Source organism: Adiantum capillus-veneris, chromosome 3 (assembly GCF_014529385.1).
Source record: "Adiantum capillus-veneris isolate H3 chromosome 3, ASM1452938v2, whole genome shotgun sequence".
Classification (NCBI taxonomy): Eukaryota; Viridiplantae; Streptophyta; class Polypodiopsida; order Polypodiales; family Pteridaceae; genus Adiantum; species Adiantum capillus-veneris.
Genome location: NC_140933.1, coordinates 26306990 through 26451168, shown reverse-complemented (window position 1 = coordinate 26451168; position 144179 = coordinate 26306990). Strand labels below are relative to the sequence as shown.

The 144179-nt window shown below is 45.4% G+C and overlaps 1 protein-coding gene across 2 annotated transcripts; it reads left to right on the top strand.

Moving 5' to 3' along the window:
• Positions 1-26157: 26157 nt before the first annotated feature.
• Positions 26158-125544, top strand: LOC147460637 (peptidyl-prolyl cis-trans isomerase FKBP19, chloroplastic-like). 2 transcript variants are annotated; one of them, XM_086508290.1, is made up of 10 exons: positions 26158-26313; positions 27611-27710; positions 66813-66947; positions 67080-67165; positions 90644-90694; positions 90805-90885; positions 122875-122919; positions 123429-123484; positions 124360-124435; positions 125232-125544. In XM_086508290.1, the coding sequence occupies exons 1-10, from the start codon at positions 26224-26226 to the stop codon at positions 125325-125327; spliced, it is 816 nt and encodes a 271-aa protein (XP_086364416.1). In that variant the 5' UTR covers positions 26158-26223; the 3' UTR covers positions 125328-125544. The 2 variants fall into 2 exon arrangements, with proteins under 2 accessions (XP_086364416.1, XP_086364421.1); XM_086508295.1 differs by lacking the exon at positions 124360-124435.
• Positions 125545-144179: the final 18635 nt, after the last annotated feature.

Sequence of the window (144179 nt, the reverse complement as noted above, 5' to 3'; positions counted from 1 at the left end):
AACATGTGGGATGCCCATGCATCACTTGCATACGGTGCCAATGCTAACTATATGTTGTGTTGTTTCCATTGGTGCAGGTGAGGGTTACCTTCTCAACTATGGTTTTCAAAGCGCCTTGTCTTGAAGATGGTGGACTTATATATCTTCAAGCTCTTGATTCACTCCTACCTGTGTATAACGACTGTTCTGTCTTATGAATGGGATTTATACCATCTTTTCATTGACATAGTTTCTAGTGTCTTTTGTAATTTGTAAGGATTATTTGCTGTATATGTTATATTGTTATTGGAACACACACACAACTTGCTCATGGCTTAGCCATTCTCTGACAAAACAAAACGATATTTGATGTGTTCTCTTTACTCTCTCTCTCTCTCTCTCTCTCTCTCTCTCTCTCTCTCTCTCTCTCTCTCTCTCTCTCTTTCACACACACACACACACACACACACACACAAAATGTCTGCAAGCATCGTCACTTTGTTTTGCTATTTACGACTTCCAACGATCCCTCTCATCCTCCTTCATACATTCTAGTACAATTCTACACAAGCAGTTGCCAACCACTCTTGCTTAAGCTACCTTGTGGCACCACTGGATAAGATGTGATTATCGAGATGTGGTGTAACAGGGAAGGTCTACAAGCTTTCAAGCTAAGAATTTCTTTATAAACTAGAAGATTATTATCTTAATTGAACTCGCCCCAGGCGGCTTTCCTTTTCTTTTTTGCAACTTATCTGTATCAATCGGGAAGAAACTCTAAACTATTCAAGATATGTATCATTGGCGCCACAGGCTCTTCTATCACCATCTGCTACAAAACTCTCTCCCTGTTTGTAGCACCCTCGATCCCAGCATCATCAAGCCCTTCTTCATCAATGGACCTTCAAGATCAACCTACTCCTCCACTTTGTCAAATGTCTTTGCATGCTTTTCCACTCTATCTTTAGCCAAAGGAGATAGAGAATCATCCACTACTGCACTCACTTGGTCTCCTTCCAAAGCCAAGTTCATGGAAACACTCCATACCTACTGCACCAGTGAAGCACACTCCATAGAAACCTTCACAAGTATAGCCATCAGCATGGCACCACATAACATCTTTACCTGCATGTTGATCTCTATAGGCTTGGATTCCTCCACTTGGACTTCATCGAGCACATCGGTTTGCACTTTCTCATGCTCCTCTAACACAACTTTCACCTCTTCATCCACATGCAGAAGATCAAATTCCTCATACATGAGTGGGATGAATCGGTTCCCGTGCCGTATTAGCATCCAAAGAACTATTGTCATTTGATTTCGCCTCTTTTTCTGTCTCAAGATTTGGGATTTACTCTACCTTCATTGCTTTATCATCTGCAAACTGCACTCTTTGACCTCTAGCACTTTCCAATGGAGCTTGAAAAACCATACCTGAATTTGCCTCTGCATCTTCTACTTGATCTCAAATCACTTATACTTATTCCACAATCAGAGCTTCCCTAACTGGCATCTTTGGCATCAAAACCACTCCACCTCTTTGCAACCATAGAACCCTTGGCTCCTCTCGCACTGGTAGTTCCCCTTGCTTCACGCTTGGCTTCACTTTCACCACTTCAACTGGCATGGGCACCACCGAGAGACCCTGCCTTGCTTGTTACTTCTTCAATATCTTCTTGGTCCAACCTTTTGCCAAGTTTACTACTTTTGCATACGTCACATGCCCATTTGCTTCTACCTTATCTCGAATCTCCTCAGACAGGCAATCCATGAACTTACTCAATTTCAAAAAATCAACACTTTGTGCATTAGTTACCTCTATGAACTATCTCCAAAGGGCTTCAAATTCCCACACAAACGCTCAAAAATCTCTGCCTAGGCTTTGCTTTAGACCATCCAATTTCCATTTTACTTCATGCACCTGCACATCCGGCACATATTGTCATCAAAAAGTCACTTCCAAAGTCATCCATTTTGCCTTTTCTTCATCTCGCAATCCATCGTACCATCTTTTAGCTTTGCCACAAAACAGAAGCAAAAGAACTCAAATCGTGCCTTCTTCTCTCAATAATCTACTCTCCTGCACAAATAAACCATAATCGTGCAGCAAGGTTTTTGCATCTTCCACCCAAGTGAAAATAGAAAAACCCGACCATGCCATCTTGCACAACACCTGCTCTTCAAAATTTGGACTTCATCAGCTCCAAAACCATGACTCCCCCTTCAAATAGGAGCAATCAGATACTCCCTTGTGGAGGCACCAAAAGATGGAAAGGGGGAAAAGAGAAACACACCCGACAACACGCACACGTCTCTCTATGGCTTAGATGGAATCACAACACCCTGATCCACTCAAAGAAACACACCAAACGACAAACTTTACTGCAAATACTTGTCTGCACACAACTAAGCCCACAATTACACACAAAAACAAAGCTCATTGCATCTCAACCATTACAATTGCTTTTTTATTCTCAACCACACACAATTACAATTACTTTAGTGCAAACCCAAGCCCACAATTACACACAAAAACAAAGCTCATTGCATCTCAACCATTACAATTGCTTTTTGATTCTCAACCACACACAAAACACCTCTCTCTTCCTCCCTCTTTGTACACACACCAATTGGTTCGGGGGGCTCACACATAGCTTACACACACCGACACCTTTACACAAGAAGAAGGGATCGGGGAGACCCCCAGAGACGATGCAATGGAAGCTTGCTTCTTTTCCAGGAGATTGGTTATGGTGGTGCATACACAAGAAGACTCTCTCACAGATCCATCTTCTTCTCTTTCCTACCCGCAACCTGAAAAAGCAGCAGTTTACAAAAACTGAAATATCTTTCAAACGGTGTCGAATTAGCTTACGTACGTGACACACAAAAACGTCTGAAATGATGTTTTCGTAATAGGACTTTTTGGCCGTCCTCATGCAAGAAATCAGATCCGCACATCCACTTTATGTTTTATCACTAACCACATGGCCTTCACCTTCCCACTTGCTCTGCATGTCCTAAGAGGTTTCCACATGAAAACCTTCTTCAAAGCATTGAACCTCTACTTTGATCCACATAGCCGCATAAGTCATACACATCCTGAATTCTTTGGTCTGCACTGGGTCTTCACACATGCTTTGACATTCGGACACACATCCGTAAGAACCTTTGGCATTGCTTTTCAGGCTTTTTGGAATTGGCACTTTTTGGTTGCACCAACGTGTATAGGGTGGAGGGCCCCATCAAGTGAGCTTTATTGAAGACAAATCAGCATGAGCAGCATAGATGGTGAACAAGGCAACCCTTTTTGGTAGTGGACTAATGACGGGTGCATGCTCATATTGAATGATGACGAGCTTGTAACCTTATGTGAATTGCCTTTTAAAAAAAAGGTTATTGAAAGGTACAGTCCCATGAACCTTCTCTTTTGTCCTCTGAGACACACATAGATATTCAAAATTTAAAATGAGTGTGCCTGCGCACGCACACACACACACAATTGATCAAGTTAATCGAAGCAATTGTTAAGCAAAAATTGATGAGCTTAACAAGCACAAAAATTATAAGGATTTAATCAAGTCATCAATGCTCGCTCCCTTGACCAAAAATAGCATAAATTTGTGCATTAGAAAACTTGTGAAAGCGTCTAGGCATGCACATACATTTCAATTCAATCAATGCTCTCAAGCAATGTAATTTGGCTCTAGAAACAACAAAACACAATGAACACAAGCAATGTTAAGCAAGGGAAGCTTACCTTAGATTTTGAAAAAAAACGAAGGAGAGTGCTAACACATTGCACAAATGGTGTAAAAAATGGGAAAGAGGGAAAAAGTGAGAGGGAGGGGTACAAAACGTAAGAAAAACATTTAGCTATAGATTAGCTCATCAATGGTGAAATATCTTACAAAAGGAGAGAGAAGTTGTATAGGGAGTGAAAAAACATGTACCAAGTGGTTTTCCTTGGGGCATTATCATGCATTAAAGAGGGAAAATTTACAAAGGGCTTTGTCATTGTAAGGGACTATGAGAGGGCTAATGTCAGCCTATTAGATTTTCAAGTAAGGGAATATGGGAGTACAAGAAAACCTAGAGGGGTGGGAATCCATCAACAGGAGATGCTTAGCTATCAAGCCCTTCAACCTATAAGTGAAGAGTAGGTGCAAATCCTATTCAAAAAAGCCAAGTACCACGTGAAATTACTAGCAATGTAGAGGGGAAAAAAGCCAAGTACCATGCCAAATTACTAGCCATACAGAGGAAAACAAAAACCTTTATTATGAGAGAAAGCATTTGGGGTGGGGGAGGGGGGGGGGGGGGGTGGGGGTTTGGATTAGGGGTTGACATTAGAGGTAAGGATAGTCCCTAGGTTTGGAGAATTTAGCCAATTGAGGATGGGTTTAGGAAGATGGGCAAGTTCCGGCAAGTAGCACAAGCAATGTTAAGCGAGCGAAGCTTACCTTAATTATTTTTTAAAGGCAAAGGAGAGTGCTAACACACTGCACAAATGATGTAAAAAATGGAAAAAAGGAAATAAATGTGAGGAAAGGGGTACAAAACATAAGAGAAACACCAAACACGTTTTGCTATAGATTAGCTCATTAGTGGTGACATCTCTTACAAAAGGAGAGGGAAGCTATATAGGGAGTGAAAAAACATGTACCAGGAGGTTTTCCTTGGGGCATTATCATGCATTAAAGAGGGACAATTTACAAAGGGCTTTGTTATTGTAAGGGAATATGAGAGGGCTAATGGTAGTAGTTAGATTTTCAAGTAAGGGAGTATGGGAGTACAAGAAAACCTAGAGAGGTGGGAATCCATCAACAAGAGAGATGCTTAGCTATCAAGCCCTCCAACTTGTAAGTGAAGAGTAGGTGAAAATTTTGTTCAAAAAATCCAAGTACCATGTGAAATTACTAGCCATGTAGAGGGGAAAAAAATCCAAGTACCATGCCAAATTATTAGCCATGTAGAGGGAAAAAAAGCCAAGTATCATGCCAAATTACTAGCCATGTAGAGGAGGAAAAAAACTTTGTCAAATTACTAGCCATGTACAGGGGAAAAAAAAATTATTACAGGAGGAAGCATTGGGGGGGGGGGATTGTTGGAACGAGTGCTATGGAGGGTGCATGGTGGTGCAGATGGAGGTGTAGGAGAAGGCGAGAGAGAAAGGGAGAGAGCAGGTCGACACAACAGCCAGAAAAAGCACACGCTATTCTCTCTTTCCTTATGTGAAACTTCTACATATATAAGAGGCTTTTAGATAGCCATGCAAGCCATGCAAAAACAAATCAACTTCTAACTTAACTCTCCTCTGCATGCTCCAAGGGAGTTTCCCACAAATTGATGACCGACAAGGGCTTGAAGCCAACAATCCCCCCCTCAAGCCCGAACTGGACAAGCAACTCATGATACCTCGAGTTTTTCGTATACTCGTCAACCGTGAGTTTTAGGTTTTCTCACAACCAAGGATTTATGGTGTATCCATAACCTGGTGCTAGATCAGTAACCCCCCCTTGAAAAGATAGGATGTAGGTCAAAAAAGTTAGCTACCAAAAATGGAGTTTTTGGTTCACTGCCAAACCTTGGATTTAAGGTGTACCCAGTAACCTCATGAGAAGCGGACAAAATGGTACTTGAGAAAAAATGATAAATTGGGAGGTCTTACCACTCATGGGTGGCAGTGTCTATAGCCCGTACAATTTATTTTGACTAAACAACAGAAAAAGAGTTGATCTAATAAATTTCCTCATCAACAGAATATATTGGAGATTCAATGTCTCCCTCAACCACATGAATTTGAGTTTTACCCTTTTGAAAACACTTATTTGACGGATGATTTGTTTTACCACAGTGAACACAAGGATTCTTCTTGAAACAGTCTTTCGTCTGATGATTGTTGCGCCCACAAATGGCACAAGTTCTGGTTCCATTGAATGGTCGAGATGAAGCTGCTGTAGCAGCACATTTGGTGACTGCATATGCACTGGAAGTATCAGAAGAACTTGTGGGTGACACATCATTCGAGACTATATAAGCCCAGGGAATAATAGTAGAATTGGTACTAGGTACCCTGCGTTCTTCTTCCTGCAATGAATTGATGATACCATCCAAGGAGGGTAGCGGATCTTTCTCTTTTAAAACAGTAACAATCTGATGAAATTTGTCAATCAAACTTTTTAACAAAATGGCTATGCGATCTTATTCTGGTACTGAAGCTTCGACATAAACAAGTTGAGTTCTAATACTCTTCAGTCTATTGGCTAAAGCTGCAATATTTTCATCTTCACGCATGCAGATGGAATATAATTCCATTTTTAAATTCATCTTTGAATACTTAGATTTGGCACCGAAAAGCTTCTCTAACTCTATCCAGGCAGCACTTGAAGAATCGACATCATCCAAATAATGAATAAAATCATCTTCTAAGGAGGTTAAGATAATACCAAAAGCTTGTTCGTCTTTCCTCTGTAGCTCAGCAGATAGTGCCCTTGTAACTGCAATGGATGTGCCGGATTCGTCGACTGCAAGAGGCTTAACCACATTCCAAAGATTTTTCCGCATCAGATAACCTTTGACTTTAATTTGCCAGGTATGGAAACCAGATCCATTAAATTTGTCGACTTTTGATGCCATATTTGAAACTTCACAAAGTGTAATAACGGGTATCGTTGTTGGCTATTATACCTTTGGAGAATCTTGCTAAACTTATCAATTTGCAGTACAAAATCCAAGTAACAATTCTCTAGCACACCAAGTGAATACCTTTTGTCAGATACGGTAACCATTGCCAAGCCATGAAAGCCTCACAAGATTCTTTTGAACGGGCCGACTGTTTGCCACACCTTCGCCAACTAATTTACTGAAGACGGTGTTTTGAAAAACTTGTTAGTAGTCTGGGTTTGATGTGCTGCAAATTGAGTAGGATGGTCCGGCTGCCAGCTGCATGGACAATATCAGAAAGTATCTGAATCCGGACATCGACGGTCGCCCGGCACGGGGTGTGACTGCCCACTTGCTTAGGAGGTTGGCCACTATTATTAAATAGTGTGAACACACAATGCAGAAAAAAAAACGATCTCTGTTGCAGCTGAACAGCGCGTGCGATGGCGGATTACTTGTGCAGAGCCTGTAGAGGCCAATTTAGTAAGGGTTGTAGTGTTGAGATGTCACCAGCAGGTCTAGGCGAACCTGTTGATGCCGCGTTTGTCCGGTTTGCTGCAGGTTGACGTGATGATGCTGCCTTCTGCAAGCGGTGGTTCCCGCGCGCCGACTCAAGCCAAGAGCCGACTCAAGCCAAGAGCAGTGGCTCTGATACGTGTTGTTGGAACGAGCGCTATCCAGGGTGCATGGTGGTGCAGATGGAGGTGTAGCAGAAGGCGAGAGAGAAAGGGAGAGAGCAGGTCGACACAACAGCAAGAAAAAGTAAACGCTATTCTCTCTTTCCTTATGTGAAACTTCTACTTATATAAGAGGCTTTTAGATAGCCATGCAAGCCATGCAAAAACAACTCAACTTCTAACTTAACTCTCCTCTGCATGCTCCAAGGGAGTTTCCCACAAATTGATGACCGACAAGGGCTTGAAGCCAACAGGGATTAGGGGTTGACATTAGAGGTAAGGATAGTCCCTATGTTTGGAGCATTTAGCCAACAACTGATGGGTTTAGGAAGATGGATTGGAAGAAAGGAGTTTTAAAAGGGGTTTGTTGATGATATTGGCCAACCAAAGCTTACAATTGAGGGGTGAGAAATGTATTTTTACAACAATGGGAGAGTCATTGGCTTACGCTTGTGGAGAAGAGATTCCCTACAATGTAGGAAACAAACTCAAAGCATGCCAAAAGAAGGGGTATGGGGTAACCTTTGGCTCTCAACCTAGAAAAAAAGCTACCACGAATGTTTATAAAGCTTGAGAGGGAGCTTTCTCTAATTATATATCGCTTAAGTTTTGAGATGATGAAGGAAACTTTTTGGTGTGTAGGGTGCCACGAGCACCAATGAATGAGGGGCTTTTGGTGGCAATGGGAGTCCAGGATACTCAAGTTGGAGAAGGAATCTCTTTTGTACAAGTGTATATCAAGGATAAAATCCTCTTGAGAGGAAATGAAAGGGATGATCTTAATGTGCTCCTGTAGAGGGTGCCCATAATGATCACGGAGGCTAGTCAAGCTATTGTGAGAGCTCTTATGCCAAATGCCGAATGTATTGTCTACGTACCTTTTATAATATAGTAGGGGTAGAGCATCAAGAAGTTTAATGCTATCTTCTAGATGACACAAAAACAGACAAGCATACTCTGCTGTAAAATTAGACCCCAATGCGATGCCTTTCACTTGGTGTCAGAAGACACCATTGAACAAAATGTAGTGATGATTGAGGACAAGTGATACCAAGGCTAGAATGAGGTTGATCTTGGGGGTGAAAAAGTGCTACAAGATGACACATTTAAAATAAATAAGGCCCTTGACAATAGGGATACTAGAATAGAGTGACTCCACATCAAAAGTGAAGAGGATGATATGCGGTGGAAGGGGGAGGGATCTAAGGTCCACGATAAGTGACTATGAATTCCTAACGTGTTGCTTTTTGGAAATAAGGATATGATAGAGTTGTGAATGAAGCCATTTGGAGGCATTTTCCAAAACATAGCCTTTACATGAGCAAATGGGGCAACCCACAAGATTAGGCTTGTGGATCTTGGGAAAGGAAGAACGGACAAGGCTTAAGGGTGATTTTGGGAGATGCTAGAATATAATTTTTCTCTTTAACAGGAAGGACTTAGCAAGGATAGAGGAAAGTAGGGATTGCACAAATTTGAGGGGTGCCGAGAAGATAGGAGCATTGGTAAGGAGGTGATGAGACGCTTCTTGAATGTACCAATCCTTAGAAAGGATTGTAGAGCCCTTGTCAAAGATGGTCGAGTGTGAAAAGAGAAAGGGCTAGGAAAAGAAGAGAGAAGGGACTCTAGGATAGAGGAAATGCCCTTGAAAACAATGCTAAGGGCCAGGGATGGCAAAGGAGGAAGCCAAGAGGGGTTAAGATTGTGGAAGTGGGGAGGAGGAGGTTGTGGTGAATTTTGGAAAAATAATTGAAGTTGGTACCCTCTCTCCAACTTAGAATAGGCCTCTATAATAGAGGAAGAATGAGGAGGGGGAGAAGGCGACCTATTTTTTCTTTCAACAACACCATTTTGATGAGGTGTATATGACACTGTACATTAGTGTTTTATCCCAAGATTAGCTAGAAATGCATTAAATTCATGAGACATATAGCCTCCCCCTCAATCTGAATGAAGGGCTTCCATAGTACATTTAGAGACATAATAAAAAATTGCTTGAAACATGTTTAAGTGGATACACCCATGCATGCCTGGAGTAATCACATCAATGAAAGTCACAAAGCACAAAAAATCAATTTAAGGATGGAATTTGCATAGGCCCACAAATTTCACTATGCAAAAGTTGTAATGTGCATGTAGCCCTTAATGAACCATCCTTAAGAAACTTTAAGCACTACATCTTACCCAAAATACAACCTTCACAAAAATGCTTAGAAGGTACTTCAAGCGGCGACAAAGAAGTGACCATATCAAAATTTTGCAAACATAGCAAACTAGCAAAATTTAGATGCCCAAAATGTGAATGCCAAAGTTTGGCAAATGAAATAGCCTTTGAATATGCAATTACATTTGCAAAATTTTGCCCACAGTTGTCATTCAAAGTTAGCTTATACAGCCCACAACACAAAATGCTGGATGCAACAATTTCATCACCAAAATTGAGATAATGAACTATACATGTGTCATCCACGAATTTGACAGCAAGGCAAGGTCTTGCAAGCTCAAATATAGACAAAAGGTTCTTTGTGATCCTTGGTACATGAAGTGCATCAACAAGGGTAAAAGAAATGCTATTTGAAATATTTGATACAATCTCTCCAACTCCCTTGAACAGATAAGAGGCATTCTTGGTGGCTCATGCATTTACCCATATTCCATTAGTTGATTCAAGGAATATTGTAATGTCATTGGCCAGTCTCACAGGTTAGCAGATTCATACATAGCCCAAGGTCTAAGCATTAGAAGGCTGTCAAGAGGATTTTTCGCTACTTGAGTTGCACTTTATATCTTGGCTTGTTTTATCCCAAGGGGGGATCATTGTCGCTAGACTTACATGCTTTTTCATACTCAGATTGGGCTGGTTGTTTTGACACATGAGTGTCCACAAGTGGTTTTTGTTTCATGCTTGGCAGTTCATGTATATCACGGTTGAGCAATAAGTAACCTACTGTGGACACTTCTAGTTGTGAGACTGAGTACAAGGCAGTCTTCATAGCTATGGTTGAGTATGCATGGCTCAGACACCTTATGGCTGATTTGGGGACACTGCCAACAGTATCTACACCAACAATCAGAGTGCATTGGCAGTTGCAAGGAACCCAATTTTTCATGCTTGCATGAAGCACATTGAGGTGCATTACCACTATGTCAAGGAGAGGCTCTCAACAAGATCAACTTGGCTTATGTGCCAACACATGACAACCTTGCAGATCTTTTCACAAAGGCATTGCCTCATGAGAAGTTTGAAGCTTTCCGCAAAGATTTGGGCTTACTCCCCTTTGTGGACTGATCATGTCGGCACTTCCCTTTACTCTATGTGCCAGCTCTCGTTCACTGCATCACTCTAGGGGGATTTTCTACTATATACATATGGTAGTGATGCGTGTGAATACACTTAGGACCGTCGAGGCATTTTTTCCCTCACTAGGAGGTTTTTTTTCCCTATGCATTATATTACACCCATCATTCTAGGGCTATCTATCTTTCCATTGCACACTAAGTAATACATTCTCTATTGTGTGCCTTGAGCTTCCTTTGTCTTCTCCAAGCTGTGTGTGTTTTCCTACAACTCTAATTCCAACAATAGACGTACTAAAGTGCTAACTAGTGCATAAAGTGGCAGAATGTGTGAAAAAGTCACGAATCACTTGCTTATTAGCTGTACTAAGGTATAAGGAAGCTATGAAAATTGTCATGGCCAAGTTTGGGTCAATGTACCTTTTTTGGAGGAAGATATACATTTCAAAGTCCTTCGAGCAATTCAAAACCTATACAGGGAATGGGGCGATCCAAAACACTATAATATGACAACAAAGGACTCAGTGAGCATCATGAAACACATGCAAATGTCAAACTCCAAAAAATACAAAAAAAAATTAGAATCGTGATCTTTAACATCTTGGCCAAATCGAGAATTTTTTATCATCACAGGGTATATCAAGTTTACTTATGGCTATTTGCACCTATTTGAAGCAGATTAAGTCCTCCATACAAGGACAATTAATTTTCTAAACTGCAAACTAGCTTTCTATAGCATAAGCATACTCTAGAACATGCAAGGGATTGTGGATAAAATCTAGGCAAAATTGTAAGCATTGTTTAGAATTGCGATTCCTAACCTTTATAAAGATAAGGCTCGATCATGGAGAACCCAGAAGGAATAATAGAATAACGGGTTCGATGCGGTACCTGATGGAAACTGATCCTTGGTCCGGGTTTAAGGAGAACACGGAAGGATGGAACGAGGAGGCTGCAAGACGATTGACAACGTTGAAGGCGTGGACGGTGTCGATAGTGTTGATAGTTGCAAGATTTTCTCCAGCAAGGAATATGTGGAAGGAGAGGATGATGTGCACAAAACAGGAAGGTGCCCTCTATTCAACGCAGGGGGGAGACGATCCTAGACGAAGTATCGACCGTGAGAGGGAATGAAAGTGAGACTTTGAAGAATCGGCTAACCCACCCAAAAGAATATGGACGAAGGACTAGATTTTTCAGTAGTCAGTGTCTCACATCAAGGTAAGGGAGGGCCTAAAGGAACTGGTGGGGGACCTTTATTTCCAGGTGGATAAGGCCCCGCTCGAACTAGTTATGGGCTGCCACCCCTATTGCCTACCTTGGACAGCCTACTTTATCCTATATCGAGCTAGTTGGGCTCTAGGTTATTGAGGTTGGTTGCCACCCCCTCTCGATACAAAGAGCTCGTAAATCTCCTCGATGAAGAGAGCAAGGCTATAACAAGCACATGCTACGTACTCTTTTGATTATTTAGCCTGGGAGACCACCCATATTTCCACCCGTAGATGCTCCTGCAACGCCTCTTTTGCCCCCTCATATGTAGAGCTTCCCTATTACTTGCGACTCGTGCCAAATAACGGCTTTGGTACAGCCACCGTAGCCAAATTAAGACACGACCTTAAGAGGGTCATTTGACGGGTGATCGACCAGCTCGTTCTCCTTGGTGAACTTACCTTATATGAGATCGACATGGTGGCGTGCCACACCGACATCTATGATGGCTTGACGGGCTAGACTAAGGCATCCAATACGTGGGAGGCCTACCAGTCTAGATCCTTCTAGTCCTTTGTTATGGATAAGTGGGGAGACAAGTGCCCCAAACCCCTCCTGAAACGGATCCTTTACTCTGGCCTAAATGGGGCCAGCTTGACTAGTTAGACGAGTGCTATTTCATCGAGCATTCAAGAAGGCACATCAAACGTCCCCATCCACTAAGCTAAATGAATGATGGCTTGACGGGCTAGACTAAGGCATCCAATACGTGGGAGGCCTACCAGTCTAGATCCTTCTAGTCCTTTGTTATGGACAAGTGGGGAGACAAGTGCCCCAAACCCCTCCTGAAACGGATCCTTTACTCTGGCCTAAATGGGGCCAGCTTGACTAGTTAGACGAGTGCTATTTCATCAAGCATTCAAGAAGGCACATCAAACGTCCCCATCCACTAAGCTAAATGAATTCCAGAGGAAGGTCTTGGGACACCCAATCCTATGAGAACTTGACCTTTTTCATGATATGGTGGGCTCCAGGATCCTGGTCTATCTTCCCTCCCAGACAACTATTGTCTTTCTCTTCTATTTGTACCTCATCCAGAGTATCCCACGTTGAGCGCCACCGGCAATCACATGGGGTTCACCGTCCCCAAACCTATCTTGGTCATACTGTTCAATTTGTTAATGCCGGGATCTCTTGTATGGTTTCTTTCTTTCAGTCAATAGCTTAGCTCTTTGGATTACTTGGCGTCTTTAAGTATATTATGGACCAGGCCACTATCAATGCTCTTCATCAAATGCTTGCTGTCCTAAACGAGGCCAACAAGAGTAAGAAGGGTGGGTCTGTCTCCCTTTTTTACTGATGCAAACCGCCAGAAGCTCATCACTCACGTGGGTAACCAGGTGTGGGATTGGGTCGTGGGTCACCTGGATGTCGGACACTTTGAATGGTGCACATGACAAGCTGTTCCCAAGGGCCTTATCACCCTCAGTAAATTTATTTCCATTCCGTTTGTCTAGAACTTTAACAAAGTCTCGGGTAAAGGGAAGGCCCAGGAGTTTTCCTCTCAGGAAAGGATCTGCTAGCTCGCTGTTCAGGGTATTTGGAGCTTCCTTCTTCTCGCATGCCTTGCTATCATATCCGCACGGCTCTTCATTTGGGAGGTCGAGTTCATTCAGATTTCTAGTGATGACGACTATTATTTTGATGCGCCTGATCACTCATGGTGTATCATGAAGCAAATCATGTTTGGTGGGGGTAGGCTGGGCTTTTCCATGTTGAGATGTCGAGCTCTACATCTTGAGCTGGCATCCACTACGGGTCTTGGCCGCTTACGACATTTACTCACTGGCGTGTTAGGTGACCGACACGGAGGATCTCTGCCAGTGATTCTATAGCTGGACTACACTTATAGTGCCAGCTAGTACGCTTCTAGCGAGTTCACACTTAGTGACCGCATGTACATATGTGCTACTTTTCAGCTTTAGCACTTAGTCATTTTGTACTCTCTTTTCTTAGCGAAGAAGAAGAAGAAGCTTTCCATCTCTGTGTGCTTTGTGCTTGTCTTGTGTAGCTCTCTTGCATCCTCATTCTTTACATGGTATCAAAGCCTGGTGCAGGAAAGAGAGGCTAAGAGAGCAAGAGCATCATAATCTCTTCGTTCGCAATCCACGTACCAGATGCCGAAGTTTCTGAATAGGTCTCCAAAGTGAAGTATACAGAGATTTACTGTACAAGTACATTGGTTGTATGTACGCTTGATTGTGGACACTCGTTGAGTGTAGAAAGTGTTACAGGTACCACAATAGCAGGTTCAACAGATTTGCAGGTTTTTACAGATTGCAGCTATTTTGTCTTAGTGCTTCAAGATGTCTGACGGTTTCAGTCAGATTGTCACTGAGAAGCTTGAGAAAAATAACTACCCTGCATGGAAGTTCAGAATAACTAATTTTTCCTAAAAGGAAAAGGTTATTGGGACTATGTAGAAGGAGACAATGAAAAGGAACCAGAGATTCCTGAGGCAAATGCTACAGCAGAACAAAGAAAAGCTTTGAGGGACTGGCAACAAGGCTAGAGCAAAGTGATGTATTGGCTTTCTATGAGCAGCACAGATGGCATGATGGGCTATCTACAGGATGCTGAAACCCCCGCCATTGCATGGAAAAACTTAGGCAGAGTGTTCAAGGTGAACAACTGGCCAGGAAGCTTCAAATAAAGTTGGAGCTAAATCAGGTTAAGAGGAACAACCTCTCCATCAATGATTATGCCTTGAAGATCAAGAGTATCATTGAGGATCTTGGATCTATTAAAGTCTCAGTGGAAGACGATGACATTGTCCCTGCATGATTGAATGGTCTAGGAGATGAGTATGTACATTTTAGGTCTTCCATGAATACAAGACACGACATCCCCGTGTTCCAAGATTTGATTTCTTTGCTTATTCTTGAGGAGAAGAATCATGGTCTTGACACATCTTCTTCTCGTGGCAGAAATAGGTCTGAACAGGCCTTCTATTCTAACTCCAACAGAGGTAGAGGTCGTGGTCGAGGCCCAAGTGGTTGCAGGGGCCAATTTCGAGAAGGTCAATCAAATCAAAACAATACAGGTGGCAGGGGAAACCAGTCTCAAGACAGGGGGAGTCAAAGAGGTCGTGGTGCAGGATCAAGCAAGCAACAACATACTACAGATAGCAGAGAATGTTGGACTTGTGGTGAAAAAGGTCACATGTCACGTGACTGTCCAAAGGGAAAAGCAAGTGGAAAGAGAGAACAGGGCAACTATGCATCTACTAGCAGAGATGCAGATGATAGAAGAAGCGAGCGCATGTTTGTTATGCAGCATGTAATGAGTACAATGACTGCAGAGAATTCCACCCAAGATGATGTTTGGTATGTGGATTCAGGTGCCTCTAATCACATGACGTCTCATGGAGAGTGGTTTAGAGATATGCGCAAACCAGATGTGTTAGGCTATGTACAGACAGGAGATGACACAGCTCACCCCATTGCTCATGTAGGGGACATACCTCTAAATACAAAGAGTGGGAAATCAAAATACTTAGCAGATGTACTTCATGTCCCAAACATTACAAAGAATCTTGTTTCTGTTAGACAAATGGTTGAGTAGGGTTTGCAGGTTCGCTTCAATCCGAATGGCTGTTATGTAGAAGATTTCCAGAATGACTGTAAGCTGATCACAGAGGGCAAATGTGTGGGCAGAATGTGTATGTTGAATGTAGACATGCCTGAGGTAAAAGCTGCATTATTTGCACAGGGCACAGGTGTTGTGGCTGATGCTAACATTTGGCACAAACGCATTCGCCATGTCAATGAGCAGAGATTGCGCAGCATGCAATCAAAACAGATTGTAAAAGGTTTGCCCAAACTCAAGGTGGATGGTATGCATAAAGTGTGTGCAGCATGCCAGTTTGGAAAACAGTCAAAGGGCTCATTTCCACATGAGCGCAATGTATGTAAAAAGGCACTTGAGGTAGTGCACACAGATGTTTGGGGTCCAACCGATACTGCAAGTATACATGGTTTCAAGTATTATGTCTCTTTCATTGATGACCATACAAGGAAAGTATGGGTCTACTTCATGCGTAACAAAAGTGAAGTGTTTGGTCACTTTCAGGACTTCAAAGTCATGATTGAGAAGGAGACAGATATGCAAATCAAGACATTGAGGTCAGATGGAGGGGGAGAGTACTTCTCCAACAATTTTTCAGATTTTCTGCGAATGCATGGTATACGCAGTCAGTTTACATGCAGATATACTCCACAGCAGAATGGGGTCGCAGAAAGTAAAAACAGGCACATTGCAGAGGTTGCACGTGCATTGATGAATGAGAAGAACATGCCTCATCATTTCTAGGTTGAAGCTGTAAATACAGCTGTGTACATTATGAACAGGACACCTACAGCTATGGTGCATGATGTAACACTTGAGGAAAAATTTACAGGTACAAAGCCTGATTTGGCACACTTGAAAGTGTTTGGATGCATAGCTTATGTGCATGTACCAGATGAGTTGCATAGAAAATTGGATCCTAAAGCAGAGAAATGTATTCTTGTGGGATATTCCCTTGAACAAAAGGGGTATAGGTGCTACAATCCTACTACATGAGAATTACGAGTGAGCAGAGATGTAGTATTTGATGAGATGAGCAGCTGGTATAGTAATGCACATGGCACTATTGGGGCTGATGTAAAAGATGATGTGGTTGTACAAAATGTGAGGCCACAGTCACACGTTTTGAGTGGACCACAAGAGTCCTCTTCTCATGGCTCTGTTGAGAAGCCATGGAATGGTAGACTACGTATGCAGGTTACTCCACCAGCAGGTACAGGGAATGTATCACAAAAAGGAAAGGAAAAGGTTGATGAACCTCCCTTTATGGCTGATGCATCATCAGGTTTTTCACATATAGACATGGATTCAGATGGTTCTGAACAAAGTCTTGATGAGGAATTTGGAACTCCGGCTGTCAGGACACCTGGTGTAAGGAAAGTACAAGAAGATGCTAGAGGGCAAAGGAGTGACCCAGGACCGTGTAGATCTAACAGAGTCAGAAATCCCGTTCAGAAATTGACTTATGATGGGTATCTAGCGCATCACCAAGCCTACATGGCTAAGGTGATACAGGATGTGGAGCCCACATGTTTTGAGGATGCTGTTGGAAATGTGCATTGGGATGATGCAATGAATGAAGAGATGGCTGCATTGGAAGCAAACGACACATGGGAGTTGGTGCCATTGCCAAGTGGCAAGAAAGCTATTGGCTGTAAATGGGTGTATAAAACCAAGCATAAGGCTGATGGTAACATTCAGCATCACAAGTGGTAACATTGAGCATCACAAGGCAAGGCTGGTCGCAAAGGGTTATGCACAGACATATGGCATAGACTATGAGGAGACCTTTGCTCCAGTGGCAAAGATGACGACTGTGAGAGTTGTCATAGCAGTGGCTGCATCTAGAGGATGGATTATGCATCAAATGGATGTAAAGAATTCCTTCTTGAATGGTGAGTTGCAAGAGGAAGTGTATATGGATCAGCCGCCTGGTTATGTCGATCCAGGTTACCCAGATTATGTATGCAGGCTTCTCAAAGCTTTGTATGGTTTGAGGCAGGGCTCTAGAGCATGGTGTGACAGGATTGCCAAGTATCTTGTCAATATTGGTTTTAAGAGAGCTCATGCTGATCATTCACTCTATGTACGTGAGAGTGATATGGGGATTGTGGTCATTACCATATATGTAGATGACCTTATTATTGTGGGTGACAATGCTATGGAGATTGACCATGTGAAGGGTCTTCTCAAACAGGAGTTTGAAATGAAAGATTTGGGCGAGTTGCGCTACTTTCTTGGCATTGAGGTGATCAGGACTCGAGAGGGTGTATGGATGTCACAGAGACAGTATGATTTGGACATGTTGTCAAAGTATGGTATGGCTGATTGTAAACCAATTTCTATTCCCTTGGATGTGAATGCAAAGCTGAGTGCAGAGAAGGGTGATGTTGTTGAGGATGTCAAGATGTACAAGAAGATTGTGGGTAGTCTAATCTACTTAACTATCACGAGGCCAGACTTGAGCTACACAGTAGGCTTGGAGAGTCAGTTCATGCAGCTTGTGAGGAAGCCACATTTGGATGGAGTACGACGCACACTTCGGTATGTGCAAGGGACTCTTGAGTACGCATTGTTCTATGCAGCAGAAGCACCATTAGCACTGTATGGGTATACAAATGCAGATTGGGTAGGTAGCATTGTTGATAGGAGATCTACGAGTGGATTCATGTTCTCTTTTGGGAGTGTTGTTGTTACTTAGAGCAGCAAAAAGCAGCCTACGGTTGCTTTATTGAGCACAGAGGTCGAGTACAGAGGTGCAGCAGTTGCGGCGTGCGAGGTAGCTTGGCTACGCACATTACTTGAGGACTTGGGAGTGCAGGTGGACCAGCAGATTTTCATCCATTGTGACAACCTCAGCAACATGCAGTTGGCTAGGAACCTAGTGTTCCATGCCAGGACCAAGCAGATAGAGGTCCATTACCACTACGTTCGAGAGCAAGTGTTGGCGGGCGACATCGACTTGGTCTATGTCAGCACAGAGGAGTAGGTAGCGGATATCTTTACCAAGGCCCTCGGAGCTGAGAAGCTTCGACGTTTTCGGACTATGCTTGGACTCTGCGACATGCAGAACTCGAGGGGGAGTGTTGAGATGTCGAGCTCTACATCTTGAGCTAGCATCCACTACGGGTCTTGGCCTCTTACGGCATTTACTCACTGGCGTGTTAGGTGACCGACACAGAGGATCTCTGCCAGTGATTCTACAGTTGGACTACATTTATAGTGCTAGCCTAGTACGCTTCTAGCGAGTTCACACTTAGTGACCGCATGTACATATGTGCTACTTTTCAGCTTTAGCACTTAGTCATTTTGTACTCTCTTTTCTTAGCGAAGAAGAAGAAGAAGATTTCCATCTCTGTGTGCTTTGTGTTTGTCTTGTGTAGCTCTCTTGCATCCTCATTCTTTACATTCCATACCTTATAACCTCCTAATATTAATTGGTGCTCAATTTCTTGTAGGTGTTTTAGTCTTCCAATCGATCATCTTCCTCATCCTCCTCTTGTCTTATCAACCCTTTGATAAACCCGTGGGGCCCGCACCCTAATTAATAGCCTCCTCTTGACTCATGTTACCATTTAATATATACTAGTTGTGTACACTTATGATCTATTACCACACATATAACCCTGCTCCAGATGGGGAGGGTACAATCGGGGAAAAAGGGGAGCGTGGGCCTCTACCAGCCCCTTTTCCAAGTGTCCTCCTGATGAAGGCCTTGGCACCTTCCTCCTTAGGGCCTCTTGTGTCCTCCCCCCCTTTAGTATTCATATAAAGGAGGGGCAAAAGACAAAAGGTCTATTATGAATGAAAGAATAGCTCCCAAATGGGCACCTAAATTGCCTAACAAGAACGCTATGAGGAGACAATCCTTGAGGTATATAGCCATGCACTCTTGGGTGTGTAACCATCTTGTTGAAATGGCCTCCACCCAGCTCGCCTTAAAGACACCTTACGCTGCCTATAGCCAGTGGTATGACCTTATCGGCATGCCTAAGGTTCCTATCCAGGCCTTCAATAAGGCTCTAACATACCGACCCGCCACAGAATGGCCCTCTGTTTTTAGAAAGTGTATGGAAAAAGGTATCATCTATCTAAACCTCACCTTGTGTAGCTGGGCAAATACAGTGCCCTCCTATGATGAGGGTGGCCAGTGGGTGTCGTCTAACTCACAATAGTTGCCTGTATCCACCACCGTGAGATGGCTATGCCATCTAAACTGAGCCACCCATATCTTACTGGCGCGTGGTTGCTCTCTCTTGAATAAATGCTAGTCAGCTGGCCAGAAGGAGGTTGAATGAACGACAAAGAAATGTGTGAAAACCTCACAAAGGATCTTCACAAGCGCATTGCTCAAAGGTCCAGGGAGGATAATCCATCTCAGATCCCTTTAAATATTGGCACTGGTTTGGGTTCGTAGAGCTCTGAAACAAATAGCTCCAGTGGCTCGGCCTTTTTGCGGTTTATGACACCGGGTGGTAGCACGACCACTCACGCTCCAAGCGGTGGTGTTGAAGGACCCTCAGGGAGTGCGTAAACTTTTGATAGCCTAGGGAGGTAGTGGAGTGGCTCTACTACACCCTCTGTCCCCCACCCCCTCGTCCTTAACTTTGCCAACCCACTCTTCTTGAGCGGTGCAAACCATCCGTCTAACAAAGAGTTAGTGGAGGATGATCAACTGTCGTCTCCCTTCGCTAATTTTTGAATTGTTGAGGTTCACCATCGAGAGCCTCTAGCGAGGCCTTTATCCCCATCCTATCAGGCATGGAGTGTGCAAAAGGATCCTCTTGATGTAGACCCTATTTCTATCACTATTATTGGCCCTGACGGCTCCTCCTCCGTTTACAGACAAAGGTTAGGGATGGCTCTAACCCTGTCCCTCTAAAGATTTTATTATTTCATTGTACTAAATATGGCCAACATCGGATCTCGCGTAGGCCCCCAGATGGTTTGAACGATGGTGGAACGGAGGTGCACCCTGACCGGTGCACCCTAGAATGCAAAGAACTTGGGCACTCATCCGTACGGGGCGATTTGATTTCCTGGATTAGCAGACTCTATTGCAGATAGGGGCCTTCTTATTGCTCGTTCTCCTTGTCCTTTTTTGGGTATACCTATTGTACAACAGCCGGGTGCAAGGCACACTGGGGGTGGCTGTCTCTGATTTCCACGATGGAACGCCTCTCGTGCACGTGATCTATATAACTAAAGGGGGATTTAGGAGAGAATGGGATCATTGAAAATGGAACGAGCAGCCCACTGAGCAATCCCTAGGAACCACCCCTTCTACAAGGATGTTGCCAACCCCAAACTATGTTGCGCTTTATGAATACCCACCCTGGTGGGTCCCTTAAGAAGGAGGTGGAGAAGAGATGCCAATAGACCGATTTGACAATGTTCCACTTAGACTACAGAAGGGGGAGGTAATACAATAACGGGTTACTACAGCTTAAAGAGTGCCACAAGTGTGGTCAAATATCCCTTAAGAATGGATTTTGAGGTGGTTCGTTGGCCATTAGGTTCATCCAACCTTAGGTGTTTTGTGTACTCTTTTATCTTCTACTGAATCGAGACGATGCTGCTTCCCTTGCAATCGTCTGAGATAAGATGGTACAAGATGACCCTTTCCCTTGCGAACGGTAAGACCTATCAAATACCTTTGGTGGGCAAGTATGGTAAGTTTGAGGGGCCTTAGAATACCAAAAAAATGTTCGAGGTTAGCCTCATCCCTAACCAGGGGTCTAAATATACAAAGACGTTCCGCCTTCAAGGCGTAGCTGAGGCCTTGACTGGTTTGACCATCTTGACCTCAAAGCGCCCGACATAATCTGACAGGCCTAGGTCCTTGAGAGGTCCCTGGTCACCTCAATGATATTTCCGGTTGCAAACGATGTTGAGGGGGACCAAGAGGTCATGATCATACAATATGTAAAAATAATAGAGGCGAAAAGGAGGGCACAACAACGAGATCCTAAGCGGCACGGAAAGATTGTACCCATCCATTTTTTGCCGCCTTCTACATTGGATTTCATTAATCGGTCACAAAACGGGTGGAGGGAGGTGACTAATGGTTTAATAGAGGGGGGGCCACTAGCTCCATGCTTGGTCCCCCTATCATTTTTAGAGTTCGAGTTGATCTGCGACCTTTTGAACTGCGAGTGCCACCTATTTTTCCAGAAGGGGAAACAAAGTCTCCCAGCAGAGAAAGAGTGGAGGGTTCTTAGAGTTTTAGAGTCAGGGCTTCAAACCCCAAATTATCTATAGGGATGGAGGTGGGTTCGCTCCGTCATGGAATCTGCCTCATAGATGTGGAAGACCCCTTTGTTGCACGCGCAATTAGAAACTACCTTGGGGATGATGGTCCCTTTCTACAGGAGATGACTCCTTTGGGGGGCAGCCTTCATCTTTGGGGGCGAGGGATGCTTTTTCTTCATAAGGTTATCCCACATACTCTTGCCATCATGCTTACAAAGGTTTACCACATTTAGACCACATGTAGTGTTTTTCAAGCTTTCTACCTTTATCTCAAAGCAATTTTGGAGGTTCCCTCAATGTCATCGTTAATGATTCAAGGTTTAAGACATACCAACACTTTTTATTACAATGTGAGAAATACAATTTTGCTGCTTGCTCTTAATGTTGTTGCAACTTACAATGTGAGAAATGCAATGGAATTTTATTTTCTTTGTGGGGGACATAAAGTTTGTGAGCTCTTAATTTTATATGCATATATCTTTGAGTTGTAAAAACACTTTCCTATGTCAAGGCGTGGCACGAAAATTCTTGTATAAACATGGCATATTACTTGGGAGAAAAATAGAGATGATAATGGCACCATCAATAATAGAATCAACCTAGATAGAGGGCCTCTTTGCACACTTCAAATGAGGGGAAAAATCATTGCAGAATGCTATTGCAATACAACATTCAAAATAACACAACCTCTCAGCTTCGCATTTAGAGTGCCATATGTTCTCCAACACCTGGCTCCATTTGATCTTGATCCACTTTTTGGACCTATTGAGATGCCCAACCCACTGCTTAGAGAAAGCCAGCTTCTCATAAATGCTCTTTGTTGAGGGAGAAAGAAATGACCTTCCTCCAAGCCACTTCCACGCATTCCACTTGACTGCCGTAGAGCAAGGCAGGAGGAAGATGCGGGAAGGAGATCCAAATGTCTACCAACCAGGACCTCTTCCAATAGGGACAAGCTATTGACCTCTTTCAATTGTTCTAAATACTTTCATCCTCCTCCACGATGGTTCCACAGAGAGGCTAGAGTGCCAAAACCTTTGTTGTTTGCAATCTCGGTCCAAATGGGCCCCCGAGGAGACCAGTGCAGAGCAGTGTTTTTCCAGTATCTAGTCTCTTCATCCTAGATGAATGTGGAGGTGGATTTGCAATATTTTGCCTATGAATTTACCAGTGAAACCCCCCCAACTCTAACTACACTTTTTTGGGGGGCAAAAGTCTCTTTTGCATACTACTTGCCCCTGCTAGATTTCCAATTTGCATTCATCACCATTTCCCTAGCCATACAGGCCCAACTCTCGTCAGATTCAACCATTGACGTTCGAGAATAATTTCGCACATAGGACCTCACTGTGAATGGAATGGTCAAGGATGCCCAAACCTCCCTGATTCTTTGGCCTGGCGACAATACCCCATTGCCACGGCCTGCTTCCAGTTACTCCGTTTCTCTAGAGGAACTCCTTGATGAGCTTGAAGAATGCCTTCTAGTTCTTTTGAGATGGAGGAAAGGAGGGAAAAGGTAATGTACGGTATCAGGAAGGGGTTGATGAGTCTTAAAAATTGTCAATTTTGGGATACATTATTTTTTCCACATCCAAAACACTCAACAACACTCATAAAATCCTTTACTAGGGTCCATCTCTCTTTTCCAATACATAGCGATCGTGGACACAACCAAGAAGTTACACTCCCTTCTTCACCTTGTTAAACTAGAGTGCTTCGTTAGCCGCATTTGTATTGAATTGAGATCGAACAAAATATTGGAAACTGAGAGAGAGAGAGAGAGAGAGAGAGAGAGAGAGAGAGAGAGAGAGAGAGAGAGAGAGAGAGAGAGAGAGAGAGAGAGAGAGAGAGATTTTTCTTGAAAGCGTGTTAGATTTTTCTACCTGAGAGTGTTTGGGATACTGATCGTCGTGGTTCACAGGTGTACCTCTGCATAAATTGGATACGGATCGTAGTGCTTCAGAGGGGTACCTCGCCAAAAACCACAAGGAGTGTTGGAGTTTTGTCAAGCTCAATGTTCATGTGAATTTTTACGCCCATATCAACATCCTACATGGAGCCGCATGCCTTTAAGATGCCCGTGTAGGTGATTGTGATTGCATCTGTTGCCGACCCAAAGGCCTTCAAGATGGTTCTAGAGAGGGAGCTCCTTTGTGCTTTCTCAAGCGCATCGGATAGGAAGCTAAAAATAGCGTGGAGATTTCTGGACCTGTTCTTGTTGTGCGTATCCCGTGACTAGTGCATTTTGATGCTTTGCATCCACTAAAAACAGCCTAAACTTTCTAGCCCTGGTCTTGTTACACACATCCCGCGCTTAGTGCATTCCAAGAGGCGACATTTCTGTCAGGACCACCTTGTGATACGCACACCACATTTGGCATACATATCGACCAAGGCTTTGCCAAGCACGAAATCGTTTTTCATCGATAGCTCCTGAGTAATAATATCAAGCTAAATTTTTGTGCCCATACATCATCTTGTGTTGCGGCTAAAATGATGCATACTTCCCTTGCAGTTCCTTGTCATCACATTGGCAAATTCCTTGATTCTCATGCATGCGTCCTTTAGGAAAACTTGCTGCTCCTACTATTTCGGCCCATGCCACGCAATTAGAGAGAGGCCTTTCCTTTGCATCTGGTAAAAAAAGCCCAGAGCTTTCTTGTCATAGCCAGGTAATGCCAAGCACAACATCTGTTTTCAACAACCTCTGACTAACAATATAATTGTGCCTATATCAGCATCTTGCGTAGAGCCACATGTTGTCAAGATACATGTGTGGGTGATTGCATCTGGAGAGAGGCCCTCGCTTTGCATACATATCGACAAAGACAATGCCAAGCACGATATCTTTTTTATAACTAGTACCTCCAACAAAATCTACTTGTCAATCCGAGGAGTGTCAAACCATCTCCATCTCATACCTGCATATGTAGGTGATTGAATCTAGAGAGAGGCCCTCACTTTGCATGTTCTGAAAACGGGCTAGAGCTTTCTAGCCATATTGAGTGGGGTAAATATTGCAATCAATGCATTCCAAGAGTCCACACTCTGGACAGGAAGCTCCTCGAGCACTTGTGTAGAGCCACATGCCTTCAAGATGTAAGCATAGCCTTCAGGACGAAAGTATAGGTGACTGAATTTGGAGAGATACACTTGCTTTGCATCCGATGGAAATGCTGTAGATTTTTTTGGTGCTACTCTTGTTGCGCACATCCCGCAATCTATGCATTCCAAGAGATGACATTCCGGATAGGAAGCACCTCAAGCACTTTTTGTGCTTTCTCAAGCGCTCCATATTTGGCATACATATCGCCCAAGGAAATGCCAAGCACGACATATGTTTTCAACAGCCTTTGACTAACAATATAATTGTGCCCATATCAACATCTTGCGTAGAGGCACATGCCTTCAAGATACATTCGTGGGTAATTGCATCTGGAGAGAGGCCCTTGCTTTGCATACATATCGACGAAGACAATGCCAAGCACAGTATCTATTTTCAACAGCCTCTGAATAAGAATATAATTGTGGATTTTTGTGCACATGTCAGCATCTTGCGTAGAACCACATGCCTTCAAGATGCATGCATCTCGAGAGAGCCCTCGCTTCGTATCCACTAAAAACAAGTAGTAGAGATTTCTAGCCCAGTCGTGCGGGGAAAATCTTGCAATTAGTACGTCCAAAGAGTCCACACTGCAGACAGGAAGCTTGTCGAGCACTTGTGCAAAGCCACATGCCTTCAAGACCTTCAAGACGGAAGTGTAGGTGACTGAATTTGGGAACTTACACTTGCTTTGCACCCACTCAAAACACCCTAGAGCTTTATGGCCCTGCTCTTGTTGCGCACATCCCACAATTAGTGCATTTCAAGAGGCGACATTCTGGACATGAAGCACCTCAAGCACTTTTTGTGCTTTTTCAAGTGCACCACATTTGGAATACATATCGACCAAGACAGTGCCAAGCACGCCATCTCACCTGCTGAAAACAACCCATGTCAACATCTTACATAGAGCCCATGTCAACATCTTACATAGAGCCACATGTCTTCAAGATGCATATGTAGGTGATTGCATCTGTCTTTCATGCAATGCGAATTCTTGGGCCCTTGCTTCGCATCTGCTGAAAACGAACAGAATACAGGACGACTGCAATTGATAGACAACTGTGACAGTCATTGGCACAACTTCAAGATGCATGCGTAGGTGATTGCATTTGTCTTTCATGCAATGCGAATTCTTGGGCCCTTGCTTCGCATCTGCTGAAAACGGACTACAATTGATAGACAACTGTGACAGTCATTGGCGCAACGACGTTTGGTATAGAGCTGTCTCGCTGATTCGATGTTAAAAATAACGAAGACTTTTTTACTTTCCGATCTCAAAATCTTGACACGTGGAGGCTGGAGAGCTCGAGAATTGAAAAGAGCCTGCTACGCTAACGAAGTAACGACGCTTGATCGTTACAAGTGGATTACACCTCAGCTGGATAAAGGAAGTGTGCAAGTGTATCCATGGCGATGGTGGCGGGGCTTTCTGCGGCGTCCAGCGTCTCGCCCAGCACATGGACATACGGCAAACAACTGCTTGCTGACTCGGCAAAGGTAGAACATTGTCTCCTTTAACACAGAGAGAGAGAGAGAGAGAGAGAGAGAGAGAGAGAGAGAGCCCAGGGAAATTGTGTTTGCCTCATGGTTATATTCATTTGAAGAGCTGATAACAGAGACGTTGTTGTGATTTGTGGTCTTTTGATAGAGCTACTTGTTCAAAGACATCTGAGGAGTTTGGGATGTATCTTTTGGAATGCAAAGTATCATGATGCCCTCTTTAAGGTCCTAGGATATTATAAGGTTGGAAAAGGGGGCTTCTCAGAAATCCTGTATTGATGAAGATAATGTCACTTCACGATGCCCAAATACCCATCTATGAGTCAAGCATTTGAAAGTGATAGCTAGATGTCCACTGCATGAGTGAAACATGAATCGACTTATTGGATGCAATGGAATAGCATGACCTTTCTCATTAATGTGAAGTTTAAGTTCTCTGCCTCTACTGTGAAAAGTAATGATTCTTCTAGGAAGCTTAGGTGCACCAAACACACATTGTCATGCATCATGGGAGAGAGGAATAAAGCCTCTTGATCCACATATTCTTGCACATGGAGGAGGAAATTCTTAATCAATGGTGTGATTGGTATGTCGTACCCAATCAAAGCTCCCTCACTCTCAAGTGACGAAAAGCAGGGTAAGAAAATAAAAAGCAAGATGGACAAAACCAATAGAGAGAAATTTCTGTTACAGAGACAGAAAAGCAAAATCTCTAGCTGAGGAGGGTTCTCGCCTTGACCCGATTCATCTTCTTGCTTTGACTCGTAGTGGTCACCATTTCCAGCCAGATGGAACTGGTGACCAGCTACCTCTTGACTTTATAACGTAAAACCTCTGTCATACACAATCACACTTACTCATAATGATGCAGACACACATGGTGGGAAATGATCGTGCTAGCACTATCAAATGCAGTGCACAAAAGAAGCTGTAGTCTTATCCTTGGCTCTTAGATCAATGCCCAGGATTACCATGTACTGATCTATGTTTTAACCTTGGAGCTTCCACGACAAAGATGTCAAATCGTTGAAGTAGTTTCCATTTGAACATAGAGTGTGACATTCTAATGCAATTGGATCTTCAAAGTCTAGTTTTTTTGGACCGATTTTCCTTGCTAAACACAGGATAGTTTTGCATGGCTGGCACATGAAAAGCATGGCATGTTCTCTTTATCTTTGTGCGGATCACTATACAATAGTGTTTCATAAAAATTCTGTCACTGTCTACAATTTCTGATTTTCTTATTAGTTAACCAGATCCAACTTCTCTAGTTTCTCCTTTATTTCTATCACAGGTTTTGATTCACCATCATGTAAGATCGTGTGCATGGATGACATCTCCATATTGTACAATGAGCTCCAGGAGTAGCAATTTCGAAGATCAGAAACTAACAGGTATTTAGAAAGTCTATTTAGCTACTTTTATTTAGGAGGGCCGCTTTTTGTAAACCCAAATTTTCAAGATTTAGATGAACAAAGTGGCACCTTTGCTTTATTCCAAACTAGAGCTACAACTTCAGAACTAATGAGAACTAGTGGGATAACAAATTTTCAATTTGTGATAGAGAGTGAATGAATGGTCCACTTATAAGTTTTTAGACCGTTTTTGTTGAAGAACCTCATCAGTTGTTTGTCTATTGTTTATGGGGAAAGTTTATTGTACTCAATGAAATTGTACATGGCTTACCATGGATGTGGCATGATACATTAAGACACTTTCCAATATGCTTAGGGATTGCATGCACCGGTGCCATTTTCTCTTGTGATTGTATCACCACCCACACCGTTTAGCCTCTTGCCAATTTTCTTTCTTCACCTTGAAGCCTCTCTATTCTACCTTTTAGTTTATCACTTCAGCCTATCCTTTCTTAGGCTCCCACCTTGTTTTGCTCAAGGCTGCTAATCCTGCCTCACTCCCAGGCCCTAAGAATGGTAAACAAAAATCGGTCTTCCCATCCCTAGCTCAGCCTAACTTTGAGCATCTTTGTGAAAATCTTAGGAGTCTCAGGTCGCCATGGGCCACTTGTTAAGGGAACTTGATCCTAGCAGGGTCTGCTAGCCCTAGTCCATCGTGCAAGGTGATGACCTTCCAAGTAAGCTTGGCGCATGCTGGCTGTCCCAGACCATAGAAAGTTCTTGATAAGACACTGGGTCTGGGCTGTACAGGAACTCTAGAAAATCCAACAAAAATCGATGTGCCACATTGTCCCCAAAAGCACCTGGTTTTCCACCACAATCCTCCCTATCAAGGGTAGATGGGCCGAGCTCAAGTGGAGAAGCTGCCTCCGAATGCTCAAGAGGAGGGGTGCAATCTGCCACTCAGGTGTTTGATCTAGTCCGACTTGGCAGCCCATATCTACATAGGTATTCTGAGGAGAATCCAACTGAAACCTCGTGTGGAGACCAATTGGGGGTGGTGACAGACCGTTGCTCTAGTGATGAGCCCATTGGAGCTACATACGAAGTCTGAAGGACCCGCTGACCCCTTTTAAGATTGGCCTCTCCGCCATGCAAGTATAGTGCAGTATATTAGCAAACTCTGCATCCAACTTCTTCTCATCCACAAATAGGAATCTGTAACCCTCTGAGCCCAATCTCTTGAACTAGGGACACTAGGCAGCCGTGTCTAGCAGATTTGGACACCGCAAATCTTTACCCCCGCCCACTCGCAATCATCACCTACAATGTTGCAACATCCTTGAAGTTTAGAAGAATGTCGTCAAATCCCATCATGTTGCGTGCATATGGGCCAAGGTTGTTTCCTTCCAGAAAGTGAAGGCATGCCCCGCCCCCCCCCATCCCTCCCCCCCCAAGTTACAGACTTCCATTCCCCGTTCCCATTCCAACTTCCGGATCCAAATCTGCATTCCGTATTTTAGATGTTGTTGGGAAAACAAGAGCAAGTGACACCTCTATAGCAATGTCTCCCAATAGCGCGCGAGACACAATTTAAGCACCACAAACCGTATCAAAAGAACTCCCACAATACCACAACTCAAAGCACACGCCCACCCAAAAGACCACCATGGAAACTAAGAAGCACCTGTCGTGGCATGGAATTACAACACACGTCAACCAATGCACTTGAGGAAAAGCTCTTCCCTCTTCACCAATTAATTTCTTAAAATTACAATCGCAAAGTGTGCATATGCCACAAAACATGTAAGCCTTCACAACTTACTCTACACCAAATTGCTTGCGAGCTGCCATATCCTGTACCCTGCGGAAAATATACTATATATTCTAAACCACAGTTGCAAAAGGGATGCTTTCAAGCCTCAAAAATTCTTTGCATTTTCTGCAACAAGACAACAAATTTCAAATCTATGCACTACTAGGTGCAAAATTGGCGTGAACAGCTGGCTACCATAGCAGGACTACATGCAGAGAAGGCTACTCCAGGGAAACTAGTGTGCCATGACTACCTAGGCTGTGAGAATGGTCTTGAGTATCACATCTTGTGTTTACAATGAAATTGTGAACCTTTTTATAACCCCTTGAGAAAGGGCCACATTTTTGCAGATAGAAATTAAATAATAAGTGAAAAATAAGTAAATAGAGAAAATGGGTTCTATGCACTGTAAAACACTCATGATGGGTACTGAATGTCATGCTGATGTTCATGTTGTGTGCAACCAGAGGATATGCAACTACTGTAAGTGCCTGGATATGCACGGCCTGCGCACAGGCTCACAAAGGTGCCATAACACTTCCTAAGCTAACTTGAACCCTAGACCTGAGATAGCTTGTCCACGTATTAGATGTGCACGTGGCATCTCCTCCTTTTCAAAGTGAGGTACTGGTACAGAGCTGCATGGCTTCCTTGTAGTCCGCCAACAACTCTGGGTAATTTCTGAAAAACTCTTAATCGACCCACACTGCCTCGTGGGTTCCTCGATCCTTGAACTTCAAAAAGTACTGTCTAACTTGCTTCTTTGAGCCATGGTGAAACCGGTGAAACCGATGCAACAACACTTGCTCCGGTTCCATGACTTCAGCTTCATCGATGATCTCCGGCTCTTCTTCTTCGATAATGTCCTTTGGAGGTGTACCCTGAAACACTTTCAGCCAAGAAACATGGAAAATGTTGTGCAATTGCAATTTCATAGAAACCGCATTGATCTTCTTAAGGACAGGAAATGGACCATACATTCTGAAAGACAACTTAAGACACTTTCTTCCAACTTGCTTAAGACGTTGCTTCATAATCCTTAAATAAACCCAATCTCCTTCCTTGATAGAAACATCTTGACAATGCTTGTTTGCCTGTCGTGAGTAAGACTCATGAGCCTTGCTTAGCCGAAGCTTCACACGCTCAGAAATCTCATCCAACGACTGACTTTCAGCATTGGCATCAGTCATTGAACTGACTGAGTGAGTCAAAAGTGATTGGAACGGACGTCCAAAAGCTGCCTCAGACGGAGTTCTACCAATGGCAGAGGAATAAGAATCATTCAAAATTGCTTGAACCAATGGGAGATTGAGCTCCCAATGAGACTGCTGATCATGCACATATGACTTCAAAACATCAAAAGCCAAGTGATTGTAAATTTCTGTTTTACCATCTGACTGTGGATGAAAAGCCGATGAAAAATTCAACTTAGTGCCAAAATTTTCAAAGAGTGTGCGCCAAAAACTGGACGTGAACTTAACATCCCTATCTGAAACAATTGACTTTGGCAAACCACAGAGGGGGTACCAATGCTTTATGAATAACCGTGCTACATCTTGTGTGGTGACTGTGGCCTTACAAGGAATCAACATGCAAAATTTGCCGAAACGGTCGACAATTGTCAAACATTGAGTGTTCCTTGAATGCAAACTAGGTGGAAGGTTAGTCGCAAAATCCATAGAAATATCATGAAAAGATCCATCGGGAATAGGCAGCAGAAGCAAGAGGCCTTGCTGCATACCCCAAGGAGCTTAAACCTTTTGATAAATGGTGCATTGTGTGAAATAACGAAACGCATCCTTTTTCATTTTAGGCCAATAAAAGAATCTTTCTATTTTTTCCAGAGTGGTGTTCATTCCCCTGTGCCCACCCGTGAGAGTCATAAGCATCGTGCAATATGGTTGTCCTGAGAGAGGGAAACACACATAGACGGTGACGAAAATACAACAAACCTTCACGAATGAGATAGTTGCTAGGCCCTTGGGAAGCAAGAGCTTGCAACCATTGCTTACCAAACTTAGAATCTGCATACTTCTTCATGCTGTCGAAAGACTGTCACGTGACACATCCCAACCCTAAGTGTCCGTGGACAAGCTACAGTATAACAGGGTTCAGTCAGTCCAGTCAAGTCTAGATTTAGAAGTGATCTGGCACTTTTGTGAGTCTATTCGTAGATCGTGCATGCTCAGTCACTTAGTATAGATGCATATCCTCTGGTTGCACATAGCATGATCATCAGTATTCCCTTCAGAATCCATCAGATTCAGTAAGGGGAATTTTCCAGTGCATTTAGCCTATTTTCCAGTGCATTTAGCCTATTTTCCCTATTTTTGGCATTTTTCACTTATTATGTTTAAGTGACTTTCCAACAAAAGTAGGTAGGGCAATTTTGCTAAGTTAATATATAAGCAAACCCAAGTTAGCACTTTCTGGCAGAAGAGGCAGCAGGAGCTTCCCGCTCAACAGGCTTTCTTCTCAACAAGAACCCTCAAGCGCCAAGCTTCCCATAGCCTAGCGTTTTTGGACATCCTCATCACTTCCCCATCCCTGGCGTTTTGTAGATTTGCTTGATCGCCACAGATACTTAGCCCTAGCGTTTTGGTCTTCACCAGCAGTCCCCAACTCTTGGCGTTTGCAGAGTCCCATGATCGCCAGCCATTCTCAGAACCCCAGCGTTTTCATCAACGATAGCAGGCAGCCCAGCGTTTTTGATTTTCAGCCCATTTGCAGCAGTTGGCTCAGCGTTTTCAGCATGCATTAGAAGCAGCAGATTCAGCCCTAGTTGGTTGCAGAAGATCCCTAAATTCAGCCCTCGAAAACGCAGCCAAAACAGTCATTCTCAGCCACCCAAAAAAAAAAGATTAGCAGAAATTCAGCAGTTAGAAGACCACAGATTTCAGCCCTAAAGTCGTCGTCGTCACCACCGTCATCGTCATCGGCATAGTCCCAAGTTGCATCAGTCCATTGCATACGCATTGTACCACTTTGTGCAATCATAAGTAGACCACTCTCGCCGACGAGAGTGGGGCCTTCGGAGGAGGGTTTTACAACGTCTCTGGTGTCGTATCTCTTCTCTCTCTATCTCTCAGTCTCATACACTTGCACGCACAATGTCCATTCACTTTGTTTGTGATCGTAACACTTTCCATTAAAAGGAACCCTTGAGCACAGTTCGGAGCACTCATCTTGAGCAAAGCGCAAACAATCATTCCGCTGCACCTAAGAAAGACACACCCTGAAGAGAAACTGTGGATCTTGACTCAAGAGCCAAGATCTGTCCTTTGTGACTTAACGCATCTTCAACAAGGTTAACTTTAGTAGGCACATACTCAATCAAACCTCCAAATTGCTCAAAAAATTGTGACCACCATGCTTGGCGATCACTCCAATGTGCACTAGGCATAGACTGGAGCCACTTGAGGGCTTGGTGATCTGTGCGAACTGTGAACTCTCTACCATACAGAAAATGCTTCCAATGCTTGAGAGTGTGAATGACAGACAGAAGTTCTTTGTCATAAACTGAATAGTTCTTTTCTGCACTATTTAACTTCCGACTAAGGAATGCAACTGGAAGGCCATGTTGCTGAAGCACAGCACCTATGGCGACATTGCTCGCATCCGTCCATACCTCAAAAGGGGTCATCCCAAGAGGCAAGGGTAAGACACGGCGCTTTTGTCATCGCAATCTCGAGAGCTACGAAAGCCTCAATGGCTGCCTCGGACAAATCTACGCGCTGTCGGCGAGTCTTTACCCCTTTCAAAACATCTGTCATGGGTGCGGCAATGCGTGCAAAATTCTCTATATGCTTGACATAAACCAAGAAAAGAACGCACATCTTATGCAGTTTTGGGCAAATCCCAATTACGTACCTGTTTTACCTTTGTGGGATCTAGCTTGACGCGTTCTGTAGAAATGAAATAACCCAGATAAGTAACTTTAGTGAGAAAAAACTTAGATTTCTTAGTTGCAATGTACAACTGACACTCAGCCAAAGGGGTTAAAATCCTTTCTATATCCTTTTCATGTCGTTCCATCGAGAAAGATGAACACACACGTCAACCATATCGCCAAAATGGCCTACCATGAGACAGTTAAATGTACCCACGACACGTGTCAATCCAAAAGGCATGACCACATACTCCCATTGCCCTCGCTCTATGCAAAAAGCGGTCTTGTAGATGTTGCCTTTGAATACCCTTACCTGATGGTATCCACTTTTGAGATCGACCTTTTTGCCCCATTGAGGCTATCAAGGATATACACAATGCGAAGCATCGGGAACTTGTTCTTGACGGTCATCTTGTTCAATGTCCTCTAATCAACACACAAACAAGACGAACCATCCTTCTTGCGGACAAATAAAATAGGAGCAGCAAAAGGACTTACACTAGGGCGTATGAATCCTCTGGCCACCAACTCCGCGAGTTGCCGCTCTAACTCTTCTTCCTAAGTCTTGTTCAAACGGTAGGGAGCCTTACTGAACTGGCTGTGCCCCCTCCGTGACTTCGATGCGATGGTCCTCCGGCTGCTCGGGAGGGAGACGGGGTGGAAGATTCTGCAAAAAGAGGTGCTCATACTTGGTAAACAGAGCTCAATACCTGTTTGGAGCATGAATGCTCTGGGTAACTAGAGAGGCATAGATAAATGCCGCTTGCACTCCTCTTCATAATTCACTCTTCGCTTGCACATGAGAAATGAGAGGTAAAGAATGCAAACCCTCCTCACTATGAATGATCATGGGAGAGTCACTTTTGGCAATTAGAGTGAGAGTATTGTCTGCCCAATCAATGAGAGGGTTCACGAAACCATATAATGCCCAAAATTATATCACATCTTGAGAGAGGAGACACGACAAATTTTCTGTGGAAGGAAGCTTGTTGAACAGTGAAAAACACATCAAGGCACTCTTGCGTAATGAGAGAGTCCATACCGGGAGCGAAGCCTAATACCTCGAGAGGAGTTGTCTGGCTAACCTCTAGGCGGGCTCTCTCTACAAGAGAGGCACCAATCACATCATGCATACTGCATGAATCAAACAATATGACAAAACGCTGACCCTTCACATGACCATAACATTTAAAGAGAGACTCATCAATGTGTGTCCAAAACATGTGGAGACTCAGATTGGTTCATTAGAGTGCTTGTGGTAGCTATCGGTGCTTTGGGTTCTTTAGGTGGTGCTGTCTTAGGACAAGCCTTCTTAATGTGACCCTTGATGTGACATTGATAACATCGACCTTCCTTAGCATAAATGATTTGTTCTTTTGCCGTTATGTATCCTCCTATAATTCCTTGTGCGACTTTTTCATCCGGGGTTAGCTTAGGTTTAGCAGGTGCTTTAACTTTACCCTTAGATTCATGTTGAGAGTTCTTTTCCAAAGAATTAGAGGAAGATTGGCTAGAAGAGTTACCATTCTTACCATTCTTACCGTTCTTATCGTTCTGTGGGTTCTGAGGAGTTTGAGAGGTACTCTGAGAAGACTTGTTTTCCTTAGGCTTTCCTTTGTTGTGCTTCATCTCCTATGCGAGAGCAATCGCTACCGCCTTGTTGAGATCCATTGGATCGACTAATTCGACATCAAACTTGTTATACTCGTCTAATCCAAAAAGGAATGCCTCTTTGTGCTCATCATCCGATCTGCGTAATTGGGTGTCGAGCTGCAAAATACGGTTAGAAAAAGACATGACGGGCAATGCCATTTTGCTTGATATTGCACCAATCTTCTCTCAACCACGCTAAGTACTGAGGTGGCATAAACCGCGCCTTAAGCTTGTTTTGGAATCTGCCCAATTGAAAGAAAGGGGCATGTCTTCTTTGGTTTCCTCTAGGTGCGCGTCCGAATGTGCCTCTTGCCATGAGTGATACCAATTTCTGGCATCACCGGCAAGGTACATGGCTGCCGTCAAAACTTTGCTATTTCCTGTCTTCTTAGTTGTCGCAAAGTAAGCATTAAATTGATGCAACCAAGAATGAATAACATTAGCATCTATCTTACTGTCATACTTACTGAAAGTCAACTTCTCAGTGATTGGGTTGTTGGAGTCCGCATCTCAATTTGAGCTACCTGATGAACTGCCCACAACCTTTGATCGGCTCGGACTTCGAGGTGAGTACCTGTAGGACCAACTCTTGCATGCGTTGGTCTGTCTGCGCCTCACGTTCTAATTCCAAGGCAGCTCGTCTGTCTTCGACCGCTATGCGTTGGGCTTTGCGTGCTTTTTTTTTTTCCCCGAGAAAAAGATCCTTCTATTAGTTAATGAAAACTGCCCATAGGGCTACATCCACCTCTGCAAGAGAGGGCTACAACAAGCATGGTGGGGAGACTCTCCCAATGAAAAAACAGCATATATACAATGGGGCTAAATCAAGAGATGGGAGGAGGGAAAAGCCACACAGGTGGACAGTAGTGCCATCTGAGCACCCCCTGGACCATGGTGTAGAAAGGCCCAGGGCGCCAGAGTCGAAGGAAAGCCTCGCGGCGCTCCCGCATGCGGTCGGAGCTGCCCTTTAGTCCCTCAAGTTGTCCTCTGAGAGTATGGATCAGCTCTAGCCAAAAGTCACGAACAGTCTCTGCTGGTGGCACAGGGCCAGCCTCAAAGATGCGGAAACAACGGGCCCGCCAGATGAACCGGAGAGCTAGGCCGCTGATGAGCTCCCAACACTCCTCTCTCTCACTGCACCACTCCTGTGGAGTAAGGTTTGTAGCAGGCTGGAGTGTAGGTCGCCCCCCCTGTATCACTATCATCCTGCTGGTGGAAGATGGCTCAAACTGAAGTGCCGGGCCCGTGAGGGTGGACCAAGCCGCTGTCCCCCAAGTGTACTGTCGAGCCGTGGAGAGGGCAGGAATCAGCCGAAGAACTCGTAGCCACACCTGCTGGGCCGAGGGACAGTCCCAAAGACAGTGTCGCTGACTCTCTACCAACTGGTCACAGGCTGTACATGCGGCCGAGAGACCACTATGCACAAGCCAGCTCCCTACTGCTGTGGCTGTGTGTGCAACCAGCCACTGGAACAAAGTGACGCGCCTCGGCTGTCTGGAGTCCCACAGCCTCTGCCAAAAAGTTGCCAAGAACTCAACTGTGAGGCCCTCCTCCTGCCAATGACGTGCTGCAGCGGGGCGGGCCTCTCTCTGTGCTGCAAGCATATGACGTCCAAGTCGAACAGTGTACTGAAAGAAAGGGACTCCTGGGCGGTCTGCAGAAGAGAGGGGGTCCCTCCATAGCCACTCACCAGGATCCCAGTGTACTCGTGCCAGTGGACAACACTCCCAAGCCCATAGCCTCTAGTGTCCTGTCTCAAGAGCTGCTGGGTCAGGGTCTATGACGCAAGTCCTCCCACAGACGCCCACAACTCGGATCCTCTGGAAACAGCACGCTGCTACCTGCGGGGCCTCGACTGCAACTCGCTGTAATCGTCCCCCACCCTGAAGCTCGAAGAACAGGGCTAGGACAGTCTCTGAGCAAGCCCTGACTAAAATGAGAACCTCCAGTCGTGTGAAGGCTCCCATCCACCGGGGTGCTACTGGCTCGAGAGGCGTGAGCCACTCAACTGGAACTGACTCTGAGATGTCCTGACACATGCTTTGAACCCCTCTCATGCCCTGTAGCTGGACAGCCTGCACCTCCTTTGACAAACCTGTGAACTCTAGCCAGTCACCTAGAGAGCGCGCTGGACCTGCTGCCATGGGACCCCAAGAAACATAAGGCCTGCTTCCAACCAAGTGGCCTCTCTGAGTGCTAACCATGGGGTTCCAGACGAGGGGCTGCCGTAGGCGCTCCTCCGTGCACGTCAGCTCTCTGTGCTCTAGGCCACGCCGTAATAGCTCCCAAGAACGAAGCAAACTCACAGCGAATCGGTCCTCCAGTCTCCTGCTCAAACCAACTCGGCGCAACTCTGTAAAGATCCATCTGGTCGAAGGTTGCCAAGGGCCTCCTGACTGAGGCACCCTGGCACGAAGCCTCTGCAGCAAGAACTCCTTCCAGGGCTCCTCGCCTGGAAGAAGTCCTCTGACGACGAACTTCCCAAGAAGGGCTCTGCTCTACTGTGCTGGATCAATGATCCCAAGCCCTCCCTGAGAACAAGGAAGTGTGATGACCGACCAAGCCACCTTGGCTCGGGCAATCTGAGTGTCGCGACCTAACCAAAGGAAGTTCCTGATCAGCCTCTCTACCTGACTGATGCAAGAACTCGAGAAGATCCAGCAAGAAGTGATGTACCACATAGTCGCCAACAACACTTGGTTGGCAACTACTACTCTACCAGCCAGCGAAAGTCGTGCTGAGCTCCAATGTAACAGCTTTCTCCTGATGGACAGGAGAAGGAGGAGCAATCTGCTGCTCAGGGGACAAATCCAAACCAACCTAACAACCCAAGTACCAAACTGCAGTCCCTGGAGGAATCCACCTGAAACCCTCTCCTAGCATCCAATCTGGCACAGGAGCACTACCAACCGAGAAAGCCACTGTCTTTTTCCAGTTGATCAATGCGCCCGATGCACAGCAAAAGGTCTCCAAAGCCTGCCCACATCTGTGTAAATTGGCCTCCTGGCCCTCTTAAGTACAAGGCTGAGTCGTCGGCAAACTCAGCATCCAGAAGCTCATCTCCCCGTATAGGGAGTGCTAAGCCCCTCAAACCTGCCTGTTGTGACACCAAAAATTTGCTCATCGCCTCCGCATAGAACAGAAAGAGAAAGGGGGCAAGAGGACAACCCTGTCTGACCGATCGTGTGAGCATGAAGCGCTCACCTCTACCTCCGGCCAAAAGCACCTGACTGTGAGCCTGCCTGTACAAAGGTGACACCCCTCTGATCCAAGCATCTGAGAAGCCCATCCGGCGAAGCGTGCCCTCTAGAAAGTCCCAATCAACTCTGTCGTATGCCTTCTCAAAATCGAGAAGAAGAATCACAAGGTCCTCCCCACGGAGACGTGCCAGGGCAAAAGCCTCCCAGAAAGTGAAGATGTTGTCAAGGATACTGCGTTCCTTGACAAAACCTGTCTGAGTCCCATGTATAAGGCTCTCTAAAAGTGGTTGAATCCTCAAACTCAGAGCCTTGGCAAGAATTTTGTAGGCTGAGTTGAGGATGGTGATGGGGCGCCACTGTCGAATCTCATCCAAGGAGCCACCCTCCTTCGGAATGAGGTAAATCAGGCCCTCACTCATGCTATCCGGCATCACTCCTGTGTGCAGAATGTACCGAAAGGCACTACAAAGATCTGGGCCAAGCAGGTCCCAGTACTCAAAGAAGAAGCTGGGAGTCAGCCCATCCTCACCTGGACAGCTACCACAAGGGAGGGCCCTAAGAGCCGTGTGCAGCTCCTCAAGCTGAAGAGGTAGCTCTAGCCTCTGGCGCATCTCCTCAGTCACAAGACAAGGCATCTGCGCCCAAACCTGCTCCCTGCATGCATCCTGTCTCTCTGACTGGGGCTCAGCCGACAGTAGCTCACGGTAAAAGTCAGTAGCAACTGCACTCATATCCTCAGGCTCACAAACAACTGACCCATCGGGTCTCCTCAGCTGATTCACCTTGGCATGCGAGTCCTGAGGTCCCACTGTCTCAAAAAAAGCACCTGTCACTCTGTCACCCACCTGAGTCCACTGAGATGCCTGTCGGTGAAAGGCAAACTCATGGCGCCTCTCCTCTGTGCAAGCAAGTTCCTGTCGAGCTTGCTGTAACTGCTCCTCCAACCATGGATTGTCTGGATGCTGCTCCTGCATCCTCTGTAGTGAAGCAATGCCTCTTCTGAGACGCTGCTGCTCCTCTCGCGCTGCAGCCCGTCGAGCCACAGACTCCTGGAGAAAAAAGTGGCTAAGCTGAGCTAGGCCTAAGGCCACTCTGTCTGCAGGTAGAGCCTGGCTGTCCATGCCCTCTGTCCAGAGAGCCTCTACCCTCTCTCTGAGTGCTGAGTCCAACAAGACCCGCTCTGGGATGCGAAGCACTGTGCTCCCACTCCTCTGCCTGTCAGCCACTGTGAGGATCATTGGTGCATGGTCCGAGAAGGATGTCCCTGCCAGGATGCCCACTGATCCCCCCAAGTCACTGAAGTGGTCACTGGTGTAGAAGGGATCTATCCGCGATAGATTCACTCCTCCCACTCTGCGGTCCGACCTAGAGAAGGCAAGACTCTCTGGAGGCCTCACAAAGACAGAATGCTGCCATGTATCCGAGACCCTCAAAGCCATACACAACCTCTCCCAAGCTGCTAACTCGACTCCATGTACAGTAGCATGGCTGCCTCCGATCCTATCAGAGGGTCCTCCAACATGTTGAAGTCCCCTCCTACACACCAATGGTCAACCTGTGGCAAAGACTCAACAATCTGTGACCAAAACTCTGCACGAGCACTCGCCACATTGGGCGCATAGATGTTCAGGAATCCCACAAGGCCACCCTGAACCTGCAAAGTAATCCACTGAGCCCTGCCTAACACAATAATCCCTCTGCCCACAATGGCCTGCTGCAATGAGTCCGCAATAGTCATACATACCCCACCCTGGATGCCTCCAGGTCCAAAAGCAGCTGACCAAAAGGTATCATAGCGTCCCCGCAAAATCTGACGACATCGCCGAATGCGGCTCTCAGACAAATGGTGCTCCTGAAGCATAAGGAGATCAATCTCTCCTCCCACAAGGCAACACTGAAGCTCCTGACGCAAGCGGCCCCGCTGTCGCTGAAACTGGGGCCCACCTAATCCCTGCACGTTCCACGAGACGATCCTCATGGGGAGCGAGAGAGAACAGATGGTGCCGCAGCAGCAAGACGGGCTATCTTCGAGGCAGGCTTGGATGGGGAGTAATCCGCATCCGAGCGTCCTCTAGATAGGCGAGCCTGTAGTGAGTGCCTGGCCCAAGCCCATGCAGAGCGAGCCGTGCGTAAAGCAACCTCCTCTGTCTAGGAGTCCTCATGAATGTATACATAGCAAGGCAAACACTGCGTATCAGCAAAAAAGTACACCACAATGTGCCTACATCCTGCTGAGTCTGGGGGTGTCATCGCAAACTTGGCCAGTGGCCACAAAGTCTGCAGCAAATGTGTAACTCCAAGTTCTCCCATGTGGTGAGAGAACTCGAGAACCTGTGTATGCAACCATCCCACCACTGAGTCTAGGGGCCACTCTGTCTCGGTCAGACCACAAAGGGGAAAGGAGAAACCAACTGCAGAGTCCAAGGCCTCTGTTCCCCTAGCGGCGAGGAACAGAGCGTGGACCCTGAAGCAGGCTGCCTCGTGGTCTGCTGCGGAATCGCCGAGAAAGCGAGTGAATCCGTAATCGAAGAAATCCCAGCGGCGTCGGAGGTCAATGCTCGTCAGACCACGAGGGATAGCTGCAAGGGAAGATGTCTGAATCTGCAGAGGGGGCCGCAAGAAGGGCTGACCCTCTCTCGCTAGGCGACTCGTGGCAAAGGCACTGCCAAGAGATCTCCTAGCCGCCGGCGAGGGACCAGTCTCCTGAGTCGACTGTGGCACTGAAGTAGGAGGAGGGGGAGAAGGAGCTGGGGGAGGCAGAGGAGAAGCGAAGCGGGGTGGGGCGACAAAGACAGGGGGGCGAGGTGGGGAGTGGGCGGGAGCAGAGGGCGGGGGAGGGGATGAGGAGAAAGAGGGGAAATCTGAAGGTGGGGTGGCTGGCGAGGGTGAAGCGGAAGTGGAGGCTGGCGTAGGGGGCTCCTCCTGCTCAAGAGGACCAAAGCGGTCCCCGTGGGAACCCACTGCTGCTGAGTAGGCACCTGAGGGCCACTCTGAGTGCCAAGCTGCCGTTGTGGCCCCTGGCGTCGACGGCCACGGGTCTGCTGCCATCCCTCCTCCGCTGGAGCCCCAAGCTCGGAGGGTGGCTTAGAATCTGTGTGCTGTGCCGCTGGTTGTGGCTACGGCCCAGCCTTGGCAGGCTGGGGCTGAGGCTGAGGTGCAGGTCGTGGCCTCCTCCGTGGATAGGCCTTCGCTAGATGGCCCATCTGTCTGCAAATGAAGCACTGGTTCGGGAGACCCGAGTACTCCACACTCTGTCTAAACCAACCCCCACTCACCCGAGGCAGAAGGATGACCTTCGGGAGCGTGTGGGTATCTCTGACCAAAACTCGAACTGAAGGGATGCTAGCCGCCTTGGCAGCTACTGATGCTGCCGTACGAGGTGTCTCCAGGACAGTCCCGATGGCGGAGCCAATCCTGGAGAGAAGTGGAAGGTACTCTCTCCGTAAACCTGGAAAGCAGACTGAGACGGGGATGTCTGCCTCCTCTACTAGCACATCCGAAGTCGGGTCAAAACCATGTCGCCACTGTCGAAAGTGGGCGCGTGATGCTCGGATGGCCAGTGGACTCATAGCTATGACCTTGGAGGCCATCTTGGAAGTCTCGAACTCGATCTGGTAGTACCCCGTCCGAGGATCTGGACATCCAAAATCTTGCCCACCTCTGCGAGAAGGCGGGCCTGGAGAAGGTCTCGCAGCTCTCCTCTGCTAGGACGGGTGTGGAGAACCTTGCAGATGACAGAAGTCGCCTGCAAGCGCTCTACCTCTGCGGCAAGGCTCGCTTGTTCTATCGGCGAAAGAGCAAGTCGAATGGTGGGCTCAGCGGGGTCGGGCAAGGGGGCTTCGGATGAGTCCCTCTGTGGCGGAGCTAGAGCCTCCATCTGTGTCTACTGCTGTGGCGAAGAAGCGGTCGGTGAAGGCGCTCTGCAACCGAGCACGCCGAGCATTGCTTGAAGTAACAGAGATGCAGAGCCAAGTGCAGGTCCTTCAGGATTGACGAAGACGGGAGAGGGGGGGGGGGGGGGAAGAAAAACGGCAGCAAAGCGAGGAAAAAGGGGCAGCAGGGGGGGGGGATGGCGGCGTGAGAAGGGGGGCGTTGCGGGCTGGCGGGGAGGCAGCGCGAGGCGAGGCTGTAGGCGGCTACAAGCGGGGGCAGGAGGGGCGGGCTGGAGTGGCTGGCGCGCGCGAGCGGGCGGGTAGGCAGGGCGACGACGATGCGCTGAAAACGCAGATGCTGAAATTTGCGGACAGCAGGCTGAATCTGAAAATGTTGGTTGACTTGACGGTACGTCAAGGATCTGCTACGGGTAGGTGAGATTTGCGAGGCTAGTGGCTGAATCTACAGTGTCTAAGTGCTGAAAACTGAAAACGCCGGAATCTGCAAACGCTAGGGTGAATCTGCAAACTGAAAACGCTAGGCTGATTTGTAGCAAAAACGCTAGGCTTGATTTGTAGCAAAAACGCTAGGCTTGATCTACAGCCAAAAACAGTGTCTGCTTTGTTGGCTGGAAATGCTAGGCCTCCTGCCAGTCTTGCTGAGAAGGTGCACTGCAAGTAGCTAGAACTTCTTCTGCCAGAAAGTGCTAGCGCTAGGGTTCTTTTGTAGTAACTTAGCAAATTTGCCGTACTCACTTTTCCAACGAAGTGACTTATTAAATAATAAGTGAAAAATGAGTAAATAGGGAAAATGGGTTCTATGCATTGTAAAATGCTCATGATGGGCACTGAATGTCATGCTGTGTGCAACCAGAGGATATGCAACTACTCTTAAGTGCCTGGACATGCATGGCCTGCGCATAGGCTCACAAAGATGTCAGAACACTTCCTAAGCTGACCTTAATCCTAGACGTGAGATAGCTTGTCCACATATACATAGGGTTAGATGTGTAGGTGACAACTAAAAAGTGGATGAAGCATTGGTGAGACCAAAAGGCATAACTTTGTAAGGAAAACATCCCCATGGTGTGATGAAGGTTGTCTTCTTTTGATCTTCTTCAGCGATTGTAATTTGGAAGTAGCCCGAGTAGCCATCACCAACGGTGTAGCGCTCATGTCCTGCTACCTCATTGAAACTTCCATCTTGGAAAGGAAGAGGAAAATGGTCCCTCTTCGTGGTTGCATTAAGGGGCTTGTAATCAACACAAACTGTTAGGTGCAGCGGAATGAATGTTGTATTTTCTCAAGATTAGTGATCTTTATTGCTCAAGGTTCCTTTTAGTTCTTAGGGAAAGAGAGAGCTTTCCGTCTGTAGAGTGCTGTGGTCACGAACAAAGTGAGTGGATATTGTGCGTGCAAGTGAATGAGACTGAGAGAGGGAGAGAAAAGAGATACGACACCCGAGAGGTTGTAAAACCCTCCTCTGAAGGCCCCACTCTCGTCGGCGAGAGTGGTCTACTTTGATTGCACAAAGGTGTACAATGCGTATGCAATGGACTGATGCAACTTGGACTATGCCGATGACGACGCGATGGCTGAAATCTGAGGTCTTCTAATCGCTGATTTCGGGGACTGTTTGGGTGGCTGAAAATGACTGTTTTGGCTGCGTTTTTATGGCTGAAAATGGGGGAACATCTGCAACCATCTTGGGGCTGATCTGCTGCTGTCCATAGGCTGAAAACTGCGAGAATCCAACTGCTGAATTCTGCGTTTTTGCTACTGCTGAGCTGGCGTTTTTGACAAGGCTGAAAAAACGTTGAATATGCAAGTGATGCTGGCGATGCTGCAGTTCCCTAGCGTTAGTAAAAACGCTATGGCTGGGCTGATTCTGTCGCGGGAAAAACGCCAAGCAAGAGGTTGTATGGCGATGGCTTGCTATGGAAAACGCCAAGGGAAGCGGGAGGATGGCGATGGTCTGATGCTGAGGGGGGGGTACTGCTGAGAAGTTGCCTGTTGAGCAGGAAGCTCCTGCTGCCTCTTCTGCTAGAAAGTGTGAACTTTGGTTTGCTTATATATTAACTTAGCAAAATTGCCCTACCTACTTTTGTTGGAAAGTCACTTAAAAATAATAAGTGAAAATACCAATAAATAGGAAAATAGGCTAAATGCACTGGAAAATTTCCCTAACTGATGCGAATGGATTCCGATGATCATGCTGTGTGCAACCGAAGGATATGCATCTATGCTAAGTGACTGGGCATGCACGGTCTACGAATAGACTCACAAAAGTGCCAGATCACTGCTAATCTAACTTGATCGGACTGATTGAACCCTGCTGTGGTGTAGCTTGTCCACGGACACATAGGGTTGGGATGTGTCACGTGACATCCCCTCCTTTTCAAAGTGAGGTACTGGTACCGAACTGTATGGCGCCGAGGGAGATCGCCAACAACATCCGGAATCCTGGAAGGGACTCTTTGCCGGCCCACTCTGCTGTGTGGGTCGAGCGGTACTTGAACTTCATAAAGGTCTGCAAAAATTGCTTCTTTGGGCCGCGCCGAAAGCGACACAAAGTCTTCTGAATCTCCTTTCTTGCTTCAACTTCGTCTAGAGTCCTGCTTCTTTCGTCTTCAAGAATCTCCGTGGCTGAAAATTCCTGAAACCACTTCCAACACAAAACCATGAACATACCTATTCCATGCAAAGTGACTGGAAAAAATCTTGTCTTTCTCAAAGACTGTGCATGCAATGTAGATGAACAAATAGACGGAGTGCCAAACCGTTCACCACAAACACGCAAACAATGAGATCGAATCTTTGTCTTTTGATCTAGAGCAATCAACTGTGGCAATTCACAACGGGAATGCGCATGCTTGGTGCTCATACTGTCATGTGCTCTTTCTACAACTGTGTCATGCCAAGGAAGAGACATGGAATGCGACTTCCTGACATACAAACTTTTCAGCTTTTCATGAACAATCCGCATATATTCGTGCTCATCCATGAGAGAAACGTGTTCAACATGCAATATGTCATGCCTAGGAAAAGGGATCACATAACGATACTGACGAAAATACAGGAAACCGTCACGAATGAAACACTCGAACAATGCGTGCGTCTCAATCATGCGAACACACAATACTTCCTGTGATAGTTCTTTGGACCAAGGCTCGAGAGCCAAGATCGGTTCTTCGGGATGTAGAAAATCTTCTTGCGGGGGATCTGTGGACCTCGACTCGAAAGCCAAGATCGATTCTTGGTGATTGATCGAATCTACAACGAGGTTAGCTTCGCTAGACAAAGCATCCACTAACACGTCATCCTGGTGAACAATCACATCTTCTTCATGCAACTCATCATGCTTGTGAGAAATCACATCTTGATCATGCAAATCGTCATGCTTGTCATTGTCATCCAAATCATTATGCAAATCATTGGCATCCAAATCATCATGCTTATCATTGTGCTTCAAATCATCATGCAAGTCATTGTCAATCAAATCATCATCATGCTTCACACAATCATGCAAATCGTGTGGGTCATGCTTTGGAGAAGAAGAGACTGAGAGAGTCTCCTTTTCCCGAATCTCTTGCATCGGTGCCGGCACTGGAGACAAGAGTCGTAAGAACTCTTGCATGTGTCGGTCGCGCTGTTCTTGTCTTGCCTTTCTTGCTGCTTCTCTTTCTACTTTTCTTGCCTTTCTTTCTACTTCTCTTTCTGCTTTTTCTTCTGCGTGTGTGCGTTTCATTTCTGCCATTCTTTCCTTAAACATCTGCTTTAACTCCTCCATAGGAGTTAGTGCAATCTTTGTCGTAGATGGGGAAGGTTCGGAAAAACCTCCTGGTGGGGAAAATTCTTCTTCACCTCTCTCATGCTCATCACCTCCAAGCGAAGTATCCATTCCGCTTTGAGTGATGAACAATCTGCAATCGTGGGTTCTTGTGGGTTCTTGGGGTCTTGGGTTCTGAAGTTCACGAGGACCTTGGTTTCTTGAGGGTCTTGAGGTTCTTGAGTCTTGAGGGTCTTGGGTTCTTGGGGTTCTTGAGGTTTTCTTTCGCTTGCAAATCGCGTTGGAGAAGGATCTTCTCTTCACCCGAGTTCTACTCCTTTCTGCGGGCGCACCCCTTGGCGGCCTTGTGCTCACACCAAGGTTGCTTTTTCCCACCTCATGTCGGTTGGCCGGCCGCTAAGTGCACGGTCCGCTCTCAATGAGTGAAAAGAGACACAAGGGGAGGCTGGACAAGCCCTTCTTTCTTGGGATTCCTGTCACTCTTCAACAAAACACGATTAGGAATTGCCACGCCCAAGTAAACTTGCGTTCGTGCGATCGCAACAAGCAAAAAAAATTCTTGTGGTTCTTTCCTTGAGTAATGCAGAACACTTCCAAAGCTCTGATACCAATGTAAGGTGCAGCGGAATGAATGTTGTATTTTCTCAAGATTAGTGATCTTTATTGCTCAAGGTTCCTTTTAGTTCTTAGGGAAAGAGAGAGCTTTCCGTCTGTAGAGTGCTGTGGTCACGAACAAAGTGAGTGGATATTGTGCGTGCAAGTGAATGAGACTGACAGAAGGAGAGAAAAGAGATACGACACCCGAGAGGTTGTAAAACCCTCCTCCGAAGGCCCCACTCTCGTCGGCGAGAGTGGTCTACTTTGATTGCACAAAGGTGTACAATGCGTATGCAATGGACTGATGCAACTTGGACTATGCCGATGATGACGACGGTGATGATGACGCGATGGCTGAAATCTGAGGTCTTCTAATCGTTGATTTCGGGGACTGTTTGGGTGGCTGAAAATGACTGTTTTGGCTGCGTTTTTATGGCTGAAAAATGGGGGAACATCTGCAACCATCTTGGGGCTGATCTGCTGCTGTCCATAGGCTGAAAACTGCGAGAATCCAACTGCTGAATTCTGCGTTTTTGCTACTGCTGAGCTGGCGTTTTTGACAAGGCTGAAAAAACGTTGAATATGCAAGTGATGCTGGCGATGCTGCAGTTCCCTAGCTTTAGTAAAAACGCTATGGCTGGGCTGATTCTGTCGCGGGAAAAACGCCAAGCAAGAGGTTGTATGGCGATGGCTTGCTATGGAAAACGCCAAGGGAAGTGGGAGGATGGCGATGGTCTGATGCTGAGGGGGGGGGTACTGCTGAGAAGTTGCCTGTTGAGCGGGAAGCTCCTGCTGCCTCTTCTGCTAGAAAGTGTGAACTTTGGTTTGCTTATATATTAACTTAGCAAAATTGCCCTACCTACTTTTGTTGGAAAGTCACTTAAAAATAATAAGTGAAAATATCAATAAATAGGAAAATAGGCTAAATGCACTGGAAAATTCCCCTAACTGATGCGAATGGATTCCGATGGAAATTCCGATGATCATGCTGTGTGCAACCGGAGGATATGCATCTATGCTAAGTGACTGGGCATGCACGGTCTACGAATAGACTCACAAAAGTGCCAGATCACTGCTAATTTAACTTGATTGGACTGACTGAACCCTGCTGTGGTCTAGCTTATCCACGGACACATAGGGTTGGGATGTGTCACGTGACACAAACCCTCCACTTACCATTCTTCTTTGGTGTGACTACCACTGGAGAAACCTTCTCTTCGTCTTCAACAGGATAGATGAAACCTGCTTCTATCAGTTTCCTTACCTCCTTGAGCAAGGCCTCTTGTTGAATTACTCCTAGCCGTCTGAGCTTCTGCACTACAGGTTTACTTCCCTCCTTGAGCTTAATGTGATGCCGAACTACTGTGATGCCAGTGATTTTGTCACATTCATCAATGAACAATGTGGTAAAATTACTTAGCATCAAAATATAATCTTTTCGCTCCTTTCCACACAACTCACTAGAGAGCATTCAATGTAGCTTACTTGCTTCTACCAGAGGTTGTATACTTGGTGGCTCCCCTTGGTTTGATCATGATGCATCGACTTGCTCCATCTTCTTAGGGTCCTTGAGAATGACACCCATCATCTCAATGCTACTGTCACTTTCTTCAGTCATTGTTGACTCCTCTGAAGTGATTGAAGAGTCACTACAAAACTCGTCTTCAGAGGTTTCGAGAGCCATGTCACGTTCTCGTCCTATCTTCATGTCATAAAGTATTGGCTTTCCTTTGGCATCCTTCAACTGTATTATGCGGGTGTCTCAGTTCTGGTTAGCTCTCATAGCCATAAGCCAAGGCCTCCCTAGAATGATAGGATAGCCCTCCCCTTTATGTGGCATGACAAAGATATCCACATCCACCTCGGTGTTGAACGCATTTACCCTAACTGTATTTATAACACCAACACATTGAACTTTTACATTATTTTCTATTTTGGCTCGGCATGATGCTGGCCTACTCGCCTCTAAACCCAAACGGTGCATCATTTTTTCACTCATGACGCATATTTGTGTGCCACCATTGACATAGATATTGGAAATGTGCTGCCCTTTGATGTGAGCATCTATCACCGGTAGTATGTCATCTAGATTCCTCCCAGAGATAGCCCCAGCTATCTTTGGCTTCTATCGTCTTGTGCTAACCATCTTTGTCCATTGTCTCCTCACCCTGGGTGCTAGGTGGAGTAACTGAAGCCAGGTTATCCTTTGGCCCTGCATAGAGACATCTTGAGCCAAATCATACGGTTTAGAACATTCACCCAAAGAGAAATCTACAATGTCAATTTTACGTCGTGACTTGGACAGATTTTTGCTAGATTCCCCCTTAATTTTTATCTTTTCTTCCTTTTGGGAAGATTCACCACGCCTAGCGCGCTTTACCCCCGTGGCATCTACCCCTTCTACCTTGGTCTTACCTTTTGCCACTCTTTTGATATCCTTCTCCACTTTCACCTTTCCCTTACCTTCAAAACTGATGACACTTACTTAAAGTAACAGGGAATGGCCATTTTCAGGTCCCCGTTCCCCATTCCCATCCCAATTTCTCGTTCGGAATTCCCGTTCCGTGTTTCAAACGTGAGTATCTGAAACAACGAATGGCATTTTATGCATGTTGCCGTTCCCCGTTCCGATTTTCCGTTCTGGGTAACTATGCACTTACTGCCTGGTTGCCGAGGTAAGGGTGGAATGAGAGTTTGTTGTGGTGGTGGGTGTGGTTGAACCGGTGGCTGCAGAATTGCGGGGTAAGGGTGGAATGAGAGTTTGTTGTGGTGGTGGGTGTGGTTGAACCGGTGGCTGTAGAATTTGCACGGGTGGTGCTTGTTGTGGTGGTTTGGTGGTGGTGGTCTTGCTCTTGGTTGTGAAATTTGGTTTTACCTTGCTCTTCTGTTAGAATTCTGCCTCCTTGGGTGTGGACAGTAATACATACCATGGCCGTCTTCTCCACAATTGTAGCAATGGTATTTGTGGTTTTGCCTTTGTTGTCCTCTCCCTTGCTCTTGATTGTGGTAGTGTGCATGTCCTTGCTGCACCAAATGCACAGACAAAGTCTCTAGCTGAGTAGTGATGCGGCTCAACAGGTCTTGCTGCTCTTCTGATACCTCTTGTGGTTGGGTCCTTTGAGCGGCTGTTGCAGTTACTGGGGTTAGTCGGATTGAGCTTGACTCCTCTGACTCGTTGACTCTTGTTTGCATGTGCAACTTCTTGTTTTTAAGGCGGACTACGTCCATTTCCAACTCATACGTTGGAGGGAATCTCCCCTTCACCTTCTCTTTAAGCGGTGACCATAGGCCAGCAATGAAATGATCCTTCTTCAAAAAATTAGGCGCTTCTTCATCTTCCTTCAGTGAAGCAACCCATCACTCCCACAAATCCACAAACTTGGATTCGTAAGTGGCATACTCTAGCAATTCGTATGTGGCATACTCTAGTAGATCTCCTTGCTTTGACTCTGTCAGTAGCTGCTATAACTTTTTTGAGGTTGTGGCTTCACCAAACCTCTTCACCAATGTAGCACGTAGTAAGTCCCATGTATCCTTGGTAGCTTGGGGCAAAGCATTGTACCAAGACTTGGCCTCTACTTTCATCAGTAGAGGAAAGATTCGTAGCCGTGAGGCGTCGTCATCCTTGTTGGAAACTACACAAGCGATGTCAAAGTTATCCAAAAAATTGGTGGTGATGTCCCCTCCCTTCTTGCCACTGAATGTGGGAAAAGAGACACTTGCCATGGTAGTAAATCAATGAGCAGAGAATCACAAACTTTTTTTTTTTGGGAATGACTTAGTGATTCACAAAGATTTATAGAGGGGTGGAAAACTGGAGATCGAGCTAAGAAGAGCACAAGGCTAGAATAAAATAAAGATGCTTACATCAAAGTAATCAAGAATGGGCAAGATGATGGGATATGGGGATCTAAGGATTTCATCAAGCATCTCTGCTCCGAGTAGGAAAACAATCTTTTGCTGGTAGAATATCTTCCTATCAATGTGCACGTTTATATGCATGTGTTGCAAGAAACGAAAAGGAAAGACTTCTGGTCTATTATTATTATCCATGTTGGATGTAGGGCAACGCTTCGAAAACTAGAGTTGTATACCTTAAGTGTTGACAAGGTGACACTTTCACCACATGCCTCTACCTCTTGTTGAAGTCCACATAATCCTCCACACCGGGTTCAAAGTAGACTGGGCGTGAAGAGTCTACCTCAATCGGTTTTCCATTTTGCATACAGCGGCGACGCTTGGGTGGTCGTATTTTACTTGAACTCTTTAGGCCTAGAGAGAGCGTAGGCCCACTTGCTTTCACTAAATGCTTTAGGCTTTGTGGCTTGGACTTCGGGGTTGATGTAGTTGATGACTCTTCTTTGACCGTTGGAGAGAAAACACTTGGTGCTACACAAAATCTGACTAATGTGAGAGTGTTGACGCTGTTCTCAAAATAAAAACTCACCGTCTTTTCTTCACCTTCTCTGTCGGCACTCATTGACAGAATGCTTTGGTTGATAACAGTGATGACACTCCGTAGCCCTCCCTCTTAATGCTCTTGATTTGCGATAAGGACGAGCAATGTGAGATGGGGAGCTTACCTCTTGGATATCGACGACGCTACAACCTGGCAGTAGCACTTCGATGAAGGTCTTTAGTGCTTCTACAGTGTCCTCTTCTTCAGTCTTCCAGTTTAAAAACTCCTGTAGACACTCATCCATGATTGATGACATGCATCGCTACTCTTTGTTAACGGAAGGTCTTTGCAAAGCCCTCCTCCGTGGGGACATCAAATGAGAGGCGAAGATGCAAAACAGACCTGGTGGCCTCTACACCAAGACTAATGCATGATGGCCTCATCATGGGAGCAATAGGGGCACCACCTAGCTTGGAATGCGGCTAGGACGCATGGTAAGGGGTCGGCACATAACACAAGGAAAATTGTGAGAGGAGAGGGAGGGAGATGAAGAGATCATTAGAGCTTTATCAACATAGACTTCATAAACACCGTACAAACATTCATGAGGTCGATTTTACATAATCAACATTTCACAAACTCATGTGTGCATGGTAACTCAAACCTCTTGGCCATTAAGAAACATATACACACATAGACACCAAAACAAACAACCTTAGCCAATACTATGTTATAGTAGAATTATTCGTGCCTAGAGGTGTATACACAAGGATGTACATGTGAGAGTGTGAGTGCTAGAGCTTGATTTTTTGTTTGTCCGTCTACAAAAGAGGAAGCGTCTATTTGTAGGCTAAGAGTGTGATTACGAAAGAGATTATGAGCAAGAGGGGTTATTACAAAGTAACCTTAATTAGGGGCATTCCCCCAATGAGAGAGCTCCATGTACCCTGCTTATTGACCAATTTTCTCCTAATCGCCTTTATCATGACAAGCTTTGTCTCCATGTCACCTTCTATAGTTTGAGTCCAAGAGCTTCCTTACAATATTTGAGAGAATCTTGATAAAATAAGAGAAAATCTAGCAATAATGGAGAGAAACCTATAAGAAATTATGTGTGTGGAGTTGGATAATCATGACTTCTTCCCCATGTGGACTTATAGGCTTCACCATTTTGGCTATATCTCTCAAACCGTAGCTCCAAAAATTAAAAAAAAAAAAGGGGCAAAAAGATCAGCTCAATACCTACAACTTTGTTGTTGAAAACTTTTTAAAAATTCGGAATTGAAAAAATAGAGAAAAATCCCACAAAAATATGTGTCTTTTCCTTCCTAAAAGTCTTTCAGGTGGTCCCCTCTTGACTCCATGTGCAAGCCTTGTGTCCACAAGTGAATTACGCTTGCATTTGATAATACTTTGTTGACTTTAACTCCATAATGCATAAGGTTCTTCTCCCTTTCACTATTGACTGTTATTCTTCACCTGTAGTGACGGTCATGTAGAATCAGCATCCAGTGAATTTTTTTGTTTTCATAGGGTTTGTTTCTACCTCTCCTTATTTCCAAGATCCAAATGCGTCGAAACGATAGCTATGTACAAAATATATGCATAGATTTTTTGTGATTTTCATGCATCAGGTCCCTCCTCCTCCACGAAACCTTGAAGCGTTGCCATCAAGTGCATACCAAGAGAGAGGTGGATCGAAAATTTGAAAAGTGGCCCTCAATGTCTGCGCCAGCCGAGCTGTACTGAACTGGAATGAGACGGTAAATGTGAGGAGGGCATGATCTACTGCTACCCCAATAGGTATAGTGTTGCACTTTTTTTTGGCCAAGAGCATGGGGTGAGTGGGAAGGAGAGAATTTCTACGAGAGCCTGTGTGCTTTTGCGAGTTTAAACTATACGCTTTATTAAACATAATCATAATGATGATCTCACTTGGTTTGCCTTGGCCGAGGAGTAGTGGGGGGGAGAGAGTCGGAGGAACATGAGGGGAGGTGCAAGCAAGAGTAGCAAGGCCTTCTAGAGCGAGAGTCGCACCGGAGATGATGAGAGGGTGTGAATAGGGTCTTGAAGAGGTTTTGTTACAATAAAAATAGAGGTTTTTTTTGAACAAGCTGATGAGAGGTCGCTATGAGTCGTGAGGGCGTCGATTGGCGAGCGGGCGTTTTGCAAGCCATAGGCCAGGCTAAGCAAGAAAATAGAGCCAGAGAAACCGCAAGTGGTATGTAGGCCAAGGGGCGTTTGCAGAGAAGCGAGGAGGGTCGGTTGCCATGCCGAGAGGCACCATTGCTTGCGAGAGAGAAAAGGGGCACCACCGTTTGCAGGGGATTGGGGAGACACGGTGGTTTGCAAGCGAGGAGCAGGAGATGACGAGTTGTGGGGCAATATGAGAAGGGGCGCCAGTTTCTGGCTGTGCTGAAAACGAGATGCCGAGAGTCGAGTTAGAGAGAGAGATGCTCTGCTGTGTCACAAGCAAGCGAGAGAGAGGCTTGGCCTCTGCTGTGTATCGAGCACGGTGTATTGTGAGAGAGAGGCTCTCCTGCTTCGAAGCGTAACCAGGGAGAGGGAAAGTCGACCTGCATGGGCCACCAATGCTTTGAAATAAAAAAAAAGGCTGGCTATTAAATCCCACTAAGGAGGCTCTCCCATAGAAAGAGGAGAGGCCGTGAGTGCGTGGGTGAGAGAGAGACCTAGACTTGGTGGTTGCTGCCGAAAGGAGAAGAGCGAGACATTCGCCCTTAAGAATCGAGAAAGAGAGAGAAAGAGAAGTGCCTAGTGGGTTGACTCGAGAGGTAGTGAGTTCAAGCCTTTATCTGTAAGGCAGGCTAGGATGGAGAGCCGCCTTTATAACATAATCGAGAGGAGAGAGATTCATAAGTCGAATGCTTCTCTCTAGAGCTAGAAGAGTGAACTCTTTTGAGCCATGGTTGATAGAGAGAGAGAGAGGAGACTTTGTTGTGTGAGAGAGAGAGAGAGTATTTGGAGCTACTAACCAATTACAGACTGCACTGCCCTATTGGGTGTAAGCCAATTGCAAGTGCGCTGCCCTATAGGATGTAAGCCTTAAGTCGCTACCATTGCAAAGTTTGGAGCTTACGAAGCTGTCTCGACAAAAGGTTTTGAAGGCAAAAGATAAGTTTTGTTAAAAAGTAAAAACAATATTTTCAATATTCATGATTGCAGAATAATCTCACATTATCTCGTGCTCGTCTTGTCTTTCTCTCTCTGTTTTGAAATAAAGACAACATTCAATTCACACTCTCTCTCTCTCTCTCTGTTTCTCTCTCTCTCTTGATGTATGGTGAAGTGATCACTTCGTTTGTGGATAGTCATTGGTGAGATCGGACACTGAGAGTGCATTGCACATTCCTTGGCAGCAGATTTCAGCAGCACATCTCCAACTATAGTTCCTTGTTGGTGGGCTTGGGTTTGGCAGTTTGAGCATCTTTAGTCTTTGCTTGGTTTTTCTTGTCTGGGTTTGCTACATGGCCCAGGTCTAGAAAAATATCCATCACATGGGCCCGACTGTAATGTCAGGGTATGAAACTAGGTTGAGCCAAAACATAATCCACTGTGCTAGCCCCATGCCTATTAGGAAAACAAGGGAACCCACTTGATGCTGGAAATCTCTGGAGGCCATTGAAGATGGCCAGTCCATGTGTAGTCCCCAAATCTGTAAGATATCCCCCATATCCAGTGTCATCCTGCGAACACCTGGTCAATCCCATATCCAATTCTCTCAACATTTTATTTGAGGTATCGTAGAAACTGTCTGAATCTGGCCCGTCCTGGCATTAATGTCTCCTAGAAGAATGACATCTCCATCCCTAGAGAACTCCGTATGTCCTCATCCAATATCATGTAGTGTGATTGCCCCCTGGGCGATGCATAATGAGATGTGATGGGGGCAAAATAGTATATTGCAATGTAGAGTGGCCTGCTCATCTCTTCAAACAATACGAATGAGGGGTTGAAGCTCCTTGTGTTTTGAATAGGTGCTCCGCCCATGAAGAGGTTGTTCTTGCCTTCTGCTCTTCCTCTTACTGTAGAGTTTTCACCTGCTCCTTAATGCTTTCGAGTTCCTTTATCATTGAGGGTTGATTTTCTCCCTCCTTTGTGGGGGTATTTTTGCAAGCTGTGAGGTCTCCCTTAAGTGCTTTGATCAATGCATCCTTTTCATTCATCGTTCTTTCATTTTTTATTTCCAAGATTCAAACGCCGCAAGTGCATCCTCTAATCTTTTTTGCATCACAAATTCCATTACATTCACTTCTGCCCTCACGATCGTCTTTATTTCGGCCTTCAATGATGTGTACATCTCGTCACGCTTACTAAGCATCTCTTTGTCCAATTCTTTCCTCATATTTGCATACATAGTTTTTTTGTAAGTCTTTACATTCGTATACATCTCTTTTTTCAATGTCAACCCTCAAAAGGCTCAGCTCCGCCTTAATCATCACCTGTACCTTCTCAAACATTAAGTCATCTTTGACTCTAGAAAGTTTCTCTGCTCTCATAGAACCTAGCGATAGTGTGCTCTCTCGAATCCTCCGCCTAAATGTCGCTTTCGATTTAGGCGGGGTTTCACAGCTATCGTCCTCTCCGAGGTCGGCTGATTAGACCATCCTTAGGCACATCATCTGAGGCTTCTGCCGTGCTGTTGCCTCCTCGCACGACCTGTTTCTTGTTGCCTCATGTTTCTTGTTGCCTCATATGACCTGCTGGCACCACAGAGCAGTTCCGAGTTGCCCGGTTGAAACCTGTGTACTCCCCCACAACCTGTGCAGCCCTCACGAGGTGTTACCCCTCGACCAGCATGGCCCCATGGAACGTGTTCCCTCACACGCTTGCGCTACCTGTCCCCTGTGGTACTGCTCTGTGGTTTCCTTGTTTGTGCACTGTTGCAGAAGCTGCTATGCTGTGCAAGACCTTGGCCGTTTGCTGCCCATTGGTTCTCAAAAAATAACTCCAGCAGCGGATACATAAGGGTGGTGTTCAAGTTGTTGATAATGTGCAATGCTCTACAGGCAAAAAATGCATTGTGGTGATATGGGAGGGGGAAAGGATGGACAAGGAGCAACAGATCATCCTGATAAGGTTGGGCGATCTTCTTTACAACTGTCCAAGCGTCTGCGCTGTCGGAGCAGAGGGGATCAATGAAGGCCTTCAGCAGCACAAGCGTGGAAGAGCTTACCGATATGTTGTCTCTCAACGAATTGAAGACAAACCCATCGTAGCGCTCAGAGAGATAGAGAAGAAGAAGAAGAAGAAGAAGAAGAAGAAGAAGAAGAAGAGAGTTTTAACGTCGTAGGAAACTATCCCAAGAGACCTTAAAGATCTAGCCGACAAAGAGAGAGAAATGAAAATGAAATGTTATATTAACGTCTTCAAAAGGCCATAGTGACCTATGAGACCAGAAAGTTACAAGGTGGTGGATCTGATACAAAGTTAGAGTAACGAAAATAACCTAATAGCAGTACAAAAAAAATGGGATCCTAGGTTGGTCGATGTGAGCTAAGCAAAAGACTAAGCAAAAATGGGCGGTTTATCACAAAAAATCTAGCATCGGTCGTTGGCGAATCTCATCAATTTCCTCCATGGTTAGTAGTCTGACCGAGCGTCGTGCATGTCTGCCAGCGTGCTCCGAATCTTTTGTCGTAGCCTCCGTCAGTTCTGAGTAGTCCTTCGCAGTCGTGGGCGCCTGGATTTCCCCAGTTCAATCGCTCGGTCGATCAATGTGCCACTGGTGTGAGACGAGGGGGAGCTCTGCTGTGGGAGTGGCTCTTGCGGCTGTCCTATGTCTGCTCTGAAGAAGTCTGTGATCCGTCTTTGAGACTGGCTAGCCCTGCCATTCATCAGGCTCTCTCTGTGTCTGCGCAGCTCGAGCAAGAACAAACCTAGGCATCTCTGATCTTCGTATCCCATTACTCTTGCGAGTGGTCCAAAACCCTCTCTGAACAAGCAATGGAAGAGACCTCGTATCTCGTAGTAGACAGGGCAGCGGCATGTATAATGCAGCTCTGTCTCCAGTTCCATGTCACACAAGGGGCACGTCCTGGCCTCTGGTGGTACTCCACTGTATCTCCCAGTTTCAATCCGCAGCTGGTGAGACGATGTGCGTAGTTGGCCAATAGCACATCGTATCCCATGAGACAAGTGGGTATCCATGTATCTTGGTCTCGTCACAAAACCATCTTCCATAAGTTGGAGAAGGTGGTCTCTGTAGAAAGCCATCTTCGTGCCCAATTCTTGTGCTGGTTGTATCCATGTCCTTCTGGTGTCTAGCTGGGTCAGGTCTTGGCGGATGAGCTTGGTGATCTCCGACCGTGTAAGAACGAGAGATGGTGCATCCAATGAGTACTGGAATGGTGGCAGCCTGTCTATGCTGAACCCATGCGCCTGAAACCATGATGTCATCTCCCCATACCAGCATGTTGTATCTCCTTGTATGGCTAATTGTCGAGAGGACTCAAGTGCTATGCGAGCATATCTGTCTCTGGGAAGTTCCCATGTGCGGTTTATGAAGGAGACTGATCTGGTGAGCGCCTCCACCACTAGTGGGGGGGCCGCTAGCTCTGCGCGGATAATGGCCCGTAGTACTGATGCCTTGGCTCTAATGAGCCGCGAGATCATAGAGACGAGAGGTTTCTCCATGTTCCCCCATCCGTCTGTGAGACCCGACCTCCCGTGGTGATCCAAAGAGGGCCCCCATATCTCGGCCCCATAGAGCAATGTTGAAGCCACCAAGGTGTCAAAGAGTCAGAGCTTCGTCCGGGGTTCCTGAAACTGAACGTGCGAACACATCCTCTCCAATCTACCCAGTGCTGCGTGGGCTCTAGTCAGTCTGGTCTCTGCTGCTCTTCTGAGTGAGAATGTGGGTCCGCTGAAAACCACTCCAAGGTAAGTGTAAGCGTTTGTGTGCTCCACAGTCTCCTAGAGAGAGAGAGAGAGAGAGAGAGAGAGAGAGAGAGAGAGAGAGAGAGAGAGAGAGAGAGAGAGAGAGAGAGAGGCTGGTCCCTCTCCAAATAGTAGTAAATCCACCTAGAGCAGCTGCCCAAGGGCCAATGTAAAAACGATCAAGTCGCTCTAATAATCTCCCCTGCTGTCTCTGAAACCCCCACGAGTAATGAAGTGTAGCAGGGTGATGACCAAAAGAGGGTATGTGCCATGCATCAACACCTTGAGTAGCTAGAAGAAATCGATCCCAAGCTGACTGCTCATCGGGAGAAATGGATGATAAAACAGGAGGTGTGATAGATCGCCAATCAGAATCGCTTTCAACATTGTTGAAGTCGCCTCCAACAACCCAAGAGTCTACAGCAGGTAGAACAGTAGCCAAGGTAGTCCAAAAAGTAGCCCTCTCCCGGGGAGTAGTGGGTGCGTAGACTGACATAAAACCAATGATAGAGTCCTGAATCCGAAGAGACACATAGACTGCTCTGCCAGCGACAAGGGTGCCATGCTGCTGAACTGAGGCCAAGTAATGTGGCCCCACTGAAATGCATACAGCGCAACTCTGTCCATGAATGCCCAAAGCAGGCTCCCAAAAAGTGTGAGTGCCGGAGGGCATGAGATTACCAAAGGGAGTGGCAATCTCATGCTCCTGTACTAATAATATATCCACAGTGCCTACTACATGAGCGTGTAAATCTCTGCGAAGTAAAAGCTTGCGGGAACCTCTTACTCGAGAAGTCTGTAAACCATTAGCATTCCAAGAAACTACATGTAAATCCATAGTCTGCATGAAAGAATTGGTAAAGCATCTGACTAACTGCGCATCTTCTTGGAGGCAGCTGGGCCATCCAAGGGGTGAGCTTCAGGCGGGAGGAAAGCAACCCTCAAGCCCTCTCTAAAATATGGTGTCTCATTACACCAACTGCGGACCTCAGCTTGTTTACATTGCATTACCGATGCTGCAGCTTTGACACCCCAAATGCGCATAGACATAGGAAGCACCACATCTGAGGATACATGAATGACCATAGGCAATGAATAGCAAGCATAAACATCACTCCATTCCATAGCACCAATACAGGAAGGGAAGTGTGGAGACAGTACCTCCGGAGCGGAAGGAGACAACCATGAATGAAGCTGAGCCATAGATTGGGCATGCACAAAATGTAGAACCTGATCCTCAGACCATTCCTGAGCTGCGTGGAATGGAAGGAAAAAGGAATGGGTGGGCTGAGAGCGACTGCCTATTAAAGAGGGAACACAACCTCGCTTGTGATGCATAAGGTAGAGCTGCACCCGCAGTGGTCCTTCTGAGTCACCGCACATTTCGGCCCGATGAGTGCCCCAGGAAGGAGGACAAGAGATGAGGAAATTGCGTGGGACGTAAGTATGAGCGGCTGAGGGAGGGGGAGGACCAGAAGGTGGTGGGGGGGGAGCAAGGGCGAGAGGGAGAGGAGGAAAAGGGAGAGGTAAGAGTGGGGGATGGTCCATCTGCATGGGAATAGGGATCTCGGGAGGAGGGGAAGGAGCGGGCAGGAGAACGGCATAAGAAGGAGGAGCAGGTAGCAGAGGTAAGTGATCCTGTGCTGAAGAAGAAGAATGGCGAGGAGAAGCAAGGGGTAATGGGGTGGTGGAAACTTGAGAGGGAGCAGGAGAGGTAACACTGGGGACTGCATGCGATGGAGGTTGTGGACGAGGACGGAATGAATGGTTACGACCCACTGTCTGCCATGCAGGCTCAGTAGGAACTGAAGCGGAGGGAGGGACATGGAGGGTCGAAGCTCGAGGAGCACCTGCAGGCTGTCGAGGTGCTCGAGTAGTAGTAGGAGGAACCGGTTGTTGACGCTGACCACGTGTCTGAGCATGAGTGCCAGGAGCCGGATGTTGTTGTCGCCGATGGCGTGGCAAGGTGGGGCAATCTCGTGCCAAGTGTCCATCTCGTGACAACGTAAGCACTGCCCTGGGCGGCCGGTGACTACCATTCGGCAAGAGTAATCTCGATCGCGCACAGCCACAGTAACTGTATCTGGTAATGAAGTATCCCCAAACACCAAGACCTGAATGCGAGGTGGACCAGAGGAGAAGATCAAGATCCTGGAACTACTGTGCCAAAATGAGCAGCAATCATCTGAAGGAGATGCTCATCAATAAAATGGAGAGGCATATCCGGGAAGGAGAGCGTCAGAGGGAATCTGGGAATAAGGTGTCGACTGTCAAACTCCTCAGTAGTAAACTCGGGATACCACCTCGTCAAGTATATCATCCTGCGATCAGAGAGTATCGGAGACCGAGCCAGGAGAGCGGAGGCAGTCGCGGGATCTGAAAGACGTACCATGAAGATGCCTCTGCCAAGAAATGTAAGCTCCGAGACCCGTCCCTGAGTAGTACCTAATGCAGTCTGACACCAATCACGTATAGAAGAGCGAGGTGGAGACTGTCCAATCATCCGGCCAACCAAGGCATGCTGTGCCAAGTGTTGTATTTTGGAGTCAATTCGTGTCAACAGGTCGCCAGTACAGTCCACGCTACAGGCAAGTGGTGATGGAGCGCCGTGTGTAGCACTAGATCCTCTGCATAGAGATGGGGCCGCCGCATCCCTGACAGTGTTCTCAACACTGAAGTTTTGCAGCAACAGATTCGTGACTTATGGTCCACAGGTGCTTCTTATTGTGGTCCCCCTGGCGAGTTCCTTGCTCATTGCATTACTCAGTCTAGTATTTATTGCCGTGATCAGACTGCTATTATTCATCGACAGTTGAGAGTACGCGAGTCTGATCTTCACATTCCTCTTGGTTCCACACAGCGCTTGCTTGAGGAGTGGCCTCAGGATGCTTATCTCGTTGCTAGACAGACAGAGCTTACAGAGGAAATTCGTCGCGTCCAGGAGGCTAGGTCTGAGTTCACTCATCATGCTTCGGTATCTCATTGGATAGCTAAAGCTGATCGAATGAATAAAGCCTTCTTCACCGCGCACAAAGAGCGCCCTCCTGGCACCACCCTCCGGACTTTGTGCGATGCTCAAGGGACACTTCATATGCATCCTGATGTTATTCTTGATATGTCTGCAGATTATTTTGAGGCATTGTTCGCTGCTGATGTATGCACTACTGAGGTTTTACTTGCCCGTGAGCAGATCTGGCATCACACCCGACGCCGTTGTACAGATACTATGGCCGACATCTTGTTGGCACCCTTCACACTTGCAGAGCTTCATGCTGCTATCGAGAGTCTCGATCCATCCTCCTGTCCAGGAGAGGATGGCCTCACTAGAGCTTTCTTTTTGACTTATTGGGATGTATTGCATATACCACTGCTTCGCGGTTGTCAGGACATCTTTGCATCAGGATATATGCATCCGGATCTTTGCTCAGGTCTAATATCTCTTATTCCGAAAGGGGGTGATACCACTCAGCTCCGCCAGTGGAGACCTATTACCCTACTCCCTTCGGTCTATAAGATATTAGCGTTGCTGATCAGTCATCGCTTGCGACCGTTCTTACCAGATATTATTCATACTTCTCAGACAGGCTTTGTCATGGATCGATGCATACTGGATAATATCTTCACTTTTTATGCGGCAGTAGAGTGGGCCAGATCATCTTCTGAACCTCTCGCTTTTTTCATTCTTGACTTCGAGAAAGCATACGATCGTGTTGAGTGGGACTTTCTCGAAGGATCACTAGCCAGGATGGGTTTCCCCTCGCGATGGATAGTTGGCATTTCTGCTCTCTTCAGGACTGTCAGCAGTGCTATTACTATTGGTGGTCGTGTCAGTCGCAGTTTTGAGCTCTCCTGATCTGTACGACAGGGATGTCCTTTAGCAGCATATTTGTATCTGTTTGTTGGAGACTATGTCAGATTTTCTTCGTGCTCAGAGTCATGCATTTCGTGGCTTGACCATGCCCGTACCTTCAGCTCCGGATCTTATCGATCAGGAGTTCGCTGATGACACTATGCTGATGTTGCACTATCTGCTAGCAGCGCTTGATGCCATGCGGGAGGCCTTGGGGGTTTTTTGCATTGCCAGTGGTGCACGTATTAACTGGCATAAATCCTATGGGTTACTGGTTGGCAGTGATGACATACCTTCTTGGGGGGTAGCTGATGGTTTCACATGGCTGCAGCCGGGCCAGACATGCAGATATCTGGGTTTTCAGGTTGGATTTGATGTTTCCTTACAGCATCAGTTTGCACTCGTACTACAGTCTATTCGCAGGAAGCTATGTCATTGGTCTTCACGTCATCTGTCGTTGGCTGGCCGTGCATTGGTCGTCAACCAGGTCATTCTGGCTACAGTATGGTATACGGCCTCTTGTTGGATGCTTCATTCTGGAGTGATAGCTCAGCTCGCAGATTAGTGCGGAACTTTTTATGAAGTGGCACAGATGGGACTACTGACACTCGTGCTAGAGTTCGCTGGTCCACGATTATTCGACCTCGGTCAGAGGGAGGCCTTGGCATTATTGATCCCGAATTACAGAGTCGCGCCCTTCTTACCAAGCTTATTGTTTGGGGTCTTTTTCCTGGCCAAGAACCTTGGAAGATGCTTCTTCAAGCCGCTCTTTGCACAGCAACTCCACGCCTCGGCACTAGAGATGGTCACACTTGGCATACAGGGTTTCGTTTTCTATTTACGGATGCCCCCTTGACCACCCGCACTCTCTCACCCTTCCTCCGATCACTCCTTCAGATTTGGGTTTCCATGCGCCGAGCTCTCAGACGCTCACCTCCCTCATGTCGTGAGGAGATTGAGCGCCAGCCTCTCATTTGGAATGATGCAGTTCTTGATTCTTTTGTTAACCCACCCCGTCAGCTTGGAGAGAGGACTCACATTGACTGGGCTGCTTGGGACACTGGCCCTGCTGCCTCTATGCGGTTGTTTCATGAGACGCGTATGTTGGATGCAGACTTCATAGCATAACATTATGACATTGGTCGCGGGGTGTCAGACAGACTTCTTGAGATTGACTCCGCCGTTCCTTCATAGTGGGATGTAGTCATGCGAGGCACGGTTCAGATGCCTCCACATAGTGGCTGGAAAGGTCTCTTTGCTCGGAGCACTCTCTTATTAGTTCGATTCGACACCATGCTGTTCACAGTTGATTTAGACTCCTCTCAGGGGATTCATGCTAGATTGACATATGCTACCACCTCTCCGCACCTTGTCTACCCTGGCGCTCGATGGGAGGCCATACGAGTAGTTGGCTCTCGCGGGAAGCGTCGTTGTGTTGACCCTTGTTTCGCATCCGCTGATGCCGTCCTTTGGAGGCTTTGGGTGTGGGAGGGTCGTGCCTTATCACAGCTTTATTGGGACCCAGGAGAGTGGCACTGGCCTCACTCTAACCCCACCGGTGCACATGTATCATTTTTTGAGTACACTGTCAGAATTGGAAGATTCGCATTGATGAGACAGTACCCAGAGCAGCCCACTCGTATGCGTTTCTGGTTACATTCAGGTCTCTCCCATGCCTATCTATAGCAGTTTTGGTCAGCCATCTGGGATTTACATGGGGCTCGTCGTATTTCTTTTTTCATGTGGATGATTGCACATGCAGGACTTCCAGTTGGGACTTGGCTTGCTACTATGGGTCATGATCCGTTATGCGGTCGATGTCCTTCGCGACTACCTGAGTCACCTGCACACTGTCTTTGGTCATGCTCCTCTTCTCATATAGTGTGGCTACCAGTTTGCTTTTTACTTAGCAGAGCAGGTGTTCAGGATGGATTTCTCACTTGGGGCTCTGTCTCATGGTTGATGCCGATGCTTGGACCGCATCTTTTCTACGAGGGCTCAGACACAGATCCGGCTCTTATGCTTACCTCGACTGGTTATCGGCGAGGGACTTTGGCTATGATACCACAGATCGCATGGCAAGGGGATCCTCAGACACGTGATGAAGTTTTTTCAGTCATCACTAGCATTACACTATGGAATATTTGGAGAGCTCGTTGTCTTCACATTCTCAGTGCGGCTCCACAGCTCCTTCAGGATACACTTACTGCCATTTGGCTGGACATCATTCACACCCTGATTTGGCAGTGGGATTCTTCCTCAGATACATCTAGAGTAGCCGAGGTTCGACGATTTGCCTTTCTTCGGCGTTGGGCCCGAGCTCCACTCTTTTTCACACTTACAGGTGGACAGATTATCTGGCATTATGCCCCCCCTCAGTGGTTTCTCCTCCACTCATCACACAGACCACCATGACATTGTACTAGTCGAGTTGTCACTCTAGTGGCTATCATCCTTACATTCAGCTTGTACACCCCACGTGACAGACTATTTTGGCATCTATTGGGGATTTATTGTACTCAGTAATATACAGCCCTGATTTTTCCACAAAAAAAAGAGAGAGAGAGAGAGAGAGAGAGAGAGAGAGAGAGAGAGAGAGAGAGAGAGAGAGAGAGAGAGAGAGAGAGAGAGAGAGAGAGAGAGATGAAATGAAATGTAATATTAACGTCTTCAAAAGGCCAAAATGACCTATGAGACCAAAAGGTTATGTGGTGAATCTAATATCAGGTCTGTGTACAAAAAGTACAAAGAACTGAAAAGAAAATATTGGGTAGGGGTGGGGTGAGAAAATGAAATGAAATGTTATATAACGTCTTCAAAAGGCCAAAATGACCTATGAAACCAATCTGATACAAAATAGTGAATTTGATACCATGTCTGGGTACAAAAAGAATAGAACAAAAATACTACTACTACTAGAATCCATCCTCATTTGCACTCTGGCTGTCGAGAGAGTATGGCTCGAATCCTCTGCTGTAGTCTCCGTCGATGCTGTGTAGCCCCTCTCCTCAATCGTGGCCGTCGGGGGGGGGGGGGGAGGGAGAGATGAAATGATATATTAACGTCTTCAAAAGGCCAAAATCATAAATGACCTATGAGACCAAGCTGTTACAACATAGTGAATCTGATACCATGTCCGGAATAAAAAAGAACTGAAACAAAAAATACAACTACTACAAGCTGGGACTGTATGGATGTGCCAGCTAATACAAAGGGTGCCCAGTACAATGAGAGAAAGGGGGGGGGGGGGGGGGGGGGGGGTATGGTAGAGATCCATCCTCATCTGCACTTTGGACGTCAAGAAAGTATGGCTCGAATCCTCTGTTGTAGTCGCCGTTGATACTGTGTAGCTCCTATCCTCAATCGCGGTCGTTGAGAGAGAGAGAGAGAGAGAGAGAGAGAGAGAGAGAGAGAGAGAGAGAGAGAGAGAGAGAGAGAGAGAGAGAAATGAAATGAAATGTTATATTAACGTCTTCAAAAGGCCAAAGTGACCTATGAGACCAGAAAGTTACAATGTGGTGGATCTGATACAAAGTCAGAGTAACAAGATGACAAAAATGAAATGACAAATGTCACAATAAAATACTATGGAATCCTAAACTACTAGGTGTGAACTAAGCAGGCAGCTGGGGTAGCTAGATCACAAGAGATCCAGCATCGGTCAGCATCGGTCACTGGCGGATCTCATCAATCTCCTCCATGGTCAGTAGTCTGGCCGGGCGTCGTGCATGTCGAGCCAAAGTGATCCGAATCCTCTGATGCAGCCTCTGCCGATGCTGTGTAGTCCTCCGCAGTCGTGGGCGTTTGGATCTCCCCAGCTCAGTGGCTCGGTCGATCAGTGTGCCTCTGGTGTGAGACAACGAGCTTTGCTGTGGTAGTAACTCCTCCGGGTGTCCAGTGGCAGCTCTAAAGAAATCTGTGATCTGTCTCTGAGACTGGCTAGCCTCTCCTCTCATCAAGCTCTCTCTGTGTCTGCATAGCTCGAGCAAAAACAAACCCAAGCATCTCTGATCCTCGTATTGCATGACTCTGGAGAGAGAGAGAGAGAGAGAGAGAGAGAGAGAGAGAGAGAGAGAGAGAGAGAGAGAGAGAGAGAGAGAGAGAGAGAGAGAGAGAGAGAGAGAGAGAGATTTGTTGCAAAATAGAGACTAGATTAATGCATAGAGAGTATGTACATTGGCTGCTCTTCAGTGGCACACATGAAGAACACAAAAAAGGTGGCACATTTTAAGCATTCCACCTTTTAGAGTTTCCACATCACATACCACATAGCACATATCACCATTGATTATATTTACATGGATTACACAGGTTCAATTCACACAAGAGATGCAACAAAGCCTACATCCCATCATGGTCCTCCTTGATAACTGAAATTGCATCTTTTACAAAGTGTGCTGAATTCAGTGAAGTTACCTGTGGTATTTTCTATTCTTTGTTTGTACTTTTGTGTGTGGCATAGCCTCTGCTCTTGCTTTGCGCTATATTTCAACTAGCAGCTTTTTATAGAGCTCCATTATTTACTCATTCGTCTTGATTGAATCTTTCTGGATGGCTTCAAGCTTCCCTTCCACTTTCTTCAGCCCTTGGAGCAGATAGAGCTCTCATGTCGATTCTTACCGATGGGAAGTGGGACTGATAGAGGTGTCATGTAAGGGCAGCCACAAAGCTTTTCTTACCCTCCTGATGTTGGTGCTGCTGAGCAACAGTGACTGTGTCTGGACGAGAGGGGATACCCCCCTCCCACCCACAAGGGGCCCCCTTCCCCATCTGGGGGGTCAGCAAATAGCTCTCAGCCAGCTGCTCTATTGATCCTTAGCATTAGATAGCTGCTGTTATGTAGACAAGAGAGGAAGAGCCTTGCGGCTGGTGGGTGGTCGGGGGACTGTCCATAGCGTGCGTAGCATCATGCACAGCATGTACAGAGATTTCTATGCATAATTCTACATTCACTATTGAGCTCTGTTTACACTATATTGTTGTTACAGTGTATATTGAAGCTAATGGTTATGTAAACTTGTCGATCAAGTTATCTAGGTTTACCAGGTTCTTGCCATTATCTACGTTTGCAGGTTCGTTTAAACTGTACTGAGAGAAAAAAATGTGTCATAACATTAGATGTAAAGCAGAACCCTCTGCATAACACTGCCCTTTTTTTCAAAAATTGAGACGTTGCAGGTAAAATCTGTGTATTGGAGACGAGGGAGTCTGGAGTTTTACGACGAGAAATGCTTTCTCTACCTATAACACTCATTGCTTTGGCTTTCGATACTGCACAAGATGAAAGAGTGCTGGCATCAGAATTTGTAGACAGTATGTCCCTTGCCACCAGCATTATTTGTTGAATCGCTTGAAGTTGCTATGGGTTCTATAGGATTGCAATGAGGGATTTTGAAAGTGATTTCTTATGTGGCCAGGTTTCCTATGGTTTTCTTTTGACTCCAGTGCCAGCCTTGCGAGGGAAAGATTATGGAAAGCCAAAGATGAAGTACCGTGATTATACAATGACAGAGTCTGGATTACAGTTCAAGGTACTCTTCTGTTGGTATCTTCTCTAGACTCTCTTACGTGTGCACACATATAATGATGCAGATGTATACACAGTTTAGAGGGTGCTAACAAAACCCCTCCCCCCCCCCCCCCCCCCCCCCCCCCCCCCCCCCCCCCCCCCCCCCCCCCCAACCCCCAGACAACCACCACCACCCAAAAAAAACAAAAACCTTTCTTTGAACTCCAAAGATGTAGGACAGCCATTCTACTTGAGAGGAAACCTCACCTAGCCTCTAGGCATACTGACTTTCTTCTTTGCCAAAACACATGAGCACGAGCAGGAGTGTTGACACCATACGAGCCCGGTGGCTCTTTGGTAGGGGAGACGCCCTAGCCGACCTGAACACCCACACCATAGGTAGATGGAGCTATCATTGAGCGCCACAGGAGGAAGATGCCAAGGAATTCATGGAAAGATATATCTTGTCACGTTGCTCGCTTATTATTTTTACTCAAAAACGGCCTGCCCAACCAGGGCTAGAAAAATACAATTACCCCTAAATAATGGGAAACTTGAAATACTCCCGGTTTTTAGGTTAAAATTTGAAGCTTTTGCCGGTAATTACACTAAAACTTGTGTAAATTTTCCGGTTTTCTTAAAGGTAAGCTTAAAATCTAATTTCAGTCGGTTAAAATACACTAGACCCTGTTTTTTTTTTGACACTGTGCCCAACCTTTTAAGTGACTGGACCTATTTTAATGGGTTTGAAACGACCTCTTTTGACTTAATCATTTACTTAAAAGGCCGCCCACATGAGAAACCTGAAATTTACCTCTTTAGTGCATCAAATCACGCGTAATCTCTTGGGAAAATTCCCTGCTTGAGCTCTAAGGGGCTAGATCTCCTCGCCCTTCTTTGTAAGTGTGCTGGCGACCGGGAGTGTGATGGAACTGTCACCGTTAGCTCTCTCTCATACACAACGCTCTCTCGCCCTCTCTACCTCTCTCACTCTGTTATCTTGCTTATCTACTTAAGTGTCTTGGGCATCTTCCCCAAGCAATCCTCCTCTACATACTCCGGTATCCTTCTACATATTTAAGCGCAATGGCGTCACACGATGCTTCTCCGCACAAGAATGGCGCCGCTTGCACACATCAACCCATGGAGGAGATGCCTCCTGCTTCTCCCGATTCTACGCACACGCACAGGCTTTGTCGTGAGGGTTCTTTTTTCCCATCTTCCGCCTTCAACACATCTCTCATTGCTATACGGGAACACAGTGGTAGAGTTGTAGAGGCAACTCGTGGAGCTACGCTCTACGCAGGTGCGGTTTTCGCCCGTTACCATGGATGCTTTGCCTCTTAGCTCTATCCCGATCCCTTCAAAGGGGAAATGAAAGAGTGCGAAGAGACTGCCATAGGCTCGTGGTTGGCGAAATGGGCCATCTTCATCGATATCCATTGTTTTAAGGACGCCCAACGTCTTGGGCAACTTCCATTCATGCTAAAAGGAAGGCCACGACTTGGGCTCTTGTGCCCGCGTTGTGTAAGTCGATAGGATTGAATGCTTTAAAAAGCTTTTTTGTTGTGAGATGTGAAAGCGAACTCTGGATGCTTACTCACAGGCCTTCAAGGATCTTCTCCATAAAACGAAGGCTGTCCATGACCCTACGGTCATCGTGAAAATGTTGTACCTCTTCTGATTGCCACCAGTATATTAGAATGAGGTTTTACGCAATCCGATCACATCTATTGAGGACATCTATAAGTTTGCCAAAACTATGATAATACTTTGGCGGCTTCTAGAGGTGGCCCGACGGATGGGGAGTCCCCTCGCTGTGGTTCCTCCACGTTTAAATTCAAGCGCTCGAACACTTCGGCATCCACAAGTCAGCCATCAGACCCTCCGCGGAAAAAATCGAAGAACAACGGCAAATCGAAAGCAGCTTGTGTGGAAGACCAAAAGAAAAATCGATGTTTCGATTGCCATCGGACCGATCACTTCCGCGGTGATAAGGCGTGTCCCAAGCAAACGAAGAAGACGTCTACCTCCGCACCGGCAAATACTTCGGTAAACGCCATCGTAATTCAGGTACTTTGTCTTCTTTCAATTCATAGATTTTTCATGTTAATGCATGTAGCCGCTCGGGTTGTCGCATTAATAAGGCTGTGTATGATCCACATGATCTTCTTCGCGTCAGAGGAGAGATTAATGGCCACGCTGTAACAGTCTTATTCGGCAACGGCTCTACTCATAACTTCATTTCTTCTCAGGGGGTACAAGCACCTAGGCTCGACACGTCTCCCGCAGACAATCCGTTTGTGGTCCGTTATGTGGAGCGTAGGAGCTATCAATGGACTGAGGTTGTGGCGCGACTCGACCTTCGAATCTACCGTTATCATGAAGTCTTGGACTTTGCATCATGGGCCTTGAACATGTCCAAGTGCAGCGGAAGTGTTTACGGATTTAGCTCGGATCTAGTACTCCGCACAAACACAAGGGACATTACTTCACTTGAGAGAACTAAACTGAATTGAATGAGAGCGAGAGAGAGAGAGAGAGAGAGAGAGAGAGAGAGAGAGAGAGAGAGAGAGAGAGAGAGAGAGAGAGAGAGAGAGAGAGAGAGAGAGAGAGAGAGTATGTCGGGTCCGAAACCCTCAAGGGCCCCCTTACTCTATTGCCAGAGCAAGTACTTTCTTTATTCTTGCACAATGCTGATACAATGATGCTAAATGCTGAGATGCTAATGCTAATGGGTATTGATGCTACAGATGTTGGGTACTACTGAGATAATGAAGGGTATTGAAGGTATTGGGGTACTGAAGGTACTAATGGGTACTGCACGTACTGATGGATATTGAGGTACTACGGGTACTGATGGGTATTGAGGTAATGATGGGTTCTGTGTCAACGACGACGACGACGACGACGAGGTACTGATGGGTTCTGTGTCGACGACGACGAGGTACTGAAGGGTACTCCGGTACCGCTCAGTACTGAGGGGTACTAGATGCTGGGGTGTCGTGTCGACCACGATGACGATGAAGACGAGGAGTTCTGTGTTGAACGACGACGACGAGGAGATACTGATGGGTTCTGTGTCGACGACGACGACGAGGTACTGATGGGTTCAATGTCGACGACGATGACGAGGACGACGAGGTACTGATGGGTTCTGTGTCAACGACGACGACGACGAGGTATTGATAGGTATTGCGGGTACTGAGGATTTCTATGCTGAGCTAAGCCGAACAAAAGGGGTGCTAGATACTGGGGTATTGTGTTGACGACGACGACGAAGCTATGGCTGAATAGTGAAAATGCTAGCAATGTCGATGGCCAGAATCTGCAACCATGATGAGGCTAGGGCTGAACGCTATCGCTTAGGACGACAACGGGCTGAGATCTGCTGGCGATTAGAGGCTGAATCGCTGGTTGTTTCTGGTTGGAAACGCTGGCTCTTCTGGGCTGAAAACGCTAATGGGACTTTGAGGAAGGTGCTGGCGATCTGGACGAAGAACACCAGTGAGGCTGAGAGGCTGTCGGTCCTTCTCCTCCTCCTCCTGCTTCTTGCTTTCCAAGCGCTGCCTATGGCTGCTTATAAAGGTGCCAACTTTCGGGTCGAGCAGCAAAAAGGAGACCCCACGACCATGGGATAAATAAGCTGAAAATAACTTATTAAAAAATACCATGGTACGGGTCGGTCTACATGCGGTAAATTGCCTATGTGTAGTACCGTGCAAGAGAGCGTATGCAACTATGATTTGCCTGGATATGCGCGTCCTGCTAGAGGCTTGCAAAGGTGCTAGGCTAGGTCCTAAGCTAATGACTCATGCTAGAGTGTAGCAGAAGCATGTCCACGTAGCGCAAGTGATGTGCGCACGTGAGAGAACATGTAGATGTTATTTTAGGCATGCCATGGTTTTACGACAAGACAACATCTCTGTCTATTGATTATGCATCGCACACACTTTTCTTTGAGCTTGATGGTGTGTACCATGTGGTCGAGGGATCTGGTTCTTCCCTGACCGCGGAGTATGATGTAAATCTGCTTTTAGCTAATGAATTATTGCGTTGTCTCATGATTCTAGTGTGCAACTTGCAGTTTGTTGGGATAAAGATTTTGTTGTTAACTTCCCGTTTTTGTCACAAGATAGGCACCACGTGCCAATAGAAAAGAACAAATTGAATAGACTTTTAGCACTTCAATAACTATTGAATTGAGAGAGAGAGACGACACGCGACACGGAGTGGCGGAATTCCATCCCAGAGAGTATTGGCCCCAAACCTTGGCGCCTCTTTCGGTATTTCTTTATATTGCATCAACACAATACAAGCCGGTACTCCAAACTCTGCACCTTCTCCAGGAAGCTTGCCAGAGAATGAGCCCATGGCCTCATATGTAAAGGCCCTAGGTCCTAGAAGTAGTTTACATGAAAATCCTTCAAACTCGAAAGCTTTTGGTCCAAAAGCAATGCCAAAAAGCTGCCAACATAAATCACGGAAATCCGTACACGGCTACGTCAGCACTGTCTGCGCGTTTTGCGAAAATCTGCTACGTCAGCACTGTCAGGGTAAAATCCGGGATGTCCGTACAACTGCCACGTCATCAATTTTTGCGCAAGTCTTGGTGTGTGTGTGTGGGTCGCGCTTTATTCTAATCCTTTATGTCACTTGGGCCCTATCGGACGGGGTCCCATCAGTTGGTAGGACTTCTTCTTCTTCTGCTGTTGCTTGCTCTTCTTAGGGTTTAGGCCCCTCGACCGTGATCTGAAGGTTTACTCTGTTCTTCACTGACTTGACACGTCAGCAGTTTGTAACAGTCTCAATGTCATTCTCTTCTTTCAAAAAGTGATATTAATGCATTGGAAGCTTTTGAGTCTCTGTCCTATCATGATATAGCTGTTAAGCGTTATTTGGATTCTGTTTTGGCTGAATTTGCGGACGTCTTTCTGTCGTATTTACCAGATGGGCTTTTATCATGAGGTTGTGGCAACCACTAACCTTAGTTGTTGGTTTCTTTCCCTTGATTTTTATTTAATTTTTGGGACCCACTTTTTGAAGTCACAAATGGCCGGACATTGTGTGGCCAATGTGAAACAGACGACGGCCGAGAGTTTCACCCGCAGTCGGGAAGGGCAGGTCGCCACGAGAGGCCTGTCGGCACTGGAATCGGAGCAGTAAAAGGGTGTCTAGGCTCAGTTCAAAGTCATTTAGGCCCCTCGCTAGAAGTTGGTGGGTACTAGGAAATTAACTCAAAAGAGGCATAACGGACACTTGGCGGCTCCAAATAAATTTTCCAAGTCAGCTTGAAGAGGGGGCGCCCAAATTGAGAGAGGAGGCTGTTTTGCTTCATTAAGTGACTAAAGTGTGTGTGTGAGTAGTGGGTGCACGTGATCACAGCTTTAATGAACAGCTTGCCTTCTCCCTTGTCTTTTGTAGCACGATGATTCCGCTCTCGTGCACCTCTCTCCCCCTTTGAATACAGAATCGTAATGCCCCACTCGAGGGCTTTCCAGCTGTATGTATAGTTGTGTGGGTTCATGCGCGTAAGCCGAGGCAAGAGCCTCTTGTCCAGGTATTGGATTAGTTAATTGCTAATCCCCCGTAGGTAGAGGTGAATTTGGAGATATTTAATGCGAGAAATCTCGTCCGATTCAGAGGTCAAGTAGCCCTATAGGTGCGGGAGTACGAGGGCTTGCTACGGATGCGACCGGCATGCGAAACAGGGCCCAAAACTGTAAAATACAGCCTGCTGTGTATTTTCCAGGTTTAGGGTTTTGACCTTAATTGGTCCCGAATACCCCCAGGAGCTTCCGGGAAGTGATGGGATTACTGTACAGGTGATTTGGTGCATTTTTAGGGCAGAAAACAGAGAATTCAGCGCGCTGCAGATTCTTGTCAGGTTTGGGAAAGTGTCCGTATGCGCCGGGAAAGTCACCTTTGGCATGGGTATTTTGTCTGTGAAGCCTCCTATGTTATGCTACCAAAATTGGGCTAGAGTAGGCCATTTTTAGCCCGGTAAAAGCGGGACAGCTCGTAGGAACTTGCAGGTTTTCTCCCAAGTTTTATAAGAATAAAGAAATACCGAAAGGGGCGCCAGTCTTTGGGGCCTACAAGGTGTCGTTGTCCGCTTGGTAGCACTCTAGCTGTCGAGCCATGGTTTGTTTGAAGTATTAATTCCAGTTATAAGTTCATTTGTGAAGTTTCTCTGTGTCTTAAAGTCAAGTAAAGTTTATCAAGTAAAGATTCGGGTTAAAGCTAAAGTTTACCCGCCCTATGGGCTGGTTTTATGGTTCCATCGGGACAGAATCACTTTTTCTTTAAATAGTGAGCCTTGGTTGGTTTGTGGCAAAGACACAGAGCATAGGAACTTGGAATTACACTATGACTGATAGGACAAACGACTCCAGGGAAGCAGGTTCCTTTTCACAGGACAGACAGGCTATTCCTCCTCCAGTGTTCGAGCGTGGCGAGAGTTCACAGCCACCCTTGTCTGTATCTTTTGTTGATTTGAATGCTCCACAAGGTCAAGGGTATACGACTGGGCAACTAGACGAGGATGCATTCAGGACACATTTGGTTGCCACCGTGAATGTGTTCTCTCGGTTGGTGCAGAATTCTAGGTTTATGGAATATCAAGAAGCACCACCAATGTCACAACATACAAGGCAATTGTCTCATGTAGTAGAGCCGGTTGAGGCTCAAGCCCAGGTCCCTTGTGCATCTCACAGGACAGGGAGCACTCACATGTTGCGGAGTCACGTGGGGCTCCAAGACAAGTTCCTTCTGTCGACGAACAGGTGGCTAGGACGCCTATTCCATAGGCTTTACCAGTTCATCCAGCCACCTTGCAGAGTCCGCATGTTGCATTAAATGGACAGGGAACTAGTTTCGAGGCTATATGCAACAGGTTTTTCCACCACCCACGATACATCGTGGGTTTTTCGAGGTGGATCGGTGTTTCAGAGCATGGATGGTTATGTGCTTGGAAACTAGCAATATATGCCAAGAACAGTGTTTGGGAGTATGCAGGGCATGATGCCAAACCCCATGTATGGTAACATTGGCATGCAGCAAGGGTTTCAGTGCAATCCGCCCAGTTTGGGGTGCCACAAGGCAATTTTGGCATGGCTGGTTTTTCCAACCAGTATGCACATATGGCACTAGTGATGCAAAATGTCAATGGCCCAAGGGGCGTGGATGATCCCTATCATAGTGCCCATGTTGCAAACAATTCCCTATGACAATTTGGGAGCACTTGAAAAGCCAAAAGCATACAAAGAAGGTGATGCAACTGTAAAGTTTGATACTTTCAATGGCTTGAGGATGAGGCAAAAGCTCTTATTTTTCTCATACAACTTATGCAGGGGGGAATTTTATAGAGGCCTCCAAGGTTAGAAAAGTTGCCACTTTCTTGAAAGGCAATGCGCTTACATGGTGGACGACACGGTTGATGCAAGGATAGGCACCCGCCACATGGGTATACTTCAAGCAAATGTTTGCATTTGCGTGGCTGTCAAATGAATTTGAAGCCGATGTTATGACAGATTGGCACCAACTCACTGCGGCTACTTGCAAGAGCCTCCAGGAGTACAATCGGAGGTTTTGTAAAGCGTTGCTCTCAATAACCTCCTGCACGTTTGTGCCACTGACAGAGTAGATTAAGAGGTATTGTTGTGGGCTACCTAAAGGGCTTCGAGATTATTGTACAAAGAACAGAGTGGCTACTCTCACTTAGCTTATGGAAGTTGCCAACACTGGTCTTGCCTTGTTGAAGAGAGAGGATAGTGGGTTTCAGGGCAACGTGAAAGAGGGTCCGCAAAAGAAAAATTCAGTAGAGAAGCCCGTTATGAAAGTGACCCCTGAAGCGTCCCAGGGGTTAGAAAAGGCAAACAAAGGCAAGAACTCAGTCGAAACGTCCGGAGCGTAGGCTAAGAAACGAAAAAGGAAGCCTTTTGTGCGCAAGTCGTTTGAGGAAAAGAAAGTTCTAATGGCTGAGAACAAATGTTTCATATGCGAGTAGACTGGTCACTTTGCTACAGATTGTCCACAAAGAAGAAGACCAGCTGATTCGGATGATAAAGAGGACTGGAAAGGCAAGAAGCCTAAACCCACGACAGGGGTAGTGCCAGATATGGTGGGTGATAGGCCAAGTTCAGATGCCAGTGAGCTATGCAGAGCGTGGGGTAAAGGCCGAGACTAGACAACACTTATCTTCTTTGATCCAAGTACTAAAGCAAACTTTATCTCACCAGAGTTGGCCATCAAGCTTGACATCAAAGTTGAAGAGATGGGGTACACAGCAGAGGCAGGGTTCGCATGTCCTGGCCCCTCAAAGTGTGTTACACCTATCATTAAGAAGCTGCGTCTGCATATCCATTCATATGTGGACACAGAGGAATTTTACATCATGCCTCTGGAAGGGTGCAATGCGATGTTGGGAATCCCGTGGATGTTCCGTATACATGGAGTGCTGGATGTCTTCAACAATAAGATCACCCTTCAACATAGGGGCAAAACTCACATCCTTGCTGTAAAGCTTAAAGGGGAGTCTGTCCCTATTGTATTTGCTTCGACTATCACTTCTGTAATTAAGAATCATCATCATCTTTCTGCGTACTTGATTTTTGCACATGATGTTTTAGATAATTGTCGGTCAAATTTATCTGTGTTAGATAAAGAAAGGTCAGCATTTTTGCGAGAGTTTAGTGACTGTTTTTCTGATTCATTACTGTCGCAGTTGCTGCCAGAGAGGCTTGAGGATCATGTGATAGATTTGGTGCCAAGTTGTAGCCCACCAAATATGCCTTCGTACAGGGTTAGTGCGGCTCAGCAGAAAGAGATTATGGGCCAAGTAGAGGAGTTGTTAGAGAAAGGGCTGATTCAACCTAGTTCTTCACCCTTTTGCTCCCCAGTGATTCTAGTGCAGAAGAAGGATGGCTCTTGGCGCATGTGTACTCATTACCGTGTGTTGAATAAGAATACCATCAAGAACAGTTTTCCTATCCCAAGGATTGACGATATTCTTGACCGACTAGAGGGTGCTGCAATTTCCATCAGGATAGACCTTAAGAGTGGGTACCATCACATTCGTATCAGGCCAGAAGATGTTTACAAGACTGCGTTTAGGACGACATTTGGTTTGTATGAGTTCTTAGTAATGCCGTTTGGTCTTACAAATGCTCTTGCTACGTTCAATAGGACGATGGGATTTTATTTTCCGCCCACATTAAAAGTTTTTCGGCACATTCTTTGACGACATGATAGTCTACTCAAAGAAAGAAGAGGAGCATAGGTGTCACTTGACCATAGTGTTCGAAGAGCTACGCAGTCATAAGTTGCTTGTCAATCCTAAGCAAAGTGAGTTCTTCTTGGAAGGGATTCCCTTTCTTGGCCACATAGTGTCAAAGGATGGTGTCCAAATGGATCTTGCCAAGCTTGAAGCAATTAGGACATGGCTAGATTTGAAGACTATGCATGATGTCCGTAGCTTCTTGGGCTTATGCTCTTACTATAGAAGGTTTATCGAGAACTTTACCGAGATTGCTTCACCCCTTCATGCTCTATGACAGAAAGAGGTCACGTTCAAGTGGACACAAAAAGAGATTTCTGCTTTTAATCTCTTAAAGGAACATATGACTTCAGATCTAGTAATTGTCTTACCAGACCTCAGGAAGTCATTTGCGGTCCAGTGTGATACGTGTGGCAACAGTATTGGGGCAGTGTTAATGTAAGATGGTCGGGTAGTAGCTTACGAGAGCAGAATCTTGCAAGGGCCTTAAAAGACCATGCAAATCTATGAGAAAGAGCTACTTGCCGTGATTCATGCGCTTTTTTGTTGGAAGCACTACCTGTTAGGTGTTGATTTTGTTGTCCAGACAGATCATCAGACCTTGCGATACTTCTTGATGCAGTCAAAGTTATCCGAAAAGCACATGCGATGGCGGGCAAATATTCTCTCTATGTTCCACTTTCAGATTTTGCATGTGGAAGGCAAGAAGAATGTTGTGGCTGATGCGTTATCAAGAAAGCCACAAATTTCAGTTGTGTCAATTCCTTATCATCATGAGCTTCATGACACGAAGGAACAGTATGCTACCGATGAAGATTTTGCAAGGATCTTTGAACAACTGCAAGATGGGCAATGCCATGAGCACTACCTCCTCAAGGACGGTTTTATAATGATGTATGGAAGCCTATGTGTCACTAGGCCATTGCGACATAAAGTTATGGTAGAAAGCCATGCCCCACCGTATGCAAGGCATCGTGGTATAGATGCGACAGTGAAAGTGGTCGAGACATTCTTTTATTGGCCTACTTTGAGGAGAGATGTGGATGCCTTTGTGCCAACATGCGTGATTTGCCAAAAGGTGAAGTTTGACAGGCAAAGGGCATCAGGGTTGTTAAAGCCACTATCTATTCCAGATAATCCATGGGAAAGTATTGCTATGGATTTTATCTTTGATCTTCCACGAACGCCGACAGGGAATGATGGTATATGGACCATTATTTGCAGGTTCAACAAGCAGGCCCATTTTATTCTTGTCAGGAAGAAGATAAAATCTGACGAGATGGCATGGTTTTTTATGTACAATGTATTCAAGTACCATGGTATGCCACAATCTATTGTCAGTGATCGTGATCCTCGTATGACGAGCATGTTTTAGAGAGGCTTGTTTGGAAACTTGGGCACCACGCTCAAATTTTCCTCCTCATTTCATCCACAAATTGATGGACAGTTAGAAGAGGCTAATTCTACTGTCTTGGATCTATTGAAGTGTTATGTGTCAGATAATAAGAGCAAGTGGGAACAGTGTCTACCCATGCTTGAGTATGCGTGCAACAAAACGATGCATTCGTCAATAGGCAAGGCATCTTTTGAGATTGTTGAGAGTGGCAAAAAGGTTCCTCCCATTTTGCACACAAAGGATAAAATTTTCTAAGGAGATCGAGATGTTGAGAACATGGATGAAATGTATAAGAAAATCAAGCTTGCCTTGGAGAAGACTCAATCAAGGGTTGTTGATCGTCACTGACGTGAATTGTTGTTTTCACCTGGTGATTGGGTACTCTTACGGTTTGAAAAGGCAAGGCTAAAGAAGATGAAGGGCAAGGAAAGGTTATTCCCCAAGCTCAACATGCGTTATTATGGGCCTTTTCAAGTACTTGATAAGATCAACGATGTTGCTTATAGGTTGAAATTGTCTGACACTTGGAAGATTCATAATGCGTTTCTAGTGAGTTGTAACAAACTTGGACACTCCAAGTCAAGAATCTACCGCGACACCACAAAAGATCACTTCAAACAGTTCACAGTTCACAATTGATTTGACACTGGCCCGGCGGAGTTCCGTGCCTAGAGATATTGGCCCCAAAGACTGGCGCCCCTTTCGGTATTTCTTTTTGTATTAATCTGTAACTGTCAGATGCAGCGGAAGAGAATAAGGATTTTGCTCGGATCTAGTACTCCACACACAAACACAAGGGACACTTTACTTCACTTGAGAGAACTGAACTGAATTGAAAGAAAGAGAGAAACGAGAGAGAGAAAAGAGACGACACAAGGATGTCAGGTCCCAACCCTCAAGGGCCCCCTTGCTCTGTTGCTAAAGCAAGTACTTTCTTTATTCTTGCACAAATACGACTACAATGATGCTGATGCTGAAGGATATTGATGCTACTGAGGTACTGAAGGGGTCTATATCGAAGACGATGATGTCGACGACAGGTTCTATGGGTTCTATGTCGAAGATGGGGACGTCGACGACGAGGTCTATGTCGAAGACGGTCTTTGTCGACGACGATGAAGTCGACGACAGTACTATGTCGAAGATGGTAAAGTCGACGACGGTTCTGTGTCGATGACGATGAAGTCGACGACAATTCTGTGTCGAAGACGGTGATGTCCACGACGGTTCTGTGTCGAAGGCGGTGATGTCCACGACGAGGTCTATGTCGAAGACGATGATGTCGACGATGGGTACTGCTGGTCTATGTCGACGACGATGACGATGGTGACTGTGACGATGACGACGATGGTGTCGTCGTCAAGTCCGGGACTGCGATGACGATGGCGATGGTGTCGTCATTAAGATAGGGATCTACGATGACGATGGCGATGGTGTCGTCATCAAGATAGGGACTTCGACGACGATGTCAAGGCTGAAAATTGAAAACGTTGGGCTGGGCTGGACTGGGCTGTCTGCTGAAATCTGAAAACGCCAAGTTGATCTGGGTCTTCTTCTTCTTGAGAAAATGCTAGGGCTCCTGCTGAGGTGCTGCCTGCCTGCTTGGTGCCTGCCTCCTTGTGTCCCTGCTTCTTCTGCTTCTATTGAGTGCCCAATGGGTTTCTTTTATAGATCTTTAGCAATTTGCCCTACCTACTTTTCCAACAAACTTACAAAAAGAATTCCAAGAGTCACTTTTAATAAAATGACTTATAATAGGTGGGTGGCACGGTAAAATGCCTGCATGATGAAATGACTGTTATTGTGCAAGAGAGGGTATGTAAGTGTGACTAGCCTGGACATGCACGTCCTGCTAGATGCTCACAAAGGTGCCAGGCTCAGTCCTAAGCTAAGACTCATGCTAGACTATGGCAGAAGCGTGTCCACGTGGCGCAAGTGAAGTGTGCACGTGACATCCCCCCCTGTTAAAAGTGAGGCACAGCTGTCGAACTTCTTTCTGTACTTTTGATGCTGACTGATGAATGCTTCTGATGCCGTGGATGCACAAACCAATGCACATTCCTCCGAAACCAGGGTCTGATGGTATTGCGGGTGCTCTGGGTGCTGTGGGTTTTGGCGATGCAAACACCGTGTAAGGGTCACTGTCCAGCCTTACTACGATTGCCGAATATTAGTCTGGGCTCTATACCAGATAGTGCTGACTCTGCCTGCTGTAGCAAGAGCTATTCCCGGAACACTGACTGTGGTGAAAACATTACCGGTGCTGATGGACTGAAGTGTGGTTCCGGAGTCCTTTCCAAAGGTTCAATGAAGAGGGAAATGGATGCACGCTACACGCGAATGCCAATGCAGAAGAGGTTAGGGATCTTGTCTCCAACTCCTTCCATATCCGCATACAAAGCTAGGAGATCTTGGTACTCAAGATCTGGGTTCTCGTGTATCCGATGTTGATCTTCCTTCAAAGACTTGGCAATGAAGATGGGATGTGGTAAGTCCATGGTCGGGACTCAAAGATTCTGGAGGAAACAAAAACTGAGAGAGGTTCCTTGGGTTCTTTGGTTCAACTTGGGTTCTTGAGGTTCTTGATTCTTCTGGGGTTCTTGAGTTCTTGAGGTTCTTGGTAGTTGGGGCTCTTCTTTAGGTTCTTGATGGTTCTTCCCTTGAGTTTGTGAAGCCGAAGCACGCATAGAGCTCTGATACCAATGTCAGATGCAGCGGAAGAGAAAAAGGATCTTGCTCGGATCTAGTACTCCGCACACAAACAAAAGGGACACTTTACTTCACTTGAGAGAACTGAACTGAACTGGAAGAAAGAGAGAAACGAAAGAGGGAAAAGAGACGACACAGGGATGTCGGATCCCAACCCTCAAGGGCCCCCTTGCTTTATTGCCAAAGCAAGTACTTTCTTTATTCTTGCACAAATGCGACTACAATGATGCTGATGCTGAAGGGTATTGATGCTACTGAGGTACTGAAGGGGTCTATATCGAAGACGATGATGTCGACGACAGGTTCTATGGGTTCTATGTCGAAGACGGGGAGGTCTATGTTGAAGACAATCTTTGTCGACGACGAGGTACTAAGGGTCTTTGTCGATGACGATGAAGTCGACGACGAGGTACTAAGGGTCTTTGTCGACGACGATGAAGTCGACGATGGTACTGTGTCGATGACGGTGAAGTCGACGACAGTTCTGTGTCGATGACCGTGAAGTCGACGACAATTCTGTGTCGAAGACGGTGATGTCCACGACGGGGTGTATGTCGAAGACGATGATGTTGACGACGGGTACTGCTGGTCTATGTCAACGACGACGACGATGACGATGGTGACTGTGACGACGACGACGATGGTGTCGTCGTCAAGTCCGGGACTGCGATGATGATGACGAAGGTGTCGTTGTCAAGATAGGGATCTGCAATGACGATGGCGATGGTGTCGTCGTCAAGATAGGGATCTATGATGACGATGGCGATGGTGTCGTCATCAAGATAGGGACTTCGACGACGATGTCAAGGCTGAAAACTGAAAACACTGGGCTGGGCTGGGCTGTCTGCTGAAATCTGAAAACGCCAAGCTGATCTGGGTCTTCTTCTTCTTGAGAAAACGCTAGGGCTCTTGCTGAGGTGTTGCCTGCCTGCTTGGTGCCTGCCTCCTTGTGTCCCTGCTTCTTCTGCTTCTATTGAGTGTCCAATGGGTTTCTTTTATAGATCTTTAGCAATTTGCCTTACCTACTTTTCCAACAAACTTACAAAAAGAATTCCAAGAGTCACTTTTAATAAAATGACTTATAATAGGTGGTTCGCGCGGTAAAATGCCTGCATGATGAAATGGCTGTTATTGTGCAAGAGAGGGTATGCAAATGTGACTGGCCTGGATATGCATGTCCTGCTAGAGGCTCACAAAGGTGCCAGGCTCAGTCCTAAGCTAAGACTCATGCTAGACTATGGCAGAAGCGTGTCCATGTGGCGCAAGTGAAGTGCGCACGTGACAGTAACTCAAAGTACAAGCGAGTAGCCGGGACTCACTCTCAGAGTGCGTCCAGATGCTCTGAGAAGTGAGAGTCCAAACTACCAATATAAAGGTTTACAAGGGATGCTAAAAGCAGAGCCCAAAAGCTGAAAATCAAAAGCTTTTAAAATAAAGCAAAAGCCCTCTGTCTCTCACAGGCTCTCTCTCTCTCTGTCTCTTGACAGGAAAATAAAGCAAAAGAGTTCTCTCAGGAGTTACAGAATGTTTTGACCAAACAACAAATTCAAGAGAAAACCCAAGAAGAGACATTGGAAGCAACACAACAAGACCGTAACACTTCAAAGGTACAATCTGAGACTTTTGTTAAAGAAGTGCTATCAGTTTGAAAGGAAAATGAGTGGGAAAAAAGCTTGGAAGGATATGTCAGAATTGGTGGTTTACCAGATGATTGGTTGGTGAGCACTTTACCAAATGAACATTTAGAAGGCTACATCCTAGATATAGACATACTTTAGGAAAGATTAAGTAAAGTGGTGCCCTTTGTGGATCTTGGTGACCCAACTCACATTGAAGTTAAAGGGAAGCAGGCAAAGGTTTGCTATTACGACCTACATGAGAAGATCAAGGTAATGAAGCAGACTAAATCATTGCAAGGTACATCGGTATGAATCTCAGATGAGTTGACACCCCTTCAACTCAAAAATAGAGCCAAAGATTTGGCTAAAGTCAGAGAAGCAAGGAAGCAAGGAAAATGGGTAGTGTATAGAGGAGGAAAAGCTATTATCCGAGACTTCAAGAATCCATCCATTCCCACAAAGACATGGACTTAGGTCTTCTATAGATGTAGACACAGTATGCACACGGTGATTTTTTACCATTGTAAACCTAGCTCTCATGAGTCATGAGAGCAATGAGGTTATGTTTTGCACATGCACTCATTTTCCTTTTATGATACCCGAAGTAGAATGTAACCAAAGATGTATCGGTTTTGTCCTATAGGCCAGCTTTGGCCTCCACAGGACGTTAACTGATTTTCTCTCTCTCTCTCTCTCTCTCTCTCTCTCTCTCTCTCTCTCTCTCTCTCTCTCTCTCTCTCTCTCTCTCTCTCTCTCTCTCTCTCTCTCTCCAATTTACGTGGAATAAAACAAAAGAAATCCCCAAAATTTGCCATAAAACTGCCCGCAATCACGTGCCTATATTCTTTCAAATTGCCTTCCAAAACAAACTCGTAAATCTGGGGTCCCTGTCGGAGACAATCGTCTCGGGCATGCCATGTAATCTGAAGATCTGGGCCACAAACAGTCTCGCTAAATGATCCGGCTTGATTGTTTTCTTCACTGGAAGGAAATGAGCTTTCTTGCTAAACTAATTGAATTGTGTATACAATGGAGGCAAGGGGTTGCTTACATAGAAAGCCCATTAAATTTTCCTATCCAAATAAGTAAAATAAATACCTAAAAGCCAAATTAAATAATGGGGTCACATTGGGCAGTTCACTTGAGATACCAAATTTTTAACATCCTCTCTGCAACTCATAGTGGACATCAATAGTGAGACCAAGTCGATGAAGAAGCTACCATGGAAACCCCAATAGAAGGCATGGCATTCGGTCATAACCTTTTCCCTCAACGACTGTGTAACGCACAACATGGTTTTCCTCATCAAGTAGCCATCCCGAATGGAATATCCCGCTATTGTCTCCCATCCTGTAACCGTGTTAAAATATCTGCAAAATCTGTATTTGTGGCATATTGATCGACCATATCCTCGAAGCTCCTATGATGTATTGCAGAAATAGCCAGAACCAACGGCTTCCGAGACAAAGCATCTGCCACCAAATTCTTCTGTCCCTGAACATGGACAATTTGGAAGTGAAATTGTGACAAGATGTTCGCCCACCGCATCTGCTTTTCCGTTAGCTGCTTTTGTGACAAGAGGTAGCGTAAACTCTGATGGTCTGTAAAGACAGTAAAATCCGCTCCGAGTAGGTAGTGCCACCACTGAGTAAGAGCATGGATAACCGCCAAAGCTCTTTCTCATAAATTTGTGCTATCAATTCCGGCCTTGAGAACAATTGGCTCTCGTAAGAAATGACATGGCCTTCTTGCATTAAGACCGCACCCAGACTACGACCACAAGCATCACAATATACTTCAAATGACTTCTGCAAGTCCGGCAAAGTCAAAACTGGTCCCGTAGTCAATTTCTCTTTCAAAGTCTGAAAGGCAGCCACCTCTGTGGGTCCCCACGAGAAAGGGACTCCTTTCTGTGTGTCAAAATATGCAAAGGGGAAGCAACCTTTGCAAACTTTCTAATGAACCGCCTGTAGTACGAACACAAGCCCAAGAAGCTTCCAACTTCATGGACATTTTTCAAATCGGGCCAATCACGGACCGTCTCTATCTTGGCCGGGTCCATCTGCACTCCTGCTGCTGAGACAATGTGTCCCAAAAAGAGTATCTCCGGTAGGAAAATTTCACTTTTCTTCGCATTAATCACCAACTTGTGATCTCGTAATGCCTGAAAGACCTGAAGTAGATGCTCTATGTTCTGCCTCACCCTTGGAGAAAACAATGATATCGTCAAAGAAAGTGCCAACAAATAGTCTGTACTCTCAAAAAATCCGGTCCATCATCCGGTGAAATGTCGCAGGAGCATTGGTTAAGCCAAAAGGCATCACCAAAAACTCAAATAACCTAGAAGTCGTCTGAAAGGCTGTCTTGTAGACGTCTCCCGGCGCGATTCAGATCTGATGATATCTACTGTTCAAATCAATCCTGCTAAAGCACGGGGATCCCTGTAATCTGTCAAGTATATCATCCATCCTAGGAATCGGAAATCTGTTCTTGATGGTGATTTTGTTGAGAGCTTTATAATCGATGCACATTCTCCAAGATCCGTCTTTCTTCAAAACCAACAACACTGGAGAGCAATACAATGAAGTACTAGGCTGGACAAGACCTTTTTCCAAGAGGTCTTTCACTTGGTTCATAATTTCTTCGTTCTGGGCTCGGCTCACACGGTAAGTTGGCCGATTCAGTGGTGTGCTTCCAGGTATCAGATCAATGGTATGATCCTCAGAACGAGCGGGTGGTAACTCGCCTAGCAGGCCCTCTTAGAAGCAATCGGCATGAGTGGAGAAAATCTTGGCGTTCTTTATCAAGTTCAGACATATTTTTCCTATTCTCATCATTCATATCTCCCAAGAAGATCTAGTAAACAAAGAGACTGGATTTCATTAATTTTGAAATGGCCGAAGCCGATACAATAGGGACAGACTCGCCCTTAAGTTTCACATCAAGTACAATGGTTTTGCCCTTCTCTGTGGTCAAAGTCGCTTTCCTCGCCCGATAGTCGACCACGGCGTTGTTCTTGTGGTACCAGGGAATCCCCAAGAGTACATCACAACCGTCCAAAGGCATTATGTAGAAGTCCTCATGCCCCAAATACCCCTAACAATGCAACCGAAGTTTGCCAATGATAGGTGTAATGGCTACGTCCCTGTCGGGTGCCGCTAGAATTGCCTCTGCTAGTGGTCCCATCCGATCGGGTGTGATCTCGAGCCGCGCCGCCAATTCAGGTGAAATGAAGTTGGCCTTGTCTCCTCCATCAAAGAAAATCAGGGCTTCTTGGTCTTTCACTTTGCCCCAAGCTTGGCAAAGTTCTGTACTCTCATCAATCGTGCTAGGGTCAGTACCCATGCAATCTGGAACGAGTCCTGCTTTCATCTTGCCTTTTCGTCCACGGTCCTCAGCTGCTCTCGAACTCTCTGGCTTGTCTTCATCCTTGTCGTTCTTTTCTTTCGGTGCCTTTTTAGGGCACTTCGCAAAGATATGCCCAGTTTCCCCGCATTCGAAGCACTTCCCCTCTTTGATGTAAAGAGCTCTCTGTGAAAGAGTAAGCTTGGGTCGTGGATCCTTTTCTTTCTTTTCTGGGTTACTCTTCTTCTTTCTACTTTCATTGTTCGAAGTCTGTTCATTCCTCTATGTCATGATTTCATATGTGGGGTAGGTCAAACTGCCAGAGTAAATGGCAAAACCCCGTTTCGCATGACTCATCAATTCCTGAATGGAACTTGACTTTTGTTCTAAGCAGTGATCTTGGATCTCTGTAGGAAGACCCAAGGTAAACCGCTCAATCTGCTCTCTGAACGAGATCTTCTCAAATGAAGAGGCGGGTAGAAAAGAGCTCCAGAATCTCTTGCAATAAGCGTCCAAAGTATCCTTCTTGGTCATCTGAAAATGGTTCCAAGCGGTTCGTATGTCGCGTTCGTACTCTCTAGTCAGCCAAGAAGAAATAAAAAGCCTTTTAAATTTCAGCCATTTAACTGGCGCTTTCCTCTTCAATAGAAGCGTGGACCACCAAGTTTGAGCGTTCCCTCTGAAATAGGAAGTAGCCCTCCGAATCTTGGAGTGCTCTGAGTAACGTCCTCTAGAGAAGGCTATGTCAAATTGCTGTATGAGGGCCAAAGCCTTCGAAGCATCTCGAAAACCAGAAAAAGTGTTAAATTTAACTGATTGTCCACCTTCTTTGAACTCTCGGACTTTCTTGATTTTATCTTCTAGAAAGTCATACTGGTTGGCTTTGTAAAAATTTTTCTTCTTTGAATAGAATTTGCGGTCGTCGAAGTCCGAACTATCTGAAGACGAGAATTGTCTGAAAATGAGAGAGATTTAGACTTCTTTGCCTTTTTCTTGCCCTTATGCTTTTTACTTCGCTTTTTGCCTTTTCTGTCTTCTTCGCTCGAATTGGAAGAGCTAGAAGAACTCGAATAAGAAGAAGAAGACGAAAGAAGAAGAAGAAGAAGAAGAAGAAGAAGAAGAAGAAGAAGGAGGAGGAGGAGGAGGAGCAGGAGCAGAAGGAGGAGAAGGAGGAGAAGGAGGAGGAGCAGAAGGAGGAGGAGGAGGAGGAGGAGGAGAAGAAGGAGAAGAAGAAGAAGAAGAAGGTAATCCTTCAAACTGCACACGCTTCTTCTGCTTTTTAGCCGAGGCAAAAGTAGACTGACGACCCAAATAACCCGGAAGTTAGTTCCTTTCTTCTGCTTTTTGTCGTGCGTTTCTGCTTTGTTCTGCTCGTCAAAAAACTGAGAAATCCGTGCATCAACCACCTCTTCTAATTCCTGCTCAGTAAACATCCTTGGGGTAAGGTTTCTTGAGTACTGGTTTGGGGGTGGTTCAGTGGTCTGCTGCCACTGTGCATACACTTGGTCGAAGGAGGTTTGAGTCATAAATTTTGCAAATTTCGGGTCCTTCGCAAAATTTAGCATCATCTTTCCTGCGTCCTCGATCAGTCGTCGATGCTCTATCTCTTCAAGCTCCGGAGTAGGCCGAGGCGGGCCATACTCCTCGTGTGAATCTTCTTCGTGCTCTCCTCTTGCATCTCCGGATGCAGAGGGAGTCGCCTGATCTCTGTCTGAAGCCATAAGTGTCACGTAAAAAGGATTGGATTTCCTGGTAGAAGAGAAATCGGCCGCGCTCTGATACCATTGGAACAAACTTGGACACTCCAAGTCAAGAATCTACCACGACACCACAAAAGATCACTTGAAACAGTTCACAGTTCACAATTGATTCGACACTGGCCCGACGGAGTTCCGTGCCTAGAGATATTGGCCCCAAAGAGTGGTGCCCCTTTTGGTATTTCTTTTTGTATTAATCTGTAACTCAAAGTACAAGCGAGTAGCCGGGACTCACTCTCAGACTCTGTGTCCAGATGCTTTGAGAAGTGAGAGCCAAACTACCAATATAAAGGTTTACAAGGGATGCTAAAAGCAGAGCCCAAAAGCTGAAAATCAAAATCTTTTAAAATAAAGCAAAAGCCCTCTCTCTCTCACAAGCTCTCTCTCTCTCTCTCTCTCTCTCTCTCTCTCTCTCTCTCTCTCTCTCTCTCTCTCTCTCTTTCCAATTTGTGTGGAATAAAGCAAAAGCAATCCCCAAAATCTGCCGTAAAAATGCCCGTCAAAAACGCCGCAAAAAGCAAGTGTCCGTACAGCCTGCCATGGGTCAGCTTTCCGCACTTGGCGCCGCAATTTCTGGGGCTGCCGTACAGCCAACCACGTCAGCATTTCAGATCATTTCCAGCCTGTCCATTGCGGGGAGGATGTGTGTGTACCGGGCAGCCACGTCACCAGTTTGTGACATGAGTCTTCTAAGACCCTTCGTGGTGATATGCCAGAAGATATGTCCGATGAGGATCAACTAGAAGTTGAGGAAGTTGATGAGATCTTGGTTTGTGAGTAGATTTTGGCACATAAGGAAAGAAAAGTTAAGGGAAAAGTTGTATGATGGTATTTGGTGAAGTTCAAGAACTATCCACTTATGGATGCAAAGTGGATGGAAGAGTGTGAATTGCTAGAGTCAGCGAACGTATTGCAGCTTTACCTTGAGGCCTTTGGGTTACAACCTACGTATGCTCCAACTCAACGTGCTCGAAAGAGGGGTCATAATCGAACTAGAACATCAAATATACATACGGATTTAGTGCAATAGAAGTTGACACTGCTCTACAAATGCTAAAGGTATAATATTAGTTCACTTCTATCGTAGATAGAAATGGCAAAAGTATGAAGGTTTCATTTCTATGTTTCCTGTGGATACATGTGATGATAAAATGGTGCTAATCACACTAAATCTATGGCTTATATATCTGGCATGCAATTGAGGACGTTTGCGATTTCAAGAGGGGGGTATGTCACGAGGCTGTGGCAACCACTAACCTTAGTTGTTGGTTTCTTTCCCTTGATTTTTATTTAATTTTTGGGACCCTCTTTTTGAAGTCGCAAATGGACGGACATTGTATTTCCAGTGTGAAACGGTTGACGGCCGAGAGTTTCATCCGCAGCAGTGGAGGGCAGGTTGCCACGAGATGGTCGGGCCAGTAAAAGTATGTCTAGGCTCAGTTCAAAGTCGCCCCTCACGACACGTGTAAGTTGGTGGGTACTAGGAAATCAACTCACATGGCAGTAGGAGAGCAACTTGCAAGCGAACACACACTCCAAAAGCTGCAGTCTCAAGAGGCGGCGCCCATTTTTGGAGTGGGGGCTGTTTTTTCAACTCAGTGTGACTACAGTGTGTGTGTAAGTAGTGTGTCCAAGTGATCAAAGCTTTAATGGAAAGCTTGCCTTCTCCCTTGTCTCATGTAGCGCGACGATTTGCTCTTGTGCATCTCTCTCTCCCCTTTGCACATATGGTAATGCCCCACTAGTTGGGCTTCTCAGATGACTATGTACAGTTCAGGGGGTTTTATGGGAAATTGCCTAGGCAAGAGCCTTCTGTACAGAAACTAGATAGCTAATTGCTAATCCCCAAGAGGTACGCACAATTTCATCGTGAAGGATTGCAAAATCGGAGAGTTTTCTTGCATGAAAATTCATTTGATTCAAAGAGGAACCGTCCCATTGTATGCGGGAGCACTTGAGACACGCGTGGGCGTGTTCGCTCCGCCCAAAACGATCCAAAATAGAAAATTACAGCCTGCTGTGTTTTTCTACAGGTTTAGGGTTTCACACCTAAATTGTAGGACATTGCTAGGGTAGCCTCGAGAAAGCCTTGGGATGCTTAAACAAGGAATTACAGCACGCTGAAATTGGCCTGCGGCTCACTAATAAGCTTCCAAATTGCAAGGGAAAGTGTCCTTGACGTGTACTTTTGACCTGAAGGGATTTTTGTGCCGTTATGCTGGTGAAATTGGGTCCAAAACCTGCAATTACAGCCATGGACAGCTTGGTGAGAGCTAGGTGAAAGTGTTCGGATCCTTTATTTGCAATAAGAATAAAGAAATACCGAAAGGGGTGCCAGTCTTTTGGGGCCTACAGTGTGTCACTCTGTGCTTGGAAGCACTCTAGCTCCCATACCGTGTTTGGTCCTTATCCTGTTATATGCTGATGAGATTATTGGTTTGTGAGCATCTTCAAGCTCTAGATGATTTTTATATACATAAGGCCCTTACAATGAACCTTGGGGAGACCAAGGTCATGATCTCCCACTCTTGGAGACAGGGCAGGAGAGTCATGCCACAGTCACACTTGTAAGAGGTCAGGTAGAGTTGGTTGCTTCATATGTAAATCTGAGGTTTACCTTTTCCGCTGCTGCAACCTCCTTGACTATGGGAGTAACCACCAGAGCCAGACTGACACGAGGATATGCGGCCCTATCCATGCTAGAGGGATGGTCTCACTAGGCACACTTCTAGAAGCTGCAGACAAAGGGACTCTTGATACTTTTGTCACTCTGTCATTGATGCGTGCAGCAGCAATATGGGCACGTGGATTAGTTGTTCTTTCCTAGACTCAGATTGAGAGACTGCAGGCCATTATGAATCAAGGAGGATATGCAACAAACCCATCAGAGCAGAGTTTGCTGTGCCACCATTTGCCTCACAGACAGATTCAGATAGCTCCCCCAACCACCTCACTTAAGAGTTTTCAAGTCAGCCAGGTAGCTTGTTGAGGCAAGAGATAGAGGATCATGGTATGCACAGGTGGTACAACGGTTTACACAGTAATTATTAGGAATTGATAGCTCACGACCATGAACCACATTCTCGACGCTAGCTCCTAGAGCTTGGGCTTGGGAATACTTACTGGATATACTGTGCCATACAGAGGTTTTCCTACAGGCCTAGACCCCGTGTGGTGCACAGGGGTTAGCGGGGGGGTCATATATTATTGATGCTTTTTAGAGGTCCACTCCGACAGCCCCTAAATCTCTTTCTCTGTATGCATGCATTGCATTGTGCTCATTAACACAGATCTCAGCTGTGTTTACTTTATATAACATCAAGTTTTGCTTTGATTCTTCTTGCTCATTGCTAAATATGCCTTCTGTCGCTTTCAACTAATTGTATCCTGTTTGCAGGACCTGCGGCCAGGCTCAGGACAAACACCAAAAGAGGGTGAAACTGTTGTGGTATTTAATTTTCCCCCCTTTTGTGTTGCTTTAAAAATTTATGGTGTATTCTATAATTGTAACGCAAAAGAAAAAGACAAACCAGGATGAACCGTCCAATTTTTTATCAGGTGGATTGGGATGGTTACACTATTGGCTATTATGGTCGTATTTTTGAAGCCCGGAACAAAGCAAAGGGTGGCTCATTTGAGGTAGAAACTCTGCTTTTATTTTTTGTATAGCTTTTTAGTGCCAAGGGACTGGTTGATGCCAGTTTAATTCCCATTTTTTAAAGACTGAAAAATAGCCTGACCTGAAACTTTTGTCTTGTCACAGTCTCTATCATTGACTGTGCAACAACGTTTTATTCACATGCATTTCAAAGAGCCTGTTGAATGAGACGCAGGGAGGACTCTTGTCCATGTGTATTCATCCTGATGCGATCAGTTATATGGAGTTGTCCCTCTAGTGCAGTGCTCTCACTAATGTGTGTGTTGAGCTGGAGCCGTGGCCATTTAAGCTCCTACAAGGAGTGAGGGTCAAGTTCGTAGAGGGAATGAGTTAATATACATGGGATTTCTGAATTCATATGGAGAACGGATATGGTTAGATAATCTGTCTGTGGCTGGTATACAAACAATTGAGGAAGAGGGCATGGGGATTTGGATGAAGGAGATAATGAGATTCAGTCGATTACGTGTGTACAGATTTAGAGCCATGACATGACTTGTGCAGCATTCATAAGATTGAGAGTTGTAAGCACGTTATAAGGCCATTTAAGATGGTAAATGTATGAGCTCTTCCCGAGGCAAGAAGATGCACCCCAAAGGTTACTTTTTTGCATTGTGTGACTCTTTGTACGTCCAATAGAGCTGGTCTATCTGTCTGTGGATGGATTTTGGATCTCGAAAAGGTGATTTGTTTGGCTATCAATAAGGACATCAGATAAATTTTTTTCCGAGAAAAAGATCCTTCTATTAGTTAATGAAACTGCCCATAGGGCTACAACCACCTCTACAAGAGAGGGCTACAACAATCCTGAGGGGGAGACTCTCCAATGAAAGAACAACATATGTACAATGAGGCTAGATCAAGAGATGGGAGGAGGGAAAAGCCACACAGGTGGATGGTAGTGCCATCTGAGCACACCCTGGACCATGGTGAAGAAAGGCCCAGGGCGCCAGAGTCGAAGGAAAGCCTCTCTACGCTCTCACATGCGGTTGGAGCTGCCCTGGAGTCTCTCGAACTGTCCTCTGAGAGTATGGATCAGCTCTAGTCAAAGATCCCGAATTGTCTCTGCTGGTGGTACAGGGCGAGCCTCAAAGATGCGGAAGCAGCGGGCCCGCCAGATGAACCAGAGTGTCAGGCCGCAGATGAGCTCCCACCACTCCTCTCTCTCACTGCACCACTCCTATGGAGTAAGCTCTGTTAGCAGACTGGAGTGTAGGTCAACCCCCCTTATCACTATCATCCTGTTGGTGGAGGATAGCTCAAACTGAAGTGCCGGGCCCGTGAGAGTGGACCAAGCAACTGCCCCCCAAGTGTACTGTCGTGCTGTGGAGAGAGCTAGCATCAGACGAAGAACACGAGGCCAAACCTGCTGTGCCAAAGGACAGTCCCACAGACAGTGGCGCTGACTCTCCACAAGATGGTCACAAGCTGCACATGCTGCCGAAAGACCACTATGTACTAGCCAGCTGCCAACTGTTGTAGCTCGATGTGCAACCAGCCACTGGAACAAAGTGACTCGCCTCGGTTGTCTGGAATCCCACAACCTCTCCCAAAAAGCTGTCAAGAACTCAGCTGTGAGATCCTCCTCGTGCCAATGAAGTGCTGCAGCAGCAGGACGAGCCTCCCTCCGTGGTGCCAATATGTGACGTCCCAGTCGAACAGTGTACTGAAATAAAGGGACACCTAGATGGTTTAATGATGAGAAAGGGTCCCTCCAAAACCACTCTCCAGGATCCCACTGCACTCGTGTCAGTGGACAACTCTCCCAAGCCCACAGCCTCTAGTGGCCAGTCTCAAGAGCTGCTGGGTCTGGATCTATGACACAAGTCCTCCCGCAGATGCCCACAACTCGGATCCTCTTAAAACAGCACTTTGCCACTTGTGGGGCCTCTACTGAAATTCGGTGTAAGCATCCCTCACCCTGTAGCTCGAAAAATAGGGAGGGTACAGTCTCTGAGCAAGCGCGAACTACGATGAGAACCACTAGTCGAGTGAAGGCCCCCATCCATCTGGGCGTTGTTGACTCGAGTGGTGTGAGCCACTCAGCTAGTACTGCCTCTGCGATGTCCCGACACATGCTCTGCACCCCTCTCATGCCCTATAGAGCTGGATGCCTTGAAGCTCCTCTGACAAGCCTGAGAACTGTAGCCAGTCACCTAAAGTGCGTGCTAGACCCTCTGCCATGGGACCCCAGGACACATGAGGCCTGCTACCAACCAAGTGGCCTCTTTGAGTGCTAACCATGGGGTTCCAAACAAGGGACTGTCTCAGGCGCTCCTCCGTGCAAGTAGGCTGACGCTGCTCCAGGCCTCTCTGCAGCTGCTTCCAAGAGCGGAGCAGACTCACAGCGAAGCAGTCCTCCAGTCTCCTGCTCAGGCCAACTCTGCGTATCTCTGTGAAAATCCATTTGGTCGAAGGTCGTCAGGGGCCTCCAGCCTGAGGCACTCTAGCACTAAGCCGCTGAAGCAAAAACTCCTGCCAAGGCTCCTCCCCTGGAAGAATTCCTCTGACGACAAACTTCCCTAGAAGGGCTCTACTCTATTGTGCTGGGTATATGATCCCCAACCCTCCCTGAGAACACGGAAGAATGATGACCTCCCATGCCACTTTGGCCCGGGCTATTTAAGTGTCACGCCCTGACCAAAGGAAGTTCCTGATCAGCCTCTCTACTTGGCTGATGCAGGAACACGAAAAGATCCAACAAGAAGTGATGTACCACATAGTAGCCAACACACCTAGTTGGCCACTACAACCCTGCCTGCCAGAGAAAGTCGTGCGGAGCTCCAATGTAACAACTTCCTCCTGATGGACAGGAGGAGAGGAGGCAATCTGCTGCTCAGAAGACAAGTCCAAGCCAACCTGACAGCCCAAGTATCGAACTGCAGTCCCTGGGGGGATCCATCTGAAACCCTCTCCTGGCAGCCAATCAGGTGTAGGAGCACTACCGGCCGAGAAAGCCACTGTCTTTCTCCAGTTGATTAGTGCGCCTGACGCACAACAAAAGGTCTCAAGAGCCTGCTCACACCATAGTTACCCGGAACGCGGAACGGGAACGGCGACGGGATCCCCCGTGGAACGGGGGAACGGTGAGGGGTCCGGAACGGGAACGGCGCGGAACGGGAGGCATAAAAACACCCAAATAATGCAATTTTAAGCTCTGTGTGATTCAAATATAGTAGTGTCAGAGTCCTTTGACTCTAATACTCACAGAAAACTTGATTTGAAGACCATTCAACCTTACTATGGCCAACGTATGTCGTATAGGCTTGAGAGCTTGAGGGGGGAGGGACGCGGAGAGAGAGAGAGAGAGAGAGAGAGAGAGAGAGAGAGAGAGAGAGAGAGAGAGAGAGAGAGAGAGAGAGAGAGAGAGAGCTTAAAAGTGGGAGACTCGACTCTCGAGAGAGCTTGAGAGAGAGGGGGAGAGGGAGAGAGCCTTGCCGACTAACAAGGCTAGAGCTTGAGAGTCAAGACTCGAGACTCGAGAGGGTAGAGCTTGAGCTTTCACCCTTGAGAGCTTGTGTGCACTGTGAAGGTAAGGGGTGGGGGGAAGGGCATTTAAGAAGGGGGAGCCTCACAAGATAAAGCTCAAAAATCTGAAAATCTGCCATTCCCAGCCGTTCCGGTACCAAAAACCCCTGCGGAACGTCTGGCCGTTCCGGGCCATGAAGACCCTCCGGAACGCCGTTCCGGCGTTCCCAACCCATAGGGAGGCGTTCCCTCGTAACACTGGCTCACACCTGTGAAGGTTGGCCTCCTAGCCATCCAAGTACAAGGCTGAGTCATCTGCAAACTCAGCATCCAATAGCTCATCTCCCCGAATAGGGAGCGCTAAGCCACGTAGACCAACCTGTTGTGAAACCAAAAACCTGCTCATCGCCTCAACATAGAACAGAAAGAGGAAGGGGGCAAGCGGGCAGCCCTGTTTGACCGAATGTATGAGCATGAAACAATCACATCTACCTCTGGACAAAAGTACCTGACTGTGTGCCCGTCTATAAAGAGCTGACACACCTCTGATCCAAGAATCTGAGAGAGCCCATCCTGCGAAGAGTGCCCTCCAAAAAGTCCCAGTCAACTCTATCGTAGGCCTTCTCAAAATAGAGGAATATCAACAGATCCTCACCATGGAGACGCCCGAGGGCAGAAGCCTCCCAAAAAGTAAAGATGCTGTCAAGGATACTACGCTCGACAAAACTTGTCTGTGTCCCACGTATAATGCTCTCCAAAAGTGGGTGTATCCTCAAACTCAGAGCCTTGGCAAGAATTTTGTAGGATGAGTTGAGGATGGTGATGGGCCTCCACTGTCGAATCTCATCCAAGGAGCCACCCTCCTTGGGAATGAGGTAAATCAAGCCCTTACTCATACTGTCAGGTATCTCTCTTGTGTGCAGGATGTACTGAAAAGCGCTACAGAGATCTGAGCCAAGCAAGTTCCGGTACTCCATTGGGAGTCAAACCATTCTCACCTAGGCAGCTACCACGAGGAAGTGCTCTAAGGGCCACGTGTAGCTCCTCTAGCTGAAGAGGCAGCTCAAGCTTCTGGTGCATCTCCTCAATCACAAGACAAGGCATTTGTGCCCACACCTGCTCTCTGCATGCATCCTGATGCTCTTACTGAGGGTCTGCAGACAGTAGGTCACGGTAAAAGTCAATAGCAACTGCACCCATGTCCTCTGGCTCTGAAGCAACTGACCCGTCAAGCCTCCTCAACTGGCTGACCCTGGCATGCGCATGTCGGGGCCCCATTGTCTCAAAGAAAGCCCTTGTCACTCTGTCACCCACTTGGGTCCATTGCGATGCCTGTCGATGAAAAAACTCATGGCGTCTTTCCTCTATGGTGGCAAGCTCCTTGCGAGCCTGCTGTAACTGCTCCTCCAACCAGGGACTGTCTGGATGATGCTCCTGCATCCTCTGCAAGGAAGCAACGCCTCGTCAGAGACGTTGCTCCTCTCTCGCTACAGCCAGGCGGGCCGTAGACTCCTAGAGAAATAGCCGGCTAAGCTGAGTAAGTCCAGAGGCCACTCTGTCAGCAGGAGAGTCCTGCATGTCTAAGCCCTCTGTCCAAAGAGCCACCACTCGCTCTCTGAGCGTAGAGTCCAGCAAGACCCTCTCTGGGATGCGTAGCATTGCACTCCCCCTCCTCTGTCTATCTGTCACTGTGAGAATCACTCGTGCATGTTCCGAAAAAGAAGTTTCGGCCAGAATGCAAACTGTCCCACCCAAATCACAAAAATGGTCGCTAGTGTAGAAGCGATCTATCCGAGATAGATTCACTCCTCCCACTCTGCGGTCCGAGCGAGAGAAGGCCAGGCTGTCTGGGAGCCTCACAAAGCTAGAATGCTACTACACATCTGAAACCCACAGAGTCATACATAACCTCTTCCAAGCTGCCAACTCAACTCCATGCACTGTAGTGTGGCTATCTCCAATCCTGTCAGAGGGGTCCTCCAACATGCTGAATTCACCCCCAATGCACCATTGCTCTGCCTGCGGCAGAGACTTTACAATGTGAGACCAAAACTCTGCACGTGCACTCGCCACATTGGGTGCATAGATGTTTAGGAAACCCAAGACGTGCCCCTGAGCTTGCATAGTAATCCACTGAGCCCTGCCAGGCACAATAATACCTCTGTCCACGCTGGCCTGCTGCCAAGAGTCCGCAATAGTCATACATACCCCTCCCTGGATGCCACCAGTTCCAAATGCAGCTGACCAAAAAGTCTCATATCGTCCACACAAAAGCTGACCACAACGTCTAATGCGGCTCTCACACAGATGATGCTCCTGTAGCATAAGAAGGTCAATCTCTCCTCCCACAAGGCATCGCTGAAGATCCTGATGTAGTGGGCCCCTATGAGGCTGAACCTGGGGCCCACCTAATCCGTGCACGTTCCATGAGACGATCCTCATGGGGAGCAAGAGAGAACTGATGCTGCAGCAACAGCTAACCGTGCTATCTTCGAGGCAGGCTTGGATGGGGAGTAATCCGCATCCGAGCGTCCTCGAGATAGGCGTGACTACAAATAGTGTCTAGCCCAAGCAAAGAAACCTCCTCTGTCCAGGAGTCCTCATGTATGTTTACATAACATGGCGGGCTCTGCGTGTCAGAAAAGAAGTGAACCACAATGTGTCTACATCCTGCTGAGTCTGGAGGTGTCACTGAAAACTTGGCCAACGGCCATAGAGTCTGAACCAAGTCCGTAACCCCTAGGTCTCACATGTGATGAGAGAACTCTAGGGCCTGTGTTTGCAGCCACTCCAACACTGAGTCTAGAGTCCACTCAGACTGCTCCCTGCCGCATAGGGGAAAAGAGAAGCCAACCGCTGAGTCCAAGGCCTCTATCCCCCTAGCTGCAAGGAACAGTACATGGACTCTGAAGCAAGCTGCCTCAAGGTTTGGTGAGGGGTCGCCGAGAAACCGTGTAAAGTCGTAGGCAAAGAAATCCCAACGACGTCGAATGTCGAATGTCGAAACTCATCAGACCACGAGGAACTGCTGCAAAGGGAGACGTCTGCATCGGAAGAGGGGGTTGCAAGAAAGGCTGTCCCTCCTCGCCAAGCGACTCGTGGCAAAAGCGCTGCCAGGAGATCTCCTAGCAGCCGAGGGAGGTCTTGCCCCTCGGGACGGCTGTGGGGATGGAGCGAGAGGAGATGTGGGAGCAGGGGGGCTCGAGGGAGAAGGGGGGTGTGGGGGAGCAGCAGAGGGAGGAGGGCAAGATGGAGAGACAGAGAGAGGAGGTGGAGGGGGAGGGGCGGAAGAGGAGAACTCTGGGGGAGGAGGGGCTGTCGGAGGTGGAGGTTGGAGCAGGGACCTCGTCCTACTGAAGAGGGTCAAATCGGTTCCTTGTGGGAACCCACTGCTGCTAGGCAGGAGCCTGGGGACCACTTTGAGTGTCGGGCTGGCGCGGTGGTCCTTGTCAACGTCGACCACGAACTTTGTGACTCAGTCCGCTGCTGCTAGCGTACTCTGTGACTCAGTCCACTGCTGCTAGCCAGCCCTTGAAGGCTGGGGCTGGGCCTGTGGTGTAGGTCGGGGTCTCCTTTGTGGACATGCCTTGGCAAGATGGCCCATCTGTCGACAAATGAAACATTGGTTCGGGAGGCCCGAATACTCCACGCTCTATCGGAACCAACCATAGCTCACCCGAGGTAGTAGGATGACCTTCGGGAGAGTGTGGGTGTCCCGAACCAGAACACGTACTGTGGGGATGCTGGCCGCCTTGGCAGTTACGGAGGCTGCCGTGCGAGGTGTCTCCAGGACATTCCCAATCGCTGACCTATCCTGGAAAGAAGCAGAAGGTACTCCCTCCTCAAGCCGGGGAAGCAGATTGAGATGGGCAGGTCTGCCTCCTCGACAAGAACGTCGGTAGCTGGGTCGAAACCGTGGCGCCACTGTCGAAAATATGCTCAAACTGCACAGATGGCCAGGGGGACTCATCGCAATGACCTTGGACGCCATCTCGGGAGTCTCAAACTCTATTTGGTAGTAGCCACGTTCGAGAAGCTCAACATCGAGAATCTTGCCCACCTCTGCGAGAAGGCGGGCCTGAAGGAGATCGCGCACTTCCCCTCTGTTGGGTCTGGTCTAACTGGCCTATACAACGTAGAGGGCGGTACTATTTCAATTATCTGTTAACTTTACACAGAGCACTGAGAAGGAAAGAGAACACAGTTGCGTCCAGCGACTAGAGTGTCACTGTGCACACGAGACCGACACCTTGTAGGCCCCAAAGATTGGCGCCCCTTTTGGTATTTCTTTATTCAATTTAAGGTAGACGATCCGACCACTTAGTACAAGCTTTCACAAAGCTGTCCAAACCTGGCGAGGGCTGAAAACGCAGGTTTTCGACCTGATTTTGGCAGCATAATGGCGCAAAAACCCCTGTGGATCAAAAGTACCTGTCTAGGGCGGATTCCCTCTCTATCTGGAAGCTTTCTGGTGAGCTGTCACAAAAATTTAGCGGGCTGTAATTCTTTTTCACTGTCAGGTGCCCAAAAGCCTGTACACGCATCCCAAGTCTTTCACGAGGCTCCCCCGGTGTTCCCTTGCAATTTAGGTGCGAAACCCTAAACCTGCAGAAAAACATAGCAGGCTGTAATTCCCTGTTTCGGATCGTTTCTAGCGGAGCGAACATGCCTACGCGTGTCCCAAGGGCTCCTGCACGCAATGGGACAGTTCCCCTGTGAATTGGACGAGTTTTCACGCGAGAAAACTCTCGAACTCGCAATCTTTCGCGATGGAACTGTGCGTACCTGTGGGGGATTAGCAGTAAGCTAATCCGGTTCCTGTTCAGAAGGCTCTTGCCTTGGCAAACGCGCATAAAGCCCCAAAACTGTATATATTCATTTGAGTAGCCCAACTAGTGGGGCATTACCATATGTGCCAAAGGGGAGAGAGAGATGCACGAGAGCAAGTCATCGCGCTACATGAGACAGAGGAGAAGGCAAGCTTTCCATTAAAGCTATAGACCTGCACCCACTACTCACACACACACTGTAGGTCACTTCTTTATAGAAATCGAGCCCCCAGCCTCAAATGGGCGCCTCCTCTTGTTGAGGTGTCTTGCAGGCTGCTCTCCTCTTGCCAAGTGTCCAGTTTGCCCCTTCGAGTTCATTCCCTAGTTCCCACTGACTCATAAAGTTATATGTGACTTTCCGAGTGGCCTAGACTTCATTTGGCGCACACAGGCTTCCATACTCATCAGAATTCAGTGCTAACTGGCCCAACCAGTCCCGGACCGACCGACCTAGACTCCCGATGCGAGAAACCTGTTCGGCCGCAGCCGTTTCTCACTGGCCATGCAATGTCCACTTGCATTTTCAAGGGTTCCGGGCAAAACAAGTAAAAATAAAAATAAATAAAAATATCTAGTACTTATTTACGGAAGGCAACAGGAAAAATACACCTCCTGGTGACATCTGGTGTTGAGAATCTTGCAAATAACAGAGGTGGCCTGGAGGCGCGCCACCTCTGCCTCTAAACTCGCTTGCTCTGTCGGCGAAAGAGCAAGTCGGATGAGGGGTTTTGCGGGGTCGGGCGAGGGGGTCCCATAAGTTGGTGGGAAGTCTTCTTTAAAAATAGGGCGCTCTGAAACCGGCCTGTACTTTCAAAAAGGGCGGTAGACTTTAAACTTAAACCTTATTTGCTTTCACCCATTTAATTTGTCGCCCACTTTACCTGTACTTTCAAGACACAACAAAGGGGAAAGGGATACACGCTGCTAGATTGCACGTGTATGAGTAGACCGACACCAGATTGACCCCTAACTTAGGCTCCCCTTTCGGTATTTCTTTATTGTTCAAAAGAGGGAATAAAGGATGTGGTTCCCTACAACTGCTCTGCACAAACTTGGCTGAATTTCAACTGTTCCGGCCCGATTTCGGTAGCATAACTGTACTAGGACCCTTCACAATCAGTATTCCCACGCATTGACCGACTTTCCCGACGCATACGGGCACTTTGCAAAACCTGGCGAGAATCTGCAGCACGCTGAATTCTCTGTTTTCAGCCCCAAAAATGCGCCAGATCACCTGTACAGCGGTCCCCTCGCGTCCCCGAACCTCTTGGGGGTATTAGGGACCGTTTAGGGCCAAAAACCCTAAACCTGCAAAAATACACAGCAGGCTGTAATTTACTGTTTCGGGCTCCGTTTTGCGTGCCGGTCGCATCCGTAGCAAGTCGTCGAGCTCCCGCACCTGTAGGGCTACTTGCCCTTTGAATCGGACGAGATTTCTAGCGTGAAACCTCTCCGAATTCACCTGTACATGCGGGGGGCTTAACCGCTAGCTAATCCAGTACCTGTGCAAGAGGCTCTTGCCTTGGCAATCGTGCATGAACCCACACAACTGTACATTGGTCAATTGAAAAGTCCACTAGAGGGGCATAACATACTGCCATAGGGGAGAGAGAGGGCAGTGCGTAGCGTGCAGGGCATCACTCCTGGCACTGCACTGTACATGGGAGGGAAAGGAAGCACTCCATAGCTCTTAACGTGTGACAAAATCAGCAAATGAGCCTCTTCTCCCTTCAAATTCAGCGCCACCTTCTCTTGCATGAGGAAAGTGCACCAGAATGTGCCACATGGCGCATTTACAAGCATTTTCCCGTTTTGGGGTTGCCGCCTAAAAATCTGCCAACCGGTTGCCCAGTTGACTTCACGGCAGAGTAAGAAAATGTTCCGCTTGTCATTCCGGAGGTAATGACACAAACACATTTTCAGGTCCCAAAATAGCAGTTCCCTAAATTTTAGGAGATGCTGCCATTGTATCTTTCTAGGTCATCTGACCCCCTTGTACACTGCAGCCACACCCGGAACTGAAATGTAGCTTCTGTAGCAAAGGATTCTACTTTGGCTAGTCAATGACCCCACTTTGGCTAACCATAGTATTTGTCCAACCTTAGTGCTCTCTTGCCCTCAGGCCTGGACTCCCTCTGGACAGTTCCACACTAGCTATGCAATGCAGGGCAGTTAGATTTCCCGAGGGGTGTTTCCAGAAAGTGAAAGTAAATAAATAATAAGAAAGAAATCAACAAAAAGGATAGATAGTAGTCACACGCTGGTGACATACCCCCCTCTTGAAATCTCAAACGTCCTCGTTTGCATCTATGTCGTACATGCTCATAGTCAACACTGATGTATTCAACACCTGTCGACACATGTACGACACATACATGCTCATTGTCTACCCTAGTGTATTCAACACCTCGTCGACACATGTATTGCCTGCGTGTGAACCCTGTCCCAATGACATAGTGGTAGCTTCGCACTCTGCCATTGCTTTGAGTCACTAACTTTCCAATAACAAAATGGTAGCTACACATTTTGCCACTGTCTTATAGTACACGTTGGATCCGGTAACACTTTCGAGCATACCCAAACCGACAGTTTAAGAATGCAGTTACACATGTACTCTTTAATAGAAGCAATTACTGTATCCTTGACAAACCGACAAGGAATACTCACTTCTATAGCACTAACCAAACTTTTGGACATTCCATAAGAGCAATTGCCAATCTGATAATCTGTACGGCTCTAACATTCATGTAACAGGTATTTCATTTGAGCTCACTTTAATTACCATGTACATCATTTCTTTCAGAAGCCATTGTCACACTGACAATCCATGTAGCTTTGAAACTCAAGGGGTCAAGGTAGGTTGCAAATCGAAGGCTTCAAGGTAAAGTGATAACATATTTGGTGACTCTGCAAGTTCACCTTCTTCCATCCACTTAGCATCCATTGGTGGATAGTTTCTGAACTTTACCAAGTAACGCCTAGCAACCTTGGCTTTCACTTTTCTTTCCTTATGTGCCAAAATCTGTTCCGGGACCAACATCTTGTCAAGTTCCTCGACTTCCGGCTGATCTTCAGCTGGCATATCTTCTGGCACATCACCCACATAGGGTCTGAGAAGACTCACATGAAATGCATTGTGAATCTTCCAACTGTCAGGCAATTTCAGCCTATATGCAACATCACTGATTATGTCGCACACTTGAAAAGGCCCATAGTAATGCATGCTGAGCTTAGGAAATTGTCTTTCCTTGCCCTTCATCTTCTTTAACCTTGCCTTTTCAAAGCGTAAAAGCACCCAATCACCAAGTGAATATACTACTTCACGACGGTGACGATCAGCTGCTTTCTTTTGCTTTGCCTGAGTCTTTTCTAAGGCCACTTTGACCTTCTTGTACATTTCATCCATGTCTTGAACATACTTATCTGCTTCAAATATCTTGTCCTTTGTATGCAGTATGGGAGGAACTTTCTTGGCACCTTCAACTATCTCAAAAGGTGCCTTGCCAGTTGATGTATGCACTGTATTATTGTATGCATACTCCACCAATGGAAAATACTGCTCCCACTTTCCTTTATGCTCTGAGACATAACACTTCAGTAGATCTAGGAGAGTAGAATTTGCCTCTTTTGACTGCCCATCTGTTTAAGGATGAAATGACGAAGAGAGTTTGAGCGTGGTGCCCATATTCTCAAACAAGCCTCTCCATAATAAACTTGTCATGCATGGATCACGGTCGCTAACAATCGACTGTGGCATGCCATGATACTTGAAAATATTGCTCATAAACAAGCGTGCCATCTGATCTGGCTTTATCTTCTTCCTGACAGGAATAAAATGAGCCTGCTTGCTGAATCTGCAAATGATGGTCCAAATACCATCATTTCCTGTCTGCGTTCTCGCAATACTTTCCCATGGTTTATCTGGAATAGGTAGTGGTTGCAATAACCCTGGTGCCTTTTGCCTGTCAAACTTGACCTTCTGGCAAATTAGGCATTCTCGCACAAAGACATCCACATCTCTTCTCAATGTAGGCCAATAGAAGAATGTCTCAACCGCTTTAACTGTAGCATCGATACCACGATGCCCTGCATACGGTGGGACATGACTCTCTTCCATAACTTTGCGTCGCAATGGCTTTGTGACACACAATCTGCCATGCATCATCATGAACCCATCTTTGAGAAGATAGTGTTCATGACGTTGTCCATCCATTAGTTGCTCGAAGACCCTTGCAAAATCTTCATCATTTGCATACTATTCCCTCATATCATCAAGTTCATGATGATAAGGAATTGACACAGCTGAAATTTGTGGCTTCCTTGACAAGGCATCAGCCACAACGTTCTTCTTGCCTTCCACATGCACAATTTGAAAATGGAACATGGACAAGATATTTGCCCATCGCATATGCTTCTCAGATAACTTTGTCTGTGTCAAGAAGTATCGCAAGGTCTGATGGTCCGTTTGGACAACGAAATCTGCACCTAGCAGGTAGTGTTTCCAACTTAAGAGCGCATGAATCACAGCCAGTAACTCTTTCTCATAGACTTGCATGGTCATCTCTGGCCCTTACAAAATTCTGCTCTCATAGGCTACTACCCTGCCATCTTGCATTAGCACTGCACCAATGCTACTACCACAGGCATAACACTGGACCACAAATGACTTCCTAAGATCTGGCAACACAATGACTGGATCTGAAGTCATCTTTTCCTTTAAGAGATTAAAAGCTGAAATCTCTTTCTGTGTCCATCTAAAGGTGATTGCCTTCTTTTGAAGAGCATGTAAAGGTGAAGCAATCTCAGCGAAATTTCGGATAAACCTTCTGTAATAGGAGCATAGTCCCAAGAAACTTCGGACATCGTGCACCGTCTTCAAATCTGGCCATGACTTGATCGCTTCAACTTTTGCAGGATCCATTCTGACACCATCCTTTGAGACAATGTGTCCCAGAAAGTGGATCTCTTCCAGAAAAAATTCACTTTTCTTTGCATTGATGAGCAACCTATGACTGCATAGCTCTTCGAACACAATGGCCAAGTGATGCCTATGCTCCCCTTCATTCTTTGAGTAGACTATCATGTCATCAAAGAATGTACCAACAAACTGCTGGTGTGGACGGAAAATTTTGTCCATCATCCTATTGAACGTAATAGGAGCATTTGTGAGACCAAAGGGCATCACTAAAAATTCGTAAAGGCCAAACGTCGTTCTAAAAGCAGTCTTGTGCACATCCTCTGATCTAATGCGGATCTGATGGTACCCACTCTTTAGATCTATCCTGCTAAACATAGCTGCTACTCCTAATTTGTCCAGAATATCTTCAATTCTAGGTATAGGGAACCTATTCTTGATGGTATTCTTGTTCAGTGCACGGTAGTCGATGCACATACGCCATGAGCCATCCTTTTTCTGCACCAACAACACTAGAGAACAGAATGGGGATGAACTGGGCTGAATCAGACCCTTTTCTAACAGCTCCTGTACTTGGCCCATTATCTCTTTCTGCTGAGCTGCACTAACCCTATACGGAGGCTTATTTGGTGGGCTACTACCTGGCACCAAATCTATCGCATGGTCCTCGGGTCTCTTTGGCGGTAATTGAGACGGTAATGAATCGGAAAAACAGTCACTATACTATTGTAAAAACATTGACCTTTCTTTATCTAGCACAGATAAATTTGATTCATCACAATCTGACACTTCACGTGCAAATACCAAGTACGCAGAAAGATGCTTTTTCATTACAGAAGTAATAGCAGAAGCTGATAAAGTGGGAATAGACTCCCCTTTAAGCTTTACATCCAGAATGTGAGTCTTTCCCCTGCTCTGTACAGTGATCTTTTTGTTGTAGGCATCCATGATTCTCTGTACACGAAATAACCAAGGAATACCTAACAACACATCACATCCGTCCAGTGGCATGATGTAAAATTCTTCAGCATCTACATAAGACTGGATATGTAGGCGCAACTTTCCGATGATGGGTGTCACAGCCTCTGTATGGCGAGGACATGCCAAATCTGCCTCTGCTGTATACCCCATCTCTTCAGGTCTGATTCCCAACTTTGAAGCCAATTCTAGAGAAATGAAGTTGGCTTTGGCACCTGGATCAAAGAAGATAAGCACTGTTTGATCCTTGACCTTTCCCCATGCTCTGCAAAGCTCACTTGCATCTGAATTTGGCTTGTCGCCCACCATATCTGGCACTAGATCAGCCATGGGCTTCTTTCCTTTCTTGTCCTCCTTGTCTTCAGAATCAGCTGGCCTTTTCTTTGTAGGACAATTGTAAGCAATGTGGCCAGGCTGCTCATAGATGAAGCATTTGTTCTCTGACGTCAGGACCTTCTTTTGCTCTTCCGACTTGCGAGGAAAGCGTCTTTGCCATTTCTTCGCTGGTCCCTTTTCTGATTCAGCCGTAGCTTTGTCTTTCCCTGCATTGGCTGGCTCCTGAGTCACTTTAGGAACCTCCTTGGGAACATACTTCTTCGCTGAATTTTTCTTGGCTGATCCTTCCTTGACGCCAGTATTGAATTCACAATCTTCTCCCTTGAGCAAACCATTGCCAGTGTTTGCTACCTCAATGAGTTGCGTCAAAGTAGTGACTTTGGTCTTTGTGCAGTATTTTCTCAATCCTTTGGATAGGCCACAACAGTATTTTTCAATCTGTTCTGTCAATGGCACAAACCTATAGGAAGTTACTGGAAGTAGAGCTTTCCAAAACTTCCGATTGTAATCATCCAGATTCTTGCAAGTAGCAGCATTAAGCTGGTTCCATTCTGTCATGACATGTGCTTCAAAGTCATCAGATAACCATGCTGCTGCAAAAATCTACTTGAAGTAAATCCATGTGGACGGAGCTTGCCCTTGAAGCAATAAAGTTGTCCAACATTGTCTCGCATTCCCTATAGGAAGTTACTGGAAGTAGAGCTTTCCAAAACTTCCGATTGTAATCATCCAGATTCTTGCAAGTAGCAGCATTAAGCTGGTGCCATTCTGTCATGACATGTGCTTCAAAGTCATCAGATAACCATGCTGCTGCAAAAATCTACTTGAAGTAAATCCATGTGGACGGAGCTTGCCCTTGAAGCAATAAAGTTGTCCAACATTGTCTCGCATTCCCTGTCAAGAAAGTGGCTGCCTTGCGGACCTTTGAAGCCTCTGTAAAGTTTCCCCCTGCATAAGCCTTGTCAAATTGCTGGAGGAATGAGAGAGCCTTCTTCCTGTCATCAAACCCTATAAAGGTCGTGAAAGTCACACCTTTGCCACCTTCTTTGTACGGAGTTGGCCTCTCCAGCGGCGTTAAATTGTCATATGGAAGTGACTGAAACATGGGAACACTATTAGGGTTCATTTGTGTTCCCTGACCGCAATTAAGTTGACCTGGAAATGCCATATTTGGCTGCTGATTTGTAATTCTAGCCATACCAAAATTTGCCTGTGGCATCCCAAATTGGCCCTGAGTGCTCTGAAACCCTGGTAGCATGCGCGTGACACCATACATGGAGTTAGGCATCATCGTTTGAGCACCCCCAAACACTGTTCCTGGCGTGTAAAACTGATTTCCAGGTGCATGACCAGCCATGCTCTGGAATATCGATCCACCTCCAAAATAGCCAAGGTGTACTGAAGGTAGTGGGAAGACCTGTTGCATAGCCTGTATGTTGCTTCCCTGCCCATTAGAACCAGCTATAGGCTGTTGAAAGGTGGCTGGCTGAACTGGTACAGCTTGAAAGACTGGCATCTCAGCCACATGTTCTTGCACCTTAGGCACAGCTTGTGGAGACTGCATGTTCTCCGTCAAGTGTATAGGTGTTTCCATTGACTGTGCAGTATGAATCACTTGTGCTTAGCCTTAACAGGCTTTTGAATACGATCCAGTGACCCAACTTGCTGAGACGGAACAGGAGGTTGCAGAAAGGCTAAAAGCCTCGGGTTCTGCATTACTTGTGTGAACATAGCCACAGCAGTAGCCAACTGGGTCCTGAATATATCATCATCCGTCTGTGGTGGTCACCCACTTCATATGTCTGTTGACCCTGCGAAGAGGAAACCTCTTCAGTCACATCATCTGGTCTGTCAGCCATAATTGCAATTCCCTGTGTCTGGTCTATGATCCCCTGTGTCTTCAAGCCCAACCTGACCAAGGCTCACTTCTATGGGAAAAAGTGATTTAATCCCGTCGATGGAACCATGGAACCGGCCTGTACTTTCAAAAAGGGCGGTAGACTTTAAACTTAAACCTTATTTGCTTTCACCCATTTAATTTGTCGCCCACTTTACCTGTACTTTCAAGACACAACAAAGGGGAAAGGGATACAGGCTACTAGATTGCACCTGTATGAGTAGACCGACACCAGATTGGCCCCTAACTTGGGCGCCCCTTTCGGTATTTCTTTATTGTTCAAAAGAGGGAATAAACGCTGTGGTTCCCTACAAGCTGCCCCGCACAAACTTGGCTGAATTTCAACTGTTCCGGCCCGATTTCGGCAGCATAACTGTACTAGGACCCTTCACAGTCAGTATTCCCACGCATTGACCGACTTTCCCGACGCATACTGGCACTTTGCAAAACCTGGCGAGAATCTGCAGCACGCTGAATTCTCTGTTTTCAGCCCCGAAAATGTGCCAGATCACCTATACAGCAGTCCCCTCGCGTCCCCGAACCTCCTGGGGGTATTAGGGACCGTTTAGGGCCAAAAACCCTAAACCTGCAAAAATACACAGCAGGCTGTAATTTACTGTTTCGGGCTCCGTTTCGCGTGCCGGTCGCATCCGTAGCAAGTCCTCAAGCTCCCGCACCTGTAGGGCTACTTGCCCTTTGAATCGGACGAGCTTTCTAGCGTGAAACCTCTCCGAATTGACCTGTACCTGCGGGGGGATTAGCCGCTAGCTAATCCAGTACATGTGCAAGAGGCTCTTGCCTCGGCAATCGCGCATGAACCCACACAACTGTACATTGGTCAATTGAAAAGCCCACTAGAGGGGCATAACATACTGCCATAGGGAAGAGAGAGGGCAGTGCATAGCGTGCAGGGCATCACTCCTGGCACCGCACTGTACATAGGAGGGAAAGGAAGCACTCCATAGCTCTTAACCTGTGACAAAATCAACAAATGAGCCTCTTCTCCCTTCAAATTCAGCGCCACCTTCTCTTGCATGAGGAAAGTGCACCAGAATGTGCCACATGGCGCATTTACAAGCATTTTCCCGTTTCGAGGTTGCCGCCTAAAAATCTCCCAACCCGTTTCCCAGTTGACTTCACGGCAAAGTAAGAAAATGTTCCCCTTGTCATTCCGGAGGTAATGACGCAAACACATTTTCAGGTCCCAAAATAGCAGTTCCCTAAATTTTAGGAGATGCTGCCATTGTATCTTTCTAGGTCATCTGACCCCCTTTGTACACTGCAGCCACACCCAGAACTGAAATGTAGCTTCTGTAGCCATGGATTCTACTTTGGCTAGTCAATGATCCCACTTTGGCTAACCATAGTCTTTGTCCAACCTTAGTGCTCTCTTGTCCTCAGGCCTGGACTCCCTCTGGACAGTTCCACACTAGCTATGCAATGCAGGGTAGTTAGATTTCCCGAGGGGTGTTTCCAAAAAGTGAAACTAAATAAATAATAAGAAAGAAATCAACAAAAAGGATAGATAGTAGTCACACGCTGGTGACACGCTCGGCCAAACTTTGCAAGTTGGTGAAACTTTTTCTGCTGCTTATACTTCTTCTAGGGTTTAGGCTTCTCTGTCGGGGTCTGTAGGTTGGCTCCGTTTTTGAATAGCTTGACACATCATCAATTTGTAACATCCCCCCTTCTTGATAGAAAGTAATCGTTTGCGATTACAGCATACTTGCAAAACAACTCAAGTTAGCTCAAAAAATTCCGAGGGTCATTCCAAGGGACATTCCGAGGGACAATCAGTTTTCTCATTCCAAATTGGAGCTCTTGATTTCGTGGGTCGTTGGCTTCCCAAAAGAATCTCATCCAATAAGGAGTCTCATTCTAGATTGGAACTCTTGATATCCTGTGTCGTTGGTTTCCTAAAAGTATCTCATCTAGTAAGGAGTCTCATTCCGGATCGGAACTCTTGATATCCTGGGTCGTTGACTTCCTAGAAGTATCTCATCCAAAAAGAAATATTCAGTGGTTGGCATATCACAATGCAACACAAATGCTCATATATGCATGTTACAAGACACAACGAACAACGCCGCTGAGCACTCCCCCGAGACACACAATCTGCGATATGAAGCTACTCAACGACTACCTCGTCACTCCCCTTGCAAATAACCTAAAAACATATGGGCCATGAGTTCAGAGGAGTGGTACAACCAAACGCTCCCCAGACCGCCGTCTTGGTCGTTCGGAGTTTTTCCAGCATACAACCAAACGCTCCCCAGGCATCCCGTCTACGTCGTTCGGAGGTTTTCCAACATACAACAAAACGCTTCCCAACATCCCATTTGTGTCGTTACGAGGTTCAGACAATACCAAAACAACATTTCTCACTACTCCACCCTGGAGTAAATTACGAGTCAATGAAACCAGTATTAAAAACCAGAGTCAAAGAGTTCAAATCGGCACCAAGGCAGGTTTAAAACAGATACCATCCATTTCAAACAAATTTCAAATAATACATTCTCAAACAAAGCTCAAAGTATCTTACTACAAAACATCTCGAAATTTCATTCAGGTTTTTGTTCGGACAGCCGAACTTTGAGGACAATCGGCTTGTCCTTCTGCGTCAGGGTAATGGTTCGGTTCCGGATGTGGAGAATCACATCATTCTTGTCGTGCCAAGGCATGCCCAAGACAACGTCGCAATTGCCCAACTTCATAATATGGAAATCGGCTTTTCCATGATAAACTTGGATAATCACTGGAAGAGCACCAATGAGCGGTATCACTTTCTGAGCTTGTCCCGTGGCTAGCTTGGCTTCATAATCAAAGTGCATCTGCTTCAAGAATTTTAGATGGATGAAGTTTTCTGTAGCTCCTGGGTCAAAGAAAATAAGGGCTTTCAAGCCGTTGACTTTGCCATATGCGCAACATAATTCATTTGTACTTTCAAGGCGTATGCCATAGATATCAAGGACTAGTCCAATAGTGAGTCTAACTCTCTTAGCTGGAGGTGGCCCTGAGGATCGTTTTGTCGTGGGATCAGAACGCTGCTCTGTAGACGTCACGGCTCGCTCAGGACATGTAGTGAATGTACGCCTTTTTTGAAAACATTTGAAGCATTGCGCTTCTTGTAAAAGGGTTTCTCGTTGACGCTGTCTCAAACGAGGCCTTTGAGGTTGGGTTTCACAAAACTCTCGAGAATTTGTTTGTTGTTGCCGAGAGGTTTGGTTGGTGGCCGGAGTTAGTTTTGTGGAAAACTCCAACTTTTCCTTCATCGGTTTGTAGCCATCCGCGGCATTGTCCATAAGCTCTTCCATAGTTGAGACTTGCTTGGATAGGAAATATCTTGCAATGGTGATGGTAATCCAATTGTGTATTGCTCGCTTTGGGCCTCCAAGAGAACAAACCTAAAGAAGGACACCGGAAGGTACACATCGAGAAACCTTGGTTATAGTTGTCCATGGTTTCCGTGGCAAGCATTTTCAAGTTATACCATTCTGCCAAAATCCGGACTGCAAAGAGAGAAGTCATATAACTGCGTGCAAAGACTGTCTTGAAAGCTTGCCAGGTCCTTGGAGCATGCGGTTGTGTCGCGATTGAACTCCACCACTGCATCGCATTATCTCTAAGAAATCCGGCTTTGAGAATTCCCTGTAAAACTTAGAAGTGCCACCTTGCTCTGTCTGCTCTTTGGTAGGACCGGTATGCTTTCAAAAAAGCACACGCCTGAAGCTTTGATACCATTGTCACGGGACAGGCATCACATGCCAACGGAAAAGAAGAGACTGAACAGACTTTTAGCACTTCAGCAACTGCTGAAATGAAAGAGAGAGAGCACACGCGACACGGAGTGGCGGAATTCCACCCAGAGAGTACTGGCCCCAAACCTTGGCGCCCCTTTCGGTATTTCTTTATATTACTTGAACGCAGTACAATGCCGGTACTCTCGCTCTGCTCTTTCATTCGGAAGAGTGTTAGAGACTGAGCCCTCTGCACTTATTTAAAGGCCCTTGGCCTTGAAAAGCAGTTTACATGAAAAGCTTGAAACTCAAAAGCAACTTGCTCAAAAGCTGGCGCCCAAAAACAAGCAGCGCGGAAATCCGTATAGGCTGCCACATCAGCATGTCATCGCAATTTGCGGAGCGTGCATACTTCTGCCATGTCATTAGCCGCTACGTAAATCTATGTGTGTGTGTGTGTGTGTGTGTTGGTCCTGCTTTATTTTAATGCCTTTAGGCCCCATTGGGCGGGGTCCCATAAGTTGGTTGGAAGTTTTCTTTAAAAATAGGCCGTTCTGTCAAACTTTGCAAGTTGGTGAAACTTCTTCTGCTGCTTCTACCTCTTCTAGGGTTTAGGCTTCTCTATCCTCTGGTGTGTCTGTCAGTGGCGACGTGTGCCATGGAGAAGGGTCCCTGACTGCTGGTGAATGTGACTCCCAGGTAGATGTAGGAGGTGACCACCTCTAATGGTCCTCTTGCTGTTGTAAATGTGGCTACCCGTCGGACTGCTCTGGAGGTGTGGAAGATCATGATCTTGGTTTTCCCAAGATTCACTTTGAGTCCCCTGTGTATACAAAACTCATCTAAAGCTCTCAGATGGCTCTGTAGGCCCTCTGGTGACTCTAAAATCAATACAATGTCATCAACATATAGCATAATGTGGACTATGGTACGTGCTAGGTCTGCTCCTGCCCCTCCTGTTTGTAGGATGTAGTTGGAGATCTCGTCGATGTAGAGTCCGAAGAGAGTTGGGGAGAGGGGGCATCCTTGCTTAACACCAATGGTGCTAGCAATAGACTTTGACATACCGCCTGGACAACGAACTCTCCCAGTCACTCTCTCATAGAGAGCATAGATGGCCCATATCATCTCCGAAGGTATCCCCAAACTCTAAATTCGTCGAAAGAGCCTCTCCCGTGGGACGGTGTCAAACGCTTTGCGGACTGTAACTAGAAAAACCATCATACCAAAATTGCCCATTGGCACCCCAAATTGGGCCTGATTACATTGAAAACCTAGTTTTAAGCCGATATTACCATACATGGGGTTGGGCATCATGCCTTGCATACCCCCAAACACGGTTTCTTGGCATGTGTTGATGATTTCTAGCTGCATAACCAGCCAGGCTTTGAAACATAGATCCACCCCCAAAACACAGATCCACCTAGGATGCACCGTAGGCGGTGAAAATACGTGATGCATAGCATGGAAGGTAATTCCTTGTCCATTTAAACCAACATTTGGACTCTGAAAGGTGGTTGTCTGAACTGGTATATCTTGAGGAATTGGTGTCCTAGCCACTTGTTTGTGAACAGAAAGTCCCAACCAACTCAGCAATTTGCGAATTCTCCCTGCCTTACTGAGACACATTAGGAACGTGGGCTTGAGTCCCAATGGGAACCTACTGAATGAGAAAGTTTCCTTGCATGCTATGACACTGGTGGAGCTTGCAGAAACTCCATAAACCTTGGATTCTGCACCAACCGAGTAAACACATTCAGAGTAGCAATTGTGTCTTGAACTCATCCTCATCAAGTTGCCTAGTCAAATTACATAATATAAATCAAAGAAAGCAACACAACTAGTCGAGATTCCTAGTAACAAAGGGTCAGAATCAAGCAAAGACATCAAAGCTCAGATTCCTCAGTAAGCAGCAAGTCAGTAGTTTGAAAAGTATCTAATACCCATGACCAGCTAAAAAGGTATGCTCATGTCACAAAGTGATGACGTGGCTACCCGTCTGCAGAAACCCTAAAAACCTAGAAACCCTAATTCTAAAACCTGCTAACCCTAATTCTGTTGCCAGAAACCCTAACCCTAACCCTAAAGGCAGTAGGGGAAGATCCCGGAAAACGCGGAAACTGCCAGCTGTACGGAATCCCGCTTTTTGTGGTGCAATTTACGGCAGGACAGCATGCTTTTTCTACGCAATTTGAGTGAGAGAGAGAGAGAGAGAGAGAGAGAGAGAGAGAGAGAGAGAGAGAGAGAGAGAGAGAGAGAGAGAGAGAGAGAGAGAAATGAAATGAAATGATATATTAACATCTACAAAAGGCCAAAATGACCTATGAGACCAACTGATTAGAATGATGAGTCTAGTACCAAGTCTGGGTACAAACAAAGAAAACTACAAAGAGAGAGAGAGAGAGAGAGAGAGAGAGAGAGAGAGAGAGAGAGAGAGAGAGAGAACTCGTTTGCTTTATTTTTAGAAGCTCAAGAGAGAGCTTGTGAGAGAAGGAGCCTTTGCTTTATTTTCAGGCTTTTGATTTTAAGCTTTTGGGGCTCTGCTTTTGGCATCCCTTGTAAATAAATACGTGGTTTGGGCTCGCACTCTGCAGAGCATCTGGACGTAGAGTCTAAGAGTGAGAGCCAACCACTCTTGTACTTTGAACTCAGATTAATACAAAAAGAAATACCGAAATGGGTGCTAGTCTTTGGAGCCAATATCTCTAGGCACGGAACTCCGTCGGGCCAGTGTAACTCTATTGTGAACTGTGAATTGTTTTGAAAGGTTATTTGGTGCTATGGCGGTTGATTCTTGGCTTGGAGTGTCCAAGTTTGTTACAGTGGTATCAAAGCACGGCCGATTTCTCTTCTACAAGAAATCTGATCCCTAATTTTTTTTTCCCGCGGCACCTTTGGCTTCAGGCAAAGATCAGTCGACTTCCTCTGCATCCGGAGTTGCGGGAAGGGATCACAACGAAGATCTCGGCAAGGAGTATGGCCCGCCTCGGCCTACTCAGACGGAGTGTCGAGAGATGGAGCGTCAACAATTGATTGGCGACGCAAAAAAGATGATGCTTAATTTTGCTAAGGACCCGAAGATGGAAAAATATATGAGCAAGACCTCTTTGGAGGAGGTGCACACGCAGTGGCAGAAAACCACAACACCACCCCCAAAACCCGCTCTAAGAAACCTCTTGCTCCAAAGACGTATTCAGAGAAGGAATTAGAAGAGGTGGTCGATGCACGAATCGCTCAGGTTTTTGACGCGCAAAACAAAACTAAAAAGCACGGAAAAAGCAGAAGAAAGGCACTGACTTCCCGAGCTATTTGGGTCGTCAGTCGACATAGGCAAAGAAACAAAAGAAGCGTGTTCGATTTGAAGGAGTACCCAGTTCTTCTTCTTCTGACAGTTTTTCTAGCTCATCTGACTCGAGCGAAGAAGGCCGCAAAGGCAAAAAGGGAAGCAAGAAACGACGCTTCGGAAAGGGAAAGAAAAAGGCAAAGAAGTCTAAATCTCACCCAGTGAGATAGAGTTCTACGGAGGACTCGTCTACAGACAGTTCAGACTCTGATGAGAGCAACTTTTATGCAAAGAAGAAGAATTTTTACAAAGCCAATCAGTATGACTTTCTCGAAGACGAAAGCAAGAAAGTTTGAGAGTTTAAAGAAGGTGGACAGTCAATTAAATTTGACACGTTTTCGGGATATAGAGATGCTTCGAAGGCTTTGTCTTTTGTACAGCAGTTTGACATCGCTTTGGCGGGAGGACGTTACTCCAAGCACTCTAAGATTCGGAGAGCTGCCTCTTACTTTAAGGGGAATACTCGAACTTGGTGGTCCACGCTTCTATTAAGCAAGACTGCTCCAGTTAAATGGCTGAAACTCAAGAGGCTTTTTATTTCTTCTTGGTTGACTCGAGAGTATGAACGTGATATACGAACTGCTTGGAACCATCTTCGGATGATCAAGAAAGATACAGTGGACGCTTATTGCGAGAGATTCTGAAGCTCTTTTCTACCCGCCTCTTCATTTAAGAAGATCTCGTTCAAGGAACAGATTGAGCGGTTTACCTTGGGTCTACCTACAGAGATCTGAGATCACTGCTTGGAACAGAAGTCAGCTTCTATTCAGGTGTTGATGAGTCATGCGAAACGGCGTTTTGCCATTCACTCTGGTAGTTTGACCTACCCCACCGATGAGATCATGACACAAAGAGCGGAACAGACTTCGACAAATGAAAGTAGAAAGAGAAAGAGCAACACAGAAAAGATAGATGCACAACCCAAGCTTACTCCTCAGGAGCGGGCTCGCTTTGTCAGGGAGGGGAAGTGCTTTGGATGCGGGGAACATGGACATATCTCCGTGAAGTGCCCTAAAAAGGCACAGAAAGAACCGAATGACAAGGACGGCGAAAGGCCTGAGAGTTCGAGAGCAGCTGAGGAACGTGGAAGAAAAGGCAAGATGAAAACAGGACTTGTTCCAAATTGTGTGGGTACCGATCCCAGCATGATGGACGAGAATACAAAACTTTGTCGAGCTTGGGGCAAAGTGAAAGACCAAGAGGCCCTAATCTTCTTTGATGGAGGAGCCAAGGCCAACTTCATTTCACCGGAATTGGCGGCGCAGCTCGAGATCACTCCCTATCGGATGGGACCACTTGCGGAGGCAGTTCTAGCGGCACCCGGCAAGGACGTAGCCATTACACCTGTCATTGGCAAACTTCAGTTGCATTGTCAGGTGTATTTGGGGCATGAGGACTTTTACATAATGCCTTTGGAAGGTTGTGATGTTCTCTTGGGAATTCCCTGGTACCACAAGAACAACTCCGTGGTCGATTATCGAGCGAGGAAAGCGACATTTGACTACAGAGAAGGGCAGAACTATTGTACTTAATATCAAACTGAAGGGCGAGTCTGTCTCTATTGTATCGGCTTCAGCCATTTCTAAATTAATGAAATCCAATGTGTTTGTTTACTCGATCTTTATGAAAGAGTTGAGTGATGAGGATAGGACAAATATGTCTAAACTTAATAAAGAACGCCAAGATTTTCTCCACTCTCACGCCGATTGCTTCTTAGAGGGCCTACCAGGCGAGTTACCACTTGCTCGTCCTGAAGATCATACCATTGATCTGATACCTGGAAGCACACCACCGAACCGGCCACCTTACCGTGTGAGCCGATCACAGAGTGAAGAGATTATGAACCAAGTGAAAGACCTCTTGGAAAAGGGTCTTGTCCTGCCTAGTACTTCACCGTATTGCTCTCTAGTGTTGTTGGTTTTGAAGAAAGATGGATCTTGGAGGATGTGCATCGATTATAGAGCTCTCAACAAAATCACCATCAAGAACAGATTTCCGATTCCTAGGATCGATGATATACTCGATAGATTACAGGGATCCTCGTGCTTTAGCAGGATTGATTTGAAGAGTGGATATCATAAGATCAAAATCGCGCCGGGAGACGTCTACAAGACAGCTTTTCGGACGACTTTTGGGTTATTTGAGTTTTTGGTGATGCCTTTTGGCTTAACAAATGCTCCTGCGACATTTAACCAGATGATGGACAGGATTTTTCGAGAGTACAGGCTATTTGTTGACACTTTGTTTGACGATATCATCGTTTTCTCCAAGAATGAGGCAGACATAGAGATCATTTGCTTCAGGTCTTTCAGGCATTACGAGATCACAAGTTAGTGATTAATGCAAAGAAAAGTGAATTTTTCCTACCAACGATACACTTTTTGGGACATATTGTGTCAGCAGCAAGAGTGCAGATGGATCCGACCAAGATAGAGACTATCCGTGAGTGGCCCGATTTGAAGAATGTCCATGAAGTTAGAAGCTTGTTGGGACTGTGTTCGTACTACAGGCGGTTCATTCGAAAGTGTGCAGAGGTTGCTTCCCCTTTGCATATTTTGACACAGAAAGGAGTCCCTTTCTCGTGGGGACCCACAGAGGTGATTGCCTTTCCGACTTTGAAAGAGAAATTGACTACGGGACCAGTTTTGACTCCGCCGGACTTGCAGAAGTCTTTTGAAGTATATTGTGATGCTTGTGGTCATAGTCTCGGTGCGGTCTTAATGTAAGAAGTCCATGTCATCGCTTACGAGAGCCGATTGTTCTCAAGGCCGGAAATGACAGCACAGATTTATGAGAAAGAGCTTCTGGCGGTTATCCATGCTCTTACTCAGTGGCGGCATTACCTACTCGGAGCGTATTTTACTGTCTTTACAGACCATCAGAGTTTGCGCTACTTCTTGTCACAGAAGCAGCTATCGGAAAAGAAGATGCGGTGGGCGAACATCTTATCACAGTTTCACTTCCAGATTGTCCATGTGTAGGGACAAAAGAATGTGGTGGCAGATGCTCTGTCTCGGAAGCCGTTGGTTCTGGCTATTTCCGCAATACAACATAGGAGCTTCGAGGATATGGTCGACCAGTATGCCACAGATACAGATTTTGCAGACGTTTTCACACGGATACGGGATGGGGAGACAATAGCAGGATATTCCATTCGGGATGGCTACTTGATGAGAAAAACCATGTTGTGCGTTACACAGCCGTTGAGGGGAAAGGTTATGACTGAATGCCACTATCCACCTTTTACGGGTCACCGCGGCATTGCTACCACCATGAAAGGGGTAGAGAGATACTTCTTTTGGCCGAGACTCAGGAAGGATGTGGAAGAGTTTGTGCGCAGTTGCTTGGTATGCTAGAAGGTCAAGTTTGATAGGCATAAAGCATAGGGATTGTTACAGCCTTTGCCCATACCCACCTACCCCTAGGAAAGTATTGCAATGGATTTTATTTTTGATCTCCCGAGAACACAGAGTGGTCACGATAGTATCTGGATTGTTATTGACAGATTTAGCAAGCAGGCTCATTTCAGTCCAGTGAAGAAAAAAGTCAAGCCGGATCACTTAGCGAGACTGTTTGTGGCCTAGATTTTCAGATTACATGGCATGCCTGAGACGATTGTCTCCGACAGGGACCCCAGATTTACGAGTTTGTTTTGGAAGGCAATTTGGGAGAACATTGGCACGCGGTTGCAATTCTCGTCATCGTTTCACCCACAGACTGACGGGCAATCTGAGATTGCCAATTCAATGGTTTTAGATTTATTGAAGTCTTATATCTCGGATCAGAAGACTCAATGGGAAAAGTACTTACCTTTGGTGGATTTTGCCTACAATAACAAGATACACTTTTCGACGGGGAAGGCGCCATTTGAGATTGTTGAAGGTGCTGCGAAGGTTCCACCCTTCCTAAGCACGAAAGATAAGATTTTTGAAGCAGATGAGTATACACGAGACTTAGACACGGCTTTTGCCAAGGTCCGCGAGGCTTTGCAGAAATCTCAAGAACGACAGTAAAAGGCAACGGATCGCCATCATCGCGACTTGAAACTGAAGGAGGATGATTGGGTGCTCTTACGTTCTGAGAAGGCACGCCTGAGAAAGAAAAAACGAAAGGAGAGTCTTTTTCCAAAGCTTAGTATGCGATACTACAGACCTTTTTAGATCTCTGAAAAGATAAATGATGTCTCCTTCCGACTGAAACTGCCTGACACTTGGAGGATTCACAATGCATTTTATGTGAGTCTCTTGAAACCTTTTAAAGGTGATGTGTCTGATGATGAGGAGCCTGATAAGCAACCCGAAGTGGAAGGAAACGAGGAGATCCTTGTTCCTGAACAAATTTTGGCACATAAGGATACAAAGAATAAAGGTAAAGTCCGAAGGCAGTTCTCGGTTAAGTTCAAGAACTATCCTGCATTGGATGCGAAGTGGATGGAGGAGGAGGACCTAGCAGATTCTCCTCAAATTGTGAAACTTTACCTCGAGGCTTTTGGTTTAGCATAGTCTACTCCAAATGGAACCCAGAATTCAGCTTGGCCGGAGATCTGGTGCAGTGGGATGCACAAGAGGGGAGTTACTCCGCTCCTTTGTCAACAGATGCCTTGATTTTGATACTAGAGTCGCGGATGTCTCTTTGAGCTTTAGAGATACTGATAGCTGACAGTATTCTGCTATATGACTTTATGAAATGGAATTCCTGAATATGATACTGATTTGTTCTTGACTTCTTTTTAAGTGCAGGAACTGATAGACGAAATGACTGCAGCATTTTAGTCTACTTGATCTCGAATAGACATGGTTGCAATAGGGGTTAGTCAATCGGGCATCGATGAGGTCGCGACTGGATCTAGATGCGATTGCTAGCTACATTGCCGATAAATCATGGTCTAAGATCCGAATGAATGTTGAATGTCATGTGATGTCCTGTGATGTCGAGTGATGTCCTGTGATGTCGTGTGATGTGACTGTCGATTGGTACATGTGCTAGATGTGTGTTCCTAGTGCGTAGGTACTAACAGTCACTGTCTGCTAAGACGGTTTATGGCCTCTGTCTATTTTGCAGGCGTAATTGAGGGTGATTACAATGCTTTCAAGAGGGGGGTATGTCACAAAGTGATGACGTGGCTACCCGTTTGTAGAAACCTTAAAAACCTGGAAACCCTAACCCTAAAACCTGCAAACCCCAATTCTGCTGCCAAAAACCCTAAACTGTAGAAACCCTAACCCTAACCCTAAAGGCAGTAAGGGAAGATCCCGGAAAACTTCCAGCTGTACGGAATCCCATTTTTTGCGGCACAATTTACGGCAGGACAGCATGCTTTTTCTACGCAATTTCAGAGAGAGAGAGAACTCCTTTGCTTTATTTCTAGAAGCTCGAGAGAGAGCTTGTGAGAGAAAGAGCCTTTGCTTTATTTTCAGGCTTTTGATTTTAAGCTTTGGGGCTCTGCTTTTGGCATCCCTTGTAAATAAATACGTGGTTTGGGCTCACACTCTGCAGAGCATTTGGACGCAGAGTCTGAGAGTGAGACCCAACCACTCTTGTACTTTGAACTCAGATTAATACAAAAAGAAATACCGAAAGGGGCACCAGTCTTTGGGGCCAATATCTCTAGGCATGGAACCGCGCCGGGGGCCAGTGTAAATCTATTGTGAACTGTGAACTGTTTTGAAGTGGTTATTTGGTGCTGTCGCGGTTGATTCTTGACTTGGAGTGTCCAAGTTTGTTACAGCTCAACCATCAGTTAGATCCAAGCGAAAATCTAGGCTTTAATCCAAGCAATTCAATTTGAGATTAGGACCCCAACAAATTTCCAGTAGTAAGTTGAGGTTGAAACCACAAAATCAAAATTTGTATGTATAAGAAATCAGCAAATCCCTGTGTTTTTCCACAAACAGCCAACATAATAAATCCAAAGGGGAGTCTATGTCTGAGGCATGTAAGTTAGCCTCATTCATTATTATGTAAATGAATCCAAGTCTAGGTCAAGAAGCCCTTATAGCCACAGAGTGCTAAGATATTCCTAGAAGCACCCAAGTGAAGAAACACCAATAAAAAAACAAGTATTTTCAGGCTACAAACCAGCCTATAGCGAGTCAAACATCCAAGGTCAGACAGCTTTAATTTAAACATGGTGTTCCCAGCCGAGAAATATACCCCAAAACAATCCGCAATCTACAGACAAGCACCAGGAAAGTCAAAATACCTCAATCTAGTACTCGTGTTTCATGCGAGGAACCAAAAGAGGAACATCCTAATCATAAACTCTACTAAAAGTAGGCAATCCTGAGTTATGCACTATTATTATAAAAACCTTCAGTTCAGCATCAAGTCAATCAATCAATAGAAAGATCAGAGATATCAAAGATTTTCAGTCGAATTTTAAAGTTCCAAGCCAAGAGTATAAACACAAAACTCCAAGTATAGCACATGATTAGATGTTACCATTGCCAATAATAAACCACAAAGTGGTGCCTGTCATGCCATCAGAGATCAGCCTCCCAGCTATCAAAGGCATATTTTTCAGAAACAGATGTAGGACTTAAAAGGCCAGCAATCTATAAAGCTTCAGAGTAGTTAGGTCAAGCTTAGAGCCAGTCAAAGAGGAAAAATATTCCACATCCTTAGCAAAAAATCAATCCCACTTTATCACTAGGCGTTGGTGAATGCTCCTGAAATAGCCTCCATGCCTCGCCCAAGTCCCGACTCATAAATAGCTGATACAAATCCCACTCTAACTAAGATACATAAGCCTCTTCTTTTGTCGCACTAGGCGGCGAAAGATAATCCGTGACTGTCTATGTGTGGTAATACCCATGAGCATCTCCCTCTGTAGTTTGATCCTCGTCTCTCTACACTCCTCATCATACCAGCTGTACTGGGGCATGCTCCCAGATTGTCTCCGTGTAGGCTGAGTGTGGGGATATGCCTCTGATGCTGTATCATGGAGCGTCTCTGTCAGTATCTGAGTGAGCTCATGTAGTGGCCGTCCTTGCTCCTGAGTGCACAACTACCTGTATATCTCATCAATGTACACGGAATCCGTCTCCCTCATGGACGTATACCGAGTGTGTGTGGAGACCTCTCCATTGGAGCTATGCTGAACTAAAACATGAGAGTGAAAGACAAGATAGCATGATCAACTGCTACTCCAAGTGGCCTAATGCCCACCATGAAATCATAAAATATGGAATGAGACCTAGCTGAGCCATAATATAATCCATTGTACTAGCCCCATGTCGATGTGGAAAACATGTAAAACCTCCCGCTGTAGGAAATTTCTGTAGGCCATTCAAAATGGCCAATCCATGTGCAGTTCCCATGTCTATCAAGTATCGGGCCCATCTCTGTAACATCTAGCTCCCTAAGCATATCCTCTAAAGTACCATAGAATACTGTCTAGTAATGGGCAGTCCTAGCGTTGAAGTCCCCTAGGATGATAATGTCACCATTCTTGGAAAACTTCCATATGTCATCATCCAAAACTCTAGGTGATGCATACACTGACGTACTAGGAGGGAAATAACATATAGCAATGTAGAGGTATCTGCCTATCTCTGCCCTCAGTCTCACCCACATGTACCTAGCATGCTCATCCCTGCGGGCTGTATGTATCAATGGCTGCAGCTCCTCCCTAAATAAAACTGCCACTCCTCATGAGCCATCCTCTATGCTCCGATCGAGTCTCCTGCCTGCAAGTAGTCTTCCATCTCTATCCGCTCACATGTGGCATGGACTGCCCAGGGGCCTGATGTGTCTCAGAGAGAAGATGATGTCCCTCCCAGTGAAACTATCCTCAAAGGCACCTACATCAAGGCATAGAGATCCATTACAATTCAGGTGGCAACTTTGAGTGTGGTGAGGGGTGGGTTAAGAGAGCGCGAGGGAAGGGGCTGAGAGAAATGAAATGAAATGACATGTAATATTAACGTCTTCAAAAGGCCAAAATGACCTATGAGACCAAAGGGTTACATGTGGTGAATCTAATACCAGGTCTGGGTACAAAAAGTACAAAGAACTGAAAAGAAAATAGTGGGTAGGGGTGGGGTGAAAGCTGATACAAAGGGAATAAGGTACAAAGGGTGAGCTGATACAATGCATGACTCTAGAAAGTGGCCCAAAACCCTCTCTGAATAGACAGTGAAAGCGGCCTCGTATCTCATAGTATACTGGGCAGTGATATATGTAATGTAGCTCTATCTCTGGCTCTATTTGGCGCACCTGATAAATCCTGGACTCAGCGGGTACTCCTCTAAATCTTCCTGTCTCGATCTCTAGCTGATGTGAGGATGTGCGTATCTGACCAATAGCACATCGTATTCCGTGGGATAGATGAGTATCCATGTATCCTGGTCTGATCACAAAACCATCCTCCGTGAGTTGGAGAAGGAGAGAGAGAGAGAGAGAGAGAGAGAGAGAGAGAGAGAGAGAGAGAGAGAGAGAGAGAGAGATAGATGTTGGTTGGCACCAGGGAAATGATAAGGACTATTTGAGAATTCGGCTTGGGACTCATGAGGTGAGTATCAATTCAAAGCCATCTATTTCTTTTTGTAGAAATGTTGAGGAAATTAAGCCTACCTGATTTTGGATTGTGAATAAAAGAAAAGCAGGCACAATTTCAGAGGAACCAGATCGTGATAGACTATGATTTCTATCAGACTTATCGTCTCATTGAGAAATCTACACAGTTAGCATGCTTCTGGATTGTTTCAGTGACGTCTTAGGCTTATCTTAGAACTTTTGAAACATTCTTTCTTATGGAAAAAAATCAACAAATTGTTGAGTACAGAAAGAATCTACAGATGTTTGATGTGATCCCTCCCAGCCATACGTCTATGAGACAACTGTTTTAGCTTCTGAAGAATAGACACTGAATGTTGCACTTAGTTAGTTAAGATGGTTGAAATCTGTTTATTTCTAGTCAAGTTATGTAGATAAGAGCTGGACTTCCAATTCTGTATATGTATATATGTAATTTTCAATCATTTCTTCCTTTCCTTGATGTGTGTACATATTTCCATACAGGTTATTCCAGCTTTTGAAGAAGCTATATCGACTATGAGCTTAGGTGGTGTGCGCAGGTACATGATACGTCTGTGTGTCATTGTTTACATTGTAGTGGTGTTACTCGAGCAGTGCTGATGGAGTTCGTTTTTAACTTTTGCTTCAAATTCTATGGCAAGCTCATCCTTAATGACCAGCACACCAAAACAAGGGAGGCATCTCAAACGGATCCCCCTCTTTGAGTGATCTACCAACAAGATGTCTTCAGGGGCAATGGGAGAACACACTGAGGGAACATAGATGCACATCGAGTCCGAGGAGACTTGGACTTCTGAAGCACAAGCCCTACCTTTTGACTTAACTCATCTGGGCTAAAGGTTCAACCTCTGCCCTCGGCTTTTAGAGATTCTGAAGCTGGCAGACTGTTTTTTTCCAAGAGTTGTTTGAGACATGTTGCAAACTCGCGTTTTATTAAACCAGCGATTTAGGATTATTATCGAAAGATAATGAAGGTAGGCTCAGAAGGTGTTCTGTTTTGAATGAAAGAAGGTTAGATAATATTGCCACAGTGGAGGAGTTAACATGTGGTTGGTACTTCGGGAAACTTGAGGGCATATGTGGAGAAAGAGAGATGTAATATGAGGGGTCCAATAAAAATTTTGGAATATAGAAGAGGTACTCACAAGTCATCTAGATGCAGACTGTACAGGGCATTAAGTGCGACACTGACAGCTGGTCCAGATGGGTGGACTTAATTAGGTGGCTGCATTGGCAATCAATGATTAGAATCACAAAGTGGTCAGATGGCTAATCTCATATGGGGAGAACATATATGTGGAAGACCATGTTCTTCGATAATGATGCTGGCTATCATGATCTTTTCCCCAGTTGGCTTTTAACTTTTGAGAAAATTGGATTGCAGGGAAACTGAAAGTGTAGGTTTTTTATGCAGAATTATAGTACCACCAGAACTTGGGTATCCAGACAATGATTTCAACAAGAAAGGCCCAAAGCCTACAACTTTCTCAGTAAGCCTCAACTGTTGCATACTTTCTTGACAGTTACCTCTTGGACCAATGAGTCTCTGTGTTCAGTTTCCTTTTACATATCATTGCAATCAACTTTTGAATGCAGAGGTAGCTTAAGGCAATTATGGCTTAGCTGCGATTATACTATACATGGAAGTAGATGCAGAAAAGTGCCAATTCACCCAAGAAAAGACAATTGAATCTCATTTTCTTTGTACTTTTTTATACCATTTAGTCTCTGCCTAGTGCTGTTGCTTGATGTGTTCCCCTTGGAAGTATAATATGCATGGGGTCTATCCGGCCTGTCGCATTGCAGACCATTTTTGTCTTTTATGAGCTGGGGTGGCATAGAAAACGAAGAGGAACTCTGCTTGAAGGGGTGCGCATAGGCTTTGAAAGGGGCTGACCTTAGTGAGCCTTCAGCATTGGTTTTAAGCAGCCCCCATAAATAGTCAGCTTTTTTCCTAGTCTGGCTCTTCTCATTGGAATACTGTATACTTTCATGCCAGGTTTCTGATGCGCACATTCTGTATATCGTTGCAGATCTTAAGACTGGCGAGCATGATAGTTTTCAAAACTTTTTTGTGACCATTCACAAGAATTTAGTTGCCTAATTCCCTTGGGTGTGATTACAGAGCACTTCTCTTGTTTGTGATTGTTCTCACTTTATGTTTAAATTGGCTCTTTAGTTGTTATATCATTTGGTTGGAAACACTTGGGACTCTCTTGCAGGCATAGATATTCCAGCAACCAGATTAGGCCTTCTGTACTCATAAACTATGGACCTTTTATGCAGGGGCAGAGGGCGCTTGCATTTGTGCTGCAGAACCAGAATTTAATTGATAAGACATTGCTTTTTGACATAGAACTCTTGAAGATCTCTTCCACATAGAGGCATCAAGTGCTTGAAGGACGGACCAGGAGGCCATGCAGCAGAGCATATCTTGACTGAAGAAGATATCTGATCAATGCCAGGATCAGATGGCACAATTGTAACTACATGTACATTTTTGTAGAGACGATTTTGTATGACAAGCGTCCATTCACAATGCCATAAGTGTTTCTCATAATTGCTGAAAAAAATGATGTTGTTTTAAGGTTCTGACTCATTAGCTCTTTACTCACGAGAAAATCATTCTGACGGGCTTTTAAATTTGAAGTGAAAATGTGAATCCAATTACAAACTCTACGTCAGTTTTGCTTTCGGACAAGTACGAATGGAGCAAAATCATACATCTACATTAGTCATAGTTGAGGCAATGGACATTGGTTGTTGAGAGAACAATGATGTATCGGTTATATTGACTATTGAGGAGGAGCTAAATGGACAATTACCTAGTGTTGTATGAATTGCAAAGGTATTTAAAAATAGTGGCTAGAGCATTGTTTGTGGGTATTGTGAAGGATGAGAAGTGTTTAACCCACCCAATTTGTGATCATTTTCACTTCTCAATTTCTTTCTAGCAGATGATGTTTTGTAGCTTGGCTACTGATGACAAGATTATGATTTTGGCCTTTACTTTTAGGCTTAGGGAGTTTCCACTAATGGAAAATTAACTGTTGCATCTTCATTGTTGATGAGTTAGGGCATCAACAAGAGATTCCATGTATAGGTCATGAAGGCCTCATTCATCGTGCGAATTTTGCATACAATGTACAATGGGCTTGAACATTTAGCTTCCCTTTTGTTGTGTTTCCAGCACAACACAATTTCTCTACGTAATGTGTTCGAATCTCACTAGTGGATTTTAGCCCACGTGTAAAAACTTTACTCTTTAGTGCAATAGGAATCAAAAAATTTTAAAAATTAACTCTTAACCTCTACACTTGTCAGGACTCGGGAATAGCCTACTTATAAGGTAGGTCTATTTGCAAAAGAAAATTCTCAAGATCTTGTCCATAGGTTAAAAATTCTGATGTGCAGCAAATAAGGATATGCACGTTTTGGTCATCTGTTTTTGAAGGTCATGGTTCTATTTTCGAAGAATATTTTTTACACTGCTATAATTATTTAAAGCTCCTCAAGTTAAAAGTAAAAAAGTTGCATATGAAAGTCAAATCGAGTGTCCTTTGAGATCATTTTGATATCTATATGCTCCACACGAGTCAGCATACTCCTTTCTAGACAAAAGGCAATCATTATGACAAGCAAGGACGCAGTTATAATCCGTCCTTGACAGTTGTAGAATCTTTCTTGTGTCATACCTTAAGCCTAGGATTATGTTGTTTGCTAGTAAAATGTGCTCCTTAAGGGACCTACATAAACAAAAGCAATAATGCAGCTTCCAAGAATGGTCATTGCATATCTGAAGTGAACAAAGCTTAGAGAGTCACCTTAAAGTTCTTATCACTTCACCCAAAATTTGCTTGTTCACAAGGACCATGAGCATCTTCAATCTGGAAAGCCCGCTCCCTCTTATAGTGGGGTGGTGACCTCACACTTCATATTGTCATATGCAAACCTCACTATATCCATGATTGTGGCAATCACCTTATGGATCTTTGGCTCAAACATCTTCCTATCTAGGGGACTCTGGTCACCTTCTTCAATACCAAATTTGGATGCACCTCAAATGTTGCAAAAATTTTGAGTGGCCTCCACAATCGATGTCCTAACATCCACCATCATCTATTTAGCACACAAAATTCACATTGCATGCATGAGGTGGTTCATAGTGCTTTGGCCCAAACATACTGGGAAATTGTGGTTGTTGGCACCAACTTAATTTGTTATGGATCGATTGAATTTTCCACGGTTGTTAATGTGCTACATTGCAACGGTTTGAGTCTGACACACATCCCATTGGCATTGATTGCAAGGGGATGGCACCTTGTCTGAGAGATGGATGTATCGATCGACTTGGCTCACATAGTCATCACTACTCAAAATGCCTATGACCATGTGTTAAGGTTGCCAATACATAGGAGAATCAAAAGGTAATCCTTAAAGTGCCCACATTACACAAACTCCATGGAGCATGTGAGAACTTGGAATTACCTTGGAGTAGTTAGGAATTGGAAATTGTTGTAGATAGCTAAGAACTAGGTGATAGCTTAAGACATGGTGGATTTCATTTTAGTGTTTTTGTTTTGTTCTTTAGGTCACTGGGATCCCATCTAAATCCTCCTTACTATGGTCACCATTTGGATAGAGATTACATCACATCCTTCTTCATCACAAAACTTTGTAGGAGTTGACTTGTTGACATACAGCTATTGTCGTTAATATTTGAGTCTATTTAAATTGTTCAAATAAATGCTCAAAGAATGGATTAGGAACTTACCCTTCATCCTCCATAGCTCTATCTAGGATACAATCATCTCATTAAAAACTACTATTCTTTGAAGCTCCACATATCCAAAGATGTGGTTTTGCATTTAACCATGATGGAAATATTGTGTCTACTATAGATACAAAGTCAAATTCTTCTATTGGGGTCATTGACACATCCTTGAAAGAATGGTCTTCCAAATTAATCCTTGTAATTGATCTTACTTGCATGACGTATATGTTATTATAACTCCAATCATGAATCATCTGCCACTATTGCATAAATGGACTCCCCAATATGATTTCATAGTTGGTATTCTTTCCAAAATCAATTGCAAAATTATGCTGGTAGTCAATACCACAAGACTTGATCACAACTCCCTCTAAAAATCTCATCAATCTTTCAACATGCCCATCAACAAGCTGAATTTTCGTCCTTGTCTTTCTTATAGTTGGTTTGCCCCAAGATTTCCATACTTTTTTGCTGGCAGTGGAAATTCCCACTCCACTCATCTAGTATAGCTAGAGATTTGATCCCAGCATATTGTACAAGTAAAGTAGTATTACTTTTTTCTACACAATTTTGTTCACTAGAATAGGTTTGACGGTTCTTGTTACCATATACATGTGGTAGTGATGTGTGTGAACATACTTAGGACCGCCAGGATAATTTTTCCCTCTTTATTAGGAGGTTTTTTCCCCCCTGCATTGTATATACGCCCATCATTCTAGGGCTATCCATTTTTCCATTGTACACTAAGTAAAGCACTCTCTGTTGTGTGCCTTGAGCTTCCTTCATCTTCTCCAAGCTGTGTGTGTTTTTTAGCAAACCTAATTCCAACAATTGATATCAGCAGCTCCAGCACACGCCTGCTCACTTTCTCTGATTTTGGTAAGCTTTGGCGAGCATTTACAGGTTGACAAAATTTTTGGGAAAGCTGGAAGAGCCGAGTTTGCTTAGATTTCTGATTCAAGCTCATTTCTGCCTCCGTTCCCACTATAGGCAGTGCTACGCAGGCTATTTCGTCATTTTATGCAAATTTTTTGTCAGTGTCATTTTTTGCATAACAGGTCCCTTACAGTCTTCTACGGTTTGTGCTATATATAGCACGTGTTGTTCCCTCTTCGTTTCTCCTCTTTTTGGACATCTTTCACATCGGGTGCATCATTTACCATGGCTGGCAAAAACATAGATGTGTTCAAGATGTTTGTTGTTGAGGACAGATTGGATGGGGACAATTACCCTATGTGGGCTTATATGATACAACATGTTCTTGTGTCGAAGGGCGTCTGGAATATTGTGCAGGGCATTGATGTACGTCTTGGTTCTAAGGATGTAGGCGATGTTGAGGATGTTGCAGGTCTTGCTGTAAAGGATTGCTGCTGTTAGACTTGTTTTACCTATAGTTGAGCAAGCTCGTTGGGATGTAAAAGATGCGCAGTCTAATGCATTGATTACGTTGTCTGTGAAGCGCACCATTACTCCTCACATTCGTTCAACAAAATCTCTTTATGCAAGTCGCAATGAGGCTAAAATTGCATTGATGCGTAAAGAGCTGAAATCAAAGATTATGCATGAGAAAGATGACATGGACACTTTCCTTGTTGGTGTCAAGGATATCAATGAACAACTTATTTCTGCAAGTGAAGTCATTTCAGATAGTTCCCTTGTGTAGACTATCCTTGATGCCTTGCCAAATTCTTACCAGACTTTTGCTAGTACTTGGAGACTTATGACCCAAGGAAATCCTGAAGTTCTCAAGTTTGATGCATTATGCACATTGTTGTTGCAAGAGTCGCTTTCCAGAAAAAACAGGACAAGATAGCGTGCAGTTGAACAGGCTTTTATTGTTGCTCAAACAAAAGGTGGTAACAGTAATGCAGCCACTTCTCATGGTTCTTCAGCGAGTGGAAAATCACATGTCCCTAGTGCTTCTGCTGGCAGCAATTTGTCTAGAAATTTTGGTGATAAGGGCAAAAAGAAGATGCGTTGCCATTATTGTAAAGCTAATGATCACTTGATCAAGCAGTGTCCTAAGTTTTAAGGCCAAAGAGGCTAAGAAGAAAGAGGGTGGTTCCACTGCAAATGTTGGTTCCTCACTACAAATGCAGCTATTATTGAGTCTTCTGTGAAAGCAGATTGTGATGCTGATGTTGATGCAGAATGGGCTTTTAGTGCAGAGTGTACCTATACTCCTACTGTCCATGACACATGCATGTCAGTTGCTGTAGATTCACATGTGTGGTATTTTGACAGCGGTGCTACAAAGCACATTACCTCACATCGTGATTTGTTCACCTCTCTTGAGTCTGTCCCTCATGGGAATTCAGTTACTTGTGCTAACAATGCCTCTTATCCGGTTCAGGGAGTTGGAAAGATTGTGCTTACTGCTGCAAATGGAAGTTCTTTCACACTTGTTGATACACTTTATGTACCTGGGATCAAGAAGACTATTTTGTCTGTATCTGCACTTGCTAGAGTTGATCTTGTAGTCAAATTTGTGGATGACAGATGTACAGTACATGATCTCAATTTTGGTGATAAAATTATTGCATCTCGCATTTTATGCCATGGGCTGTATTAGACCACTTTGTATGACAAGCGTGGGCAAAATTTTTCAAATGTAGTTGTGGATTCAAAGCCTATTTCAGATGCAAAACTTTAGCATGCATTTTTTGGTCATCTGAATTTTGTCAATTTGCTGCAATTGCAGAAATTTGATATGGTTGCTTCTTTGCCGCCTCTTGAAGCTTGTGCATAGTGATGTTTGTGGACCGTGCAAACTCCATCCTTGGGCAATTACCTTTACTTCGCGGCTTTCGTTGATGATTATTCCAGGCATGCATGGGTATTTCCGCTAAAAGAGAAGTCCAAACAATTTATGTGCTTCAAACAATTTCTAGCTATGGCTGAAAATGTCTCGAAATGTAGTATGGGCACCCTCCGTTCCGATCGAGGGGGGGAGTATATGTCTCATGAATTTAATGCATTTCTGGCTAGTCGTGGGATAAAACACCAATGTACAGTGCCTTATACACCTCAGCAAAATGGTGTTGCTGAGAGGAAAAACAGGTCACTGACGGAAATGGCACGATGTATGGTCAAAAGTCAAGCTTTGACGGAAATGGCACGATGTATGATGGAAATGGCACGATGTATGGTCAAAAGTCAAGCTTTGCCGCATTCTTTTTGGCTTGAGGCCATCATGTGTGCCACTTATGTACTTAACAGGTGTCCTACGAAATCTTTGCAGTCTATTACTCCATATGATGCAAGGCATGATAGAAAGCCTTCTATTGAGCACATGCGTGTTTTTGGCTGTTTGGCATATGCTTTGGTGCCACAAACACAACGCAAAAAATTGGATGATAAGACTGTCAAATGTATTTTTGTTGGTTATAGTGCTAAAAGCAAAGGTTACAGGTTGTATCATCCACAAATAAAGCGTATTTTGGTTTCGCAGGATGTTGTGTTTGTGGAAGATTCTGTTCAGCCCTTGTTGTCGTGTACTAGAAACAGTAATGTAAGCTCACAGGACATTTATGACACTTTGTTGCCTCTTTTCAGTGGTGGAAGTTCAAATGTAAATTCCAATGAGGCAAATGTACAACCTATGGGGGTTTCTGAAAATGTTATAGATGAGCCTATTACTGATGCAGATGTACATATGTATTTGATGAGGAAAGGGTTGAAAATGAGCAAGCTAGAGGTATGCCAAAATGGCTGGTGCATACATTGCGTGACAGTGAATTGGATGCATCTTTGTCTAGTCGCACTCGTTTAGGCTCTCGCCATGCATCTTATGCATCAGATTGTTATGCTTTGGCTATGTCTAGCTTACATGATGTTGAGGAACCTTTGTCTTTTGATGAAGCACATAATTTAAAAAATTGGATGGCTGCCATGCAATCAGAATATGATGCACTTATAGAAAATAACACATGGACTTTATGTGATTTGCCTCCTGGAAAAAAGTCCATTCTTATGAAGTGGGTTTACAAGTTGAAACGCAAGCTGGATGGTGAGATTGATCGCTATAAGGCTCGACTTGTTGCAAAGGGTTATGCACAACAAAAAGATATAGATTATGAAGAGACTTTTTCTCCCACTTGTCATATGACTACTGTGCATTTTCTATGTGCATTGGCAGCTCATTTTGGTTAGGATGTACATCAATCAAACATTGTTACTGCTTTCTTGAATGGTGACATATTTGAGGAAGTTTATGTAATGCAGCCTCGCGGTTTTTTCAAGAAAGGACAAGAGGATAAGGTGTGCAAATGTAACAAAGCTTTGTATGGGTTGAAGCAATCTCCTCGTGCTTGGTATGAGAAGGTTGGCACTCATTTGGTCAAATGAAGCTTTTGTAACCGTCCAACAAAAAGCACATTGTATGTAAAGTGTGAAGGTGATGTACTTCTCATTGTGGTTCTTTATGTAGATGATTTGCTGATCACTGGACCAAATGAGAGATATATTGTTGAATTTAAGGCTGATTTGAATGCTACTTTCAAGATGAAATATTTGGGATTGTTGCATCATTACTTGGGTATATAGTTTAAGCAGTGTAATGGTGGTATTGCCTTGTGTCAAAAAGTTACATAGAGACATTGCTATGTAAGTTTGGACTTGAGGATTGCAAACCTATTGTAACTCCCATGGAAACATGTTTGAAATTGAGTCTTCATGATGTTGGCGATCCTGCAGATGTCACTCTTTTTCAAACTGTTGTTGGATGTCTCATTTATGTATGCAACACGAAGCCGGATATTCTGTTTACAGTCTCACATTCAGCAGATTTATGCATAGCCCAGGGTCTAAGCATTCGCAAGCTGTCAAAAGGATTTTCCCCTACCTTAGTGGCCCTTTACATCTTGGCTTGTTTTATCCCAAGGGGGGATCATTGTCGCCATACTTACATGCTTTTTCGGACTCAGATTGGACTGGTTGTTTTGACACACTAGTGTCCACTCAGATTGGATTGGTTGTTTTGACACACGAGTGTCCACAAGTGGCTTTTGTTTCATGCTTTGCAACTCATGTATATCAGATTGAGAAAGAAGAAACCTATTGTGGCCACTTCCAGTCGAGAGACTGAGTATAGGGCAGTCTTCATGTGTGTATGGCTCAGACGCCTTATGGTTGATTTAGGTGTTGGACAGGACACTGCCAACACTATCTAAACTAACAGTCAGAGCGCATTGGCAGTTGCAAGGAACCCAGTTTTTCATGCTCTCACAAAGCACATTAAGGTGCATTAACACTATGTTAGGGAGAGGCTCTCAGCAGGAGAGATCATCTTGGCTTATGTGCCAACACAGGACAACCTTGAACATCTTTTCACAAAGGCATTGTCTCGTGAGAAGTTTGAAGCTTTCTGCAAAGCTTTGGGCTTACTCCCCTTTGTGGACTAATCATGTCCTCAGGGCATGGCACTTCCGTTTACTCTATGTGCCATCTCTCATTCACCGCATCACTCCAGGGGATATTTGTTACCATATACATGTGGTAGTGATGTGTGTGAACACACTTAGGACCGTTGGGACATTTTATGAGGTTTTCCCCCCCGTGCATTGTATATACGGCCATCATTCTAGGGCTATCCATCTTTCCATTGCACACTAAGTAAAACACTCTTTGTTGTGTGCCTTGCGCTTCCTTCATCTTCTCCAAGTTGTGTGTGTTTCCCCACAACCCTAATTCCAACAGTTCTTTTTTGGAGACTATTCTTGTTTCATCTCGCCAATTTTCTCTTGAGTTAGGCCCTTAGTCCCTAATTTCTTTAAGTACTTGTGTAAGTCACTCCGTAGGTTTGGTCTAACTTTGTAAGTGTTAATGGCACATAACCATTGTGGAGATTATACAATGTAAGCTACGTACATCCAAATGTTCGTTGACTTTCGACACTTAGTTGTCTTGAAAATTAACGATTGTTCTTCATGTTTGTCCAAATATGAAGGTAGGGTTTTCACGATATTTTCATTCGATTCTTTATATTTTTTTGAACCCCAATCCACCTCCATGGGCAGATGATCCACATGCAACTCTTCAAATGGAGAAAAACCAAGGGTCTAGCTTCTAGTCATGTCTTTTACCACATCCCATAGATCATTTGGCTAGTCTTCCACCATAGAAGGAATTCCATGAAAATGTCTTTCGTATATGTCACAACAACTATTGGTTCTTTAGTTGATTTTGGGATCCTTTCTATCAATTTATCCACTTTTTCACTACTGTCTCATTTCTCTTCTTTAGTTTCCACTAGTATTGTCAGTCCTTCTTTTTGTATGTCTCAAAGTTTTTGAGTAATCTTGACTAGATTTCAGTATGCTTTTCTCTAGCTTAAGATCTAAGCAGTGTTTATTGTCCAAGTTTTGCCCAGCTTGTAACCCGCTTGATATGCCTCCAAAGAAACATTTATGGTCTCAAAGAGTTCATCAACCAAGATAAATCCACCATAATTAACTATTGTTTCCTCTATAATCTGGCTCTCTTTTTTTACGGTTCTTTGGCATTTTCCTTGATTTGTGCTTTTAGTTTCTATTTTCTTCATGAAGTTCTATGCCTTTGTGTTCTCCTCAATTGAGGTGGCTTCTTGCTTTTATTATAGCCCTCATAACAGTCTATTTTTGGAGCTTGGCTTCAAGTCTCATCACGACCTTCATTGATACATTTGGTTTTCTATCACATGAACTTGATGAAACTAATCCCACCATGTTGATAGCAGCTTGTCCTTTGTTGTTTGGATTTTTAGGGCAATCCTCAAAAAATGTCCATCATTTTGACAGTATTCATTGTAGTACATAATTGTGACAAATTTTTTGTCTAAAAGAGGACATATGTTCTTCCAATGGTCAAGTGCCCCGCAATTATAGAATCCACTTGGCCTTTTCTTAGGCTATTGCTATTGCTCGACCATAGGAGGTATAGCTCGAGGATTTGAAATGAAGTACAGTGGAGTAGCCTCTTGTGGTGCATAATAAGTCACGTCTACTATGGGTATGGGTTGAGGTACATAGCACCCTTCTCACAAGGATGAAGTTAAGGTGCTTTCTTTTTAAGCACTCACACGCACTAAAGATTTCTCATCTATAGGCTCTTTAGGATGCATAAGATCAAGAGGAATGACAATTGTTACCAACTAATGGAGATTTTTGACCTAAGAGAGGCCAAGGTCCATACAACCTCATTGTTGGCTTTTGTAATTGAGATATATTAGATGGATACATATATGTAGGCTTGGGGGACTCACTATATGTAGAACCTATACATTGTGTGCGTTCAAGCACTATTTTTAAAACCCCTTAGCTTTGAATTTCTCACAATTTAAAATAAAAGGGACGCTTTTCTTATTCCATTTGTAAATCATTTCCAAGATCATTTTTTCAACACCCTTTTGTATGTAAAAATGTTTAAAAAATATAGAATAAAATAACCCCCAATGTTGAACCCACGTGATATGTATTTCCTTTTTGTAGTGAACACCCCCCCCCCCCCCCCCCCCCCGCGCGACTACATAGGTCACCCTTGTGGTCTCGATGGCACATAATTCCTTCATACTTAGGTCTATAATAGCACTCATGGATTTCAACGGTTTGTTCATTTTCACTAAATAACACACCATTTTTGTGGAGGTTGAGATGCTTGTAAAGATGTGAGGAAACAAAGAGCGGATCTATTGGCATGGATGACTTGCCACTTGGACTAGAATCTTTACCGCATGTCAACCCTTATATAGCCATACTAGCATTTTGGCTTTGGACTTCTTCTACAAGCGGTTTGACTTCTTCTTGTAGTTGTTTCACTTAATAAATTTTGGCTTCAACAAGGCTTTGGTGCTCAAAGCTTTTCAAACTTTCCTAGAATAGCTCAGTTTTCAATGTTAAGATCCTTCTATCAATGGTAGAGTGTCTAAATTTCCAAAAACAAAGCATCATTATAGGCAATGTCACTTGTGATTGCCTTGGCTCTAGCTGCTTAAAATTTTTTATCTTTTGAGCTCCCTTGTTCCAAGCATTAAACACCTTTATTTGCATAGCACTTTCATCTTTCTCTGGTGTGCGCATATGTCGCACGTGTCAATGCAAGGAACTTGCCGATACACCGTGTGCGAGCCACAAATGGCTCCAAGCACACAACAAGCCTAAACTAGTAAGCTCAAAGATGACGATGGTGTGTCACTCACCACTCTACGCTTGCTTCGTGGAGGATTCCTCGTTGCGAAGAAGAGGGAGACTCCACTACGCCGCGCTCAACTACTTCACCGACGTCGTGCCTTCGTAATGCTCGATCGCCCACACACTCCCTCTCTCTCCCTCTCTCACTCTCTCTCTCTCACACACACACAAAGAGATGAAGAAGAAGAAGAAGGAGATGGAGCAAGAGCACTCTTCAATTGCACAAATGAGAGAATGAGTAGGTTTAGTTGACTTTTATATGAGCTTGCCCCATTCACACTTGGGCGCCCATGCTTAGCTAACTAATCCCTTGGATGTTCCAGTTAGAGTGCGCCTCTCATCGGCGATCACTCTTACCCTTTTCCTATTGGATTGACAAGCTCGGTACCTGACTCTGCCAAATAAATAATACAATGTCCGTCGTAGGTTACAATGTCCGTCGTAGATGATAGGGTGTCCATGAGCCGTGAGGGTTAACATGCCCCCCTTCCTGATGTAGATTCCGTCATCGAAAGCTATTGAGTTGAAGCTCGTTCGTCGAGGTGGAAGAGTATTTGAGATGAATGTTTGCTTTCTTCAGTCACTGCAAAATCAAACAACATTGGCACAGTAATTGCATTCTCATATAGAATTAAAAAGCATATACAGTTTTAGGCAGACAAATTGATTGGTAACAGAATTTTAAATCATTTGTCAGCAATAAACATTAAATTGCAATATAATCAAACACATGAACAACTGTAAAGGTAAAAAATTAAACAAATCTGGGGTCGCTAATTTAACGGTCGAAAGGCACTAGAGATCGACTATTAATACCATGGGTAAGCTTCTTAATTTTCTCTGGTCAATTAAGTTGTTTAATCGCGAGAGCCAAGTATTTCATGTTCAAGGGCTCACTAGAGGCTATACCTAGAAGACCTTGTAGTTAAGCTACGATAAAAGGAATTTCTCATGAAATCATCGCCTGACTGATTACTTTTTCTTTGACCCCCCAAAGCCTTTTCACAGTGATTCAATTTTGATGTGTGTGCTTATTTTGTATGCCTTGGGTTTTTTGCTTTTCAAAGAAAAGCGCCCACACTGGGAACCTCTAGGGCTCTAGTACCATAGGCAATACATGTGAGTGAAGTACCAAATCAAGCTGAGGTTTCTCTTCCAGCTTAAGATTTTACATTGTGGCACTTCGATTTTATTTTTTTTTCAACATTTTAATTTTGTCACTTTGGGGGGTCATATAACACCGTTACCCTCCCCAGGCTCATCACACTAGTAAACTCCCTTTATAATACTTAAGCTAAAGGTCAATAGGGACTAAGTCCACTAGAAAGCCCTAGTACATTTCACACAATGCTGCCTAAATAGGATTAAGAACCTAAGTAACCATTGATTATTAGGAAGGCATTTCCCATGGTATTAAGAGAAGATCTTTAACACCTAACTTGGTCAAACTAGCTTAGTCGGACTGCTTGATTTTTAAATCTAAACAAGTGATTATGACAAAAAATTCATTGAATTTAATGTTTGGTACTAAGAAAATGCGCTGAATATTATGCTACCAATCACAATCAAAGCAGACAAACATGGATGCAAAAAGATAAGGGGCAATGCTAATGGACAAGAAACACCTGTTTGTGTCGATGGTCGCGCTTGATTTGAAGTGTGAATGAAAGAAAGATCCCATGAAGGTTCAAATCCTAACAACAGCAACACGTTCCTGTACACACTAAGAAACACAAAGAATACCTCTAGGAGGCACATCAGTGGGAAAAAGGAACTTTGCTAATCACTCAACTCTAAAACAGAAACACTCCTATCGTACTAATCCTACCTACCTTCCATCACTCGATTGATGAGGATCAAAGGTGTTTGATGACATAGGTTTCTGTTTCAGTGTACCGGATGCGAATGTGTAGGTCTGAGTCAATGTTTTGACTTTTATTGTGCATACTCGTTTGCTAATTGCTCTTGCTCTTTATTATTTTTGTTTTTTGTGAGTATAAGGCTTTATATATACATTCCCTAAGATTGGAGATTAAGAGGTCAGGGACGAAGGTTGAGAGGGAAGCAAGTGAATGATGGATGTCAGCAAACACTCCCCCCTTCCTTGGGTAGATCATACCGTTTGAAATGAGCTTGTCACCGCACTGTCGGAAAAGAATTTGTGCTTCCATGTCTTCCTATTTCATCTCACAAGTTGCGGATGAAAGCATGTTAATGTGTCGCGCTTTTTGTGCTAGTTAACATATGCCAACAGCACATCTTGTAAGCATAACACATAGATAGGACAATCATGGTTTTTCAAGTGTGTGGGCCACCGCCATGAACTATACAAAGTGTAATACTTGGACTTCAAAAAAATGAATCGTAATATTTTTAAAATCTCTAATAGTTAAGCTCAGTCGTTACGTTGAGGTAGTGGTGTAGTCATGAAGCATGGAGGGAAGCAGAGCGCAGGGGCCACAAGTCAGAGATGGGGAGGAAAGCAATTGCGAGCTGCAAGCAGGTCTGCAGTCAGAAACCAACAGTCAACCCAAGTGAAGGATAGCTCACCACTGGAGCTAGCCACCTCCGATAGCAATCTTGACAGTACTCCACCGAGAAGGAAGTCAAGGGGCAAAGGTTCTGTTGCTTCTCCTCCACCCTGCAAAATATTGAATGCTTCTAATTCCCAAGGATCCCCAATGTCAAAGTACATGCATGCAGGGAAGGGGAAGTAGGACTCAATTGTTCTAGTTGGTAATAGGTGAGGGATTTTTTCAGTAGTTTTCTATTACCTTAGGTGCCTCGTCGAGTTGCAAGGGTGGTAAGGTACTCTCCCAGGATCGAACTTGAAGTGGTTCATCAGGTGATTCTTGAACACTAGGAGGTGTGGATTTCTTTGTAGCTTTATGGAGATCCACTATTGTAGGTGGAGGCTGTGGAGAAGGTTTTACCTCTATGGATGCATTACATGAGGAGCTAGAAGATTCATGGGACTCCCCCCTTCCTGAGCTAGGTGGAACAATTCGTTCTTTCTTTGGTACCCAAACTAGCTCTAGAGCGGGTGTGTAGCATTCTGTGATTTTTTTCTTTCCACGATCGTCGATTCATTTTGGAGCTACGGGATTAAGCTCACATAGGCTCGGTGATAAGTAAGAGTACAATTTACGTTTTGGCACCCAGATTTGATCTTTTCCTTTATAGTAGCCTTGGGCTTCCAATAGTCGTTTAGGAATCCATCGCAACATTTTCTTACTTTTCTTGGAGCGAGTGGTACGTTTCTTACAAGGCTTCTGTTTTTTTGCATCAACCATGGTCGCTAAAGAAGATTTAGGGACGCACTTGTATGTTTTCTTTGTTATATTAGGATGAGTCTTGTCAGAAGCTATATGCATTGCTTGTAGAATATTTAAGGGTACAGGCATTTCATCCCCCTCAGGTGTTACCCAAGTCGTCCCCCTATTTCCCCAAGTGTCTATGGTTGCTGCTAGGTGGACCCAATCCACATTATCCGACTCAGTCATCCTAGGTAGTACATCCATATAAGGAGAATCTTCCCCAACATTAGTGTCCACTTTACACATATAACAATACTGCAATGGGGCCGAGTGAACTGTGGTGTCAAATCTATGATCAATTATAAAATTTTTTCTTAGAGGATGTGCTCGACCAGTAACAAGATCCACTCGAATGACAGAATCTTGGAACTGCAAGTAGACATGGTTTTTAGACCAGTCATGTACCATTTTTGCTTCCCTCATAAAAGGACGTCCTAAGATCATCTCCGATGCCATAGTGTGCTTGGAGAAAACCATAACAATGAAGGTAATCCTTGTTTTATGTCCAAAGACCTTGATCTTGAGATCTTCTAGCATCCCAATAGGTTTAACAATAGACCCATTGGCCATCTACACTACTATGGTTGTGGTCGCAAGGTGAGGTCTTCCCATAGCTTCCTAGAAATTTTTAGTCACAATGCTAATCCCAGCGCCACCATCAAGGATTCCCTTCACAGTTAATCCCTTAGTAGTGATTGGTATGGTCGCATTGGATTCATCACCCTCAAAGTATTGTCCCAGCTTGTTAACAGGTATTTCTATAACAAGGTTCTCATCTAGGTTGGGTTGTGGATCTTTGTATTCCCCCTCTATTGGCATCTCCCTAGCTCCATCCATTTGTGCAAATTGTGGTAGCCCAAACTTTAGTTCTCCATTGAGGAACGCTTGAAGAGCTCATTCTAGCTCAGGGTCTTTATATAGTTTGGACATGATGGTGGCTCTAACTTCTGAAGACATGAAATCCATCAATTTGGCAATGTTTAACGGCACCTTTTGGCCTTGAGTCCCTTGACGTGGGGAAGATGGGATCTCCATTTCTTCGATAGGATCAGGTAGTCCCTCTGTAAACATTCTTTCCATCAAGAAGTGAGTACGCCCACTTTCCCATGACTTTAAGTCACTTTCTTAATGGATGACACTAGGTACGTCCAAGGGTCTATGGACTTGGTGAGGTTGTTGTTGCGTAGGGAACACGATGTCTGTAATCTGGATCTTCCTAGGTGCTGGTTCTAGATCCCTTTGGGTATCTTCTACCAAACTCTTTAATTGCTTGACTCGCTCAATCTCCTCTGTAGGGTTTGGGTAGTTCCTATCTTCTTTTTGGATCCTGGCCATTGTGGCTCATGAAGATCTTCCTTGTTGGTTTTTATGTTAGTGGTCGTTTTGGTCTCCATGGTTTCAGAATCTTCTTCAATGTCGTTTATATAGACGGGGTCATCACCAGTCCCTATGTTGGTCTTTGAACTCGGGTCTGACTTCACTGCTTTTTGCAATCTCTTTATTCGTGTTTTCTTCTTTTTCTGAGATTGGAAAATTGATGCCGTGTCTCTTTCCTCAAGAATATAATTTTGTTTTTGGAGCATCGATCGTGTGAGTACGTTTACTGGTACCACGGGTGTACTTGGTGATGGCTCCTCGGTAACTTCAATCAAGTTTAATGGCATGAACTTCGGTGCATTTTGATTATTTGGACATTGGGCAATCAAATGATCTATGCCACATCGATTACACATGAGTACCGGCATTGTAGACGTGCTCGCTTGATTGGTTGGCATAAGTGTGGCATTCTTTTGTAGCCTAACACGACACTCGGCTACACGATGTGGACCTCCACACTCATAGCATTGAAGAGGTGGTCTCTTAGCAGTGTAATTGATATTTTGGCCTCTTGCCGCAAGAGCAGCTACTTGATATACAGGTTTGACTTGTCCCCAATAGTCCTCCATGTAGTATTGTGGACTTTCTTCAAACACGTCCATCCCATAGGCGATATTAGGATCTATATCTTCCTCACAGCCTTCCAAACAAGAAATAGATGACTCACAACCCACTTGATTCACAGAAGTGATTCTCGGATGTGGTGGTTGCGGTCCTAGCACTGGAGGTGGTAAGGGTGTTGTTTGAACAACATTTTGGGCCCTAGGGACCATGTGTTGTGCTGTTTGTTCAAGAGGTGGGGCCGGCATCAATGCAGGCACTCGAGGTGTGTCTGTCCATGCTAAGGTTGGTCTATTGACCATTGCGCGCTTAAATACTATGCAATCCTTAGCTTGATGACCATACCTTCCACATGCATTGCATTTCTCATTGAATTTTACTCTAAAAGTAGGGCATTCACTGGTACTATGCGGTCCATAGCATACTGAGCACCATTACTGCTCCCTTCTTGGATACATATGATTGTTCTGCGGAGCACGATTGTCTCTAAGACTCTCTTGAATAGCCTTGGTGAGATCTGCTAAAGTCATTTCAGATATCTTTGGCTCCTTAGCAATAGGCTTTAGAGTCATTTGCTGATGCCCTAATGCTTGTGAGCTAATAGATTTAGACTCAACAGACACTCTTTCTCCTTGAATCATTAAATTATCCTCCAATTGGATCGCATTGGTGGTGACTGCTTCCCAAGTGGTGATACCTCTAATGACTAGGCCATTGTAGATATCCTCATGTTGTAATCCCCTAATGAATCTATCAAGAAATTGGTTATTGTTGAAGCACTCATTTGGATTACATCGAGAATTCAAATGCTTCAAGCGACTAATAAAGTCTCTCACCGACTCTCCTTCCTCTTGTTGGGCTTTTTGGAGCTGAGAGGCTACACCCCAAAGTACTCCCTCTCGTATGTATTCTTTTAAGAACAGTCTCCTAAGAGTAGGGTAAATTGTTTTTTCTTCCACCCTTAGGGTTCTATACCAATCCCCAGCCTTTCCACTTAAGGTTAGGCTTAAAGAATTTCTCTTGTGTAGGTCATTGTGTTCTCCTAGAGAATCACATATTTGTTCAAACACTTCGATATGCTTTCTCACATCCCCCTATCCACTAAATTTCTGTGTGAGCTTGGCTATTTGTACTGCCTTACTTCTAGGCTCTCTATCAGGCGTGTTACACATATTCTCAGCAATAGATCGACCAATAGCTTGAGCAAATGTTGCCAAGTCACCTAAGTGAGCACGCACCGTGGGTGAAGGCGCTCCAGAGACTACATGTGGAGTAGGTATTGTCATTGGGCTTGGCGCATAGGAAGCCCTTGGGTTCCACGTTGGGTACGATGTTGTGCCATTTGGTGGTCCAAAGCTCATATGTGTGGCCCTAGGCATAGCAGGCGTCAAATGTGACATGCTAATGCTAGCCGGTATAGTCCCATGGAAATAAGAACTTGGGTGTTGTGGTTGTGGAGTATAGGTAGTTGAAACAATGGGAGGGGTAGGGACTACATGAGTGTGATGACCCATAGGTGCATACGATTGGTACACACTTGTAGGTACTGTTGCAGGCATTGAGCTACCATGTAGTGGTGCTTTACTAACAAATGAGGTCCATGGCGTGTTTCTTGGCATGCCCATCATTGGGGTAGGCATGGTAGCTGTGGTGTCATCAAGGGAAAGATGAGCTAAACTTGGAAAGGTGAAGCTATCACTTGTGGGCTCAGATTGCACTGAGACCCCTGGAGAAAAAACATATGGGGGATCCATCGGACTTAGTGAGGGAGTCTCCATTTGCGATAAGGTCGGTTGTTTAGCCTTCCCTGTATCCAAGAATCTCATGAGACCCGTTGAAGGCATGTTGATCCCCTTGTTCTGTCTCTCCAATTCAATGACCCTATGGATGACCTCACAAACTCTTTGTTGTTGATCCTCCACACTAGTAGCACCCATTGTGGACTGTAGGACATCTAACCAACCCACATGATAGGTGTGACCTGTGTATAGGTTGGTCAGAGTCTCTGTTTGTAATTCGTACTCCCAGTTCTCATTTAAGAACACTCCATCTAGGATTGAGGTGCTAGGGGTGTCCTTTGAGCTAGATGCAATGTTGCTTTCTAGGGGTTGGCCCTTAGCGGTTTCTAAATCAGGAGCACTTGATTGCTCTCTTAGCAAGGATATTGACATAGGAGCTTTCGCTTTTAACTCTCTTCATTGCTCCGCCTTGCGTAAGCTCTCGACTTCCTTTTCCCTCGCTACAAGGATATATCGCTCAACCTCTTGCACTTCGGCAAGGCTTCTACCATCGGGTAATATGACCTCGGAGGGAAATAACTCTGAAGAGTCAGGAGGTGTAGTGAATGAAGTATTCATGTGCACATTCTCTAACTATATAGGGTCTACGTTTGTCGCGAATGGAGAATTTACTTCCCCACCCCCCTCATTTACATCATTAGCTCCATGTTCGGAGCGAGTGGCTCTACTAAAGGTTTCCTTCAGGCGGCTAAGCACACTCGGCCCAAACCGAGGACCCATGGCATGCATGTCTTGGCTCGAGATATCGGGATTAGGCATTGGGAAACCCTCCATGACGTCGTAGTCAAAGGAAGAGTCACTAGCCGCTATGTTCGGGTCTTGGTTTGTACTACCTTGGGTCCCCGCCGAGGGTCCAAAAACTAAAGTAGGTGGATATTGAGAACTCGCGTAAGTCAAAATTCTCTCTAGTTGCTCCGCCTCTAGCACACGACCAGAGCGCAGATGCATGTGCCTTTGGCACCCTACAAACGTCGGTGAATAACCTCGAAGTTTAACTGCTTACCTTTTTTAAGCGTTCGTTTTTGCTCGTGTTTTTTACATTTTTTTAATGTTTGATTTTTTTGATTAAAGTGTATGATAGCTCGAAATGAGCGTATCACTTAGAGGGTCGCTGTGTGCTTTACAGCACAATTTCTGGGCATCTCAAGTTTCGTTGGTCCTCAAAAAATCAATCTTTACTACGTGTGAAACTAAAATTCGTTTTTTTAAAAGGCGACTGAGGCCTAGGCCTGAGCGTGAGC

Excerpts from the sequence above, each read along its gene's own strand:
- LOC147460637 (XM_086508290.1), top strand. The coding sequence starts at position 26,224 with ATGGCGATGGTGGCGGGGCTTTCTGCGGCGTCCAGCGTCTCGCCCAGC. Across the intron at positions 67,166-90,643 it reads AGTCTGGATTACAGTTCAAG|GACCTGCGGCCAGGCTCAGG; the intron begins GTACTCTTCTGT and ends TCCTGTTTGCAG. Across the intron at positions 124,436-125,231 it reads CAAAGCCTACAACTTTCTCA|GGGCAGAGGGCGCTTGCATT; the intron begins GTAAGCCTCAAC and ends CCTTTTATGCAG.